This window comes from Peromyscus californicus, unplaced genomic scaffold (assembly GCF_007827085.1).
Source record: "Peromyscus californicus insignis strain IS unplaced genomic scaffold, ASM782708v3 Scaffold_3__1_contigs__length_106647218, whole genome shotgun sequence".
Lineage (NCBI taxonomy): Eukaryota > Metazoa > Chordata > Mammalia > Rodentia > Cricetidae > Peromyscus > Peromyscus californicus.
This window is the reverse complement of record NW_026294551.1, coordinates 40,318,456-40,451,915: the sequence shown is the minus strand read 5'-3', so window position 1 is coordinate 40,451,915 and position 133,460 is coordinate 40,318,456. Positions and strand designations below refer to the sequence as shown.

The 133,460-nt window shown below is 51.2% G+C and overlaps 1 protein-coding gene across 1 annotated transcript; it reads left to right on the top strand.

Moving 5' to 3' along the window:
- Positions 1-49,339: 49,339 nt before the first annotated feature.
- Tmem132e (transmembrane protein 132E) lies at positions 49,340-106,526 on the top strand. The gene is made up of 9 exons (XM_052756735.1): positions 49,340-51,028; positions 93,858-94,788; positions 96,603-96,749; positions 96,989-97,181; positions 97,939-98,082; positions 100,527-100,732; positions 102,605-102,893; positions 103,573-103,764; positions 104,450-106,526. The coding sequence occupies exons 1-9, from the start codon at positions 50,962-50,964 to the stop codon at positions 105,500-105,502; spliced, it is 3,222 nt and encodes a 1,073-aa protein (XP_052612695.1). The 5' UTR covers positions 49,340-50,961; the 3' UTR covers positions 105,503-106,526.
- The last annotated feature ends 26,934 nt before the right edge of the window (positions 106,527-133,460 follow it).

Here is a 133,460-nt window from a genome sequence, read left to right as displayed (position 1 = left end):
TAGTAGAAAGTCCAGGTCTATGGCACTAAGATTTGATTGCCAACTTGCCATAACCTAGAATCACCTGTGAAGAGACTCAGTGAGGGAATTGTCTACCTTGGGTCGGTCCTGTAGGCATGGCTATGGAAGACTTAATTGAGTTAATTGATATGGAAGATACAGTCCACTGCGGGCGACACCATTCCCTAGGCAAGGAGTCCTGAGCTGTGTTAGAGTGGAGAAACAGAGCTGAGCAGAGGTGGGCGCGTGTACATTCATCTCCCTCTGCTCTTGACTGTGGATATTCTGGGACTATCTCTTCTAAGCTTCTGCCTTGACTTCCCCCACAATGATGGAATATAACCTGAAATCATAAGTTGAAACAAGCGCCTTTCTCTCCTAAGTCGCTCTTTGTTGGGTCTGTTTAATCACAGAACTAGAAATATGACCAGGACGAGGCCCCTAAGACAGAGCCAGGTGCCCTATTAACAGCAGTGACAATAACAGCCACATGGGCATTCCCAACTGTCCAGAGGTGCCCAACTGTCTCATGTAGGCTTTAGAACGGTACCAAACCATGTGCAGCCAAAGAGGCAGCACAGAGGCTGACGCGCAAGCCTCAGGTCACACAACAGGGGGCCAGGGTTTGCCTAGATCCACAGTCTATATTCTTAGCTGTTTCCCCATGAAATAAACCCTCCCTGAGAGTGTTCCCCCATGGGCTCGTGCATGTGAACTCTTGTCCCTAGCTGGTGGCAGCAGTTGAGGGAGAAGCTTTGGGACACAGGCTTTGTGGGAGGAAGCATATCACCAGAGGAACTTGGGGAATAAAGCCTCTCTCCACATCTACTTCTCTCCCGGCTTCCTATGTGTGGTTGAGACTTGATCACTCAACGTCTGCTCCTGTTGTTTTCGGCCATGCTTCCCTGCCGTGATGGGTTCCTATCCCTCTGGAACCATAAGCAAAACAAAAAACAAAACAAAACAAAACAAAAAAAACCCCAAAACCTCTTTCTTATGTAAGTTGTTTTGGGTTATGGTGTTTTATCACAGTGGTGGAAAAGTAACTGATATAGCCTAGAAAACAGCATTCAAAACCCTAGTCTCGTCTCTGTTACTGGTAAGCCATGGGACAAAAACAACTAATGCTCTACCGAGGTCTCAGTTTCCCCACTCTCAACAAAGGGGGGAGGGGAGTGGACAAGTATCTCTAAAGGACAAATCTCTGATGTTGACTCGTGTATTGATGGGGAGAAGCAAAGTCAAGGTGACCAGGAGGAAGAGGAGATTCGGCTCTCTCCAAGCACATGCTCTTGCACCTGGACCCTTGCAGTCTAGATGCCCACCCCCAACTCTGCCAAGACTGCTTCAGCCTAAGGAAAGGAGAACAGCTTGAGAGGCAGCATCTGGGGTGTGTAGGGGGGACCCACAAGGAGACTGGTTCCCATTACATTTCCACTGCCCTGAGAAGGACAGAGGAACTGTCTCAGAAGGGCAAAGATGTCCCTGAACTTGAAAAAGAAGGAACACCGCTCAGCCCTGCCCCTGCAACTGATATGATCTAAAAAGTGGATGGAGCAAGGTTCTGAAGAAACCATAGTGTAGAGAAAGAGGAAGGTCCTTGGCTCCCCCTCCACCCTCAAAACCTACCTCAGTACTTGCCAACTTCTTAGGGCCTCGGGGATGGTGGCTTCTAAGTCACACATAGAGAATGGAGCAGTGTCTAGCCTGTGGTGGGGGTGGGGAGGGGACTCTGCAGTCATCCCCAGTCTCTGTCCCCATAAACTCCTAGTCTGCATGTGGCAGTGACCAGGCCCACTTCTCAGGCTCAACATAAAACTTGCGTGGAGGTTATCACACACAGCGTTCAGGCAGCTGTGCTCCAAGTCTCCCCTCCCTCTGGACTCTCAGTCTTGCATCTGCAAAAGCGAGAGTTAATAGCTTTCACTTCTCTCAGGTGCTGAGGCGACTGAGGGAGGCGATTAAGGCAATGGCAGGCAGCTCAGTGCGGCCAACACCTGTGCTCCCTGCCTGCCTGCTCAGCCTGGAGTCCGGTGAGTTTCTTGTAAGATAGAGCATCCATGCGTTTGTGGAATGAATGCAGGCATGTTCCCATTACACAGATGGTGACAGCGAGTCCTAAACTCCAGGATTCCATGTCTAGTCCACTTCAGAACTTGCAGGGCTGAGAACACTGCAAAGTCAGCGGACGGGGTTGATAACATCCAACCACTCAGGGTCACCTTGACAGGCAGCCAGACATCTTCCCAGGAGCCAAGGAGGAGCAAGGTCCCTCTTAGCAACCAAATGTTATCACTGCACCGGGACAGGGGCCTTCCTTCCTCTCCTAGCTAAGTGGTTATGACCAGCTCAGCAGGACAGTGGAGGGAGGAGTTCCGGCCAGGGAGGAGGCTGTAGATCTCTGCCTCCCATGTGGCATTGCTACAGTGGCTGCTGAGAGTCATTGGAGGCCCGACTCCCTGCAGATCAGCAAGCCCATAGATCTCTGTCAGAGACTCCGGCTCAAGGGCAGCACCATAAATCCAGCGTGGGAGAAAGCGACTGAGCCAGTACGCCAGGCACTCCCCCAGCGAGCAGCTTTCCTGGAGCTGACCACTCTGTACAGGGTGGCCCTGGAGTGTGGTTCACAGAGCATGTTGTTCTGAGATCTGCTTCCTATCCATCAACAACCCCAGAGGACTGCGTCCTCCCGCTCTGCCCGGGCCCAGACAATCGCTTGCTTCTCACCTGCCCCGGAAGCCACGTGTAATTCTCCCTCTGAACGGAGAGTGCTCTTGCTTCTTGGACTGCTTCTGTGGCTGCCCAGCTGAATGTATCAGCTCAGCCAGCTTTTCTGAGCCCTGCTGCAGAAGGGAGAAAGCAGTGCCCAGCTGGTTGTAGGGCAGGAGGGGAGCCCCAGCCGGGAAAGGGTGGAGGCGGGGCCATAGACTCCTCATGCAGCAGGCTGCCTGAGCTGGAACATCCTGGCTAGGCCACGCTCTCCATATAAACATTTAGCCAGGCAGCAAATACGCCAGAGTCAGCTCTCAATCTGCTTCGTATGCCTAATGAACAGACCAGATCCTACCCTGAGCACTCGTGCATTCCTGTGAAGGAGATCAGCCCCGTCAAGGTCAACACAGAGAGAAGCTAGAGTATCGCAGACAAGTATGGCTGTAGGGAGCCTGGGAAGCATGCTGGAGGAGAGAGTAGTCAGTGGCAGGGCACTGCGTATTCGGAGGGGTCAGGGAGGTGGCACTGGAGATGAGCTCTCAGCGTTACAGGGGAGCAGCCACCCAAGGGGATGAAGGAACAGAGCTGGACGTGCAAAGCGCTAAGGAGGAAAGAGCTTATCACGGAGGACACAAAGGAGGCGGAGGTTGCTGGAGTCAGGAGTTTGGTGGTTAGGACAAGAGGCTGAAAAAGGAGACAGGGTAGTGCATATAGAGCATCATAGACTATAGACTGTGGTAAGTCATATGGATGCAATTGGAATGGGAAACCCCTGGAAGTTCTGGGTTGGGGAACACCATCTGTTTTAAACCAGATGCAGGCTCCTCTGGTATTTAAAAAATTTTTTTTTAATTTTTAAAATTTCTGTGTGTGTACGTGATGCTTGTATGTGCACACATGGAGGCCAGAAGTGGGTATCAGATCCCCTGGAACTGGAGTTACATATAAAACTGCATTGTAGATCACATCTGTAACCCCAGGTGATGAAAACAGGAGAATCCTAGGGTCTCTGTTCCTTCATCCCCTTGGGTGGCTGCTCCCCTGTAACGCTGAGAGCTCATCTCCAGTGCCACCTCCCTTATCCCTCCGAATACGCAGTGCCCTGCCACTGACTACTCTCTCCTCCAGCATGCTTCCCAGGCTCCCCACAGCCATACTTGTCTGCGATACTCTAGCTTCTCTCTGTGTTGACCTTGACGGGGCTGATCTCCTTCACAGGAATTTAGCCAGTCTAGCCAAATTAGTGAGCTCCAGGTTCAGCAAGATACCCTGTCTCAAAAAACTAAGGTAGGCTGATTGAGGAAGACACCAGAGTCAACCTTTGGCCCCCCCATAAGCACACAGACATGAACACACACCTCATATATCACATATGCACAACACAACACAATTTTCTTTGAAAGATAAGACATGCAGGGCAGTGGTGGTACATGCCTTTAATTCCTGCACTTAGGAGGCAGAGGCAGGCAGATCCCTGTGAGTTTAAGGCCAGCCAGGTCTATAAAGTGAATTCCAGGACAGCCAGGGCTCTATTACCCAGAGAAACCCTGTCTTAAGACAGAAAACCGTTAGGCATGGTGGTATATACCTGTAATCCTAGCACACAGGAGGCTGAGGCAAGAAGATCATAAGTTATCAATGGGATCTAGAACCAAGAGAAAAGTCTCTGAGCACGTGTATGAGGAATTTTCTAGATTGGATTCATTGAGATGGGAAGACCCACCCTAAATATGGTGGCACTATTCCAGAGGCTGAGATCCCAGACAATAAAAAGGTGACATGGAGCTGAGCATGAGCCAGCATTCATTCATTCCTCTCTACTTCCTGACTGCAGATATGAATGCAGACAAGATGTGACTCTTGACCTCATGCCCTACCCCCACCATGATGGACTGTATCTCCTTAACCTGTGAGCCAATAAATCCTTCCTTAAGTTGTCTTTGTCAGGTACTTTACACAACAATGAGAAGAGTAATGAATAATAGGCAAACCAGCACAGACCCAGGCGACCATGGGTTTCCCAGTCCACAGCACCGGACTTCCAGAGAACAGAAGGCACATGACATGGGCTCTGCAACATGTGGCTTACAAGTCCCGTGTCTATCACTGCTCCACACCCGCCCTCCATTCCCACAGTTCTGGGTGTGGATAACATGAGCTCATCTATCCCTGGCAATCTTGAGGCCACAGCTGAGTTCTGTAAGATCTCCCTACACTAACATGATTCCTTGATGGGTTCCCAGCAGCCTGGGAGACCTGGAGCTGCTGACTGTTTAACAAAACCATTAAATATAGCGGGAGTCTGTAAGGTTGATTGAGTGCGTCAGCTGCAAAAATTTCCCTTTAAAGTTTACTTCCACCAGGAGCAGGAGAGATGGCTGGGCTGTTAAAGTGCATACTGATAACGTTCTTGGTAGTGGAGCAGAGTTTGAGTCCCAGCATCCATATCTGGGGGCTCACAATTGCCTATAACCCCAGCCCCAGGTGACTTAGCATCTCTGACCTCTTTTGGACATCTACTTACACATATGCACATACAACATACCTACACACACACAAGCACACAATAATAAAATAATTATTTTATTATTAATACAAAATAATAAAAATAAATTTAAAAAAAACCACACATTTAAAAATCACCACAGCAGTCTGAACATGCTGCCCCCATAACGGCCCAGCTTATGATGTGAGATTCAGAAGATCCTCCCATGGCCTTCGCAGGCTCTATGCTGGCCCACCCCATTCCTGCCTAAATCCTCAAGAGATGTGGCAAATCCTACTCCAGGGCCACAACGTTCTAAAGTAAACAGGCAGATCGTTTTTCCCATGTGCGTTGATAATTCAGGCTTCACACTAAGTTTTCAAACTGGATTGAAACTGGATTGACTTGCTGGGCCAAAGTGGAAATGTCTCCGTCCAATATACTTTAAAGGGAGCTTCTTTTAATTAGTTTCTTATGAACACAACACAAAGGTCTCACTTGACAGCAGGGCCGCTACTTACGGTCTTGAAACTGCTTCCCATTTTGTCACTTTGGAAATAAGATCTCGACTACACAGACCTGCAGGGTCACCAGCTTAGCTGTTTCTCCCCTCCAGGCCTTGTGTCGTCTCATCTCTGGTCTGAAGAATGGCACAGCCTGACCTGGTGATCAAGGTCACAGAACAAAGGGAAACCAGAGTCACTATCAGAACTAGCGTCTTCTAGTGTGGTCCTGGCAAGGTGCCGGCCTCAGTTTTCTGGTCTCTGAGGTGGGAATGATGATGGCAACAGCTCCTTGAACAAGGCTGCTCTGAGAATTCGGTGAGATGGTGGATGTCACCTGGCCACCACCTGGTCACCACAGCACATGTTCCTGACTCTAATGAAGGTGGTGATAAGAACTACACCAGGTCCTGTTTGGGTTGGAATGCAAAATGTTACCCACAGGCTTTGGTCCCCAACTGGTAGCATTGGTTTTGGAGAGTGCGACCCTTAGGACATGGGGGTCCAGCTATACATAAAGGCCCAGAGGGCAAAACTCCCTCCAAAGTAACTGAAGATCACAGAGGTTGGCTACAGAACCCTGGATCAAATATTTCCACTTTCTCTTTAACAAAAAGACCAGTAAGGGGACCAGAGTCACAGCAGAGAAATATTGTTTCCTCAGTCATTGTTTTAATCTCACCAGGAAGTCAGGGGTTGCAGTCTGTTTCTGGGAGGCACGAGGGGTGTCTCAGCAACACCAGCTCAGTGCTGACTGGGAGGGAAGGGGACACTCAGGACAAGCCCTCAGGAGCCATCTCCATTCTCCATATCACCTCCCTGTGGGACAGTTGGAGGGCTGAGTGTGACCCCCCCCCCCAGCACACCGGAAGTGAGAACAGACTGTGAGCTCCTGCCTCATCCATCTGAGGAGCCTGCGATTTAATCTGCAAGTGACAGGTTGCTGCAGTTTTGAGTCACAGGGGGCCATTCTTTTGTTTGTTTATTTCCCTTTGGAAGCCTGTCTGCTCAATAATTCAATTCAACAAGCCCTGCTTAAGCCTGACCTCATTCTATGGGTTGTACAGGGCACTGGAGGGGATGGGAAAATAAACAGAAATAAGATCTTGTTCTTGCTCTCAGGGAACTTCCTGTCTTGCCCAGGAGGAGGTTAGAAAACCATCCAGAGCCCTACTCCCCACGGGAAGAGGATGGTCAGGATCAGAAAAGCAAAACCGACTATCCCAAGGGCCTGGGTTTTCTCATGAGATCCTGACGTCTGAAACTCAAGTCTGTCTGCTCTAGGACAGGGTTAAAAAATCCCCCCCCCTTTTTTTTTGTTAACAAAGAAAATAAAAACAAAGATTCTGCACGGTGTATGATTGGCACGGAGAGGCATGAGAGATACTCATGTGGGCCCCTGAGAGGTACCCGCTTCCTCTCTTTCTCCATCTCTGTACATTCAGAAGCCTGGTGCCAAGCAAGTCCAGGTCAGTGCTGTAACTGAGGCACCCAGGCCAGGAGAAAGTCTGCAACCTCCAGGGCAGGTGCCTGGAGGCAGGCTTGGAACTCACTCTCTACAACTCGAAGAGAATACACCCCATCCTCCTTCCGAAGCCTTGGTTTTCCCACCTGTACAATGAGCTGCTAAGATGTCAGGGATGATTTCCCAGTTCTGTTCCGGGTTGTCTTTAGGGTTCCCCCAAGGCCTCAGCATGGTGAGGCCCACTCCACCCCCACCACAGTCAGCATGGCTCAGCTCTTATCTATATACGCCTAGTCTCTGCTTAATGTTTCTCTTTGAAGTCAGGGTTTTGAGGTTAAAAATAAATGGAGAATTACTATATTGGCTGTCCTCTGGGGCCTGCTTTTGGCTCTGACATTCTATTTCCCGTCCTTGAATCTATTTCTTGAGTGCATACTGGAAGGCAGACCTGATGCTGGCCAGTAGGGTTAGACTGAGGACCACGCTCCAGGATGACCTCTCTAGCCCTCCTCACAGCGCCAATGTGAGAAAGATGCCACTGTTCAAGGTGGCTCCCTTCAGAGAAGCTACTGGGAAGTATACCAAGGTGAGAGAGCTTCTGAGAGCCTTCACGTAGCTCCAGGCAGCATAGCATCCAAATCATTTCTGAGAAATGGCCCATTAAGACAGCTCCTTCAAAACTGAGAGACCACCATTATCCCCCCTACCCCAATCCAGCAACATGGTCATAAGGACACAAAGACACTGTGAGTTGTTATGGTTTAAATATGAAATGACCTTCACAGGCTCGCATTTTGAATATTTGGTCCCCAGCTGGTGGCTCCATTTGAAAAGGCTATGGAAACTTGGGGAGGTAGAGTCATTGGTCCTGGGGGATATGTTATCCGTAGCCACTCCTGGCCTCACTCTGTGCCTTCTGGTCTAGAATGTTGTGAACAGCCTCTGCTATGTGCCCCCTCGGCCATGATTTGAGCAGCTCCCCTGTGCCCTCCCCACCCTCCAAAACCATGAGCCAGAACCAACCTCTCCTGCTGTGAGATCATCCTCCTGGGTATCTCTGTAAAGATTTGTCACTTGAATCAGTTTAATAAAATACTGATTGGCCAGTAGCCAGGCAGGAAGTCTAGGCGGGGCAACCAAACTAAGGATGATGGGAAGGAGAAGGGCAGAGTCGGAAGTCACTAGCCAGACACAGAGGGAACAGGAGATGAACGTGCCATGCTAATAAAGGTACCACCGTGTAGCAGAGCATAAATAGGGAATATGGGTTAACAAGATTTAAGAGCTAGTTAGTAATAAGCCTGAGCTATTGGCCGAGCATTTATAATTCATATAATGCTGTGGATATTGCTCTGTATAAATAAAATGCTGATTGACCAGTAGCCAGGCAGGAAGTATAGGTGGGACAAGCAGAGAAGAGAATTCTGGGAACAGGAAGGCTGAGTCAGGAGATGCTGCCTGCCGCCGCCATGAGTACCAACACATAAGATACTGGTAAGCCATGAGCCATGTGGCAAGGTATAGATTTACAGAAATGGGTTAATTTAAGATGTGAGAACTAGATAGCTAGAAGCCTGAGCCATTAGGCCAAACAGTTTAAATAATATAAGAGTCTGTGTGTTTATTTTATAAGTGGGCTGCGGGACTGCTGGGGCTTGGCGGGACCCAGAGAGAAACTCTCCAGCTACAATATAAGCCTCTGTGTGTTAATTTGGGAAGCAGTTGCTAGGTATTTGGGAGTTGCTGTCAGGACAGAAACTTCCCCCTACACTCTTCCTTTGAGTTGTTCCCACCAAGAATTATCTCACAACTACACAAGGATAACTAATGTAGGCTCCCACTCCCATATGTGGTACCATTGTAACCTTGGCCTTCTCATTCCCATTGCACAGTTGAGAAGCAGAGACTTGGAATTACATTGTGACCTGCTTGAGTTCAAGCAGTTGAGCCTTCTTCCTCCTTTCCTCGAGCTGGAGAGCCTCTACAACAGTGGCTCTCAACCTTCCTAACACTATGACCCTTTAATACAGTTCCTCATGTTGTGGTGACCCCCAACCATAAAATTATTTTCATCACCAATTCATAATTGCAATTTTGCTACTGTTATGAATCCAATATAAGCATCTGATAGAAGGCTATCTGATATGTCACTTAACCCCCCAAAGGGGCCATGACCCACATGTTGAGAACCACTGCTCTATAATCTTTACTAAATATCGTCGTGTCTCTCCTGCACTCTGCCATGGTCTAAGGAATGGGTTATTGGTCCAAGGTGGGGCCAGAGTGTCACCAAAGAGTCAGCATCCTTTTGAAGCCAGCAAGGTTGCAGCAGCAGAAATCCAAAGGGGTTGAACATTTTATCTCCCTTTAGAATTCCCTGAGTCTTGAGGAGCTTTGGGTGAACTTGCTTCTCTACCTGAGCTGTCTGTAAGAGGCTCAGGTGAGCTGAACTGTCAGGAAGAGACATTCTCTAACCTTTCCGGGTTCCAGATTCCATTATCTGAAGTGGGATTATGGTTACACATCTGTCTTTGAGTCATTTCTGCTTCTACAAATAACCCCAATAAAGACTCACTGGTTCGCAAAAAGAAAAAAAAGAAAGGAAGGAAGAAAAAGAAATCCAAAGGGGAACCTTTGAGAAGCGAGACGGAGGTCTCCATCAGCCATGCTTTCCTGACCTCTGCAACCTATAACAGCCTGGGCAGTATAGGATGTGGAACATCCCTACAGTCAGCAGATCAAGATGACTCTCTACGGCTTTGTAAATCACTAGAGCTAAGAGGGAGGGGTGTGTTGGCTGGAAAAGATCCACGTTGCTTGCCCACTGCCCTTTTATAGTACCCCACAGTTGTAAGGAACCTGCAGACCCTCCTTACAGAGGTCCCTAAAAATGTCTAATGATTAGCAATCAAACTGGCAGGAGTGTTGATTCTGGGTTCTCCATTTGTTAGCAATTTGGCCTGTAGTAAACTGCCATGTCTCAATCTCAGCCTCTTCCACTGAGTAATGGATAATAGTACATGACAAGACTGCTCCCTCCTTTTAAAGATTGCTGTGTGGTTTTAATTCTAGTTTCTGGTTTCTGCTGTGTCACATATGCTCACAGCTGGAGTCACAGGGCTGTAAGAGACATCCCATCTTTTCTCTAAGATGAACACTTTGAACAGCTTCGTTAGGACATAGCCCACATATCACACAAATCTCCCACTTACAATGCACAGTTCAGTGGCTTTTAGTGTATCCTCAGACTTTCCCATTCATCACTGCCATCAGTTCCAGATCACTGTCATGACTCCCATAGAAATCCTCACATCCTTTGCTATCAATTCCCAGCTCCTCATCCCCTTACTCCCAGGCCAATCCTGACCTGTTGGCTCCCACAGAGCAACCTGCTTTTGTCTCTACAGACATGCTTATTCTGGACCATCATATTGTGTGTGGGGGTGGGTGGGCAAAACAGCTTGACCACACAGCTGCCATGACAGGCTTAGAGGCCCAGACACAGCTTCTGGCAGGCAGCACCTGGACCCAGGAAAAGCCATAAGCTGACCCCACACAGTGGGGCCTACCTGGCCCCAGGGGGAAATACCTGACATCCAAACATTCTCTATACCCCTAGACAAATGTCAGCCAATCAGGGTCCTGAACCTTGAAAATTCCCTGGGCTCTGGACTCTCTGCTCTCAATGCTGCACTGGACAGAGTCCAAGCTCTGAGCTTGAAAATAGAGGCTCTTTATTTTTACATACAGTATTCGGTCTCTGTAGTGGTCTTTTGGGGGTCCCATGATCTGGACATAACAATATAAATGGTACCATATAGTATATGAGCCTTTATGACTGGCTTCTCTCCTTTAGAATAACGTTTTCGCCGGGCGGTGGTGGCACATGCCTTTAATCCCAGCACTCGGGAGGCAGAGGCAGGCGGATTTCTGTGAGTTTGAGGCCAGCCTGGTCTACAGAGAGAGATCCAGAACAGGCACCTAAACTACACAGAGAAACCCTGTGTCGACAGCTATGCAGTATTTTACTTATCCTCCTTCAGTTGATAGATATTTGGGTTATTTTCATTTTCTTTCTTTCTGTGTGTACATCTCCATGGGGGCTCTCTCTCTCTCTCTCTCTCTCTCTCTCTCTCTCTCTCTCTCTCTCTCTCTCTCTCTCTGTGTGTGTGTGTGTGTGTGTGTGTGTGTGTGTGTGTGTGTGTGTATGTGTGTGTGTGTGCCTGTGGAGGCCCCAAGTCAATGTTCAGTGCCTTCCTCTGTTGTTTATTGTTGTAAGGCAGGGTCTCTCACTGAACCCAGAGTTTGTCAGTTTGGCTAGACTGGCTGACTAGTGAGCCTCAAGGATCCTCCTTTCTCTGCCTCCTCAGCTCTGGGGATATAAACATGTGACATCAAACCAACTTATCTTGGGATCAAAGCAAGTCTTTATGTGTGTGTGGCAGGCACTCCACTGAATGAGCCATCGTCCCAGCCCTTATTCCTGCTTTTGACTATCATGAATAATGAAATGTAAATATACATGCACAAGTCTTTGTGGAGACCTGGGCCATCATTTCTCTTAAGGACGCACCTAGGCATAGAATTGTAGGTGAACCATGTGAGGTTCGCCTGTGTTTTAAAAAGCATCTGTGCTATCCCACAGCCTCACCCCCATCCCCCAGTCTCTAGCTTCACTCAGAAGGTGTCTCACATGTGGTCAAAAGTAATACCACTTCCTCTTTCCTTGTTCTCAAATCCGTGTCCTTAACCCCAAGCTTTTGTTACTGCTTCATGAAATTCCTCTTGCTGCTCTTGCTCTGGATCCAGGGCAGAGCTCCTTTCCCTGGTTCATGTCACATGGTGTACAGAAGGTTCTCCCATCAAAACACTCCTTGGCACTGACGGGTCATCCTAAGGGCCACAGGACACCTCACTCACTGGCTTGTCCTTTAAAGAGATCGGGGACCTTCTCTTGTGTTAGACACACTTCACACCCCCTTGCAAACTACTGACATCCTGATCAGCTGTATAGTCCAGGAGCTCTTGGAAGCTCACATCCAATCAAGGAGATGTTGATGACTTGGCACTGGGGTTACACCTTTGGTCCTGGGCATCTTGACCAGTATCCAGAATCTGTCAATAAGGCCCACCAAGCAGAGTTAGAGCACCCTTCTTGATATGGAATCCAAGCCATGGATGTCTAAGGCTCCTCAGAACACAACAGCAGGCTGTAGAATGCTCTACAATGAAAGGCAGGGAAGATGTGAGCGATGGTTGCCAATGAGAACACTGGGAATGGACTGGGAGACTCGCTCAAGGCTAGTCTTTCCTTGGCTTTGGACCCTCTTATCTTTGGCTTTGGATCCTCTTGTTTTTGGCTGAATGCTCTCTGTAGCTTGCCCAAATCTCTCAGAAGACCTCCTATGTCAGAGTCAGTTTTCTTAGGGATAACTGTGGTTAAAGAAGAAGCAAAGTGCTAGAGAGGCCCACAAAAATCCACAAAGATACCCCCCCAATAGACTGCTGGCAATGGTCGAGAGAAAGCCCAAACTGACCTACTCTGGTGATAGGATGGCCAAACACCCTAATTGTCATGCTAGAAACCCCATCCAATGACTGAGGGAACTGGATGCAGAGATCCACAACCAGGCCCCAGGTGGAGCTCCAGGAGTCCAGTTGGTGAGAAAGAGGAGGGTTTATATGAGTGAGAATTGTTGAGACCAAGGTTGGATAAAGCACAGGGACAAATAGCCAAAGGAATGGAAACACATGAACTATGAACCAATGGCTGAGGGGCCCCCAAGTGGATCAGGCCCTCTAAATTGGTGAGACAGTTGATTGGCTTGATCTGTTTGGAAGGCATCCAGGCATTGGGACCAGGTTCCTGTGTTCAGTGCATGAGTTGGCTGTTTGAAACCTGGGCCTTATGCAGGGACACTTGGCTCAGCCTGGGAGGAGGGGACTGGACCTGCCTGGACTGAGTCTACCAGGTTGATCTCATTCCTCAGGGGAGTCTTTGCTCTGGAGGAGATGGGAATGGGGGGTTGGGGAGGGGGGCGGGAGGGGGAGAACAAGGGAATCCGTGGCTGCTATGTAGAATTAAATTATATTGTAAAATAAAATAAAATTAAATTTAAAAAAAACAACTCAAGAGAGTGGAAGCTGAAGGAGGCTTTTGTGATTCATTTGATAGAGAAGTTGGGGTGGGAGGAAGGGAAACCAGTTAAGTCCCTTTCATGTGTGGCTCTGTCTGTGTTTCCTTCCTGCTGAGATGGGCTCTCTGTGGAGTCAGGTAGGTGTGACAAAAGAATAAGGAGAATTCTAGATTTAAATGCATCAAATTCAGTCATCTCAAAGAATAGGGACAGTTTTCTGCCTGACTGTCTGGAGACAGACTCTCAGGCTTGGATGCTGACAGTTTGATGCCACCCTGAACTTAAAATGAGTCCATAATCCTGGGCTTAACATTCCTTCCAATCCTCATGGAATAGAAGAGGGTAACTTCCACAGAGGTGGGGAGCTGTGTCCCCCAAGCAGGAGAGCCTACTGAGTGGATTTAGACTCAACAAGGCTCCAAGATGTAGCTTGCCAACTTTCCCAAGAAGCATCCCAGGACTCCCAGGGCCTGCCTCAGGGTGGCTTTTTGTAGCATCTACCTTTTCTGTTTGCTGAATGCCCAGGACCTACCAGGCACCCCCACGGGTCTCCCCCTCACACCAACGCTCCAAGACAGGTCTTAGCACCACATTCTATAGAAAATGAACCAGAACGCAGAGAGGCCAAGTAGGTTACCCAAATCCACCAAGCTAGAAAGTAGCTGAATTGAGGTTCAAATTATAAATCCAAGTGGTACACCATCTCTCCTCCTCCTCCACAGTCTTGCTGTAGACTGCCAGCCAGCTGGCATTGCGCTTTATCTGTCTGTACAAGTGCGTTCCCTGGGCTTGCTGACAGAGACTGGAAGTTTCTGAAGGAGGCTCTTCTGCCTCTGTTCCCTACCATCCTTTGGCGGGCAGGCTCTCCCTGGAAAGAGGCTGAAGCATTTGTTAGGAGGCTAATGAGCTCATACACCTGCCATTCAGTCTCCACACCTGAGAAGGCTCTGAAGACTTGTGCAGAGGAACTGTCTCCTACCTCACAGGCTGGCAGGTGTCCCCACCAGTTTGAATGGCTTATGGGCAACAGTCCACTCCTGCAAAATAGACTCATTCAGGGTGTCTCTGGCCACTAATGGCCGTGTCCTTGGACTCCGTGCTGACAAAATGACAGCACAGGAGGCTTTATTTCCAAGCCTCATCAGGCAACATATGTGACAAGCTGTCTTGGTTGGAATCCCCACTGCCCTACTTAGCAACTCTAGAAGCCTCTGTGCCTCAGTTTCTTTGTGCCTCATATTCCATCATGACGTAGCAGGAATAGTAGATCAATTCATGTAAAGTTCTTCAAACAACAGTCCATATATGCCAGCTGTTGTCATCCCAGGGGCATACTTGATAGAAATGTAAACACCAAATGATGACTCAAATGTCTACAGAAGACCCCCCCAAAGGATTTCTAGGGGTAGATGCTGGACAAAGGCCACCCAAAAGTTCATGGAATTGGCCATGAAATCCCCACATCCATATATCCATTGTTTTTGGAGGCAGGACCTTTGGGGAGTAACAGAATTCAAAGATGTCATGAGGATGGTGGGGTTCAAACCGTGGCCTTTGGTGGCTTTAGTCCAAGGAGCTGGAATACTTTCTCTCTCTCCCTGTTCAAGGTCCTTCACTGTGTTGTGTCGCAAGAAGTTCCTTTCCAGAAGCCAACAGATGCCAGGGCCATGGTCTTGAACTTCACAGATTCCAGAACTATTAGCTAAATAAACTTCTGTTCTTAATTACCTATCCCCTGATATTTTATGATAGCAACAGAAAATGAGCGGGAGCACACAGTAAGCTGGACCTTTGGGGGTCCTTAAGGAGGTAGGACTATTAAAACCAAGCTCAGGAAATAGAGCTCAGCCTAAGATTCCCTCGTTAACACCATGGCCAGCACTGCATCATCATCGTCGTCATCACCACCACCACCATCATCATCAACACCTTGGAATTTAATGTTTGATTGCATATGGCAACTGACAAGACTTCAGTCATGTGTCACTTAGCAATGTGGATCTGGGAAATGCATCATCAGGTAATTTTGCTGTGGGAATACTGGAGTGTACTTGCACCAGGGAAGGAGGCCTCGACATCCCCAAGAGATACAAAATTTTATGCAATAAAATCTTTAGTCTGTTTCATGTGAGGTCTGCATGTGAAGTTCATCACTGACCAAAACTTCGTTATGTGACACTTGACTGTGCCTGCAAACAAATTCTGTGGTTCCTGTGCTTGCCTGGGGACAATTTATTCTCTATGATCTTTTTGCTCTCAACTCAGGCTGATTCCATTTTCCACCCAGTGATGTCTACAGACAATGTAGTCCCAGCTAGAAGGATGTCACCAGCAGTAAATAGAGGCTGGGGGTGCTGCTGAATGCCTTACAATGCACAGGACAGACAGCCCATGACAAAGAATGATCTGGTTTAAAATGTCCCCAGTTATGCAGCAAGAAACCCTGCCCCACACCTCTGCTATTTAAAGCATGACTTGGGTTCGGCCTGACCCAGGCACTTCCTTCTCAGGTTTACCAAGTAAAACTCTGTATTGGAGAAGTATGGTTTAAAATGATTCAGGCACGGTGAATGATACACAGAGGCTAAACTGAACTATGAGCTACATAAACCAAATGAAAGGCATGGTGCTTTTGAAAGGGAAGGATAGAGGGCTCCATGGGATTAAGACTTACGGATACTTCTTAAGGTCCACATATACCATGTGAGGCACTTTATAAGATGATCTCTCATATAATGTTAATCTTGATGGACAACCTGACAGGATCTAGAATTGCCTAGGAGACAAGTCTCTTAGCATCCCTGTGAAGAATTATCTAGATCAGGTTAGCCCTTGGGCATTGCATACCTGTGAAGGAGTTTCTAGAGTAAGTTGGGAAGACCCACCTAAACTACAGACGATACCATTCCATGGGTCAAGGTCGCAGACGTAATAAAAAGGAGAAAGCAAGCTGAGCATGGGCTTTCATGCTTCTCCACTTCCTGACCATGAATACAATTTGAGTGGCTACCTCATTTTCCCACCGTGACCTCCCCATCATGATGGACTGTACTCCCAAACTGTGGACCCAAGTAAACTGTCCCTTCCTTAGGTAGTATGGTCAGGTATTTTTGGAACAACAACAAGAGAAGTAGCTAATGTGTTTATCTCCAAAACCACTCTAGCTTTTGATTCTTAGACAGATAAAGTATGGACCAGGCATGTAAGCATCAGTGACATTGGCAGGTAATGGACACACGTGGTGCTTCCAGAATCTACCTAATGCCACAGGAACTGAACCACATCAAGAGCAGCGACATAACGGGCCTTCTGGTAAACTTTGCTAGTGGCTGGCACCTGACCTGAGCATCTAGGTTTTCGCCCAACTAGAGGGAGATCGTTTTCAGATGTGCAACGAGTGCACTTTCCTTCTTTGCTTTCTCTTAGGAGATCAATAAACACCTTGTTTCGCCTTTCACAGAAGTCGTGTGAAATCTCTGCTATCAGCATTTGTCTCCTTTTATTAAGAGGAGCTTTCTAAGGTTAACAATAAAGTTTAGAAACATTGGCTCTTTACGATCCAAAATCTCAATGATGATACCACAGGGGTATAGTAACATAATGCATATCATTTATTAAGCACCTATGGTTGGCGACACTCTCTGTGTCAGCACCTCCAATCCCCCCTGACAAGGACTCTGTTTTTGTTTTGTTTTGTTTTGTTTGAGAACCAAGGCACAGGTGTTATCAGGCTTGAGCATAAGGCCTACCAGGCTCTATCCTGCATCTTAGTCACAGAAGTTCTTGATACCCCCTGGAATGCCAGCATGCTCCATCATAAGCCCTCAAACATCCCATCCTGCCCTACTACTCCCTGTGTGTCAATCTGTTCCTCAGCTCTCCTCTCTCCTATCAGTAGGGCCTGCTTTCTTCCACTCCCATCTTCCCAAGCTTAGAAGCATGGCATAAGGAGCTCATGCTAGAGGTGGTTGCCTATTGACCTGACTCTAGGGTCAGCAGACCCCTTCTCTAAAGGGAGAAGTCTTCGCTATACTCTGCTATTATTGTCCCCAAAGCTGCCATAGATAATATGTGGATAGATGCACATGGTTTTGTTCCAATAAAACTTTATTGACATATATATAGGCAGCTTAGACTCCCAAGTAGAAGTTGGCCAAACCCTGACCTACATGATCTCGGGGTCTCTCACATCCTTGATGCTCTGAAACTTCTGTATGGCTAGAAGTAGGAAAATGATGGTTTGAGGAAGGATCCCAATAGTCGGCAAGATTTCACTCAGCCCAAACAGGGCCCTGATTCTTTATTGAAATTTGCAAACACATCCTAGAGAAGATATGGGAGTGATGAGCCTGTGTGCACCCACCAGCCAGCTCCAATAACCATCACCATTCTTGTCAGCCCATGTCATCTGTCCCCTGACACACATCTCTTTGTCTCTGAAATACTTTAAAGCACATCTAGACATCCTATTATTCCACCCATAAATACTTCAGTATATCTCTCTAACAGAGAAGGATTTTTTTTTTTTACAAAACAGCCTCAAAACCATTATCACCCTAACAAAACGAGGCATCACTCCTTATTAGTGTCTACTACCTTGTATGAGTTTAAATTCCCCTAATTGTCTCTACAATCTCTCTGTTTTTTAAGCTGGTGGTTTAAATCAGGATCCAAATAAAATCTACATGTTGTATTCACACAGCTTCTAAATTTTTGAATTAGTTGTCAACATGTGCAAATCTAGTTTTCACATAAACACGGAGTTTCAAGCCTCTCTTGAGAAATAAAATCCTGGAAGAGCTGGCGTCTTTGCAGCCTGGGTCTCCAGGGCAGCCAGTGCCCATTGCAGTCCAAGCTGTAGACCCTGTGAGGCCTGGGAAAGCTATGAATGCCACCTACAACAGAATAGTAAATGGATCTAGCATCAGGAGGTAATTTGGGGAGTATTTTTTGTAACGCAGTTGAGCACTTCTCTAGCATGAACTCTGTAAATGGCAACATTGTAATACAAGGTTAAAAGGTTAGGTGCCCCTAAAGATGTCCTCATCTTGGGACACAGTCTCTGAAGACAGTAGGTGTGTGGTTCCTGCTCTGAACATTCTGGGCTCCTCTATCTTGCAACAGAATTACCCGGGCCAGTTTGCAGTTCGTTTCCTCTCACCCATCCCCAGCCTCCCTCCCTGTTCCTTTTCTTCCATCAAAGCAAACTCTCTACCTGTTTTCAGGAGGGCAGGGGCAGAGAACAGGGGAATTACCTAGAGATGCAGAATGACCTCCAGCTGGACACTGGGAGAGTTCCCCCCTTCCCCTCTCCCTCCCCAACCAGATGCTTTAGTGCCTGATTCTCTCAGAGCCCAGAAGTGCAGGCAGAGGGAGAAGGGGGCCAGCTTCACATCCCCTATGCGGCCTTGCCTTTTGATTTGGTTGGTTGGTTGGTTGGTTGGTTGGGTTTGTTTGCTTGCTTTCTGCGGGGGCGGGGGTGCTTGGGGATTTTATTTGTGTGTTTGTTTGTTTTGTGGTGCTGTGGATTTTACCCAGGGCCCTACACATACTAGGCAAGCACTCTACCACTGAGTTATAACTCCAGCCCATTAAAAAACAAACAAACAAAAAGATTGGAGGGGGCAGCAAGATGGTTCTATGAGTAAAGGTGCTTGTAGCTAAACCAGCCATCTTGAGTTTGATTTTGGGGACCCATATGGTAGGAGAATAAACTCCTGCAAGTTGTCCTCTGACCTCCACATGTGCACCATGGCACACATGAGTTCGAGGCCAGCCTGGTCTACAAAGTGAGTTCCAGGACAGGCTACACAAGCTACCCAGAGAAATCCCGTCTTGAAAAAACAACAAAACAAAACAAGAGTTGCCTTGGTCATGGTGTCTCTCCCCAGAAATAAAAACTCTAACTAAGACAGGGAGCTTGGAAGGGACCAAGAGCAAAGCCAGTAGAAATCACTGAGACTGGACAGTGCGTGCTGGCATTCCCTCTCCAGCTCTAGGGCCTACCTCTTACAAATGTGGGTGCGCTCTAGCTCCTGGTGTTCTTGACTGGCCCTGTCCGCCTATGCCCCAATGTGGTCTATGGACAACATCTCCCAGGGCAGGCGAGGTGCTGGGAAATGCTACAGCTGGCTCTGAGCCCATGCACTGTGCCAGAATGTAGGACAGGTGTAGGCTGCTGGTGGTGCAGCAGCCCACCCTGGGGTGTTCAGTCACGCAGAGGAGCCCAGCTGCAGGGGAACCAGGTGGCCCAGTGGAGGAGTCAAATGTGTAAACAAGCAATTACAATAACTGTGACAAATGCTAAAATAGAAGCGGGCACCTTGGGGACACAGGAAGTATCTATTTGTTTACCCAGTTATAGGCGCCCCCATCTTGTTCCAAAAATGATTTGAAAAGGCCAGTAGAACTCAAAGTGAGAATGACGTAGATAAGGACAGGGAAATGATGGAGGAGGGACACGACGAGAGCGTGCCCAAGTTAGCACTAAAAATATTTGCCAAAAGTTCCGAGTCTTTTGCTAGAAGTCAGCCACATATTTTCATGGGAGCTTCCTAGTAGTAGTCAATGCAAAGGAAGAAATCGTTGGAGCTGTAAAATGTACAGATTTCCTGAAGAGAAAGCACAGGGGTAACTCAAGATACGCAAGCCATCCTGAACTGGGACCCCAGAGAATTTCCGCTTCACCCACATCTGCATAAAATCCTCTAGGGCTAGAGAAATGGAGGAAGACTTCCTGTGGGGTTTTCTGTACAATACTTGTAAACTTAAAATTTTTCAAAAATTTAATGTTTAAGTCTCCATTTGGAAGTCAACCATGGTTCCAGGTACTTCCAGAACTACTTGCCTCAAACAAGACAGTACTATTTCAAATTGTGCCTTCAGGAGCACCATATACACAGCACAGAGGTTCTCTACAAATGTCAGCTGATGGACATTTAACCTTGGGTGGTCAAATTGGACATATGAGCAACAACTAGAAAGAAAGAGAGATGCTGGCTCAAAACTGAGGATGCATCCAACAGACAACCATGGCCACTTAGGGGCATCTTAAACCTGTGTCAACTGGCAAAAGTTATTTGACAATTTCGTCTATGCCTGTTGGCTTCTATCCGTGTCTTGTCCCTGGGCAGAGACAAAGTCATAGGAGAGAATTCAGAGAAACTTTGGTGGCAAGGTATGGGAGGGCCATTTTAAAGAAGCCATTGAATTTTAACTGACTTTTTCTTTTTCCAAAACTATTAACTTAAAAGTGACACACTTTTTCCAGTAAAAGCATAATGCACCATTGCGAACATTATTCAGGACTCCCGACTTTAAGTCCCAAAGGAACACTGGGCAGCAGAAGACAGAGAAGAGGTGCCTCACTTCATCCTGAACTCTTCCACATGCCCACAGCCTTACTTCAGTTGCTGATCCCCACACCAACCCAACAAACACAACCTTACTCAGAGATGGACCACACAGGATATCACAGAGTTCTTAAACTTAAAGTTCTTAAATCTTAAAGATTCTTAGGATAAAAATGTGGTTTTGTGAAGACACTGTAGTGTACCATTTAGCTCTACTTTTGTAACATGAACAAATCAATCCACCTGACATTTCAACCACTTCCCACCTCTCAAAAAAAAAAAAAAAAGCACCCATGAGCAATGGGATGAATGAGCAATGATCTTCACCCCAAGCACCATGGGATCTACAGCATGCCTCGGGGTCAGGAGCATCTGCTCTGACTGACAGGATGAAGAAGGCCTCTCCGGGGGCTGACTATGCAGGCACCCTCAGGCAGACAGACTTTGGTTGTAAGGCCAAGTCAGCTTCCAAGTATCCCACGGTTGAGGATATTCTTAGAAGTGAAATGAGCTAGTCACCAAAGAACCATCAACTCCCCTTTGCATTTGTCCAAAGAGAAGCTGGAAGTGCTTCATGTTCACTGTATCCCCACTACTGACTTTCATCTGAACTCCCAGAGTCAGGAATGGGGCAGAACACCTAAACAGAGCAAAGATGGACTTTGGTAGGGAAGGGTAAAGAGGGCTCTGGGTCAGGTACTCTGCCTGCTCCCTATGGAAGAGGGTGCTGGGAACCCTTCCAGATGAATGATAAGCCACGAACCCCACCCAACCAGCTCACCGAGACCACTTACAATACCATCCTTGAGCCAAAACACCCAGCCCAAGATACTCATTTCTAACTGAGGGTCAGATCTGAAGAGATAGTTCTAATACCTGGCATTTCCGTAGGAAGCACCAAGAACTTGTCCAGCACGGAAGTGCTCAGTGAACCAGTGAAAAAGCCAGAGGCTGCAGTCCGGTAGCAGCTGCATGGGAACAGTTGGCTTCCGATCCCTGACCCTGCATCCTGCTGACTTTGGTCTCATTGCATCTTTCCAGATGCCTAAGGACAGCTGGTCAGCAAAAGGTGAAAGATCACAAGAATGACACTAATGCTCTCCTCAGCACAACTCAGGAAACTAGAGGCACTATGAGCACTGAGATAATGGAGAGATGCTGGGAATAAACAAAGTGTAATCTCCAGGGTGAGGGAAAGCTGGAGATGGAATCAAAAGAAAGGCTCCTCTATTTACCATTCCGTCAATCTCAATGTTGTTGTTATTCACACTATTGAAGAACTGGATTTTGTAGCAGATGTTTCTAAGAGTCAGACAACTGAGTATGTTAAGTGACAATATAATATGAAAGGAAACTCCTGGGTACCAGATCCATCACAGGCAGTAACATACATCTTCACCGAAACACACTGTGGTACGTCCATACACAGAACAGTATTCAGCCTTTAAAAATTCGAGAAATTCTGACCCGGGTTTCAACCTTGAGGATATTCTAGGAAGTGAAATGATCTAGTCACCAAAGGACCAAGCCTAGATGAGGTCCTTAGCACAGTCATCATAGAGGAAGTGGAATAGTGTTTGTGAGGCTTGGAGGGAGGGTGATGAGGAGTCCTTGTTAAATGGGGTGGCTTTCATTTGGGGAAAATGAGAAAGTTCTGGAGGTGGATGGTAGTGATGGTTGTACTTTGCACACTTAGAAGTGATTCATGGTCTGGGAATGTGGCAAAAATAAAAGTAATAAAAATTTGGGCTTCCAGGATGATTCAGAGGGTAAAGGTGCTTACAGCCAAGCTTGAAGATCTGCCTGAACCACAGCAGAAGGAGAGAACTGACTGCCTTCTGATCTCTACACTCTTGTTGCAGCAAATGTGCACAAACACACGCCCATGTACACACACAAACACAAACTGTTTAAAAGAAAGGAATTGCTTGAAAGTCAAATTCTGTGTTATGTGTCTCTTACCACAAGGAATATATATCTGAATATATATGTATACATATGTGGCAAATCCATTTACAGTCAAGTAAGGCTAGGAAGTGAACCATGAACTTCAGAGTTAGCCAGATGAAGGTATGGATCACAGCTGCTGGAACATTCTTTGGCAACTATAACTTCTGTGACTGGAAGAGACAAGGAGGAATGTTTCAGAGTATAGATTACTGTGGTCATTCTACAGACATATCAGCTCTTTGAAGTGGATAGAAAGGTACCAGGAAATCAGGGCTCGGAGAGGCTGTGTGATGTGTCTAAGCGGTATAGACACACCGGTAAGTGGTATGCCAGGGCTCAAAATGTCAGTGTACATCCGCGTATACAGCAGGGCTCTGAGTCTGCATGCTATCACCCGCCAGGCACCCCATGAAGCACATCAGACTCTTACCTTAGATCTGAAGATTGGGAGGACACAAGCCCAGATGCCTGCTTTAGGGACTCCCCTTCAGGTGCTGATATAAAACGCGTTGTTTTTGAGACTGTTACCCAGCCTCTCCCAGTTTACTGCCTCTTTTATGTTTACAAGTCCTATGAATGTGCGATTGAAATAGACCAAAAAATGTGTCTCAAGAATCTTACGTGCTTGGAAACCAAAGCAAGATGCCCTGGTGAAGGGAGAAACCATTCCAGAAGCTGAAGTCTGAATTATGGGGACCGAGTTAAAAGCTCCGTTCTAGAGAGATGTCCGGAGTCACAGCAAGCAGATGAGGTAAGGTATCACTATGAAGAGAAAGGCAGGGAGGTTCAGCCCAAGACAGCCACCCTACAGCTCCCAGATACCAGGGATCCTACCAGGGCAGCACACAGAGCCCCCACCCTAGGGCTCCACTCACTCAGAGCGCTGTGGGTTGGCACCAAGTCATGCAGTGTGCCAGGCTCCCTCCCTCCTCTGCATTCTGTGGATTTCTAAATAGATGGAAAATGGTGGGGCACTGAGGAGGATGGTGACAGAGAATGTGGGAAACAACCGAACTTTCCTGAAACCTGGAGCCCAGGCTGTAGAAGGAAGATGGAGGAGAACCACTTTGCTAGGTCCTCACCCCGTTGGCTTCCTTAATCCTCAGCATCTCCTGTGTAAATGACAAGGAGAGAAGCTGGAAGAGAGTTAACTCATCCACGGTCACATAGCTAGTTGGGGTAGGGCAAGAGCAGTGATGAACGCCAGCCCCTCCCCTCTGCAGTGAGCAGCTGGGAGGACCCTGAACAGATTTGGACATGAGTTTATCCAGGACAAACTGTCTGAAAGAGCCATTTAAGGCACACAGGAAAAGTTAATTCAGCCACGGAAACCTTAGGAATGGAAGCGGGTAAGGGGATGACTGCCGAGCCTCCACAGTGAAAACCGGAAGCGTGAGCTGACCCACCTCCTCATCCTATGTCCTGGGTCACTGTCCTTCCAGGTCTTGGAGATCCATGAACAGGGTGTACCCTGGGTCGTAGACATCCTGAAGATGGCATCACTGGGGCCTTTGGGGACGAGGAGGGGAGAATTAGCTTGACTGAGAGCCAGAGGGACGGAATTCTAGTCTTCTCTTGGCCATATTGAACCCGACAGTGGGCACATGACCTCCTCCATCCAGTATGTAACATCCCTCAGCACAAAGAGGCTGGCTCAGGTGCTGTTTCAAGTCTTTTCTTTCTCTAATGCGCTTGGGTTTGCTGCTGGAGTCTGCTCACTTGTGTCAGAGAAGCTGGACTCAGCCCATTTTACAGGACAAATTCCTTAGCCTGGGGCTTCTGGTGGGTTCTGCCTACCTCTGCTAGCCACGTACGAGGGCTCTGGCCTTGTCAACAGATGGAAGGAGAAGGAATGGGGGTAGAATCGTCTCACCTTCTCCCTTCCCTGCGTCTCCCCACCTTTCTGAATTATTTTAAGTGCCTTTACTCAGAATTCATCAAAGATTCATCAGGCTTAGGATTGGCACAAACATCTGTGGGAGGGGCATTGCCCAGGAGGGAGGCAGAAGAACAGAAGGCTGCAGGGCTGGAGGGGCACCAGGAGAGGCACTGGGGCTCTGCCAAGGTCTCATCATCAACCTCTGAGGCCCACTAGGTGAGAAGGCCTGAAGACAGGGACGAGGCCTGCCTCCCCAGAGGGAGTCCCAGCCACCAGCCCTCCCTCCTTGGAAGCAGGAAGATCAGTGAGGTAATGGGTGGCCCATACTCTACAAGGTAGTGATTAAAACTAATGGAAGGGGGTGTTGAGGGTGTAGCTCAGTGGCAGAGAGCTTGGCTAATATATACAAAGTTCCGGGGTTCATCCCCAGCATCTATCTCATAAACCAGACCTGGTGTCTACACACTTGTGATCCCAGCACTCTGGAGGTGGAGGAAAGAGGGTCAGAACTTCAAGGTCATTCTTGGTTACATAGGGATTGGGGATATGTAAGACTGCCTGGGCTATGTAAGACTGTCTCAGAAGAAAAGGGTTCTACAAGAAGGGGACTAAGTGTATCTATCCTTGGCAATGACCTCTAAGAGCCATCAGGGCTCCCTCTCCTGGGTTCCAACAGCTCCCATTACCAGCTGTCTCTTGGCTGCTGCTGAAAAATGGTGTTTAAAACAAAGAGAGTGGTTCATTCTTAAAGCTCACAAGTCACCAGAGAGTCCACCCCTTTAGTTAACAAAAGAGGAAACTGAGGCCTGGAGGAGAGAGCGATCACAGCTGCTCAGGGGCAAAGCAGGATTGGAACCCAGGGCTCCAGCTCTCAGGTGGGGACTGGTGTTCCTCTCCACGGCTGCACCTTTGTCCCAGGGATTGTCTTGCCCCTACAACAGGAGGGTTTTACATCAGCATAGCCAGATTGGGGGTGTAAAGGGCATTTTATTTGCCCTTCAGGTCAGAATGTTCTGGCTCAGATATTTCTATGGAACAGAGTGGTGTCCCCCAGCCTCCAGTGGCAGCTCTCAGAGCATTGGTCCAAACTGGGCGAACTCTGATTTTTAGATGAGGGACCTGAAGTCCAGGCAAGTCTTGAATGACATCGGCACCAGGTGCCAGGTTGGATCTTCTTCTGTCTCGTCACTGCACCTGGCCATATCCTGCCTCAGAAATGTCACTGCCACTGCCACCTTCTCCTGGAGGTGTGACGGGTAGGAAGGAGGGGACCCTCTGTTTCACAGAGAATTTGCTACCTTTCAACAGCATGACACCCACAGAGGACCAGAGCAAGGCGGTAGACCATGATCATCACATTTCAATAATCACCCAGAGTTTGTTTAATAAACAATCGTGGCCAGCAATAAAACCAAATTAAAAGCCCAACCCAGAAGATTGAGTTAAGCTCCCTGGATAGAAATAGAAGAGCTTAGGGAGGGGAGAAGAGAGGGAGGGGAGGACCAGGAGATGGTCAAGGATGACCTTAGGGGCAGGCTGGGGCCATGGCGTACTGTACCCTCACACTATGAGCCAGCAGGTCCCCACCCAGCTCTACTCCCAGCCCTAGAGGCACAAGTCTTATTTTCCTATCTCAGGAGGATTTTTCAATGATTTCTTCTGATGGAAGAAACAACTAAGACTTCAAAACTCTCACCCTACAGGCAGGGCCTTCCTGCCACCATCAGTCTGTGTCTTCTGCTTCTGACTTCTGGCAGATGATCAGCTCGATGAATGAATGAATGAATGAATGTAAATGAGTGAATGAATGAGTGAAACAAAAGAATGAATAAATGGATGTAAACAAATCAGTGAATGAGTGAGTGAATATAAATGAGTGGATGAATAAGTGATGGAGCATAAACAAATGCTACCCCATCCATCTATTCATTGTTTAAGGATTTTTTCCCCCTACTTTAAATGTGTATCAAGTACCTACAGTGCCTGGGGTGAGTCAGAGGCAAAATCCTTGCTGTCTAGGAGGTGAGTGCCAAGGGACAAATGACACATGGTTCTGGTTCCTGTGATATCTGCTCAGGGTTCCCACAGGGGCCCGGGTAGATGAAGGGCAGGATTCACAGAGGCCTCCAGGAGGAAGTGTCTTGAAGTTGAAGTGAGGTCCTGAGGGTTGATGGAGCCTGACAGGAGCCTGGCCCTGGGTACTGGTGAGTGACAGTAACAGGTGGGCAGTATGTCCAACTAAAGGAACAGCACGTGTAAAACGAAGCAATGAGGGGGCTGATGTGTTCAAAGACTGAGGAGAGTTTGGTGGGAGTGGAGACCAGAACTGGGCTGGAGGAATAAGGGGGTAAGAGGGAAAGGGGGGGGTCCCTGACTGTTGCAGGGCTGTTTGAACCATGCTGAAGACTTTGGACTGCATTCTGAGGTAGAGACTCCATGATGAAGGTTTGGGTAGAGGGTGACGTGGTTGCAATGTAGCCGTGATGGTTAAGTTTGAGTGCCAACTTTGATTGCCAACTTGACCAGCTTCAGAAATGCCTAAGAGACATGCCTCTGGACATGTCGGCAAAGGGGTTTCTGCAGAGGTTTAATAGAGAAGGGAAGACTCACCCTGAAAATGGGCAGAACCATCCTATGGGCTGGTGTTCTGGACTGAAAAGAGCAAAGGAAGAAAGAAGCTGAATACCAGCATCCATCCCTGCTTCCAAATATGAATATGATGTGACCCATCACTTCTCGCTGACCTCTGCCACAGTATACTGTACCTTCACACTACAGGCTGTTTTTGTCGGAGATTTGGTCACAGTGATAAGAAAAACAACATAAGCAGAAATACACAGAAGTGGATCCTTGCTGTGATGAGCCTGACCATGCGGCTAGCAGTCCCTTGGAATTGGTTTGTGGGAGGAATGTTGAAGAGTTTGAAGCTGCATGCTAGAGCAGCCCTAGAATGCAGGAAGCAGAGCTTATCGTACCATGCTGGTGGAGTCTTCAGTGTTGGGGTCAGCAAGCATCATGTCTGCGGCTGTGCTGAGGTGCAGAGCTCAGAGGCCCTAATAGCCTTTGGTTCCCAACTGTGGGCAGGAGAGATAAGAAAGGATGGGGTGTTGGTAGATCAGACCACTAACTCTGCCTCTTCTAGCACGAGCTGTGCAACACCCTGGCCCTCTCTGAGCATCAGGAAAGAAATGGGCTGAAATGATGGATTAAATAAGAATACATGAATGAAAGGATGGAATGACAGCTTCTTATTTGCACTGTTATAGCTTTCTGGTCTGCACCTGCTCCATTGCAGAAGTATGTCTGGTCAGTATTTGCTGATCCTATACCATGGGATTGTGTAGATGATGCTGGCCTGAGGGAAGACGGACAGAAGCAGGGCCCGGTACTCTCCAGTAGATCTTCCTTCCTGCCAATGTTTCCATCCATACTCTCCGACCTCCTCCACTCTGAGACCCACCCAGACACTACCTCTTCACTGCCCAGCAAACTCAGCAGCCACTCTGAGATGACGCCGATACCACGTCTTCTGAAAGGTTCTGCTCAGCCTCTGTATGCAATACTACTCCCTGCCCTGCACATTCAATTCCCCCTTCCCTCTAAAGCCGATCCTGGGCCCAGCATCACACCCTGGCACACAGTAGGACCACATGATACATCAGTTAAGGTGTTGACAAATAGTGGTAGAGTAACCCACAAAAAGATACTGTTCCTTGGGAGACAGAGTCAAAAGGGAAGACACAGGGTTGGAACCAGCCTGGGGAGGCCAGCCTCATCCTCACGTTCTGAGTACCGGAGCCAGGAGAAAGGGGCTGGGTTTCCTCCAACCAGAGAGGAAGGATGATGAGGCTCCCACTGAGGAAGTAGCTGGGAGAAACCATTTGTAATAGGGCACAAAGAAATTGCTGAGGGGATGAGGATAGCCAGACCAGTGAGGCTAGGCAGCAGTCATTCCTCTAAAGCAAGGGTGTGGGTCTTTAACAAATGGAGCTAGCATCCAACAGCTCTTCGCTGAGCTCCAGAACAGAAGTAATCTCTGGGTTTGCAGTTAATTTGTTCTTTTAATGGGCCCATCTTGTTATCAGCTACTAAAATGGGCTCGCCCATTAGCTGCTGGCACCCAGAGAGGTTGCCGATTTCCAAGGCCCTCAGCTTTAACAAGGGTGCACACATATGTGTGCAGGCACCGGAGGAAGCAGGGCTATTCACACACAAGTACTAGCTACACACACACACAGAGAGAGAGAGAGAGAGAGACAGAGACAGAGAGAGACAGAGACAGAGACAGAGAGACAGAGACAGAGAGAGACAGAGACAGAGAGAGACAGAGACAGAGAGACAGAGACAGAGAGAGACAGAGAGACAGAGACAGAGAGAGAGAAAGACAGAAAGACAGAGAGACAGAGACAGAGAGATCAGAAATATGGGAGCAGAGACTCAAGCTCAAGACATTTGAATACAAACCCCATTAAAGTCCACACAGATGAGCAGAAGGAACCCAGTGGCTCCTGTATTCAGAGACATGAGGAGCCGAAAACAGCCCTTGAGAACAATGAATCTAATCCTCTTTTCCCTTAATTTTTTAAACTGGTGTGTAGGTGTGTGTGCATATGTAAGTATGACATATGAAAATAGACATGGTGATGCACATATCTGTGCATGCATGCCCATGGAAGTCAGAGATGAATATCAGGTGTCATCTTTGGTTATGCTCCACTTTACTTTTTGTGTGTGTGCATTAGTCATTTATTTTTATGTTATAAGCAGCTAGTAGCAAGTTTGGCCAGATATAGAGGTATGAAGAGATTATAGCAAGGCTTTCCTCCTTTCCCCAAAGAGAAGTTTTAATTCATTGGGAGAAGACAAGGCTGGGGATAATAGAGAAGGAGAAAATACTGTGCAGATTTGCTGGAGGCATTGTGCCCTCACACATGTGCACACAGACTGGATGTAGTGATTTCTTTTTTTTTAACTTTCTTTTTATTTATTCTGTGTGTCTTTCACATCATGCATCTTGATCCCATTCATTTCCCCAATCCCTTTGCATCCATCCTCCACCCCTGCAATGCTCCCCCTCCCACCAATAAAACAAAATTTAAGAGAAAGAAAAAGGAAAAAAAATAAATATCTCACCACGGAGGCTGCAGTATGACACAGTGAGTCACGTAGTTAACCCCTTTGTCCATATATCTTTACTTGCAGGTGTTTCCCATGGCAAAGGATTCAAGGTCTCTGGTTTCTACTACACTGTCGATGCTGGGCTCTCACTGGGACTCTGCTTGGATATCCTGTTGTTGCCCTGTGCTGTGATCTTTTGCTGACCTGAAGCTCACTAACTGGCTAGCTTAGCTGGTCAGTGAGGCCCTGGAGGAATCCTCCCAGCACTGCATGACAGGCACATACTGCCATGCCTGGCTTTTTACATGAGTGCTGAAGATCCGAACTCAGGCCCTCATGCTGTATGGCAAGCATTTCCCCACTGAGCCATTTCCCCAGTCCCATCCCAAGTCTGTCTTGTAACAAACAGAGGGAAACCCCAGAGAAGGAAGGTGACGATCCTGAGGCTACACAGCACTTTAATGCACAATTAGACCCAGAACCCGAGTCTCCTGAGCCCAGTCCCAGGAGTCCCCAAAATGTGAGCAGTAAAGGCAGGTTCCAGAACCCCAGAGATGGGGCATTCACACTCCCCTGGGGCCTCACGCTGGCTGGCTGGCTCATTTTCTATTTCCCCACTGGCCTCCTCACACAAACCTATCTGCAGCATCACAGCTCAGCTCACAGCAGTTACACTCCTGACAGGTATGCAGTGCTTTACAGTTTAGAAACTACTGTGCTTCGTTAATATTTGCTCTCAAAGGTAGACAGAGCCAGTATTATTTTAATCTCCATTTTCCAGATACGGAATCCAAGGTTCAGACTGGCTCGAGTTGAGGATTTGCCCGAGCTCATAGCAAGGAAAGCTAAAGCCAACATCCAAAGCAAGACAGTCCCAATCCAAGTCCCAACTCTCCCCAGTACTGCCTTGTGATGGGGTGCTGACCCCCAAAATTCATCCTCCCCAGGTGGCAATCAAAAACACAAAGCACTAAGAAGCACGCACATATACTTCCCCCTACACACACATGCATGTCGAACAAATGAGCTGGGTTGAAAAGTGTCCGCAAGCAGATGCCTCCCTGCCTCATACTCCCTCCGCCACCCAGCCAAGGCTGGCTCAAATCTGCCTACACTCTGGGCACTTAATAAGCAAAAACATCAACTCACTCAATCAATAAGCTCAGCTGTCGACAGCAAGCGAGAGCTGAGCACTCCTAAGAGCTAATAATGCTTTGAGATATAAACATGGCCATTAGCCTGGCTCCCACCCTGCCAGGCAGCCTAGTCACTCCGGCCAGAGGCATTTGCAGCCAGAGGCTGTGGCATTTTATGGTTGGCTGAACCCACTCAGCCTGCCCAGGCCAAAATGGTACTCCCACCTCCCTTTCCTGAAATCCTCAGGTTCCTTGCCCGTGACCCAAGGAGGAACCCAGCTTAATCTTTCCAAAACATACAGAAACCCCAATGGTCACATCTCTGGGATTCCACACTGAGAGACCACGCTGGCTTTACAACCACATAGTGCCACCCTCACGGGGCTTCCAGTGGGGAAGTGGCACACACAGTCCTTGGGGAAACCGTCTCCAGAGAGATCAGGCCATCTATCTATATCTGAACCTAGCTATTTACTAGCTGTGGGGCTTTAGGTAAGTGACTCAATTGCTCTGTGCTTTAGCTGAATTATCTGTAATTGTAATTTCTGTGCCAGGCAGATTTCCTCTCCTTCTTGAGGCAGGAGAGTGATCCCCAGGGCCATGTGCACAGGTGAGAGGAGCCAGCAGAGTTGAAAGAGGAATGAGGGTGGTGTCTGCACCCTCGCCTCCCATGCTCCCTTGAGGGCATACCTGCTTCTAAGTCTCTCCTGCAATGACATCAAGCCTCAGAGCTCTGTTTAGCTGGGCCAAATGAGGATGTGAGGGACCAGCAAGCCTGCATGGCACAGGGTGACAGTGACCCACCAAGACTCCAGCCCTTGCTGAGGGCAGACACCAGATCCCACTCTGGATCCCGAATCTGAGATCTGTCAGCTCCTGCTTTTGAAAGTGTCTCAGGCTCCCACGGGGAGTTGCAGCATCGAAGGGTTGCTGCTACATCATGGAGAATCAGCCCCCCCACCCCCGGGGGGAGAGGGGCGGCGGCACATACTCCCCTAGCTTCCCAGGGTGGGGGAATTGTCTTTTTAGCAAGTAGAATGATTTGAATGGGATGTCAAAACAAAAGTCTTTTTTTCTTTTTCTCTGAAATCTCATAGAGTTTTTGTCATCCCAGTGATGTCTCCTGCCTGCCCACTGTCTGTGTGTCTGCCTGTCTCTCTGCCTCTGTCAGTCTCTGTGTCTCTTCTCGAAGTCTCTCGACACCTCTGTGGCTTGGGGTTCTTTGTCACTGCTCACCTTTGTCTCTTTGTAGCTTTATCTCTCCTTCATCTCTCATTCCGCATGCACGTGTGTCCATGCGTTCTGGGGAGGGGGAACAGACAGACGACAGACAGACAAAGACAGGGAGAGATTCCATCACATTCCCCAGGCTTTGTGCCTGTCAGGAGCAGGGTTCAGTCAGGACCATGGACAGAGTCTCGGGGACTGGCGGGACCTCCTACTCTGAGCCAAAGAGGGCAGTCCGTAGTAGATTGGCTCCCGGGATCAATACAAGGTGGAAGAGGGCCCTCGGTGGATGTGATTGAAGGAAACTGAGGACAGAATGAAGGTGAGAGGATTGTGAAGGTCCCAGGCTAGGCGTGTGCCTCTTTGGTACACCGTGTATCCTGGGTGAGACAGTGAGTTGAAGTAATTTTGAGCATGCTTGTGAGGTGAGTGAGCTGCGAGTGCCCAGGAGTGATGAGACAGGCATGAGGGCAGGCAAGTGGGCACGGGCTAGAAGAACACAAGACTAGCTTCAGGCATCCTGGCATTCTGCTCCCTGCTAACTCCTGGGAGGCCAGAAGAAGCCCTGGGGCTACCAAGCCCAAGGAACAGTAAGAAAGCCAAGCCCTCATACTTGGGACTCTATACACGGATCAGAGATGGGGAGGGAAGCAGGCTGTTCCATCAGGTTTGTGAGTAAATATCCAGAGGACTATCTCTATGTCAGTAAAACTCAGAGCATCTGCTAGGCATGGTCTGCAGGGAAAGGTGCAGTTGAACTAGGCCAGCAGAGAAGGCTGGTGAGTCTTCCCACTCATGCTCTCCCAGCCCAAGGAGCACCAGGATCCTGATGCTTTGAGTTAGTTCCAGGGTGCACAGCCCACTGGCACACATGCTCGCAGATCAGCATATGGAGACTTAACTAGACACATACACACAGCTCATTGGTTCCTAAACCTATGAAGCCACACACACACAGTACCTGGACACATACCGCAGGCACACAACCAGCACTAGCAGAGAGTTGGGGGTTGGGAGATGGCTCAGTGGGTAAAGTGCCAGCTGCACAACATGAGGACCTGAGTTCAGATCTCTAGAACCGTACAAAAGCCAGGAACAACAGTGTGCACATATAATCCCAGCTTGGAAGACAAGGATATGCGGAGACAGTCAGAACCCTGGAGCTCACTGGTCACGCTAATCTAATCCATGTGCTTCAAGCTCAGTGAGAGACTGCCTCAAAAAAACAGGATGAGGAGGAACCAACATCAACCTCTGTCCTCCATGCATGTATGCATGGGTGAACATATCCACTCACACATATACACACACCCACATGAGCACATACATATGCCACACATACACAAAAAAGCAAGTGACAGACTGCATGCCTACATACACACACACACACACACACACACACACACACACACACACACACACACACACCAGCCACACTGCCACCATACCCATATCCATAGAAACAGACCCATATCAATACAAACATCCACAGTGGCCTCCACAACGCACGTGATAACAACTGGCTCACCTCGCACCACCAACAAGTGTGTGCAAGAATTGTGTGGAAGCCCTCAGAGACCAGTCACTGTAGATGAAACAGTGTCACACACAGGGAGAGTGTGCAAGATCTCATCCAAGGGCCAAATTTGCACTGCAAATAGCACATCACCTAAACACTGAAACTGGGGCATGAAAATGTTAGCTTGCTAGCCTGGGGTTGCCCAGCAGGTAAGAAGAAAACAGGAGTTAGTTCCAGAGTCCTTAAGTTGCAATGTCATACTCAGATACCCGGGTACCCTGCCACCAACAACTTCCATCTAGACTCCAGGACCCTCTAGTCATATTAGGGTTTGTCTTTAGGACTCCTACTCTCTCCATCCACAGAAGCATTTTTTCTGATGGTAGCAGGAACTCTTCTCAGGCATGCATTTTTCTTAGAAATTCAGGCCATCTGTGAAGTGGGAATGACTGCGTGACCCTCACAGGAGCTGGCGCAAGCACAGACATCTGCAAGAGCAGTGGCTGGCTTTTGGAAAACTAAGGCAGCTCTCCACAGATGCTGATAGCAGCATCAGGGGCCTGGGTCACTCACCGAAGCTTTGGCTGTCAGGTTCCCTGCTCAGAACACCACCTGAGCCTCCGCTTTGCCTTGCTGGGAATGTTTGAAGACCCAGAGTCCTAAATAAAATGCTCATGGATGGGGCAGCCTGGGAGCCATCAAGACAGAATCTCAGAAGCAAACTAGCCTGTAGCTTTTCTGGCCATAAGAACAAGTTACATCTTGGTCAGGATCGGCTGTGTTACATTGCAGTAACAAATAAACACCCCAAATCTCTGTGCCTGAAGTCTACACTATATTTTGCTCACCTCACACTTCCATCCCTTGGCAGCAAGGTACACCCCCCAAGATCATCTGTAGGCCCCAGAAAGATGGAGCAATGAGGAGCAGTGATCCTGCTTGTTGCCAGGCACGTGTGTGTGTGTGTGTGTGTGTGTGTGTGTGTGTGTGTGTGTGTGCGTGTGCGTGTGTGTGTGTGTGTGCTAGCCAGCCCAAGCTTAACTCATCTTCTCTCTCACCCCACATGGTCTTCCCACATTCACAGTGTCTACATATGAGGATTTGAAGCTGTGCATACACTCAACACAACTTCAATGCCCCCTCTGGAGCAGGCACTGTTCCAGGAGCTGGGGATACTGAGATGAAAGGCCTGGTCTCTGCCTTCGGCAAGTTCTCAGTGTCAGGTGGAAGAGAGAGGAGGACCAGGCTCTGTGGGCAATTGCAGGGGTGTGTGAGAACAGAGCAGTGATGAGCCCTGCAAGTTAGGCAGAGGTAATTACGAAAACTCTCTGGGGAGGCAATCTAATGGAGGACAGGTCTTAGAATAGGTGGGAGGGGTACACCACATGAGGAACAGCAACTAACAGCTTCCTGCAATAGTCAGAAAGAACTCTTTTTCCAAGGAGCCAGGGACTCTACAGAGGTCCCTAGCAAAGACCAATGAGAGACCCTTTACCAGGCCAGGCTGCTTCTGCTTCCTCTCAGCTGCAGCCTAGTCCCAACATTGACCCCCAAAGCCCACCCTCTCTTCATCCTTCCAGTCTCTTCTATAAACTCTCCTCCTCCTGCAGCCAAGGGTCACCAGCCTTGAGTCAAGTCCACCCTGGGTCCAGCAGCTAGACCCCAAGGAGGCTCATGGCTGCCTGTTACAGTGGGGTTAGAAGAGTTGCAGGGGGGGCGGTTTGATAAACCCTATACCTTCCAATGTGTGCTGTAGTAGTTGGCTAAGATACCAGAGGAAGCCCTTGGACTTCCTTCTGAGGAGAGTGAAAGCCACTGTTCCTAAACAGGGGAAGGAACAGCTAGAAGGAACAGACAACAGGAAGATGTAATAAGTGCTTGGCAGTGTGGGCTCTATCTGGGAGTACGGAAGCAATCCTGGAAACCAGGGACTCTGAAGCAAGAAAGAAAGGGGCTCATCCTACTTTCTAGCTTCACAGAAGGCAGTGCTCATCCATCCTCCACCTCCTCCTGTGGACAGGGGCAGGAGCCTTACTCGAGGTCACTATTGAAGGACCCTAGGTGCACTTGGGCTCAATCTCTAATCTACTGTGACTGAGTCTCTGTCACTGGAAGTGAACAAAGAGCCATGACAGAAGGAGAGGGTCAATTTCCAAGAATGCTCCCATCATGGTGGCCTGATGTATGCAGCTGAAACCTGGAGCCCCACTTCCTTTCACCCCACATTTTCCCAAACATCCTGCATGGAACTGGCAAGCTCACTGCTAGGAGGACCAGGCAACAGGGAAGCCTGGGAAGTCATGAGGTAGGGGAGACAGGAGTTCTAAAACAGGGAGACAAGGATTCTGACATCCTCCTCAGCATCTTAACAAAAGTACTCTGAAGCCCACAGCTCAAACACGGAAATCCACATATACCCACAAAATACAGGCACTGCCATCTCAGTCCAAGCCCTTCATAAACACCGTGAGGCCACAAGACTGTTTTAGTTTTAGTCTGTTTGTTTCTAGATTTCCTTTCCTTCATTCCTTCCTTTCTTTTTCAAACAGGGCCTAATGTAGCCTGGACTGGCTTTCAAATCACACACTGTGGCTGAGGATGATCCTGAACTTCTGGCCATCTTGCCTCCATCTCCTGAGTGCTGGGATTATAGGAATCAGCCATCATACCTGGTTTATGGAACGCTGGGATTCACCCGGGGCTTTGTTCATGGTAGGTGCACTCTACTGACTGAACTGCAGTTCTATCCCCACAGCTGACTATTTCCAGCTAGCTCTCCCTCCGATCAAGCAAGGCAGGGTCCTGAGTCAAGGCCATCATCCAGAACACAGAACAGTAGCCCCCAGTCCCGTTTGCACACTTCTGTCCCTCTCTGGACCTCTGCCTCTTCCATCTCCTCACTGGCAGGTGGGAGTTCCCTTGCTGCTCTCCATCCTGATCTCTGTCTATTCCACTCTGCCTGGATCTTAATGAGCTTTCTGTCTGGGTCTTCCCAGTTCTCTCTAGGTTCCGCCTTGGTCTTCAAATGTCCACATCTGTGCCTCTTTTTCTATCTTGCTCCCTGTTTCTATGACTCTTTCTGTGGCTCTGTCGTAGACTAGACAATGAGAAAAGGCACAGCTTTACTGGGCCCAGACTTGCACAGTGAGGATGAGGGCCAAACAATGAAAAAGACGTCTCTTTTTTGCAAGCACACATATCGCTTCATTCAGCTGTGGTTGAAAGTATTCTTATTTTCCCCAAACTAGGATTTTCTCATTAGTTTGGGCTGCTTCCTGGGAGAAGGAAGAGAAGCGGGGTGAGAAGGACAATGGTGAGCCCACAGCAGTGAGGTCCAGGAGGTCGCGCTCAAGACCAGCAGGGAAGGAGGCAGCTCTAGAGAGAGCTTGTCCACCGACATGCCGTTTAGCCTTGAACATATCCCCTACCACCTCTGAACTTGTTTCCTCTTCTGTGAAATGAAGATGACATGATGGGAGCACCCCTGCCTGCTTTGCCAACCTCTTGGTGATTTCTTATTTGAGGATAAATATGGAGATGCTTTCAGATAAAAAAAAAAAGCCATCAAGCAGAAACAGAGAACAGAGAAAGGACAGTGACAGATGCCAGTGAGGGTGAACGAGGATAGTGGTGGTGGTGATGGTGGTGGTGGTGGTGGTAGTGGTGGTGGTGGTGGGACTGGTGATAATGGCAGTGTACTAATAATGGTCATGATGGTGGTGATGATGACAGAGTAGTGGTAACAGTGACGGTGGTAGCAATGATAATGATGGTGATAATGAGAGTTGTGATGATTCATCTTCGTCGTCACCTTGACTGATTTAGAATCACCTAGGAGACTGGTGCAGCACATCTCTAACATCTTTAAGTGCCCCCATAAAGTGTTCCCAGAGAAGATTCACTGAGGGTGGGAGACACATCTACAACGTAGATTACGCTATCCCATAGACTGGGAGTCTTGATGGCATAAAGAGAAGAAAAGGGAAAGAGTAAAGTAAAAGTCATCCCGTCCTTTTTTTCCTTTCTGGTTTGTCTGGATACGTGTTGTGTTTCTCTGCTCTACCATAACCTCCTCACCATGATGGACTGAACCCTTCAAAATCATGACACAAGACAAATAATTTCTCCCCTCTAAGTCAGAATACTGCAAAAGCTTGAAGGAGATGGCTCTGGGGGCTAGAACCATGCTCTGAGCTCTGGGGTGCTGTGAGGGGGATGGGAGGCCTGGGGTGGTGGTGAATATAATGATGCTAACAATGGTGGCTATGGTGATGATGGTGGTAGTGGTGTGATGATGGGGGTTATGGTGATAAAGGTAACCATGGTGATTATGATGGTAGTGTTAATGATGGTGATGGTATGGTGATAATGACAATCATGGTAGTGGTGGCATGATGATAGTGATGGTGGTGGTGATGTAATGATAATGGTGGTGGCTGTGGTGATGAAGGCAATGATGGTAATGGTGATGGTGATGATGGTGTGTTGGTGATAATGATGATGTGGTAATGGTGATGGAATGGTGGTGGTGGGGATATGATGTGATAATGGTGGTAGTTATGGTGATGAGGACAGTGACGGTAATGATGGTGAGGTAGTCATCATGGTGACTGTGGTAATATTGGTGGTGGTGAGGGTAACACTAATGGTGGTAGCAACGGGAATGCTGTCAGTGTTGGTATTCATGTTTACAATAACACAGTGAATCCCTGAACAAAGCGCCAGTACTAAGCCAAGAAACAGTGGGTATGCTTAGGGAACAGCAATTCCTCCACCACACATTGGGAACGTTCCACCTGTCTCAACCACCCCAGGCCTCCCATCCCCCTCACAGCACCCCAGAGCTCAGAGCATGGTTCTAGCCCCCAGAGCCATCTCCTTCAAGCTCTTCCCTGAAGGGGCCACCCTGTATCAAGCTTGTATGTGTTCCTGCCTCTGCATCCTTAGCCCCCTGCCCTGACTAACCCTGCCCCCAACACACACTTATACACCCTTGTTCTTCCCCTCAACTCACTCTTACCCAGGTAAGAAACACGAGCACGCTTACTACAGCTCTTGGTCCCTAGGAGCACCCCACAGTCCCTGCCTAGGCTTCAATATACTCAGCTCCACCCACAGCCAGCTTGTCAAGAGGCAGCAGGACATAGCCCTGCTACTGCCACAGCAGTTCTTTCTCCATCCTTGGGACAGGGTGATACCAAGTCAAACTCTCTGCCTCAGTTTCCCCCCAAGGGAGTTACTTCTGAGTCTCTGGGACCTATGAGGAAAGTTTTCTGCAGAGCATAGATGGGGCAACATCAGCTTCTTAAACCTTGCTGCTAGCCAGCCAATCCTGATTGGGCTGCAGCCAGAGCAGAGAGGTTGTGGACAGACAGTGAGCCTTCTGTGACAAGAAACAGTCAGTTCCTCTTCTCTTCACTCAACACAGAACCAACCAGGGGACCCAGGAGGATAAGAGGGAGGAAGGAAACAGAACAGCTAGACAACCAAAGGTCAAGTGCAGAGCCTCCCCTCTGTGCCTCCGGTCAGCCAATGACCATGGCAGAAGTCTATTGGATAGCCTTTCTGCAGAAGCAGGCAGAGCCTGGTAGCCTCTTTCTACCCTGGCCTCCCCCAGGTCCTCCCCAGCTTCCCCCTAACTCCTCCCCTGCAGTGACCCTGTGGTTGACAGGACCTCTGGGGAATCAATCACACCAGCAGAGCAATCCCCAGCCTCTGACATTCCAATTAAACACTTCCCTCTGACCTTGGTTGCACCATCCTGTCTTACAATAACATCATCTATCTTTTGCTGGATGGATGGACAGATAGACGGGCAGACAGACAGACGGACGGATGGAGCCCATGAAGCAGACAGAGGGGCCAGCGACGACACAGCCCCAGAGCCGGTCTCAGCACCCTGAGAACACATTTCAATCACAGGAAATTGCAGTATGCTTCAGGAGAGAGCCGCCAGCCTCCTCAGGGACAGGCATCCATCTCTGTGGAGGAGACAAACAGCCTTGGTCCCTGCCAAAGGGCACCCCACATTTATCCCACAGCCCATCCCATCAGTCATCTGTCACCGCTAACCTGAAAGTCTGGAATCCAGGTAGCAAGTGCAGGGAAGAGACGCCAAGGGCATGGGCTGAGGGCCCCTGGCAAGTGGCCCTTGCCTGATAGGGGACATTCAACCCTTCTAGAAGGCAATCTGAGAATGCAGAGAGGCCTCTGCCTCAGGACTCCAAACTGTAAGGGAGGCAGCCACATCAGGGAGATGTTCCACCCCTGGGTACCTGCTTTCTGATGGAGAATCATCCTTGACTTGTAGAGAGCCCAGACTGAGAGACAGGAGATATAAGTCCCTCCCCCAACCACAGTGCCTGCCTTAGGATGCTGCCCCTGAAGGAGAGGCATGACCTCTGCCGGTCACGAGCAACCTTCCTGCATCCACTGGGGACCTGGAGACCCAGAGGAGCCTTTGTGATCTTTGCCCTTGGGCCAACCTGACCTGAGTTCACATTCCTGTGTGTTCTTAAATCAGTCATCCACCCTCTCTGGGTCTCCTTTCTTTACCTGGGGTGAATAGGACCTGCCTGGAGGCATGGGAGAGAAAAGCCGAGCAGACTACCTGGAACATGGGAGATCCTCGGTGGAAAATGACAGGTCTGGGTCAGGCTAATTCACAGGACTAGACTTCCAGGAATGGATTAGATGCCTCGGAGGAACCCCAAAGATTGTCTGGGGGGCCTAGACTGCAGGGTTGGAGACAGGACACATGATCAATCAGCCTCACATTTAAACATTAGACTCTATTATCCCAGGAGCAACCAAAAAGTTGCCTTATTCACCCCCACCTCCAAAGAACCACTTCTGAGCTGGCGCTGTTTCCTCTGCGGTTATTTTTAGTTTGTTTTCCCAGTAATGATTCTTTTGGGTGAATTTCAGGGTTGTAGCTGTGTGCTCTCTGGGAGACGGGAGCCGTATCCATACAAAGAGACGAAGGAAAAGGGAGGCTGTTATTCATAGTAATTCAACTAGATTTGTAAAGTTATTATTAAGCATTTGTCACCACAAAAGTCACTTTGATTTGGCTTTTCCTTCGAGCTGTTCTCCCAGCCCAATTTTGTTTCTTTGCCTTACATGGGAGGCCCAGAGAGCGCAGAGGCCTGTCCAATACACCCAGACGAATCCTTGCAGGAGGGCAGGGTAGGCCCCTGAGGCCTTGTGTCTAGGTGAGCCTGGTATAAAAGATGAACCAGCTCTGGCAAGCGATACAAAGCACCAGGGCCAGTCACTACCACAACCCACTGCCACGCTAAGGAGAGTGCCGCCAATAGTCCCAAGGGACAATGTGGAACTGGGCAGAGACACAGTAAGGAAGTTGTCCGAGGTCACACAGCTAGAGAGCTGAGATTTGAACTTGGTGACCTGGATCCAGAGCTTGAGTTCAAATTGCACAGTAAACATTGTCTGAGAACCACTGAGATGCCCCAGTGAGACAGGGCTGAGGTAGAAATGGGGCCCCTGGGACCATGGATATCTTTTTTGCTGTGTCTCCTGAGCTTAGAATATGGATGGCTTCATCTGGCCCAAGGAAAGCAGTGGGGCCTCCAAAAGAGGGTATCTGCAGGGTCCTTGTCCTCTCTGAGTTTTGGGGGAACACTGAGGTCCCTGTTCTTTCTCCCTCAAGCTACTTAGTTGCTAGGCTGACAGGCTGGTAGGGACCCCCATCACCCCGTCTTTCTCCTACTGGAGGATTGTGAAGTGGGCTTGAGGTGTCCTGGGGGTTCAGCTTCCGAGGCATTTATAATCAGATGTATTCTGAGCGAGGATGCTTTATTGGGGAGCCAACAGACTCGGGGTTTGAGCCCCGGCTCTGCCACTTCTAGCTGTTGCAACCTAGAACACATGGCTTTGTCCCACTGAGCTCGGCCACCTCTTGTCTAAGTGGAGATGGTAGGACCATGACACTCGATGTCTAGAGACAATGCAAAGGAGTGACAGATAGAAAGTGCCAAACAAGGTGCCAAGCGCTTGCATCTGAACTGTTGCCCCGTGTGCCTTTCATTCATTCGCCATTCATTCATTCATGCACTCATTTGATTAGTAGATGCTTAGAACCACGGCTCTACATATGAAACTGGATTCAGAGTTATGAGAGGTTTAAAGGCAGATGAAACATAGCTTTTGTCTTTAAGGATTTTTGCAAGTGAATACAGGAAACTAAGATAGAGGCTGGGTGAATTCTAACTAGGAGATAGGGACTAAATCTATCTAGGGTGGAAGAAACAGTCGTTTCAGAAAAGCCACTAGAGATGGGGAGAACATAATAGTGGCTAAGCAAGGGGATGGTGGCCAGTTGGAGGTGGGCTGTTAAGTCCTAAATGCGAGGCTGAAATTAATCCTACAGGCAAGAGAGAGCCACAGATGTCATCCAGCACAGGTAAGGCGTAGAAATCTGAGAATTAAGATGTAGAAGGTAGGTTGGGAACCTGAATCAAGAATGTCCACCTCAGGGGAACAGGAAGGAAATTCTGGGTCCCACTTCGGGTCTGAACCCAGACCCTCTATGAAATCAGGAGAGGTATCTGCAGCTCCGAGGCTTGTCTTCCCCCCGCCCCCAGCACACATGAGTCCTCTAACGGCTGTCTAGACATACAGTCTGCAGTGAGGGAGCTTCTTCCCAGTCCTGCCTCTGCAGCAGCCCAGACTGAAATTCTCTCTCAAGGCAGGAAGACTTGGCTGTGCCAACCCCAGAGCCAGGCAGTGCTGGATGGACAGCTGCTCGAGGCACAGGAGCAATGGAGGTTATGGTGAAACCCGAGGCTCCTGCTCTTCCTCTCAGGATTAACTGCTACTTAGCTGCTGGGCTGGGACATGGATAGGGTGTTTTTTCTGCCTCTCTGTTACACACACACACACACACACACACACACACACACACACACACACACACGGTGTTCTCTCTGTGTGTCCCTGTCTCTCTTATACACACAGTGTTCTCTGCATGTGTCTCCTCTCTGTCCCCCATACATACAGTGTTGTCTATCTCTGTTTTACACACACACACACACACACACACACACACACACACACACACACACGACCACCACTTTGCCTTGGAATTAAATGAGGCTGTGCAGAGTGGGAAGGAAATGGGGAGCCCAGAGTCCAGCCTGCTTGGCCCAAATCCAAATCCTTTCTTGGCTGGGAGCCCAGGGTGGTCCCAGCTTACTGGCCATGTGTATTCAAGGGAGGAAGGGAGGGGACAGCCAGGCGTGGATAGGGGCTGGAAGACGTGAATGTGAAGAGAGGAACAAAGTGAAGATTCTAGGGAAATCTAGGGTCTTTAAACAGATGGCTCTGGGGGTACCTCATTCTGCAAAGAGGATATATGCGCTATATATTGAGGGTGGATGCATGTACACATGTTCACACATGTCATGCTGGTGCTATGTAAGCATCCTGATGCCTTTGTCCTTCTTCGTGAAGTTCCATGTGACTGAATGTGATCATTCCAACTGTACAGTTCTCATAGGCACACATTTTCACATCTGCTGGCTTCTTCAGCTTCCTGTCCCCTCCACTCAGTCCAGGGCCCCAGGCATGATGAAATTCTCAGTTCTGAGAACTCTCTGGAACCCCCAAGCTCCTGTTTAAAAAAAAAAACAAAACTGATTTTTTTTTTTCCTGGTATCACCTCCTCTCTTTGCCAGGCCTTCCCATGTCAACTCACCCTTCCTTCAGCAAAGTGTCAGGCCACCTCCCCCAGGAAGCCTTCCCTCAGCTGCCTGATTCCTGAGGGCTCTGGACTTCCCTCTGAAGTGGCACTCACTGCCAAGAACAACGAAACTCTGGGGTGCAGTGCCTTCACTAGGTGGGTCCCTCAAGGGCAGCGACCATGTTTTGCATCTATCAAAGCTCTGAACACACGCTGGGGCGGGGCAGTAACAGTTCAATAACTTAGTGACCACTGACTGAAAGGCAAAGGACACCCTGTGGGGAACAACACAGATGGCCTACGTTCCTGGGTCTCCTCTCTGCAGGGAAAGTCAGACAGATCAATGCGACCCCAAAGACCCGCGGCTGCAGGAAGCATGGGGTCTTAGATGGTGCATGGCATAGGACAGAGCCTGGGCAATGACTGGGAGGGCTTCACAGAGGAAGACACACCCAGAGTGAGTATGTACACACAAACTATTGGTATTTCAGTCCAAGATCTGAACTGAGTCAGGGCTGCACCTGGAACATTGAGACGGGGAGCCTCATGCTACCCGGGGAAGAGATGATCAACTCCCAAGTCTGTTGTGTGGCTAAGCCAGGGTCACAATGGGTTCATCAAGGAGCAGGAGCCAGGTTCGTCCTCTTGTACGGATCCCTTGACTGTTAAGTAAATACTGTGGGACTTCGGGTTCATCACTAGCTCTCTGTGCATCTTGGTTTTCTTGTCCTTAAAAATAAAAATAAAGAGGGCTGGGGCTTGAGCTCTGTAGTAGAGCACTAGCCTGGCCTGTACAAAGCCGTTCCTTGCAGTCCCAGCTTTGGGGGCGGGGGATGACAACAAAATAAGAAGGCAGATTCTGATCTAGAGTAGTCAACTGGTCACATGTTTGGTGGGGGTGGGGCTAGGGTTCACCAGGTAGTGTTGATGACCGACTAGGAAGGGGAACTGAGCAGGGCAAAATGCTCAGCACACGGGAAGGACTGGGGCTTAAAACAAGGCCACCAGGTGAGTGATGGGGCCTGGATGTTAGGAGCCAGCTCTCTGCTTTCCTTGCTCATGTGGTGTCATATATAGCTGCTGCTCTGAGATCACCGTTCGTAGTACTCCTCTTCCTCTCGAAAACACCCCAGTGTGTGAGTTACAGTTGCTGTTAGGAGCTAAACTGTGAACTCTTTTTTTGTTTGTTTGTTCAAGACAGGGTTTCTCTGTGTAGCTTTGGTGCCTGTCCTTGATCTCGCTCTGTAGACCAGGCTGGCCTCGAACTCACAGAACTCGAACTCTGCTTGGCTCTGCCTCCAGAGTGCTGGGATTAAAGGCGTGTGCCACCACCTCCCCGCTTAAACTGTGAACTCTTAAAACTGACACATTGAAGTTTTGCCTCTAAATAACAGAATGCAACTGTATTTGGAGACGAGGTTTCTAAACAGGTGCGTAAGTTGAAATGGGGCCTTTGGCACGGGGCTCTCACCCAAAGGACTGGTGTCTCTATTAAAATAAAATAAAAAAAAACCAGGGTTCATGAGCCCAGGGAGAGGCCATATGACCACACAGAAGACCTCCATCTGCCCTCCAAAGATGCAACCCTGCCAACACCTTCATATTGGACTTCCAGCCTTCAGCAAGAGAAGTAAATGTGTTAATTCACCCAGCCGGTGACATTTTATTACAGAAGTTGGAAGGGACTAGGAAGTTGCCTTGCCTTACAGAACTGGAAGCAGGTCTCTGCAATTGGCTGCTGACATCCTCCTGAACAGAGATTTGTAATGGCCCTGGAATCTAAGCTAGGAGCCCCTCAGGCAGGGGGAGGTGAGGTGCCTGCAGGCCAGAGGCTGGGTGATGGTGATGATAATCCTCTGCACATGTGACCATGGGCTAGACTCCACATAGATTGAATGCTTAGTTGTGAGTCACTGCTGCGGGTGTGGAGGGGTATGACAGGTTGAGCTGCTGTGGACAGGGCCACAGGAAACAGCTGTCCCTTGCTCCCAGACACCCAGAACCAACTTCCTTTGCCCCAGCAGCTTCTCTGGACTGGAAGTTCTGTGTATTCCTAGAACGCTCCTGGCCATAAGCACAAGCAGGGAGAGACAGTAGCCTGCTGTCCATGGAGCCCAGTGGAGTGAAATGATCAGACGGACTACACATCTGATCTCCGGAATCACACATTTGGCTTGGTGCTGCTTTCTAGTCGAGTGACCCTAGTCAAGAAACGTCCCTTCTCTGACCCTCAATTGGATATGGCAATATTAACAGTATGTATTTAACAGGGGTGTGTCAAGGACCCACATAATGCAGGCAAAATCCCAAGCACAGTGCCTGGCACATCAGAAGCACTCCTGCTATTAGGTTTCAGTGCCACTGGGTCCCAGACGAGTTTTTGGAGGCTCTCTAACTTCTACCATCTGGGCATTATCTTGCTCAACCTATTCATTCTGAGCCCCAGCACAACACTCAATAAAAGGGATTTGCTCCTGTCTGGGGAGATGGCTCAGTGGCTAAAGTGCATGTTGTGCAAGTATGAGAACCTGATTTCAGATCCCCATGTAAAAATCTGGGAGTGGCCAATGTGTATCTATAAGCCCGATGCTGGGCAGGATGGAGGCAAGTGGATTGCAGGGATCCTTGGCTAGCCAGTCTAGCTGAAACAGTGAGCTCCAGGTTCAGTGAGAGACCCTGTTTCCCAAATTAAAAAAAAAAAAAAGAAAGGAAGGAAGGAAGGAAGGAAATAAATAAATAAATCTGGAGCACTATAGAAGATGCCTAAACTCAACCTGCAGCCTACATGGGCCGCACGCGCGCGCGCGCACACACACACACACACAGGGTTGAGGGGTAAGTGTACCCAATACACATGCATACACCACACACTCACAAAGTCAATAGTCAATAAAATGGAATGGCAGAGTTAACAGGCTATGATGTCTGCAATAACAGGAATGAGGGCTAATTTAGGGAATCTGAAGAGGATTCCCAGGAGGTCCCAGGAATTCCCTCTTGAGAATGCCTGCCCTGGCCTGTATCCTCTTAGTGGTGGGCATTCAGAAAGCCAAGACACACTCAATGGGGCTCCTTAGCCAGAGAGGAAGCCGTGCTGGCTCTGGACTGGGTCTTTTTTTTTTTTTTTTTGAGCTGAGGATCCAACCCAGGGCCTTGCGCTTGCTAGGCAAGCACTCTACCACTGAGCTAAATCCCCAGCCCTCTGGACTGGGTCTTGATGAGCACTTGCACAGGGTACTGGGGCAGAGTCGCCCTCCCTACCCTCCCCCTACTCCTTGTTATCTGTTCCAGGCATCGCAAAGGAGCTGGCAACACAGACAGCCCCAGCCACTGCCAAAACTCCATCCAGAAAGATGCTCAGACAGGAAAAGCAAGAAGGAAACAAGATGTGCCTGGGTCAGACACACCTATGCATACCAGCCCTCTCTCCAGCCTCCGCCCCACCTGACCTCTGCCATCTAGATCCCAGTGGCACGGCTTACCAGGAACCCATGACCAAAACTTCTTGGTGAGACCAAGAGCAGCTTGTCACATGGTCCAGAAAGATAGAGAGGGCGGTGGTACTAATCTCTCTCCAGGGAAGTTGGGACAGGGACACCTGGATAAACCTATTTTACTCCAATATCTTCTTCCCTGAACCCCGGAATGTGGCTGCCAAGATGAGAAGTCCCCAAGCAGCAGAACTGGGATTCTTTAGGTAGTTTTCTTTCCAGATGAAGTAAACAGTCCTTCACTCCTGAAGTGGAGAAGAGGGACATGTTGCATTTGGGGACCTGACAGGCAGTTTCTGGCCCATGAAGGGCATATCCCCATAGTAGGCAGGAAAAGAACAGGGCTGAAGAAAAGAACTCCACTCTGTGAGGATGACAGGACCATGGACCGGCAAGATAGGTCAGTCAGTAATGTACGTGCAACAGCATGAGGACTTGAGTTCAGATCAACGGGAAATGTGTAAGAGTTAGGTATCGTGGAGTGTGTCGATTAACCCCCATGTAGAGAAGGCAGAGACCGCTCCTTGGTGTTTGCTGGCCAGTCAGTCTAGCCTCAACAGTGAGCTCCACATTTAGTGTGAGACTGATGATGATGATGATGATGATGATGAAGAGAGAGATTGAGGAAGAGACTTCACAATGACCTCTGGTTTCCATAGGCCTATGTATACCCACACAAACACACACAAAAATGGTAGGACCCCTCAGCCTTCCCGAGACAGCCTCCATCTTCTCCAGGAGTAAAAAGCAAGTATGATCAGGTATCCCCACTGTCTGGCTCATACACTTAGCATCCTCCTTCCTGTCCAGAACAGAAGGTCTAGGGGAACAAGAACTAACACTCCCTCCCTCGTGGTTGGCCCCATGACACCTGTGGGGTTGGGAGACAGTCACAGTACTGTTGTGAAAGTTGGGGTGGAAGAAGGGGAAACTGAGTTAGGGTAAAGAGAAATCCATAATGTCCATGTCACTGGCAACCTGCCCAGAACACTATGCTATTTCCAGCTAGGACCAGGAAAGTAGGGTGAGCCCTCAGCCTCTCTGACTCCTGAGTCAGATACAGAAGCTGTGGAGAAGAGCAACCTAGACATCATCTTGGGGGAAGTGTGTCTCTTTCCTCTGGCCATCTCTAAGTTCTGGGTCCCCACTGCACTTGTGAGCTGGGACAAAGGCCTGGCATGTATTCCTGTCTTCACAGAACCATCCCCTACCTCAGGAGTGGATCCTGTACTCCTCACCCCAACACCACACACACACACACACACACACACACACACACACACGGGGGGGGGGGGGAGGGAGAGAGAGAGAGAGAGAGAGAGAGAGAGAGAGAGAGAGAGAGAGAGAGAGAGAGAGGCGGGCACATGCAGCTGATTGCTGGCTTGCCTCTCCTTGGGATGGTTAATAAGCCCTTAGGTGACATTAATTGCCACCAGGCATTAGGGACCTAATGAGAATGATCTTCTTTGACTACTCCAGCATGGTCTGTCCCCAGGGCCTCCAATGAGCCTGTTAGCCCTCCCCAGCCATGGGGGAGGGGCAAGAAGAGGTAGGCAGGTTCCAATATGAATCCCAAACAGGGACAATCAGTGGCTAGGAGGAAGACGGTTCCCATGGCCATTCAAGCCCATTTCCCCCAAAATGATCCTTTCTGGAGGAAAAGGTAACTCACAGGATCTGTAGGGCTAGGACCTGAGTATGGCAGACAAGGTGTGGGCAGAGCGTCCACCAACTTTGCTCTGACCCCATAGCCCCATACTCTATCTGGTATAGAAAGACGACTCAAAAGCTCCATCCTCTCATATGGGCTATGCCCATGGGATTGGAGACTGCCCCTCCCGAATAGGGCCGATTGAGATCAAACGTCTCAGGATCCCCTCATGACAACCAATAATTCTGTCCGATCACTGCCATTGATCCCATGTCCGACTGACGGTTGACTGTCGAGTCTGATTTGGGTTGCGTTCTAATGGAAGAGGTGCGGTGGTGGGAGTGAATGAACGCCCCCACACCCCTCCCTCTTCGGCTGATGACTAGGTGGAGTACAGAGGGACAGTTTCTCATATCCTTCCAAGCCCTCCAGAGGCTTGGAAAAACAACCTGTAGGCAGAGGCAAATCCCTCCTCTGCCCCCAGCGGCGCGGCGCCCCTTGCTCATCCCTGCCCGAGGAGCTCCAACCAGAGGAGCTGGGCGCGGCAGCAAAGCGGATTCCCACCGGGTGCCCTGCAGAGACCTACGCGGACTCAGAGGCTGTGGGAGGCTGCCCCCTACCCGCGCCTCGGGTAGAACCGCTGAAAACATCTCCGGCACCCGGCCGGGAGCTGGCATCCTTTGAAAAGGGACATCGGCGGCGGCGTCTGTGGTGGCGTCTACCCAGGAGAACCGCAGTCGCAGCAGCGGGTCGGCCCCACTCGGATCCCAGCACCAACCTGAATCGCTAAGGAAAAAATTTTTTTAAATGTAAAGCGGAGCAGAACTGAACGGCGAGGCCAGCCCTGGGCTGACTCTCATTAAGGAGCCGCGCGCGCCCCCAGGCTGGGAATGCGGAATGGACACGTGGACAGACAGGGGAGCCGGAGGAGGGGGGAGTCTCCGTGGCGCGCGAGCCGTGGGCCGCGCGCTCCGGGGCCACGTGATCACGGGGAATCTGGGAGGGGAGGGAGGGAGGGAGGAGAAGGGAGCGAGCGCGCCAAGCTGGGCGCCTGCCCGCTACGGTCCGGGTGGGCGCTGAATGCCGGACCGAGGAGGAGGGTGGCGAGCATCAGTGTGTGTGTCTCTTTCTGGAATCATTTACGGAGGAGCGCGGTGGAGGCGGTGGCTACTGCTTCGGGCAACTGTGGCTCCCCCCGCCTCTTTTTTTTTTTTCCTCCCTGCTCCTTGATTCTTCTTCTCCCCCCACCCCACGTCCAAGGAGAGCTGGCCCCGCTGCAGGCATCTTTCTCTTCGCTCGGCCTCCTAGGCACCAGCTGCTGCCTCCTCGGCCAGGGGCCGCGCAGGTGCGGATGCCTTAGCCCCCTGGCCGCGCTCCCGCTTCTCTCCATCCGCAGCCGGGACTGGAGCGGCGATCCGCTCGCCCAAACTGACTCCGAAAGAGCTACAGCCTATTCCCTGCCGCACCAAGGCAACGGGCAAGCGGGTGTCCAGGGGCAAGGCGGGGGTGATGGGGAGGAAGAGGCGTCGGAGACTCTGAACCCCGGAAAAGTTCAAGGTTTGTGCAGGTCCCCCCGGGGAAGGCGAGGAGCGGTGCGAGGCAGGGCAGGGCACCTCTCTGCTGAGACAGCGACATCCCACCCGAGAGGAGAGAGAGGGTAGCCCAGTGCTGCCGCGGGCTGACCACCCCCTTTTCCCATCCTACAACGCTCACGGGCTGGATCCTGGAGGAGACGCTCCGAGAAGAAATGGCTCGAGCTGGGGCGCCTTAGCTGGCTTTCCCGCTCCCTCGCTTCTCCAAGCCCCATCTCTATGGGGCAGCGGGTGCCTAGAGCTCCACCCTTGCTCCAGCCATCGAGCCCCAGCCCGGCCAGGCGGCGCCGAGTCGGCCTGTGCTAGCGCAGACCTGAGTCGAGACTGGAGAGAGCACGCTGGAGTCCAAGACCGAGCTCTGTGAAGGGACAAACATCTGGTCACCTACCTCAGGCGTTCTATCTGGGCGTCGCCTAGGGTGGTGGCGACCTGTGTCGCCTGTCTCATCCCTGCAAGGAAACTTTTCCTTCCCCGGATGGATTAAAGTTGCCTGGATTTTCTCTTTCTTTGCAAAAGAAATCGTTCGTTTGCTCCCGACCTGGGATTTTCCGGGCTGCTGCAGGGCGCTTGGAGGAAGAAGAAAGCTGCGCTGTGTGTGTGGGGTTACCACCGAAACCAAAGCGATCCGGGCTCGCATTGGGGGATCTGCACCTTCGAGCGTGTACGGATCGGAGAGGCGCGGCGAGACCAAGGGTTTCGGCACGCAGCTCTCGGCAGCCCCCGGGACGCCGGTGGCCACTGGGCCCCGGGACCGCACGTGCGGCTCCCCCCTCGCCTCTCAGATCCTGCAGGGGGCACCAGCCCCGGGAGGTGGAGACTTCTCCGGCCCGGAGCTGCGCCCCCACTGGCTCCAAGGGTGTAGCCGGTGGCGCCCGGGACGCCCCCTCCCCTCAAAGTGTCCCCAAATTGCGCTCTCTGGCCCCTGAAGCCTCAACAGAGACAGCTGGGCTCCACGGTGAGTTGGAGGCGACCGAGCCCAGCCTGAGACAAAGTCGCCGTGGACTGCTGCCCCCTAGGACCCCTCCTGCCCCCACCTCTGCCATGGCCCCAGGGATGTCGGGCCGCCACGGCGCCGCCCTGCTCTGCCTCTCCGCGCTGCTCGCCCACGGTAAGTGTCGCGGCGCAGACTCGGGGTAAAGATGCGGCGGGCGCCCCTGGAGGGGGCGGAGGGAGAATCGGAGGAAGGAGCACCCTCATCCTACTGCTCCCCTGGACTCTCCGCCGGCGCTACCAGCAAGGCGTCCCTGGCTGCCGCGGGAGCCTGCTAAAGGGACCTAGGTCGGGCCAGGGGAGATTGGAGGAGGGGGTCTTTCCCGTGGTCTCCGAGTTAGAATGAAGGGTCCAACCTGAGACCCTGGGGGCGTGTCCGCCCACGGATATCTAAAGGGATGCCAGAGATCAGCTAGATTGGGTCCCCGGCACCCGGCCACGTCTCCCCGTGCAGACCGCGAGGCTGGGGACTACTGGGACCCACGGGATCTCGGCTTCCCGGCCCTGGCGCGCAGGCGGGTGCGGGGCCGTGCGGCCCGCTGCCTGGCTTCCTGCGTCGGGCCTCGGGCAGGGACGCGCACGGTAGGGGCCCGGGAGGCTTGTGAGCTGCATCTCAATGGCCGGCCGGCTCGCGGAGCAAGGCGGGCGGGGGTCTGGGCAGCGGGCACGGGCCGGGAGACTGGCGGCGCGCGGAGGCAACGGGGCCGCGCTCCCGCGTTCTGCAATCTGTTGCGTCTGCTCCCCAGGCTCGCCCCGGGCTCCGGGCTCCGCTGGAAAGGGGTGACGGAGGGAGGGGCCTGGGGTGGCGCACCCAGGCAGTGAGACAGCGAGGATGCAGGTTGGAGGGGGGGGGGTGTCTCAGGACAGCCTTCCCCACCCAGAGTGGAAACTCAGATGAGCCAGGAGGATGCTGTGGCGGCTTCCGCAAGCTGGAGATGCTCCAGGAGGCGAGGGGCGCTGACCTAGCCGGGAGGGAGGGAGCTGTGGAAGCCGGTGAGGGTATAGCCCTCTGCTGCGCCCAACGTGGAAGCAACTGACCCAGGACATTTTTTTAACCAGCAAAGGACCCGCTACCGGTGGGGGACTCTGATGCCCCGCTCTGAGGGGTGAGCCAAGGACAGAACTAGAGTGGGCCATGGTGGAGCTGGCCATCTGGAGGTTTTAGAGAACCCACCATGTGTGGTGGTCAGCTTTTGCCCGAATCTGTGCACTCCCCGGGAGCTTGATTGAACCTGCTGTGAACCCACCCAAGGTCTTTAACCAGAGGCATTGCTCCCTCCGACTAGGGTGCATTCTCAAGGTTGAAAGAGTAAGAAAGTATGGCTTCTAGAGATTGTAGGGTCCGAGGGCGAGGAGGCAGAGGGGAACAAGCTGACCCCCCCCCTCCCCCGGTGGCTGGGTTCCTCCTGCTGTGGGGTGAGCTGTTTTGCCTGTGGTTCAATGGAGATTGCTAGTCTCTTGTTTTTTCACGGGAGCAGTGAGCAGGCAATGGCTAGCAGGAATAGGGTATAGCGGGGGATCTAGGGGCGCAGCCAGAGAAGAACCTTCATCCCTGGGAGAGATTGACAGTGGGTAAGGGTAAGACAGCTGTGTGGGCTGATGGTGACCAGGAACTCAACCTAGCAGGCCTCTGTTTAGGAATGGCTCTTAACCTCTGCTTGAGTTCCATTATGAGCTCAGCCTTGGCCCCTGGGCAGCTCAGTTGCTGTCTGTGTCCCTGCTACCCATTGCATAGTCTCTGGTCTGGTGGTAGAGATCTCTTCCCCTTCCTGGCCTGCCAGAGCTGTCTGCTTCCTAAGCCTCTGCCCTAGGCAGGCCTTCTGGAGTGTCCTGCCTGCTGTGAGCCTTAGCTAGGGCTCCATGCTGTCTCTGGGCCCAGGGTGCCCATCTGCTCTGAGCAGGGACTGCTGTCCTTAACCTGTCTGTACACAATGCTAGCACAGTCCTTGGATGCTTAAGACTAAGGGCTGACTTGTGGGAAGAGGACAGTGGAGGAGGTGGACAGCGGCCTATTGTCCCTACTCCGGGCTCCCTTTCTGAGCCCTTCCCTGAGCTCTGATGTCTCTTTGTCAACCCATGCCTCAGTTTTACTTTTAAAACTTGGACATACCCCAACAAGCAAGAGCAAAATGAAAGAAATGAGTCTTGTAAAAATGAAGCCAGTCTGGGCCCCAGGCCTTCATCCTGCAGGACTGCCTAGGACCCCTCCTACCAGCGCCCCCCACCCCACCCCGTTTGAGGAAGGTCCGTGGACTTACCATCACTTAGGCCAACTTTCAATAGGTTTTCAGGGCTGTTCTAGGTTGCTGGGGGGGCAGGGGTGGAGGTGGGGGGCGCTGCTGCAGTACACAATGCCTGGCAGGCGACTGAGGCCGCAGGGTTCTGACCACACAGCCAGACTGGAGGCCAAGCAGCCTGGGCTTCTGTCTGACTACGGCGCCATTGGGCAGGGTGACCTTGGGCTGCCTCCCTAGTGGCATGTCCCCCTCCCCCCAGCCACAGCATGTGGTCTCAGGCCCGCAAGTCCCTTCCTCACATGCTGCCAGACAGTCAAGCCAAGCCCTTGTATGGACAGAGCACCACACCCCTTCCGGGCCCAGCTCAGCCCTGCAGGGTGGGCAGAGTAGGGTGTCTGGCTCTCTCTTGCCCTGTTTCCAGTCTCGAAGAGCTAAGGAGGTCGTTTTCTAGTATCTGTGTTTTGAGTGACAATCCTTTATTTTTAGTTTGAGCAGGAGCCTAGGGGGTCAGGGTGGTGGCTGAACCTGTTGGAGAGCTGACTGGGTCTGCTCTCTTAGTAACCTTTACTGGCTGCCCATTGCCTATGGGACCAAAGAGCAAATCTCTGCCCTGGCATCAGGGTCCCTTCTGATCTTGCTCCAGTGTGCATCTCCCCCCACAGTGCTCTTGACCTCTCTCCTTCCGCCTTACGCGAGCCCTGTCTCACTTCCCAGGCCTCCGGAGTCGGCACCTTGCCTCCAGAAACCCTTACCCAGCCTTCAAAGCCCAGATCCAACAGCACCTTCCCCAGGGACTCTTAGACCATCCCAGCTCCTCAGCCCTTTCCTGAATGCTCTCCTGACACTTCCAGATGGCTGCTTTTGTGCCCAGTTCAAAGATGTTATCCACAGGCCTTAAGCCCCTCGCCCCAGCCCTATGGCTTACATACACTCTCGGGTTACCCTCATCCCCAGTCCTACACACACACAGCAGGTGGGTCAGAAGTCATGGGTGAGGGGAAGCAGGCTCAGTGGGGTAAGGACAGAAGAGGGCAGGGAAAGAGACAGGCTCAGCCTCTAGGAGAGGAAGAAGCAGGAGCAGGCCCAGGCCATACTCCTTGAGTGACTCCTTCAGGCTGTACCTCCCAGGGGGCACACTGGGCCATGGTCTTGGGAGGCTACAGCCTGTCTGACACACCCCAAGACTTTCTCCTGCAGGTTGTGTCTACCCGCCCCTACTGTGTCTCTCTGGAGGACTGGGCAAGCAGCAGGCCGGGAGGAAGGCCGGTGGTGGTTGTGGAGCTCAACTCTGTTAATGTGTGAGGCCAGTAGGTGGGGGTGTGTTCTAAACTTGGTGGCAGAAAATGAGCTTTGCTGGAATGCAGCCTGAGGACGGCTGGGTGTTGGGCTCCAGCTACATGAGGCTCTGTGGAAGGCCAGGGCTGGGACTAGGCCCTCAAAAGACACCCGTGAGGTTTCCGGGGGCAGGGGGTAGGCAGGAGGCTACAAGCACAGGCTCCAACCATCAGGATATGGCCCACCAGCCTGGGCAGGGTCTGGCCTTGTCAGCTTCCAACACCGAAAGAGGAGACCCCAGGATAGCCAAATCCAGCCTTCTAATATGCATGGATGAGGAAGCAAACATGGCAGAAAAAGGCCTGGAACATTAAACTGTCTCTGGAGCTTAAATGGGGTTCCTGGTTTAGCCCAAAGCCCCTAGACAGGTTTTACTACCTCTGCCATCCCAAGATATTCTGCAAGTCCCAAGCTAGCCCACAGTGGTCAGCCATCCTGACAGTCAGTCCTAATTAGCCTTCCCTAATACCCCTGGTCACACACCACAGGGCAGCCGATAGAATCTCAGGGCTGAGTCTCACTCCCTGCTGGACCTCCCAGCCCAACCCCAAAGCCCAAAGATTCCCCACCTTGTTCTCCCTCAAGGCACTTTATATCCAGATTCATCATCAGTCCAGCTTCTTAGAGGGCTGAGACTGGAGGAACCCAAATCCAGGACCTGTTTGGGCTACAGATCAAGTTCAAGGCCAGCTTGGACAACTGTCTCAAAAAAGTCAAAGAGAAATCTAGGGCACAATGGTTGTCTACCCTGTGCAGGGCCATAGGTTTGGCTCCCTCCAGCACCACAAAAACAATTTTGTAAGGCAGTTTGGACTCAAGAGTCTGCGGGTTGCAGGGCACTCAGTATACCTTGGCCCAGGGAAGTCCTTTCCTCCTGAGTCCGTCTTCCTCCACCACCATTCTTAACCTCCTAGTTCTCTGGCCCCCCCTTCCACCCCTCCACCGGCAGCAAATGCCAGCACGTGGCTCTGATTGCCCTCCCTGCTCCTCTGCCCCATCCCTGGCAATCCTCCCTCCTTCCCTGCTTGAGCTCAACACGGAATTTTAATAAGAAATTAATGAGCCAGGTGTGTGCGTGTGTATTTTTAAGAAAATAAATGTCGTTTTCTATTTTCCTGCTCTGTCCTTTGAGCTGAAAAGCAGGGTGGGCCTGCCTGGCCATCAGTTCAAGCTGTCTGTGCTCTGCCTCGCTGTGCCCATGGTTGGGCCACATACCCACCCAAGACAGCGCCAGTACTCAGCCAGCCAAATGTTGTCAACGGAGGGTAAGTGGGACTTTAGAGAGGGGACAGGTGAGGCCAGTGGGGCAGCAGAGGCAAGCCAGCCTTCGGGGTAGCCCGTCACCCACGGCGTTGGAGTCCATTAAGTCACTGCCATGTCTTATCCTTTGTCCCTTTGGCTCCCCTTCCTTACACACACACACACACACACACACACACACACACACACACACACACACACACACGCAGCCACAACAACAGCAACACACCAGGCCTTGTTGGCTCTCAGCACCCAGCAGGGTGAGTGGGAAATGGAAGCAATTACCTAGATAATCCAATGCATGTTGCATGAATGAATGGATGCAAAAATGAGTAATTTGCTGCAAAAAAAAAGAGGCAAGAGTAGAAAAGGTAATTGAAGAAAATCTTTTGTTTTTGCTTTTTGCTTTTTTTACTAAATTATTTAGGAAATTATCTGCTTTTAGAAAGTCCCCCTTTTTATCAAACCTGAGTCCTGCCTGTTGCATTCTCTCCCTCAAATTTTTTTGGTTCATGAGAGTAGGTGAGTAGTTTGCGGTCTTCACTCAAGTGGCTTTCCCCGTTCAGGTCAAAGAGCTGGTAAGTTACATCCTTGGTTTGTCGAGCCTGTCAGCCTGTCTTTATTTACCTGGCCCTGTCTTTGGGCCTAGCAGAATGACGTGCCCAGGGACATCAGGATGGACGGGAAGCTCTTACGATGGTTGAGATTCTCAGACGTCTCCGGCACCAATCCCAAACATGGACACGGTGAACCCGAGGAGCAGGAACACAAGACTCCTTCCCACCTACCTACACTTGGGATCAGTGATTCCCACCGTGCTGCCAGGTGGCCATCATGTGGAGCCGCTTCCCTGTGGGCAGTTCTGGCCATGCCAGCTCTAAAGCCAGGCTTTCTAACACTGTCCCTGGAGCTCTGTTGCCATCAGGGACAGCAATGGCCTGGGCAGAGAAAGTGGGAGCCTGTGAATCCACCAGGCTGCTTGAGAGTCCCTCTTGATCTCTTAGGTGTGTCCAGTCTCTTAATGACTTTCTCTCTCTCTCATGTCATTCCCTCTGACTAGGACACTCTTCCTCCTTCTCCTCAACCTAGTCTTCAAGAGAGAGCAATCCACTCCTTTCACCCAGAAAGCCACTGCCTTAGTTGGGGATTCTATTGCGGTGATGAAACACCATGACCGAACAGCAAGTTGGGGAGGAAAGCGTTTGTTTGGCTTACACTTCCATATTGCTGTCCGTCACCAAAGGAAGCCAGGGCAGGAACCTAAATGGGGAAGGAATCTAGAGGCAGGAGCTGATGCAGAGGCCATGGAGGGGTGCTTACTGGCTTGCTCTACATGGCTTGCTCAACATGCTTTCTTATAGAACCTAGGACCACCCGCCCAGGGTGGCCTCACCTATGTGAGCTGAGCACTCCCACATCAATTACTAATTAAGAAAATTCCCCCACAGGCTTGCCTATGGAAGCATTTTCTGAATTGAGGCTCCCTCCTCTCTGATAACTCTAGCTTGTGTCAAGTTGACATAAAACTAGCCAGGACATCCACCCTGATTCTCAGATACCAGAGGACTCACTAACACTGCCACCCATACCGATTGGCCTGCCATTTGAATGGCACACTTCCTGGCTTCCCTCCTAGCCGTGATCATAAATGTGTCAGGATGCCATATGACCCCTTCCCTGCCATTGTCATCCTTACGTCCCCAGAGGCATCCTGGCACGCAGTGGATATTTGATGATTGTCTAAATGAACCAGTGCACAAACCCTTGTGTATATCCACGTCTTCAGCACTCAGAAAGCATTCAGTTGGTACTTCCTTACAATGCATGGGGCCGGGCATCATCCCAAACAGTCTTGGCGTGAACTCCTCAGGTTGCTGGATAGCTGTCCTTGGGCACAGTCAGGCCATGGTCAGGAGTACACACATTCATTGGGTATGCTGTGCTTGTCCCAGGCCAAAGTCCTGCAGCGAGTGTAGGGAGTTCGAGAGTGGCTGAGCGGTTTGTCATAGCAAAGTGAGCTCCGGCTGAATGGGGCATCCATCGTTAAGTATCAACTTCAAGGAGTGAGGAGGTGAAAGTGAGACCATCAGTATCCACAAGCCTTCACAGAGGAAGCATGGTGAAGAACCCTGGGTAGGCGTGGCCACTTGAGAAGGTGGGAGGCCCACAAGACTGGGGTCTGACAGAGAGAGGAGCCACCTGGCATCCCTAGAAGGCCAGATGCCAGTGTCCTCACCTCACAAGACCTCAGGGTGCCATGCAGCATTCCCTTCCTTCTCTACATCTCATCTTTTGACTAATTACCTAACTGCAAAAACCCTGCTCCCTAGGACCTGGGCCTGTCATGTACTCACTTGGCCTGATTTCATACCACAGTGATTTGGGGTGTCGTAATCAAGAGGTGGAGGCTCTGCCAGCATTCAGTGACTACAGAGCCTGCTTCCTGTAAGTCTCTGAGCAGCCTGCAGTGGTTCCAGGTCACCTGCTCTGGGACCTCTCTGCCTGCCTCATCACTGACCTGCAAGTGTCTTGGTGTTGACCTAACCTCCCACCGCCAGACACTAGCCACTGATTATCCCTGGTGCCCGCATCTCAGTCAGGGGGTTCGTCTGTCTCCTGCCTTGTTCTTCCTCTGGCGCCATAGGTGTTTGGGGCCTTTGTCTAATGGGAAGAAACTCTTCCACTGGAGGAAAAAATGGTCATTTTTCTCTGCTGCCAACACAGCGGAAAAATGATCTCAATTTTCTGTGGCTGTTTTCAGACAGGTAAAAACTGCCAGTAGCCAGCGCATGGGTGAGATAGGCTAGGGAAGACAGGCGGTGATGGGGCTTAGCCCCCCACTGGGGCACTAGCAGCCCTTCCTGGTACATTCTCTTCCCACTCCCGACCTTAGCCCCTGCTGACCACAAACCTGTGTTGGGCAGCCATCACTCTGTCTGCTGAGCACTGATGGTGCCCTTCCGTTGGCATCGGGCATTGAGTCGTCCCCTGGAGCCAGCAGAGGACCCTGTTCTGTTTCCACCCGGGTATGACATTCCCAGCTTCCCTCCTCCACCCACCCTTTCCCTGCGCTCAGCATTAAACTCCCTGACTCCATCGCCCCTTGTGTGATGGGGGCCAAGTTACTTAACCACTCTCTGCTTAAGCGTCTCATCTGCAAAGGGGGATGATCAAAGCGTTCCACTTGCGGGGTTTGTTGTGATGATTCAATGAGCTGTTTCGTGCCAACTCTTTCAGTAGATCGCACCCAGCACAGAGCAAACTCACAGAAATGACGGTTGTCAATATTATCATTACTAATGTTATTAGTGTGTGCCAGGAGCCATGTTGAGTGTGAAGATGAAGCGAAGCGATCTGTCTGTCCCTGCTAATCTGTTCTTTTTTTTTTGGGGGGGGGGGGTTGGTTTTTTTCAAGACAGGGTTTCTCCGTGTAGTTTTGGTGCCTGTCCTGGATCTCACTCTGTAAACCAGGCTGGCCTCAAACTCACAGAAATCTGCCTAGCTCTGCCTCCCAAGTGCTGGGATTAAAGGCATGCGCCACCTCCACCTGGTGCTAATCTGTTCTTAAAGAGGTTTGTAATGCGATGTTCTAGAGAGAGGAGACCTGTCTGCAAGGATGGTCACCAAACCATTGGAGCTGCCATGGAAGGGACTGGGAACGATGCAGGGAGGAAGGGAGGGGGAATTATGTAACTTAGATCATGGGAGGCATCTGGGAACAGGTGGTTCAGGAGCCCTGGTCAGGTTCCAGAACATGGTTCTGAAGGTGAGGCAGTCAGTGTCTCCTTCCCCAGGGAAGACAGAACCAGTGCAAGATGGCCACTGGCCTAGTGCTCAGAGCCTAGGGGTGAGGCTGCATGCTGGGAAGAAGTGTGGGAGGCTACATGCTAGGCATGTGCGTAGCCATTCCTTACCAAGATGTTCTGTCTAGAGATCTCTCAAAGCTGTGACCTTATGTTCCACGAAGTGCTCAGAAGCCATTGAGAGTTGTGGAGAGGGAGGACGATGCTATACAAGAAGCATTCTTAACAATGGCCAGGTCAGGGGACAAACTGCACATCTGTCCAGAGTGGAAGGAAGTTGTAGTGCTACCATCTGGAATTGTGGGTCTTGACATGGGAAGTGGCCATTAGCGGTCATCTCTAGTACCACCTGGCATAGTGAAAAGCCCACTTTCAGAACCGGATTTGTAGGTGAGTGCTGCTGCTGTGGCTGGCTGGGGAGCTGGAAGTGCTGGATCTCTATCTACAAATGCTGGTCTGCACATGTGCAGATGGAAGGTGGGGAGCCTGTGGCCCAAGACTCAGGACATGGACCTGCCAAGGCCCGGAGTTCCTGGAGGCACTTGCATTATAGATTCCTGGACAACACAACACATCAGAACCCAATCCCAGAGACCCCAACTGCCCTCACGGTGTGATAGAGGCCCAGCCAGCCTCATTTCACACCCCATCCATCAGCCAAAGCCAGAGGAGACATAGCTACTCAGGGCTTCTGTGAGCCTGTGGCCTGCAGGGAGGCCTCAGGAGCCAGTCACGTGGTGGGCAAGTATTGGGATCATGCCACAGCACCCCCGTCTGTCCCAACCCTTCCTACCACAGTGAAGTCAGGTGTTCTGAGAGCCGGGGACTTCGGAAGAGTGGTCCCCAGAGCCTCAGCTTTCCCACCTGCAGCCTGGGAGCAATGGAGCCATCTCTCAGGAAGCTGTGCAGGGGCAGAGCCCACCATGGAAGCACCCAGAGCAAACAGCAGGCACCTGCCGCAGGGCTGAGTAAACACAGGTTTCTTTTTTTCTTTCTTGCCCAGAGTCAAGCCTCTGCCTGCCAGGAAGCACATTCAAGATGTGCCAAAAGGCTTCCCGGAGAGCAGTTGTCTAGTGATTGGAGTTTTTGTTTTGTTCTGTTGGAGTCTTTTTTAAAAAAGCCTTAATGCCTCCTAGCTACTCACTGCTGGGATTTAGGACCACAGTAGCTATCTCAATGCTCTCCCCCACCGCAGATCTCTGCAGCAGCCCAGGTCTCTGCCTCTGACTCTGCCATAGCACAAGCATGACTCTTGTCTGCAGGGGCCTTGACCTTCTGAGATTCACATCCCTATCAAGCAGTCCCCAAGGTGGACAGAGGGTGACCTCCACCCCCACAGTCAGGGCCCTGGTCTCCCTGATCCTGCAGCCTGCAAGCTCACAGGGACAACACAGAATGAGTCTCTGAGGACTCATTACCCTTACGTGTACCGCTACATGTCTACAATGGAAAGAAAATCTTACCCACCCTATAGCGTCCTTGAAGGTGGGTAGTTAGAGCCACATGCCCCACATGGCACCTGCAGATCTTGTGACAGAGTCGTGCAGCTGCTGTTTTTAGTAAAGTCACTGGCACCAGGGAACTCTCAGCAGCCAACCCACGCAGGCCTGTCCCAGTGGCCCTCACACCCACTCCTGCCCCCACCACCTGCATTTTTCTTCTTCCTCTGCTGTTTTCTTTGCTCATCAGCTAGAGATGGCATGGATGATCAAACCCATCCTCCCAGGGCCTTGGGGGAGGGGTTTAGGGCCCCTGACTTTATTGCCCAACAGTAGTGTAGCAGAAGCCATGTGTGTCAGCCGCAAAGTAATTTTAACAATATATTCCAATCCATCTGTTCAAAAGATGGTTGTTTCCTCGTGGAAGCCCATAGGAAGCTGTGATTTGACGTTTGGAGTTCCCGTTTCCTTCTGTCGGGGTCACAGCCTCAGAATTCTGGCCTTCCATTCTGCCAGCAGCAGGCTCAGTTCCATTCTGAACCCCACCCCCAGGCACCCACACCAGCTCCAAAACACACATGTCTCACCCTGCTGGCTGGGTGCATCCAAGACCTCTTCCCCTCAGAGGCACTTCCAAGGCCTACTTTTTAGGGGCCGCACTAGTCCTGAACAGCTCCTCTTGATTCTCGAAAATCCCCTGCCCACTTAGAGCTGGCTCTGCCTTTCCCAGCTGGGGTGATTCATGGTGGCTAGGGATGGTGACCCCTCTTAGAAGCAGCTGTACCTGGAGCTCCTGCACCTCACCCCAACCACTGCCAGATTCTGGACATGAAGGTCAAATGCTGTCACCCTTCTGCTCAGCGTCACCTCCCCTGACCAGGAGAGTCCTTGGCAGCAGCGCCCAAACCTACCGGGACTGTTGTTTCTCCCCACCCTGCCTCTGTCCTCTCAGCTCTGGTCACACTGGCTTCCCAGCTGTCCTTAGCGTGCCTCAGAGGCTTGGTCTTCGGATCCCTCTGTCCTTTGATCTCTCAAGTGCGTCTTACCAGCGCAACCTTCACTAGTCAGCTCTGTCCACTCCCTCAGCGCTGGGATTTCTCCTACGACATAGTACAGAGGTATGTGTCTACTTGCTAAGGGGTTGAGCCCCCAGCTGAAGGGAGGGCCCTGACAGCAGAAAACACATTGGTTTTGTTGAGCGTTGTACCCAGTCCCTGGACCAGGGCCCAGCGCAGGGATTCTGAGTCTGTAACAGGAAAGGAAGGGATCCACCGCAGGTGTGGCCCCCCACTGTCCTCTCTCTCCGCCTACCCAGAGAACTGGCGGAGAAGCAAACCAGTCATTAAATGGGGGACAGGAGCCAGAGGTAGAGAAGTTATCCCTTCCTTCACTTACTCATTCACACATTCGTCTGGCGAATCCTGGCTGTGTGATTCTAGAGAAACGGCTTACCTTCTCTGTGCTTGGTTTCCTCATTTACATAATGGGGTACTAGCGGTAGGATCCTCATGAAGTCATTACAATGAATGAAGTGAGCTAATGTGGGCCCGGAAGAAGGTTTGGCTTGTGGCACGTGCTCCATAAACGGCAGCTATTGTTAACTTAATGCTGTTGAAGGCTTTCTCTAGGCTGAGCATGGAGCACACACCGAACATACATATGGCAGCCACAGGCTGGCACAGGGCAAGTGTGCAAGAAGGTTTGATGCAGTGCAGTTAATACCAGGTGGTAGAGGTGCCCACAGAGCACCTGGTCTTTGGAGAGGGCCGGTGGCACTTGGTACAGCTGCCAAGCTCTGTACCAAGCTCTGTGTGTGTGTGTGTGTGTGTGTGTGTGTGTGTGTGTGTGTGTGTGTGTGTGTGTGTGTGTGTTTGAGAGAGAGAGAGAGAGAGAGAGAGAGAGAGTTTTGTCTGGAGCTTGCTCACGCCATATAGCCTGCAGAAAGGAGTAAGTACTCTGAGGAGGTCAGGGGTCAGGGTCAGGGTGTGTTTCAGCTCTGCACCACACTGGGGGACACACTACTTACCCCGGCTTCAAACTCCTAATCTATGAAGGGGAAATCCTGGGAGTCAGCGAGCCAGAGGAAGCGGAGGCTCCAGAAGCAGATGGTAGGTGTCTTGTGGGCATCTCAACGAAAAAGGGAAGCTGAGGCTTGGAATGACTACTTCCTCCCTCCCTGTCTCACCCCTTGGCTTCCTCTTTCTTGGTCTGCCGCTGTTCCCTCCGGTCCCCTGCTCTGCGGTAGGGTACCATGGTCCTATAGCCCCAACCCCAAGAATCACACTCCTGCTCTAAGGCCCTGCAGGATGGTTTGCATAACACTATCCCTGGGCCTTGCCTTTAAAAGTCTTTCATCTTTTCTCTAAACAGCCCCTAAATGATTTCTGTAAATTGCTCTAAGTCGGAAAAAAAGAGAGAGAAAAGAAGGAAAAGAAAAAGAGAAAAAGAAATAGATAATAATGCCAGTGCCGGCTGCCTGATCAGAATGCCGATGCCTCTCCTGCCTCCACCTGTTCCTTCCCACGGGGTATCACAGAGCCCAAACCGTGCCTCCTCCCTCAGGCAGGAGGTGACCATCAGACAGGAAGTAGCCCCCCCACCCACCCACCGCCTGCCCGCCCTCCTGTCCCTGCCACTCCAGATCTCTTTGGGGATGTGTATCTCCCTTGTCGGTCTGCCACTCTTCTGGAGGAACTGCCCCTCTTGTCCGTTTAGGGGCTTCCTGGAAAAGGCAGGACCTGCCTCTCAGAGGGATACGGATCCCCTCTAGGGCCTGGTTTCTCCCACCATAGCTTAGACAGCACAGGCCGGTTCCGGGACTGAGACCTCAGGCCCTGGTTCCCTCGAGCACATGCTAGATGGTTTGATCCCCATTCACCCTGCAAAGCATTCCCCAGCACCTGCAGTGTGTCAAAGCCTCCAAAATGAAGCTTTGCTGATGAGGTCTGAGGGCTGCACTATTCTGTGGGTATAAAGATAAATATTTAGAGGCAGTTTGAGATACTATGTCCATTTAGCAAAATAATAGTAGGTAGTAGGTTCACCCCTGAGGCCGATGGCCTATCCAGGATGGGTTCCTGTTTCTGTTAACTGTACCACGCTTGAATTCCATCTTGTGAAGAGGAACTTAAACCCAATAAGACAGCGGTTGGTTACTTCCTCCTGCAAGCACAGCCCCTTAGAGGAGATCTAGAACCAGGCCCTACATGTGACCTGGCTCTCCTGGGGCAGGGCCTACACTAGAGGCTCAGCATGGAAGCCACCCCTATGGCCTTGGACCTAGACTCAGTCAGTCCAGACCACCACCACCCCCATGCCATCATGACCACAGCTCTGTTGGGACCAGAGGGCCAGGGTAGGGGCGTGCAGCTCTGGAGCAGTCTTGGCCTCCTTCTTCCAGCATCTCTCCTGTGTGCTCAGCACACTTGCTGCTGTGAGGTGTCACCATTGCCTGGTATTGCCAGCCCTGACATGATCATGTAGCCTTAAGTCCTTTTCCCTTTCCCAGGCCAGTTTCTCTGTGTGAAATGTAATAAGATTGGACGAAATCAGTGATTTCTCTACAATTTTATGCAGGGAGATGTATGCCATCCATGATGCACAACACATTATAACATCTTCATACAACACACACAGACACAGATGACAGGTGACACAGATAAAAAGCCAGCATCTGGATGAAGGAAGGTAGAGAGGTTTCCTAAGGTCTCATGAGTCCCACTTTCCCCAGGACCTCTTGGCAGCCCTGAAACACATCCATGAAGCCAATAGACAGGCACTGAGTCTGCTGTCACCATGCCACTGAGAACCCACAGGGCACTGTTGGTGGGAGCATCCGCAGACCTCCATGTTCCCTTTCCCTGAGACCCCACTCTGTTTTCCAGTGGAGGTGAGCCCAAGGGCGATGGGCTAGCTCCAGCACCCATAGGCACTGGATGGAGTCCAGTGTGATTGCAAATACAGGCACCAGAAAGGTTTGGGTGATAGCAGACACCAGTCCTGTCCACCTTCCCAGCAGGCAAACTCTTCCAGACGCCACAGAACGGCCATTTGTCATCTTCTTGTGCTCCCTCTGATGTGCCAAGCAGGAAGGAGGACTCACAGAGACACAGCCCCCGCTCCCTCTCCCACTTAATTGGAACCCAATTAAGTGAATAATTGTTACAAATGTGAAATCACCTTCCACAGCTTGGGGATGTGGCCTGCACACAGCATGAGCCACAGGCCTCTCTAGAGACAGACTTGGCCTAGCACTTGGATCCCCACGGTGGGGTGTGTTGACCTCCAGAGCTCCCTACTCTCCCTCTCCGCCAGCCCCAGCCCATGGCTGCTCCAGCAGAGTAATCCATCCAGGCTTCAGCCTCTGCTCAGACATTCACCCTGCTAGATTGCCTCTATGCCAGGCATGGCTCACTAACCGCGAGCTCATACATACCTGCTCACGGGAGCTCGCTCCTCATAAGTGGCACATATGCATGGGAAGTAAATCGAGGCAGGGAGATGGGTGCCACCGAGGACAATGAGAGGGACCCAACTGGAACATCAAAAGCCTTAGGCAAAAGCTTTCTAAGGAAGGGGATGTGCTCCTCCTGGGACTGTCTACAGTCAGTCTCTCCTGACAGAGGGAGCAAGGACAGGTATATAGAGAATCAGAGCGTGGAAGACAAATGGCTCACTTTAGGGAGTGTCCTCGAAGCCCTCGCAGTGAGCACCCCACGCCTCATAGGCATTTGCTGTCATCACTCATACCTACTGTCCTCGTCAGTGGTACCATGGTGGGGTGGTTTGTTTGGTGCAAGGCTCTAGGCTTTTAGGGTAGAAAGACCTCATTAGTGACAGACACAAAGCAAACAGCAAGTCCCTTTGCAACTGTGTGATGAGGACTTGGGTTGAATTGGGGTTGTCTGGGATCCGGAGTTGTCTGGATTCAGGAGCTGCTCAGTCAAAGGATGTGGATCTTGGCCACACACTAGGGTCTGCCGTTCAACTTAGCGTCTGAATTTGCTCCTAGGTAATTCTTGGGGGTAACCCAATGCCAAAGCAAGGCACAGAGTGGAGAAGAGCTGGGGCCCAGAAGCCAGCATTGCATAACACTCCTGGCCCTGAGATTTGTCTAAGGAGATTCCCCAGTGCTGAGAGACCTGGTGGGCAGGGGATCTGGGAGGCTGTCAGGGTCAGAGGACAGGGCTTGGAGAGTAGAAGAAAGTGTGTTGTGATGGGCCTGTGCTATTGGTGTGTGTGTGTGTGTGTGTGTGTGTGTGTGTGTGTGTGTGTGTGTGTGTGTGTGTACATTTTTGTGCACATATGTGCATGTACATGTAAAATCCAAAGGTCCATGTTAGATGTGTTCCTTGTCCATTCTCTGCCTTGTTGGTCTCTTACTGGCTTTGGAGCTCACTGTATTGGCTAGGCTGACTGGCCTGGAAGCCTCGGGGACTCTCTGTCTCTGCCTCCCCAGGGCTAGGATTACAGGGGCAGGTCACTACACCCAGCTTTCTATATGGTCTCCATATTTACACAGTAATCACTTAACCAATGGAAGCACCTCAGGTCAGTCCCCAGACCTATCTTCTAATGATTTGGAGGAAAACTATTTTCATTTCCTATCTGCTTCTGTGGCCCTTACCTTTCTCACTTGGGTCTCTGTTCCGGGTCTCGGTGCTCAAGGCAGGCTTCCTAGAGCCACTGTTGGGTCTCACTGTATGTGTAGATGGGGCTATTCACTGCATAAATTGTATATAATGTGTTTGATGGGCTAACCTTGGAATGTGAGTACTGACACCACCACAAGCTGAAGATCTGAAATCCGAAATGCTCCAAACTCAGAAACATTTTGAGCACAGATGGGACACCCCCAAGTGGAAAATTCCACACCCCGCCTCATTAAATAGGCCACAGTCAAAATGCAGATGCATTAGAAATAATATATATAAAATAACCGCCAAGCTATGTATTTGAACAAGACATAAGTGAATTTTGTTTTTACTCTTGGGTCCCATCTCTAAAATGTCTCCAACTGAAAAGAACCTGAAATTCAAGACCTTTCTGGCCCTGAGAAGTGTTTGCAGGCTCCACCTGCCAATTTCTAATAAACTGTTCATAAGCAGCACACTTAAAAGTTGAAGGGTCTGGGTGGAACATGAATTTGGGGTGGGATTAGACCAACATACTCTATTTGACCCATCGTAGCAGGAGTCCCTTGAGGGTCTTCTCTGAGGCGTTACTTTAGCACCCGGGCTGGCACAGGGGTCGGGGCCAAGGAGAAATAGCCAAGACCAGAGAAGAGGTGGCAGGTGAGGGACAGGCCTGGCCCTGAGCCAGCAGGGTGGAGCTGGGAATGCATAGAGCATGGGGATGCTTTTCTTGAGGCCTGGAGGCAGGAGCCCAAGAAAACAGCTCTCATAAATCAGATTCCAAGCAAGAAAAGGAGATGTGCAGCTGGAGAGCGGGAACTGTGAGGCCAGGCCAGGGGGTCTGTGGGAGCTGGGAAACATACATCAGCCTGGCTCCACAGGGGCTCCCGTTGCTGTTCGCTGTGGCAGAGAAAAGATCTCCAGGTTGGATGGTGGGTATCGATGGACAAGCAGCCTGTCTGCCGCTACCTCCTCCTCCTTCCTCATCCTCCTTATCTCATCCTCTTCCTCTTCCTTATTTTATTTATTTATTTATTTATTTATTTATTTATTCATTTATTTATTTATTTATTTATTTTTGAGACAAGGTTTCTCTGCGTAGTCGTGGCTGCCCTGGATCCCGCTGGCTGTGTAAACCAGGAAGGATAGCCCCGAACTCAGAAATTCGCCAGCCTCTGCCTCCCTAGGACAGGGATTAAAGGCTTGCACCACCTCCTCCCGGCATCCTGTCTGCCTTCTTGAAGCATAGAATTCTGGCAAAGACAGCCAACAGGCATCCTGTGGGCAAAGCTGCTCAGGGGCCTCTGGCCTGTCTCTTTCTATAGGCATTGGGGGAGAGGGGCAGTTAACTTGCCTCTTCATTAGTGAGGAGACAGAAAGTTGCTAAGAGAGGAAAACAGAGTAGCCTGGGAGAAACCTGTTTTTCTGTTGTCCTCTCGGAGGCCGAAACTACAAGGATCCGGTGCAAGGTGTCCAGGGAGCCCCACTTTCCCTGCTCCCAGGGGTTGCCATTGACTTCAGAATTAGGGGACTGGGGTCTCCACCAAAGCTGTTCTGTCAGCTCTGTGGGGAGCGATGATCTTTACCCAGAGGCCACTTTTGTCCCCAAAGCACCAGCCCTGCTTCCTGAGAATGGAAGACTCAGAGAGGCAGCCATTCACAGGGGAGATGACCCTGGTGGCCTTGGGGGAGGGGCTGTCCCTGACCACACAGGGTGACAGTGATTAAATGCACCAGCAGCTGGGCCATCGGGCCCTCCCTGCTGCTAATTTGGGTCAATTAAGCCAATTTGTCTTTGTTGACTGGATGTCCCTTCTCTGTAATGGCTTTGGCCCCTCTGAGACCTGGGAGGAAAAAATGGGGAGGAGGAGTCTCCTGACTACAAGGCTCTTCTCTCCCCGCTCTCCGCGACACCCCAAAGCCCTGGGCTCGGGGCTTCTGGAGCCTTGTGACCTCCGCATTGTCCTGGGGGTGTTGTCAGCAGCCTCATCCGGCAGCTGCCCCAGACTTCACCTCATCCCACAGCGGAGTGATAGGAACTGCTCAGAGTCAGCTCAGAAGGGAGCTGAACCTAGCCGTGTGGCTCCAGGCCCAGTATTCATCTGTCAGTACCTTCTGACCTCTGCACTCGCCCCAAGATGCTTACTGTGAAGTCTGGCCCTGCTGCTAGGAAAACCCCTCCCCAGGTTTCCTTGGAAACTCACTTCTGAGGTATCAGGTTCCACCTTGCACAAAAGGAAGGGAAGAAGGCTCAAAAATGGATGGCTTCGGAGGGAAGAGCGCTGCCTGTTACTGGGCATGCTCCTGAGAGCGTTCCTGGCCGTGGGATTGGGTAACCAAAGGTCAGAGGCCAGACTGCCATACAGCCTTGTCTCCTCTTGCTGTGAGCCCTGGCATGCCTCTTCATCTCTTGGACCTCAGTTTACCCATACCTAGCTCTGCAGGCATAGGAAGGTGGTTGGCCTGGGCCCCTATAGCTCTCATATTTGAAGGGTTGGCCTAGAGGTAGTGGGGTGTGATGGGCAGTTTTCTCTTATGCCTGCCTAGGAAATGTAGCATTACCTCTTTCTCCACTCGGGACAAGTGAGCCGGGGAAATGCTGCCGTATATAGAGACACATGGGGACCAAGAAGACACAGAGCTCCCTTGTGTCACCTGAAGAAGCTGTGTCATCTCCACAGAATCAGTGGAAGCAGGGTACGACCCAGGGCCGTGGGTCATGGAGGGGAGGGGCAGCAGTCTCTGGGGAGAGAACAACCAGGGAGCGGAGCTTGGCAGGATCAGTCCCAACCATGCACTCACGGGATTAGTCATGCCTCTGTCCCTTTCACACACAGAGGATGGCTTCCTTAGCCTACCCTGCGACAGGTGAAGATGGGAACAGGTCAGAGGGGGACAGAAATAAGTTGAGGTATGAGCCCATCACTTGGAGTGCTCTCTCCCTAGACACAGCTCATTGGACTTGTCCTGTGTGGCATCAAGGACACCTTCCCATAAGCCATGGCCCTCAGTCTGAGCTCTTTTATGTGGGCCCAGTGGTCTCTGTGGCTAAGTCCTGAGTGGATGAATCTAGGTGGACCAAAGAAGTGAGGGACTGAGGTACAGAACGGTGGCAGTACAAGAGATCTATGCCCCCTCCTTCCCCCACCAAGTGCCCTCCTAAAGGCTAAGCCCATGAGGCACATCAGATGTGTGACATGCTCACCTGCATAGGCATCAGTACTAAGAATGTGAAGCTAAAAGCTGATAGGCTCACTGACAACTCAGAGTCCCCCAGGGACCTAAGGGAATGGCTTAGTCCCTTCTCTTATTGCTAGTGTAGACATGGAGACCCTGGTGGTTCCTAGCCAGAAAGCTGTGCCAGATGTATGCCATGGAGGCCAGCCCATGGTTCCCAGACCCAGCAGTCTCCTTGCTCATGCTGAATGGACACCCATGCTGTTCTGGGTACCCAGGGAGAAAGGGAAGTGTATAGTGGTTTGCCTGCATGGGACCTGTCAGATGGGTATGTATCATGAGGCCGAGGGCAAATTGGCCTAGACCATGCAGGGACCCTCACGGCTCCTCCTTCCCCAGGTATGATCATGACAAGGTCCCCCAACAGCCAGCCTTTTCCTGGGGATGTTTCTGGGCTCCCAGGCTATGTCTTCCCACCTCCCTAAGGCTCCTTTGCAGTGCCCATACTTCCTGGGTACCCCCTCTGTGCTGAGAGCCTCAAGATACCCTTTGAATGTTCTGTAGACCCTCAGCCCTGCCCTTCCCCTAGGCTGGACTCCATATTGCCCCTCCCTTTACTCAGATGTCAAATGGGAGCCATAACTGTGGTCCTGCATCCCTCCCTTCCCAACCCTCCCTCCACATCGGGCCGGAGCCCACCTGGTGTCTGGACTCTCTTTCCAGGAAGTCATACCTGAAATGACAGTGAGCACCGTGTACCATGTGCCCAGATGATCCTGGGCCCTGACCTGGGGGCTTTTCATGTTTAATTCATTTATAAATGCCCCCCCCGACACACATAGCAGCAGCAGCAGCAGCAGTACATTACTAGCCCAGAAATGGCCAGAACTTGCCCAGGGCCAAATAGCCCTTGTCGGTGTGGAGCCAGGCCAAGCTCAGCAAGGACACTTGCTGAGTCTATGTTCCTCAGAGAGCTCTCAGGAAGGGTCTCTCCTGTTACTCTTCGTGTTCAGGAACTGTCACTTAGCTAGACCTGGGCAACTGCATCCTTAGAGCGCCCTCTTCAGGGTCTCTCCCCTGCAGCCCACTCTCTGAGCTCTTTCTCACATGGTCAGTGGACCTGTCCCCATCACCTTCTGGCACCCGTTACCCATGAGGAGAGGAGGTGCTCCCAGCTCCCTACTAGCGACCCCCCATTGCCCTGTTTTCTGACCTCACCAGGTCTTCTGTGTATCACACATTTCCTTACTCTCTTCCCCAAACACACATGTGCCTCACCCCACACAAATGACCAATGACATCAGAACTCAGAATCCTGAGGGACCCGAGTTCTCACTCTGACCATCAACCCACTCACTCTTCCTGACTGTATTTCTGTTGTGGTCGCTGTTTGCTTTGTGTTTTGAGACGGGACCTCAGTGTATGACCCAGGATGACCTAGAACTCACTGCAGTCCCCCTGCATCCATCCCAGAGTGCTGGGATTGTGGGTCGGCACTGTGACACCTGGCTTCCTAGCTAATCCCTAGGTGTTCTCCTCACTGGAGACTCTGCTCAGGCCTCCTGGATGGAGCTCTCACCCCTGCCCTATGATGAGGCAGCTGTTAGTTGTTTGGAGGTCTGTCCTCTCAGAGACCAGTTGTGACCTCCCTATGAACCCCCTGACACTCAGCAGGGCCTGGAAGGAAGGAATCAGAGTAGATGCGCGCTCTGAGGAGAGAAAGCCCGGTGAGTTGGGTAAAAGATTCCTATTTTCAGCAGCCGCCAGCGTTCCCTACCAAGTCAGTTCTGGACCAGGCCTTGGAAGCCCTCGCCCTCCTCACTGTCAGCCCAAGAGGAAGATGGGAAGGTGGCTGGCACTGGAAAGGACAGGTGACAAAGACCCCAAGAGGTTAAGCAGATTACTAGAAGTCACACAGCAGGAAAGAGGCTGGACTAGGATTAGAAACCACCTTCTCTGAATGCAGAGGGGAAGCTTGAGGCTCTGGGGGCCAGCTGTCCTGTGTGACTGAGGGAACCAGGTGGCCTGGGAAGAACCAGAACATTTGAAAGTTGCAAGAGTAGGCCGTGCTGGACCTCTGCCTCCTGGAAAGCACCTGCATTTCCTTATGTAATCAGCCATGACGTCCTAAGTGAGCAGACACAGGTCCCTTGCTCTCAACTGTTGCATGGCCACTTGAGGCCCTCAGAGCATGAACCGTATGACAAGTGAGGGTGGGCCCAAGTGAGGGTGGGCCCAGCTGAGGAGCCATGCTATGAGTCAAGGCTGGGCATAGCAAAGCAGCCCCTTTAGGCTTGATTCCCTCAGCACCCAGTCTGCTGTAGATGGGGTCATGTAGGGAGTGTTTAAACACCAACACCTATCAAAGGCCTTCCTCTGCTGAAGCTAATCTGCCCCGGCTTTAGGACTCCCCAGACGGGGCCTGTGTTCCATACAAGCAGAAGGTGAAAGAACCCTGTGCTGAGGCACAAACCCTAAGTTATGGCCTTCCCTATGGGCAGAGGGAGGGCGAGGTAACTTCCAGAGGCTCCTCCACACATCTGTGAAAGATGTATTAGTTACACATTGTCACAGAAGTGCCACCTAACACATACCCTCTATATATGCACATTCTACACACTCAAGAAGTCTCATGATCTGAAACAAGGAAAGTCAGCGGGTGCCCAAAGTTTGGCTATAAGGGCCTGGGCTTTGTCTGCTGGACTGAGAATTGTCTGGCTATGTTTCTCGCACTGTGTGTGTGTGTGTGTGTGTGTGTGTGTGTGTGTGTGTGTCTGTCTGTCTGTCCGTCCATCTGTCTGTGTCTATGTATGTATCTTGTGTGTATGTGTGCATGTGTGTGTGTATCTGTGTGCGCTTGTGTGAAGTGTGTATGTGAGTGTGTGTTGGGGGGTGTTGCTGGGGAATGAGCCAAAGGTCTTCTACAAGCTAAACAAGTTCTCTACTGCTGAGCCACAACTGCATTAAAAATATTTCCTTTGTGTGTGAGCATGCGCTCACACATGCATGCCACAGCATATGGCATGGAAGTTGGCGGACAACTTTCAGGAGTCAGTTCTCTCTCCTCCCCACCCCCATCCCGGGATCTGGTGGTTGAACTCAGCTTATTGAACTTGTGTAAAAAGCACATGTATCTGTTGAGCTGTCTTGCAAGCCTCCCAGCCCTCTTTTTACTTACTTATTTTGGAACCTCAGTAAGTTTTCCAGACTGCCTTGAACTCTCTTGACATTCCAGGAAGGTCTTTAACTTGTGACCCCCCTGCCTCAGTCTTCTGAGTAGCTGGGATTGCAGGTCTGTGCCACCACACTGGGCTGTCTGTAGGTTACTTTTAATGGCCACTTCTTCGATCTTGTTTTGTGAGACAGTGTCTCATGTAGTCCAGTCCGTGAACCTGCTGTGTATCTGAGGCCAGCAATGTATGTGTCCCCTTCAGGCTCAGCCTCTCAAATGCTGAAGTGACAATCCTGTACTGCCACACCTGTCTTTCCCATCCTTCATATACCTGGCCCAACTAACGGTATAGTATATTCTTTTCTTGTTGAAAACACTGTCTTGCAAGCCTCTATGGGTAGGTGCCCTGTGGGTGAAAACATTACCAGCTACCACCAGCCCAAAGCACTCCCCAAGTCCAGAGAGGATGGTGTTCTCTCCCACAGGCTAGGACCAGGCTGTAGCTTGTCCTGCTACGTTAGGGCCTAAAGAATTGGGACCAGTAGTGTCTCTATTGCCCAGCAGCAGAGCAGGCCAGAGGTTAGAACTGGAAAGAGCTTCAACAGTCACCAGCAAAAGAACTGAAGTCCAGGAAAAGACCAGACAGAACAGAAAACCACCAGTCTGATCTTGGATTTGTTGTGCCCCAGACTCTGCCTGTCTGTCCTAGATTCCTCGTGCCTCGTGGGCTCCGCCTGTCTGCTGCCTCCCAGACTGCTAGAAAAGGGTTCTACCCTAGAACCATGTACTAACAGTGTGTCAGTCATCTGTCACTGGCAACGAGAATGTCACAGTTTGTGCTGTGCTGCCTGTCCTGCAGAGGCAATGAACAGAGGTGGGACTTGGATCTTTAAACTGTGCTGTGTTCAGAGAGCCTGCCATCAGAGCAGGCAGCAAATTAACATCTCTGCCAGCAGGCTTTATAGACAATTAGGGGAGGGAGTTGAGTAAAGGCAGACAGTCATTCTAGAACTCAGCCTCGCTCCTCTGGGCAGGTGGTTAGACGCGTTTCTGAGACTTAAGATATGTGCCTGTGGTCGTTTGAAAGTAATTGGCTCCCATAATCTCATAGGCAGTGGCGCTAATAGGTGTGGCTTTGTTGGAGTGGGTATGGCCTTGATGGAGGAAGTGTGTCACTGTGGGGGTGGGCTTTGAGGTTTCCTATGTTCAGGATACTACCCAGTGTCTCAGTTGACTTCCTGTTGCCTGTAAGATGTAAGGACTCTCAGCTACTCCTCCAGCACCACATCTGCCTGCACACTGCCATGCTCCTGGCCGTGATGATAATGGACTGAACCTCTGAAGCTGTAAGTGAGCCCCCCTCAATTAAATGTTTCCCTTATAAGTGTCGCCTTGGTCACGGTGTCTCTTCACAACCGTAGAAACCCTAACTAAGACAGTGCCCCTCTTCCTATTATCGCTTGTGCTTCCCTTTCCTCTGCATATCTGTGTTCATGCACTTCAAAAACACCACGTCTAGTTGGTGCCTGCTAGAATTAACCTGTACTACATACTTCAGGAGAATGTGGGCTGGTGTGAGTGGGGGTCAATAGAACAAGCAAACCATTAACCGTGTGTACATGACGCTTTCTTACTGGGGAGTACAAGTGTGTCTATACAGCAGAGACTAGGACAGCAGTGTCCCCACCCATCCTTCCTGTCCCCTAGCAGCTAGAGCAAGTAGCCAACATCATCATCTTCAGAAGAAAGAAGGCTGCTTTTCAGTCGTGACTTTACCAGCCCCAGTCTGTGGTAGAGTAAATCCATTGCCTTTAGGCCTCTGGTGGAAGTGCATGGCAGAGTAAAACCACTCCCTTTCCAAGTCAGAAGGTGAAGGGGGGCTGAAGTCCCATTAAGTGTTTCAAGGACCCTTCCCCCAGTGAGCTGAGATCCTGCTGAGCCACACCTCCGAAAGGCCCCACCATCTCCTAATAGTGCCAGGCTGAGGACTGAGTCTTTGAAATTACCACAAGACCGAAATCATAGCCACTCTGGATCCCATGAACCTCTTAATGAGCAGAAAGATTGCTGGTTCCATTTCCCTCTCCTCTCCAGCTGTACCCCACGCCCAGACGAAGCAGAGGACTCTGAGCAGCAGCCACACAGATGGAAGATCACCCAGGCTGGGAAATTTCCTCAGTGAAGGCTCAGGGGCTTCCCATGTCTGGGATCCTCCTGGGAATGGGGAGCTCACGTGAGGCAGCCCTTGGTATTGCTAGGCATTTTTAACCTGAGAAATGACTAATCTATTTCTAACTCCAAGACTACTTCCCCGATGTCCTGTTCTCTGGCCAGCTCAAGTAGAATTTAGGGAGATCCTAAGACATACCAGCTGGGACTGGGGAGATATAAGGGTCTCTGTGGCCCTCGGACCACGGAAGCAGACTGATGTAGCACCATGGGGTGAGGGGAAGGTGTTTAGATGGGAGAAAGATAGGCCCACGATTGTCCTGAAGAGGACCTCTCATCCTACCTGGGCTGCAAACACCTCTTTTCCTAAGGGAAAGTCTGTTACTCTGGACCTCCAGTGTGTACATCTTACACACACACATATACACACACACACACACACACACACACCCCAAATGTGTACACTACACACAGCCCAAATGTGTACATTACACACACACACAAACAAATGTGTACATTACACATACTCCAGATGTGTACATTATACATAGACAGACAGACAGACAGAGACAGAGAGCTCAAGTAAGTAATGCTAGTTTCCTGAAGATGCCAAAAAGATGCCCTCCAACTCAATAAGGTTCTCACTAACTTCTGGAGACATGCAGACCTCACAGACTAAGGACTTGGGGCCACAAAGCCACTCCCAATTCTGTATTCCAGTTGCAAGTAGGATGTACCCAAGGTTTCCCCACTTCTAGGCCCCTTGGGTACCATGACTCATCCTCAGCTTCTGCAGCTTACTGATAGAGCCGCTCAAAGAACTCAGGGCAGCTACTCTCTATTTCCAGCTGCTGTGAGAATTTATAAAGAGCACAGCCAACAGCCCTATGTGGGGGTGTACAGAGTGACAGCCGCCCCTCTGAGTCTGGGGCACACCACCGTCCTCCTGCGTGTTGGCCAAGCCAGTGGTTTCACTTTCCCCTCACTGCAGCCTTCTAATGGAGGGTCCCCCAAGTAGACACAATGGGTGAAGTCCCTGAGCTGTTGGTGTTCAGCCCAGACTCCCAATTCCCAAAGTGCCTAGGGCCAAGTGGGTGGAACTAAAGGTTTCAATTCTCCAGGCCTGTGGTTGGTTCTTCCGCCAGTCAAAGTACCCTCCCCATATCAGCACATTGGCATAATAAGCTCAAGGGAAGGACTTTCTGTGATTGTCAAAACCCTGCTCCTCTCACCCTTCCCAGAGGAATTCCAGAGTCTGGACAGCCCCTGAGGGAACAGAGACTACACAGACATATCTTAAATCACAGTATCACCCTTCCCCAGGACAGTAGACCTGGGCCAGAGTCCCAGATCTGGAGCCTAGGATGTGGCTGAGCTGCTGCGTCCTCTGCCCCGGGTTGAGATCGTGGCTGTGGTCGGAAGGGATACAGGGCGGAGGTCACGAGGCCCTCCTTGGCTTGAAGCTACTATCTTGTCATCACTACTCACAAGGCCCCAGGGTGGAGCTTGCACAGCACGGGTGCACTTGGGAGGTTCAACTTTGACCTTTTTTTTTTTTAACCGAGCCGTAAGAGCCTCGTGCAGGCCAGGCAAGCAATCTGCCACCCAGCTACATCCCAGCCCAACTGTGACCTTCGGAGTGGGACCTTTCCATTGCCCCTGAGTAGGGAGTGTTGACTGCCAACTTCTCTGCCTTCCATGTCTTCCCACAAGTGAGGACCCGGTGCTTGGCAACCAGAGCCAGCTGCAGGCACTTCAAACACACAGAACACAGGAGTTATCTTGTTAGGTCCAGCCTGGGGAGCAGGTGGCCTTAGAGATCAAGAGGACGTAGGAGCTTTATGTGGTCTTTTCAAGAAGCTGTGGGCTTCAGGGGACCTCAAAAAATGTCTAGTTGAATGCTCCATCCAACATTTGGAGTCTGGGGGATGAGGGCAGTAGAGGTATGACGGAGCTGGCCTCCTTCCCACATGGCCCTCACAGCGGGCACCACTCAAGAGTTTGGGCTTTCTGTCTCCCCCAAGCTGGGGTCGGATCTGAATTTCTGTCACCTTGGGCTTCTTGGAATGGAAGAGAAAAACGATCTGTGAACTAGCTTGGCTTGCTCAGCGAGCCAGCCCTGCCGTGCAATCAGGTCAGGCTTCCTGAAGGCAGAGGCACCTCCAAACCTTTTCAAATGGTATGTGAATTACATCAAGCAGGAGTGAGGAAGTATATTCTAGGAGTTTGGGGATGTGTGGGGAGGTTCTGGGTTCAGGTCTGTGCCTGAACCCCAAATGTGCCCCCATGCTGGGTTTCCAGGACCCCATAGTAGAAGTAGATGGGGCAGAAATGTGGGAGAGCAAGGTAGATCGAAACAGGGTGCAGTGAACCAGATGGGTGTACACCTTTACCCAGAGGACAGTGGGAGTCACCTTGCATCCCATGCCAACAGAGCCCAAAGTGGGGAGCCTTGCCCCCTTGCCAAGCTGACTTCATGGGTGATGAGCTCTGGATATCTATCACAGCACACACTTCTCTAGCCTCCCGGTGGCCCCTGGGAGCAGCAGCCAGTGGCCCTCATTTCTCCCAGCTGCTGTTTTGCAGGTATGGGCAGGGACACGCTCTAGAACCAAGTACCATTCTTCTGCTCAGGTGCTCAAGTGGCTGCCCAATGTTATGGCTCAATAGATAAACATTATTATTTAGGGGCTGGAACCTATAAGACAGGTAGATCCTGTGTGAAAATCTATGATGAAGCTGCTCCTGGGAGTGAGGCCCCTCTGCAGAGCCCTGGGGCTCCAGGGAATGATGGAGAACCTTCAGAATCGGTCTCAACTCCTCTCAGCCTCACATTCAAGGACTTGGGCCTCTTAATGTCATGCTGCCTAGTCTGGTCTTTGCACCCTGCATATCTTTACCACATGCCTTCCAAACGGCCTTTTAACCCTGACCACACTTTGTGACTTTGTTCTCCCTTCTTGAAATGTCTCTGACCCCACCCAGTCCCTCAGCATTCAGAAGTCCCCGAACCCCATGTCCCTGCTACGCCATGTTTCTGGTGCTTTCGCTGTGTGGGCTGCTGGCGCTAGAGCCAGGCACTCCCGTGAAGGCTCACAACACTTCCCACCTTTTAGCACGTTATTTATGTACTTGTCTGGCCTCCCTGTTAGCCAGCAAATTCCTTAAGGGCGGACTCTACCTTCTGTAGCCCTCTCTCCCAGCGGTTCCCAGCAGGGTCTCCGAAGAAGAGCTGAGCTGGATAAATATTTATTTGGTGAATGTCTGTGAAAGTCGGCTACAAACCCTAATATTTCACAAGGCACTACAGGCTGGCTGCTCCATGAAATCTCAGCCACTCCCTGTCCACCGCAAGGCCACCATCTATGAGAAATTGGAGACAACAAACCAGCCTCAGCAGAGTAGAGAGGAATCACAGAGAGGTGGGTGCCCGCAGCTCAGAGGACAGGACCTAACCCACTCCTGGGGAGGAGTCAAGGAAAGCACTGTGGAGGAGATAAGGTCTGCAAGAAGTCGAGGACAAGTGAAGCCCAGGAGGGTGGAATGTGGGGAACACAGCTCAGCAGACAGAAGAAATAGCAAGTGTGAGGCATGGAGGCCTGGGAATGATGGCTGGGGGTTGCTTAGGGGTATGAGTTGGGAAAGGTGAGGTTACAGAAAAAGCAGACAGGAGATGGGTAGGGGCTGATGCTTCAGGGGACTCAGGGCATTTGCAAATGTTGACCAGGGCACAGAAAGTCAGTAGCTTGGTAGGAAGGAGAGAGCTGCAGTGAGGAAGAAGCCCCGTGAGATCCTAGCAGAGTTTTCCTCCCCTCTGGACCCATCTTGGCGTTTGTAAAGTGGACATTAAAGCCAAGTTAGAGATGCTGAGAATACAAGAGCCAGCCACTGTCGGTCCATCTGCACGGTACCTAGAAAACCTGGTGCTGCAGGACTTGGCTTTGAGGGGTGGCTGGAGGAGGGTGAGCCAATCCACTCCACGAGGAGTGGAGGAGAAAAGCAGGCAGGAGCTTCTTGTAGGCCAGGGTATATGTAAAGCATGCTGTGTAGACCTCCACATCTGATCTGAGCGGTCCCTCAACTGAGACTCCGTCAGAAGAATCTGGGCAATGTCAGGTTGACTGTTGAAGCTAGCTAGATACCTATTTTGCTGATAAAGAGTTGAGGCTCAACCAGGAAGTGGCTGAAATCCAATGCTATAATTTTGACTCATCCATAGGTAGACAATTCTCAAGGACTCCCATTCCCCTTCCTACACGGGAAACTGGCCCAGACCGTCGACTTGTACGATGCAGCCACTGTAGACCTCTTTAGACCCTGCCTACCACCCTGTAGGAGAGAAAGAAAAGTTGGTCTACCTCGTTCTGAGGGTGATCAGTTGTCTGGATTTGCCCGTGCCTGAGAGCACTAGATATCAAGCCCATGACAGTCTCGGGTAATCTGGGACACGTTGGTCGGTCACCTTCCTCATTCTACAAGCTGCAAACAGTCCCTCTTGCAGTTGGCAAGGTCCCCTAGAGTTTCTTTGCCTTTCATGGCACACACACCTGGGCTTTCTGTTCCAAGCATCATGTTCTCCAGCGTCTAGTGACCTGGCCCAAACTGGGAGCGACTTGAGACTCTTGGAAAGTGAGGAGCTTAGAACTGAGGCAGGGACACCAGCCCAGGCAAAGTACAGGGGAAGGACTAGGGGCGAGGAAAACGGCCTGCTGGGGCTCCCATGGTTCACTCTCCTCCCACTTTGGCTGTCCCCAGCAGTCCTTGGCTTCTGTGCACACTACAGAGCCCCTGGAGAGCGCCCCTAGAGCTGGGCAAGTCAGATCTCATTCCACACCTCCTCTCTGGAACCTTGGTAGAGCAGTCTCCAGGCTGCAGTCACAGTGAGGACCAGTCTCACCCCTCAGTACCACTGTCACGAATTCCATTTCATTCATGTGCAAGGGAGCCGCTAATGACACCCACCTAGGGAAATGGTTGACGGGCCCTCCCTCCAGCTGTGTGTCCTTGAGCATCCCTCCTAGCCTCTCTGAACTTCATTGGCAAGACTAAGAATGCTGTTTTTCTCCCCAGGGGTTATGGTGAGGGCCAGGGATATGGCCCAATGCCTAGCACTACAGATGCAACTTTGAAGGTTAGTTAGACCCCATGTACCCTACCTCTACACAGGTAGGGCCCTGCTGTTGGCTGTAACCCTCATCTCTGCTGAGCCTTCATCAACAGGCTGGGGGCGGGGTGACTTGTCTCCCTAGCTCTCTCCAGAGCTTCTCTACCAAGCCCAGGCCCCTTACTCCAGCAGCTAGCATACAAGTTCTCTCATTCTCCCTCCCTCCCTCCCTCCCTCCCTCCCTCCCTCCCTCCCTCCCTCCCTCCCTCCCCATTCCTTCCCTCCCTTCCTTGCTCACATCTCTCTCTCTCTCTCTCTCTCTCTCTCTCTCTCTCTCTCTCTCTCTCTCTCTCTCACACACACACACACACACACACACACACACAGGCACACACTTTTTTCCTTTTCTGTTGTTTGGGGCTAATTGTTTATTAGGAGATGCATGCAGGCGGCCCACGCTGGTGGGGGGCTCAGCTTGCTCCGCTATAATTAGGATAATGCACATTAGTCATTTAGTGTAACTCGGGCGCTGCGCCCTCCCCCGCCCTCCCCCGCCGGCTCAGCTCCAGCCCAGGCATGCAGCTTTGCACAGGTACTGGTGGCCTCCTTCTTAGTCCTCCCCAGCCCTCCTCCTGCCCTGGCTCCCTCCTCCCTCTCCTCACAGCAGCCGCTGTGCTCACCACCCTCCCTCAGGCCTTCCCACCAGCCTCTTCTCAGTCTGTCTTAGTTCAGGTCTCTTGCCCTCCCCAGGCCCTGCCTAGCCTGCTGGGTAAGTCAGCGTCCTGTAGGGGATAGTCCCAGCCCCTCTCTCAGCCTGTCCCTCCCACACTGCCCTCCTTGCTGTTGTATGCCCCTTCCTGGCTGGCCAAGGCAGGCCTTTGTCTCCAAAGGCCCTTCAGTGCCTTGTCCCTGTGGCTGGTTTCATCCCTGTGACTGGTTTCATCCCTGTGGCTGGTTGCTTTTTGTCACTTGACACAAACCTAGACCTATCTAGGAAGAAGGGGTCTCAACTGGGGAATCACCTACACCAGACTGGCCTGTAGGCAAGTGGGGGGGTGCATTTTCTTGACTAACAGTTGATTGGGAGGGCCAGTGATATCCCTGGGTGGGTAGTCCTGGATTGTATAAGAAAGCTGCTGAGCACGCCAGTAAGCAATGTTCTCCATGGCCTCTGCTTCAGTCCCTGCCTCCAACTTCCTGCCTCAGTTTCCTCTGATGATGGACTGCAACCTGAGAGGTGAAGTAAACCCTTTCCTCCCCAAGCTGCTTTTGGTCACAATGTTTTATCATAGCTGGAGACACCTAAGACGCTCGCCGTCTTCCCCAGTCACTCACGCTAATTTCAGACTCCAGAAGCCTTTTCCTGCAGGAGGCTCTGTCTGTGGCGGGTCACGATAGGGGTCTCAGATAGTGATGGTTGGACAGGGAGCTTTTCATGCCCCGGAGACTGGCCTGGGTAGGGGCTGCAGGTAGTAAGGAGACAATTAGGGACAAAGGACTGGTACCAGAGTTTGAAGGATTCATCTCTAGATGTACACCCACTAACTGACCCCCAGGCCCAAGACCTATAAACCCTCGACCCCACTTCCTCTATTCCTGCCCACCCCACCCCACCCCATCACAGAAGGGCCCTCACATGGGAGCTCACGACTGCTGGGCCTTCCACAATAGCAGCTCCAGCGCATGAGCTGAGCTGGAAGCACAAAGCCTTCCTGTCTTCACAGGCCTCTGGAGGCAACCCTGGGGTCACAAATGCAGACAGACCAGCAGACACAAGCTCTCCACACACAGACAGGCATAGGGAGACAACGGGTCACTGAACTTGCAAGGGCAGGCTCTCTCCTGCAGCTGATCTCCTCCCCTGCTCAGACTTCTCTCCCTGCCCTGGGCCCTTATTGCCCAGGAACAGCAACCTGTGTCATACCTTATCTAAGTCAGAGGTACTCACACCCCATTCCAGCTTCCCCTTCTCACCTTTACCTGTCCCCCCACCCCTCCATGAAGGGATCTCCCAGAATCCCACTACAGCAGAGACTAGAATGGACTAGCCAACTCCCAGGACCAGAGAGAGAGCCTTTCAGTCTGGTGGTGAGATTCTGGGCTGGCAGGCAGGGACCCAGGAAGCTCTGGTTCTGATATTGTGGTGTCTATAGGCTGTGAGCGAGTTTACTCACTGGGCCTTGGATTCCCTAAATCAGCTCTAGCTGGCTGATTCTAAAAATCGAGCACATTGTGGGCCCCTGGTCACCTGACCTTGGGTACTTGCTTCTCTTCGGGGCTCTCAGAAGCAGTCCTCATGCCCTGTCTGGGTTGCTTTCTCACTGGTGGAGGGTTGTGGATAGCAAGAAAAAGGAGTAGCCAGTTCAGGATGGATGAACCAAGAAAGGGGATGGAAGAGAGCCTGGCAGAGGTACTGAGGCTGTGCACATACATGTTAGCTGGCACAGCCTCCCGAGACCACCTCCCTTCCTTCCTTCCTTCCTTCCTTCCTTCCTTCCTTCCTTCCTTCCTTCCTTCCTTCCTTCCTTCCTTCATACAGTGCTCCTTTCAGCAGGAAACTGGTACAAGACTTTGTGCTGGGTGCCAGGAATCAAGCAAACAGCTGGGCCTGCCCAAAGTAGGAAACCAACCTCCACTGTCAGCAAAGGAGCACTAGTGTTGGGGTTCCACATGGGAGGGAGGACATTCAGTAGTTGGGTCTTGGAGGACCCCTGGGCACTGACCCTTGAGGCTCTGTGGGGATGCAGTTAATGGTGGTGATAATCACATTCAAGCATCAGCCGGGCTGGGGACAGATAGCCTGTGGGCAGTCCTTCATTAGAATATTTGAAGCATCCTCTTGAAAGAGGTGCTGTTCTCACTCCATTTTACCGAGTGGGAGGGAACCCAAGGTGGAGTGCAGAGCCCCCCTCCTCAGGGCCACACCACAGCGGATAATGGCTCAGCCCGCTGACCACAGCCCTCGTGACCTGCATCGTCGTCTTGATGCACTTTCAGTGGAGAGTTGGGGGTGTGGGGCTCCTGAAAGGGTTAGATCCGCAGAGAAGGGCATCTGTCCTGCATCCCACCCCACAGGACACTCACTGAAGCCTTGGGTTCTGGCCAGCCTGGGTGGGGTTGGGGAGTAGGGGGTGTTAGTCTTTAGGGCTGCTTCAGGATCTAGGGGTATAGGGAGGCTGCTGATACATCTGGGAGCTCTGGGCTGCTGGAAGCTTCTCCACTCTTCCTTCCCCCACCTACCCCGACCTGCTGTGGGAACCAGCCTCTAGGGATGGCATCATCGTAGCACAGAAACATTCAGAAGCGACCCCACGCTAGTCACTGAGTGGGTAAACAAAGCTGGAGCTAATTGGTTCCCCGGGCTTGAGCCAGGGACCTTCACCCCAGACACAGAAAGACCCTGCCTTGGAGCATTGATAAATGCTTTATCCCTCTGAGCTCCATTTTGTCCAGAACAGGCCTCCCTGGCTCACCCAGGTGGCATAGGGCAGGGACTTACTTCTCCCTTGCTAGGAGGTGGAGCCTTGGAGAGCAGAGGGGCCCCCAACACAGGCCACACAGCAGGCCACCAGCAGGACCTCCTGGCTGGCTTCTCGGGGGGCCCCAACAGCTGGTACTTCTCCCAGTCTCTGTGCCTCTTGGGACCCTGTGTTATGTACCTGTCACCTCTTAACTTCTCCCATTTAACTTAACAGAAACTGACAGGACACTTGGCCACACAGTGCTCTGAGTGCTGAGGAAACCAGGTCAGCACTTCGCTCCTCTTGACTAAACGACCACTGAGTGTTGATGAGGAGACACAGGAAGAAATGAATGTGTGCACCAGCTCCATCCCCGAGTTTACTTACCAGGACTTTGTGAACGAGACTGTGAATCTCATTTTACAGGTGTAAGAAATGGAGGCTCAGAGAAATTAAGCAACTTGCCAAAGGCCACACAGCTAGACGGGTCAGAGCAGTCATTTAAATATGAGTTTGTGCAGCACCAAAGCCCCATAGGTTTTCTTCCTTTCCGTCCTTCCTTCCTTTTTTAAAAGTGCTTTATTTTTATTCTTAAAACAGCTTCTACCACTTTTCTTCATTTAAAAAGGCATTTGTTGTTTTCAGTTTTATAAGCCGTACGTGTTCACTGTAGATAACTGGGAAATTCATCAAAGGAAAAGTTAAAAAAAAAAATGACAATCACCCAAACCCCGCCCCCCAAATAACACCATTAGCCTCTTGATGCATCCCCCTCCCTGGCTCGTCCGCATCTGCACACAAACCACATCCCTCCCTGGTCCGTGGCAGCCTTTCTCAGCCTGGGCACCTTCTCGGGGTCACCTCCCCTTTGCAAACATCGGCCACACCAGATCAGGTATTCATTTTCACACGTTTGCATTTTTAACCCAGCCCTCCTTTCAGACGTTTTAAGTTGTTTCTTGTTTACTCCTGAGAAGCACCTCACGGCTGCAGAGTATCTTCCTGCACTAATCCTCTGTCATGTTCCTGCTTATTACTCTCCCAAGGGAGGGTTTGCTGAGAAAAAGGTGTGAATAGTTTCAAGTCCTTTAAAATAGTGTGTATGGGGGGGGGGGTCATTTGTACGTGTGAGTCTGCATGTGCTTGTCTGGTGTGTGTGTGTGTGTGTGTGTGCGTGTGTGTGTGTGTGTGTGTGTGTGTGCGCGCGCGTGCGCGTGCATGTGTGTGATTGAGGATTGAACCCTGGGCCTTGCTTGCACTAAGCTGGGCTGTGAGTGGCATCCTCAGTCCCTTGATGACCCATTTTGAGGCTAGAGTGTTGCTCAGCAGCAGGCAGTTGCCTAACACACACCAGGCCCAGGCTCTTTGTTTGGTCCTGACCCCTGGTGGGGGCAGGGACAGGGCACATATTTTGGAACTGCTCCCTAGACAGTTTGTGTGGTTAGCGCTGTTGCTGTGGGGTGAGGGAACACCCTGTCTCTTTAATACTTGCAGACAGTGAATGTCATTTGTTTGTTTATCCTCTAAAAGAGCCTTCTCCAAAGCAGGGTTTCCCCCATGGCAGTCTGCCCCAGGGACACTGGTTGCCATTGGTTATGGAATTTCCTTTTGCCGGCTGGGTCATAGGTCACAGAGGGCAGAAAACAGCCTACCAAGCCAGACCCACTGCTCAGCCCTAGGAGAGCAAGCCTGGGTTCACTGCTCCCTGGGAGCAGAGCCCCCTGCCATGCCAGCTTTAACTTTCTCCACAGTGTAGGGTTCGAGAGGGGTGGCAGGATGGCCCCTGAACATGGACCACATGGCCCCCAGGAAGCCAATCACCTGCCTCAGTCATGGTTCTTGCCCCTCTCGTCTGTTCATTCACCCATGCACGTGTCCGTCCACCCATGCACGTATCCTCCATCCACCCATGCACAGATCCGTTCATAGGTCTGACACACAGGCTTCCTTTGGTACTTGTAGTCCAGGCACTGTGATGGGCTCTGGATGTATGTCATCACTGCCACCGCCTTTAGACCGTGAGAACCTGCCCCTTTGGTGGCCTCACCCTCTTCCAACTAAACGTCTGTGATACTAACTACATAGATCCAGGGTGTCAGTGGACACAGACGTCCAGAACTCTCTCCTTTGGGATCCCAACTATGTTGGACTGCCTGGGTCTCAAGTTCCTATCTGCTCTGATTCTTCATTCTAGCTCCGAAGCAGGACCTGGAGGGTCCCCAGACACCAACCTTCCGTATGACCCACTTGTGTATGGATGTGTGTGTACACACACACACACACACACACACACACACACACACACACACACACACAGCTATCTCCTAGCTCACAGACCAGCACCCATGAGCACAGCTGGGCTCCATAGCCTCAAACTCACCAAAGCTAATGACGCTTTTTTTTTTCTTTCTGATTTGAAAGTGATTAGTTTTAATTTAGGGACAATTAGAGGTAGAGGCAGGAGGCATCTGATTCTGATTAGATGCAGGGAAGTGGCCAGTGTCCCCAACCCTGAGCTTCCAGGAAGATTTATTTATACATTCGATAAAGAAAGGGAAGGAGTAGCCTCTGCACCCAGTCGTCTCATATGCCCAAGGCTAGTCTGAAAGGCAAAGGGCAGGGACTCTGTCCACCCACCTCCTCCTTGCACGTGTCCCCAGCATCATAAAGGAGTATGACTACCATTTGTCAAGCATCTACTGGGAGCCTCACCTGCACGAAGCCTGTCCAGCCCCTCTGTCATATCCCAGCTCAGATGCAAAGGCAGATGCATCAAAATGCAGGCTCATAGGTCTAACGGTGGAAGAGGTCAAAGGCCAATTTACATGTGACCCAGCATCCTCTGGTCCCAGGGAAATCATCACTGAAGCAGCTAATGTGGGAGTTCTTTGATAATCTATTTTGACACAGGCTGCAGAGCCAGAGCTGCAGAGATGAGAGGCAAGAAGAGCATTGGGGGCTGGGGATTGCCAAGCCTGAGTGGAATGCATCATCCCCAGCTGCCCATCCCATGGGCAGTGGGTCCTGGTAGATAGGATGCCCTTCGTCTTTCCAGGGGTGAGGAGGAGAGACCTGGCCCAGCCCTTACCGGAAGGGTCCCTTGCTAGGCACAGTCTGGAAGGGCTTGGGATTCCCTTGCTAAGCATAATCTGGAAGGGGTTGGGATGCCCCCCCAGGGTCTGTCACTATCCCAAGTGCAAAAGATGGACAATCCCAGCATGTTTTCTTCCTCCAGCACACTTATGTAATCCCTTCCTAGAGGAAACTGAGGCTGTGAGAGGCAGAAGCAGCCAGTTCTCAAGTGTTCATTTGCCAGGAACACCATGATAAGGTGTAGCAGGTGGGTGGCTTGGGCACCTGAGACATGTCATCTCACAATTCTAAGAGCAGACAGTGGAGATGGTGTGGGCAGAGTCTAGTGCAGTGAGGGCCTCTTTCTGCTGGTCTCTCTGTCTCATGTCATCTTGCCTCTGGGTATATCTGTCTGCTGTCTCCTTACAAAGACATCTTGTCACACTGGACCCACAGCTTCATAATACTTATAGAGCCTCTTTAGAGATCTTATCTGCAAATAGCTGCATGCTCAGATCTTGGTGGTATGAACCAGGAAGACACAGTCCGGCTCATGACACCCATCACAAGACAAAAAAGACAAAGAGAATCCCCTCGTGCAGGAGATGCCAGCCAGGAAAAGAGACCCATGCATCAAAATGTGGCCAGAGGCCCCAAGAGGAAGGAAGCCACCCACACAAAGGCAGAGCCAGGCACTGTAGCTAAAACAGAAGAGCCAGGTGACCTTGGAGCCTAGGGTCATGCCAGAGAACTGCGGTGGGCATCCTGCTTGGGCGAGGGGGTTGGGCTGAGCAGACATGAGTGGGATTCTACATGTGCATGCATGCACAAGGCAGGGGCATGGGTTGGCTTCCAGGCCATAGGCAGGTCACAGGCAGCTGCTGTGTGTGAGTATGCCAAGGCTGACCCCAGATGTCCTTACCACCCCTGTCGCACCCCTAAAACACTTCTCACTCTCCTACCACTGACATGCCCTGACCTCCATCTTCATGTGGATCCCCTGCCACTACCATACACTTGTCTGTCTTCAGCAACCTTCCAAAGCAGATAAAGGAGTCCAAATGTATGTGGTCGAGAACTCGGGTATCTGAGACGGAAGGATCCCAAGTTCAAAGCCAGCCTGGGTTACATAGTGAGACCTTGTCTTAAATACACATAGAGAGAGACACAGACAGACAGACAGAAACAGAGAGACTAAGACTTCCAGATGTTTCATCTCCCTAGGACTGCACCTTGTTCCATCCAGTCCAGTGTTCACAGCTGTGTACTAAAGTCTCAGGGCACGTACACTCAGGCACATGTCCACTCAGGAGGCACATGTCCACTAGCTCTGAAACCGCAGCCTCTGAGTAAACCTCTACTGACCCTATCAGCCCTACTTCCTGCGCTCTCCAGCCACCCAAGAAAATGTCCAGAGCCTCTAGAGGCCAAGCAGCTTCCTTTTGGCTGAAGACACAGGATCCAAGCCAGAGACCAACCCTGTTCATCACAGAGGAGACCTTAGGGCCCAGCAGGATACAGTGACTTGGAGTCTCTCCTTGGTGGGGTGTATGTGTGTGTGTGTATGTGTGTGTGTGTGTGTGTGTGTGTGTGTGTGAGAGAGAGAGAGAGAGAGAGAGAGAGAGAGAGAGAGAGAGAGAGAGAGAGAGAGAGGGGCTGCTGTGGGCCACCATGCCACAAACAGGAAAAAAGGCAGAGCTCTAATCTGCTTGAATGCTGGCTATTTGCTTAGGGCAAGCACTCTCTTTCAGAAGTTTAGTGTCCCTGTCTGCAAGGTCACTGAAAGAGGATAAAAGCCCCTGCAAGAGCCACAAGCCTTCCCCCAGGGCCCGTCCAGGATCCCTCTGGAGGCCTCACCAAGGAGAAAGTCATTACCACTCAGAGAACTTCATCTTTTCAGTGAACACTGGTTGAGGGTCTACTGTGTGTCCGCCATGTCCTAAGTGCTTGAGTAATACAGGACACTCGTCGATGTCATTGTCCTGGGGGATCAAAGTTCTGGTGGGCAGAAACCGCAGATTCCGGCCCAGTGCACCTAGTTAGTTGAGTGGTCGTCCTTCGGGGGAGTTAGAACAAGGCAGGCTCTCTAATTTCCTGTAACTCCGTTGGTGGAGTATTTGCTTAGCATGCAGGAAGCCCTTTGAGTCTATGCTCAGTACCTCAAAACAAACAAACAAACAAACAAAACACAGAAATAGTGTTTGTTGCAGGCCTGCAATCCCAGCACTCCAGAAGTAGAGGCAGGAAGATCAAGAGTTTAGGGCCATCCTCCGCTGCAAAGCAAGTTCTATTAGGGCTACATGAGACCCAACCTCAAAGAAGCGGGGGGAACCTAGGATGACTGGAGAGGTGGAGTCGATGTGACCGTCACTCAGAAGATACCCCTGACAAACATAGGTGTTGTGTGACAAAACTTTTCCTCGGGAGATTCAACTCCACATAGGGATCTCACGACAGACCAAAGCCCAGACACCACCAGAGCCCAACTGGGTGAGCCAGGGAGTTTTATTGCGGTGACTTACAGGAATACGGGTGAAGGGGTTACTTAGAGGAGCAGAAATGACTCAAGGACAGATGGATGCATCACCAAAGTCCACCCCAGCATGGCTGACAGACAGCTCACAGAGCTGGGAACCTGGAGCACAGTGCCCTGGCTGCAGGCAGCTCAACAGGTTGGAGAGTGTCTTCTCCAGATGACTCTGGTCTAAACCTCTTCCTGGCAGCTGGGCTGGTTTCTGCTTCTTCCAGACAGCTGCTCTGGTCTCAGTCTTTGCAGCTCTTCTCTGAATCTTCTTAGCAGCTTAGCTTGTCTGAGTCTTGGTGGGGCAGCTTCCCCCCACCCCCAAGATGGGCTCTCAACTTTTATTGTTTACTCTGTCAGGGAGGGACCTAGAGAATCTGGTCAGTTTCAGGGAGTTTGTGAAGGTTTTTGTTTTATTTTAGTTGTTTACCTCCTGCTTAAGGAGCTCCTCCCATGCAGGATGGAGCGTTTTGATCTGGGGGGGGGGGGGGGCGGAGGATGACGACAAAGTGTTACACAACTGTAGGAAAGAGGCAGAAAGCGTGCTATCAGGGGAGAGGGCTCCAGGCCAGGAAACGGCCTGGGTGGCCCCAGGCAGGACCCAGGCAGAAAGGGCTTCTCAGATAATGAGATACAGAAGGTGATTTGGAAGATCTGAAAGTCTGACTTTGCCAGGCTAGCCTAACCCCAGGAGGCAGAGAGGCCCTGTGACTTGTCTCCATCACTTCCTTCACACCCCTTATTAGAGTCCATGCCCACGGGGTGGCCTCCCCTCCCAGGCTGCCTCCAAAGGCTCCAGATGGTCAGCCATGAAGAGAGTATAGGGGGCAAATGGGGCTAAGTGCCACTAAGAAGCACCCAGGAGGCTCTTGGGGATTGTTGGTGAGGGCATGGGCAAGGTCAGGGTTTTGACCTTTCGCCCTGCCTGACTCTCCCTGTCTGCATTCAGAACACAGCCCACTGACCGCTGCTGCTTCTCCAAGCCAGAGGGACAGACATGGTGCATCCCCACCACAGCCACAGCATTCACAGTGCCGTCCCAGATAGCAGCGCCTCCGCCCTCCGGAGGGTGCTCTCCCCACTCTCAGGATTCCTGTGAGGGCTGCAGCTGATGTCATCTCTGCAATTTTAGGTGGAAATAGAGGCTCAGAGTAGGAAGCCATTTGTGCCGGTATCTGCTCACTGGCCTCCTGATGCTTGCTCTCAGAACTGACTGGCTGCTGTGCCCTGCTGAGTCAGGCTGTCACCCTGAGTTTCCACACTGCCTAGAGGCTAGCCCTGAAGCTGCTCTGCTTGAGGGGCCAAAGGAGAGGGGACCGGGCCAGGCAGAAGGGCTCTCCACATCCCCACAGACATCTTCCATCTTGCTCTCCTCCATTCCAGAGTTTGCCAGGCCCTCTTGTAGGAAGGAGTCCAGCAGGAAGGAGTAGCTAGGGCCCGTAGAGCCCTGAGAGCCGAGGAAGGCAGCGTGGTGGGGAAATCCCTGGCTCCCAGTGACCCGTGGCATCCCTGGAAGACCCCATGGGCTGCTGGAGAGAAAACAGTGAAGTGAGATCAAGTACCCCTCGTACCACAATGGATTCTGGGATCCAGTGTGGGCCCATTGCTTTAAGTTTTGTTTTCTAGTTCGTTTGTTTTGAGTCAGTGTCCCTATGTAGCCCAACCTAACCTCACACTTGCCATCCTCCTGCCTCAGCCTCTCCTATGTGCTGGGATTATAACCATCACATCAGATTCAGTTACCTTAATTTTTCTTTTTCCATTTTCACGTGTGTGTGTGATACCCATGTGTGGATATGCATGTTTGCGTGTGTGCAAGCACTTGTGGAAGGGTGGTTCCTGCACATGTCCACCTTATTCACTGAAGTGGGGTCTCTCAGGCAAGCCCACAACTTACCCATAAGGTTAGTCTTACTAGCCAGCTTGCTCTGAGGGTCCCATCCTCGCCTTCCAAGGCTGGAACTGGAATTCCAAGGTGGGTTGGCCTGCCCACTGAGCATTTGTATGGGTTCTGGGGATTCGAACTCTGGTCCTCATGCCTGCATGCTAGGCACTCTAGCCACTGAGCCATCTCCCCAGCCTTACCCTAGCCTTTGAGTTAGAGAATTAGACTGCAGGTTTTTTTTTTTTTTTTTTTTTGGTTTTTCGAGACAGGGTTTCTCTGTGTAGCTTTGCGCCTTTCCTGGATCTCGCTCTGTAGACCAGGCTGGCCTCGAACTCACAGAGATCCGCCTGCCTCTGCCTCCCGAGTGCTGGGATTAAAGGCGTGTGCCACCACCGCCCGGCCTAGACTGCAGGTTTTAAATAGGATAGAGACCCTGGCGCCTCACAAGAGCAGAGGACTTGGACTCCACAGCTTTTGTGAGGAATCAGTATGTATGTCTGTGAGTCTAGCAAGGTCTAAATGACATTGATGAAATAATGAATATGGGTGAAATGCATGGAATGCCAAGTGCTGCCTGGGGTCTGCAGTCATTCATGATAGAGTACTTGGACCGGCGAAAGGCTCCCTTGAGACTAGGCCCCATAAGTAACTACCACATAAGGCAAGGGATGAGAGCACCCCTCAGAGAAGGAAAATCTCACCGGGTGGAGGGTGCATCCTGGCGGGATTCCTGGAGAGGGTGGCATCGAGGCTAGACCCTGCTTGTGTAAAGAGAGAATTGGGTGAAAGAGCAAAACACGAACAAGGAGGAGCAGTAAGGGAGAGGGTGACAGTGAGATGTCCCATTACAAGGTGGGGCTAGGAAAGAGTCCCAGGGCCAAGGGGCCCCTGATGCCACATGTCAAAGACCCTGAATGTCACAGTAAGGTACCTGGTGGGTTGGGATTTTACTGTGAGAGCGGGCAAGAGAATCTTTAATACCTAAACAGGTTTGTGTCATGTTGCATAAATTCCATTTATTTTTAAATGTAATTCTCAAACACAAATGGCAAATGGCACCTGGCTGGATCAGCATTATTACCACCTGGATTCAAGTGGAAGGAACGAGACTCAGAAAGCTTGCAGAAAGACACACAGAAGGAACTTCCAGTCATAGGCCTTTATCCACAGACCTTCCTTGTCCCAGGACTTGAGTAGGGAAGGACACCAAGGTCCCATCTGTGCCCAGGAGAAGGGGTAAAGTCAGAAAGAGTGAGAGGAGGGGGGGAAAACCTGGCTGGGCAGTTTTAGGTCATTATCAGCACAAAATGAGGCCAGCACTGGGTAAGGGGGACAAGCCAAATGTAACATGAATTTTAAAAGGTCTTACTAATTAGAAAAAAGAAAAAAAATGGAGCCAGATATTGGCGTGAAAGCTGAAAGATCAAAGAAACAGAACAAGCCACAGCCAACCTCACCTCGCCAACTTCTCAGCTGATCCTGTTTCCAGGAATCCTCAGACTGAAGGCCTCTGAGGCCTCACCCCTGAGGGTCTCAGTTGAACTGCTGCTTAGTTCCTGTTTCCTCAGGCCTTATATACTGTTCTCCGCCCAGCCATGTCACTTCCTGGGATTAAAGGCATTTGTGCTTTCTAAGCAAACACAAAAGATCTCAAGTTCTGGGATTAAAGGCCTGTGCCACCACTGCCCGCCTCTGTTCTCAGTGTGGCCTTGAACTCACAGAGATCCAGATGGATCTCTGCCTCCAGAATGATAGGATTAAGGGTGGGTGCCACCATTCTCTGGCCTCTATGTCTAATCTAGTGTCTGGCTCTGTCCTCTGATCCCCAGATAAGTTTATTAGGGTACACAGTATATTGGGGTACACAATATATCACCACATACAGCAGTGATCGAGACAAAATTGTTAAAAGCCTCCTTGGTGGTTTGTAGGAGGAGATGCATTTAGGATAAGGAGACTGAGAACAAAGTTTCCCTGTTAGAGAGTGTGCGGTGAAAGGGAATTGGGATAACAGACTCCTGGGATCCTACACCATTTAGGATGGCAAGTTTGAATTTTCCCCTGGGCTTTTCGGTGATAAGTGCCCTTTGCCTTCAATCCTTCATCTGTAAGATGTAAGTGACTGAGTGTTTAGAGATCACAGTGCCATTCCTAAAAAATGATCTGGAGAGCAAACACTTTAAGACTTGCTAAGTGCCAAATGCCAGCCCAGCATACAGTGGCACAGATCACCTAAGTCAGCCCTCCTGTGCCAGTGCAGAGTCTGAGCAGTCACCTTTTGTGCACAGGACTTTGGCAGGTCCTCAAACCCTCACTTTAAGGTAGCAACCCTTTACTCATTTTGCAGGGGTTTTTTGGGGGGTGGGTAAGGAGGGCTTATGCCACAGCTCGTGTGGGGGTCAGAGGACAGCTTGCAGGAGTCATTTCTCTCCTTCCACCTTGTGGATCCAAGAGACACAACTCAGGTTGTCAGGCTGGGCAGTAAGTAAGTGCCTTTATCCACTGAGCCATCTTGAGAACCTCATTTTGCAGGTTTTCAGGACACCAGGGGATACAACCTCACTGAAGGCTCTCTGTCGGAGATGGGATGGATGGATTAGTGGGGGTTGGGTGGCAGTGCCATGAGGTCCCCAGAGGCCTCTTCTGACCATTCTGGACCTCTGTGTTTTCTGCCCATAGCTGCCAGCCGCTCCCACCCGGCCAGCCCCAGCCCCCCAGGACCTCAGGCCAGCCCTGTGCTGCCGGTCAGCTACCGCCTGTCGCACACGCGGCTAGCCTTCTTCCTGAAGGAGGCGCGGCCCCCGCCGCCAGCCGCAATCAACGGCTCCCTGCAGCGCTCAGAACCCTTCGTGGTGTTCCAGACCAAGGAGCTGCCGGTCCTCAACGTGTCCCTGGGGCCCTTCAGCACCAGCCAAGTGGTGGTGCGGGAGCTTCTGCAGCCGTCCAGCACCCTGGACATCCCCGAGCGCCTGACGGTCAACTGGAAGGTGCGCGCCTTCATCGTGCGCGCCCGCGTGCCCGTCTCGCAGCCCGTGGCCCAGGTGCTCTTCTATGTGGCCGGCCGCGACTGGGACGACTTCGGGGTCACCGAGCGGCTGCCCTGTGTCCGCCTGCACGCTTTCCGCGACGCACGCGAGGTGCGGAGCTCGTGTCGCCTTGGCGGGGCCTTAGCCACCTGCTTGGTGCGCGCCGAGCTGCCCCTGGCCTGGTTCGGACCCCCAGCCCCAGCCGCGCCGCCCAGCGCTCGCCGCAAGTCCCCCGACGGACTGGAGCCGGAGGCGGCGGCTGAGAGCCAGCAGGTAGAACTCTACTACACGCTGCACGCCCCCGATGCAGCGGGCGGCTGCGGGAGCTCGCGGCGCGGCCCCGGGCCCGGAGCGGCGGCGCGCGCCGAAAGCCCCACGCAGCACCCGCTGCTGCGCATAGGCAGCATCAGCCTGTTCCGGCCGCCGCCGCGTAGGGCCGTTCAGGAGCATAGGCTGGACAGCAACCTGATGATCCGACTGCCTGACAGGCCGCTCAGGCCCGGGGAGGTGCTCAGCATCCTCCTCTACCTGGCACCCAACTCCTCCTCAGCTGCCAACCCCAGCGTGGAGCACTTCACACTCAGGTAAGGGACCTGGGAATGAGAGGGGCTCCCCAGTCCAGGTCAAGTGCATCTCTGACCCTTCAGGGCCTCAGCATCCTCCTCCAATCTCCTCCAGGAACACTGTGCCAGAGCAACTGTTAGTCCTAACTGTCCCCACAGTTTCTCTTTTAAAATTACATTTGTTTGTTTTGTTCTGTATGAGTGAGGCCTGCCTGGTATGGCCCTCTTGTGGAGGTTAGAGGGCAGCTCTCAGGAGTTGGTTTTCTCTGTCCATCATGTGGATCCCAGGGATCCAACTCAAGTCAGGCTTGATGACAAAGACCTCTACCCATCAAGCCATAGCCCCAGTTCCCGACCACAGCCTCTTTCTCTTGCTCTGTCACATAGAAAAAGATTTGCAACAGGAATGAATACGAGCCTTTTTACAAGCATGGCTGTGAGGACAGGATCTGGGCTGGGAAGGTGCTCAGACACAAGCTGGTGTAGCTCACCCAAATTTCACAGATGAGTCCAGGACGTGGAGTAAGGATGCCTGGCCCTTTCTGTACAGAGCACAGCCACTCACAGATGCCCGGATCATCCCATCCCCACTTGACATATCTTTTTCAGTAGGAAATCATGGTTTGAGTCAGGCCAGGGATTCTGAGGACATTAAATAGGCCCCACCAAACTGCTTCCCTGCATAAGCAACATGCCTAGAAACAGAATTATCACCATCAGCCTTGCAACTTCTTTCCAAACTCCTCTAAGCACACACCCACAAAGCTCACAAATTCCCATAGGGTGTCTACCTGATTCAGTGATGGAGACTGGAATGTGAATGAGTTTTGCCAGCCATCCTGGGCTGCATTAACAGTAGTAGAGCACGTAGATGTAGGGAGGTGATCGTCAACCTGCTTTTAGTCAGCAGTAGTTAAGGCTCAGCTGAAGCTTATTTACTAAGGGACACATCTCACATACATCCAGAGGAGGAGGAAGAGGCTGTGAACTCATCCGAAGCCATGGTAAAAAGCAGTTGGAGGGTCTGGAGCGGTAGACTCAGAGGAGACCTCCACCTCTTTGCTGTCTCAAGAGCTGTCACAGTGAAGATGCAGGGATGTTGTTCTTTCCTGCCCCAGCAGAACTTAGGGCTGCTGTGTCTCGTGTCAATAAAAAGATGTGGTTCTAGCCGGGCGGTGGTGGCGCACGCCTTTAATCCCAGCACTCGGGAGGCAGAGCCAGGCGGATCTCTGTGAGTTCGAGGCCAGCCTGGACTACAGAGTGAGTTCCAGGAAAGGCACAACACTACACAGAGAAACCCTGTCTCGAAAAACCAAAAAAAAAAAAAAAAAAAGATGTGGTTCTAGGGCTGGGGGTGTAGCTCAGTGTTCGCCTAGCGTGTGTGAAGCTTAGGTTTCACCCCCAGCATCCATAAACTGGATGACACCTTGCACATCCATGACCATGCACACAGGGTCATCTGTGGCTGCATAGAACGTTGGAGGTCAGCCTGGGCTGTGTAAGATCCCGTTGTTATAAAAGGCAGAGGGTGTGTTCTGTGGGCTTCTGTGGGTTCTAATGGGCTTCCTGAGAAGAACCTGAGGTGTGTAGACATTGTGTTACTAATGTATGAAGAGACTGAGTAGAGGATAGACCAGAGCCAAGACAGAAGGGATGACAATGTCCAAAGCTTCAGCTTTAGAGAACTGATCACCCAAATGTTAAGTGTAGAGCCCATGGTAGTTTAGATCACTTGCTTCCCCCATCCCCAGCTCCAGCCTAGGGCTGGTGGCCAGGTGAACAAGCTTTGCATCAAAGCCTGACCCTCTGCCTCTTCTTCCCCACTTTTGTTCCAGGGTGAAGGCCAAGAAGGGGGTGACCCTCCTAGGCACCAAGTCTCGAAGTGGCCAGTGGCATGTGACCTCAGAGCTGCTGACTGGGGCAAAGCATTCCACAGCCACTGTGGATGTGGCCTGGGCCCAGGGCACACCCCTACCCCCCTGGTGAGTTCGCCTTCTGCAGAGAAGGTGCCTGGGAGCTGAGTAGCTAGCCTCCATAGAGAAAGACGGACTTCCAGAGTGCTGGGGGGCAGTCCATTTCCAGGAATCAGAAGTGAGGTTCTGGAGTTGGGTTCCTAAGGTGGGCTGAGGAGAGTAGGTACTCATAAGAGGCACATTCCTGCTAGGACTTCAGAGCCCTCCTCTTCAACCTCCGTCTCCCCCATTCCTGTTTTGCCTTGAAGGGAGGGTCAGGGACCCCTGGAGATCTTGCAGCTGGACTTTGAGATGGAGAACTTCACCAGCCAGTCCGTGAAGCGGAGAATCATGTGGCACATCGATTACCGAGGCCACAGTGCCGTGACTGACCTGGAGCGAGTTGTCACAGAACTGACGGTCATCCAGAGGGATGTGCAGGCCATCCTGCCCCTGGCCATGGTAAGCAGGCCTTGTCCGAGCACCCCACCCCGCTCCATGAGTTCGCATGTGTGTAGTGGGACTGGGCAGGGCTGAGCATGTGTACATGTGGATGGGGTGGCGTGGGGAGCAGAGAAGAAGGACCACTTCTGAGATAATGCCTATGAACCTGGGCATGTGCCCCACTTCTGAGATAATGCCTATGGACCTGGGCATGTGCCCACCCACAGGAGGCAAGCACAGCTCTGGCCCTGGCGAAATCACCATAGACGAATTCTCTGGAAAGGGGCTGCTTAGGGGAGCTCTTCTAGAAAGGGGCTGTCCCCTTAAGGTTTTGGAAGCCATCAGAGAGGAGGCACTCCATCCCATCTGAGACGAAGAGAGAAGCGTGCTCCAGAAGGACCCAGCTCCCATAGGAAAGAGAAGCATATGGGTGGTTTGTTCAGAGGGGCAGTGGATGCAGGCAGCATAGTGGAATGGAGGGCTGGTGACCCACCCAGAGCACTGTGACTGGCCAGGAGAATGTGCTGATGTCACTTGAGAGCGTTGGCTCAGGGGAAAGGATGTTCCTTGGAAGCAGGAAAGGACTTCGGTAGCCGATCATCTGAGGAGGAGCCCGAGGCTGGGCAGAGGCAGGCCCCTGCACACATGTGCCATTTCCCCAGAGGAAATGGATATCTGGGGAGTGACAGCAGCCAGGAACCAGGGCAGTGGGTTACAGACATGTCCCTGGAGAGAAGCATGCGGCAGAGCTCCTACCACCCCTGTCTCCCTGCAGGACACAGAGATCATCAACACTGCCATCCTGACAGGCCGGACTGTGGCCATTCCCGTCAAGGTTATCGCCATTGAGGTGACTGGCCTCGTCCTGGATGTTTCTGCCCTGGTGGAGTGCCAGTCTGACAATGAGGACATCATCAAGGTGGGTCTTTGGGAGAGCCCCCCAGGCTCTTCCAGGTCATCCTTGAAGAGGGCATGCATCTGCCCTACTGTGGACCAGCAGTTGCCCCTCCTCTCTGCCATCCTAAGCAGCACCCCAATGTCTGGAACAACTCAGTTCCACATGTATGGATACCTCCATGCAGACTCACAGTCCCTCTACTAGTGCAAAGGACCACTCCATCCAGACCTGATGAGTGTCCTGGCAGAGTAAGGCAGGCCAAGAGGGGATGGGCAGTGTTAACAATATAACCCCAGCCCAGCAAGTCACTGTTGAGCCCTGTATAAGACAGACTCAAATATGGCAGAAGGATAGATAGATTTTCCCCGAGTCCCGGGCAGGAGGGGAACAGGGTGGAGAAACTGGAGCTAGGTAGGGAAGGCAGCTTCAGGAATAGAGGATCCGACATGCCCCAGCACCTACAACTCCCTGTGACCCTCCCAGCTGTGACTCCCTCCCACCCCCAGATGCTCTCCGAAGACTAGCTCCGTCCATCTCCTCCTTAGCCCAGGACACAGACCATTCATCTGACTTGATGACCCACGTTGCTACCCCCCACCCGGGAGATTCCTGGCTTGTCCTTTCCCTGGCTTACAGGAGGCAGTGGACAGGTGGCAATGTGATGCAGCCATGGTGCCCGTGGGCTAGCCTCTAGTAAGATGGAAGCAAGTGACTGGACAGCTGGGTCTGTCTCCTGCTTCCCTGGCTGCTCCACTTAGAAGAGTGAGGGCTGGATGTACCATCCTACCACTCACTTGCTGTCTGTACTCTGCCTCTGTTCTCCCTGGGTCTAGGGAGCCCGAGGAGACTTTGTCTACCCCTGTCCCAGGCATCCTGTCTTCCAGGGAGATGGAACAGAATTTAGCTCCCTCCCCCATTTCTTCTGTCCACTCCTGTGGCTGGGATGGGACCAGGTTCAGCTGCTCCCGAGAGCCTTCGGGTAGTGCTTTCTCCACCACGTTTCCCCGTCCTGTGATGGCTAAGAGCCAGCAGGACTCAGAGGGTTCTAAATGAACTGCTGTAAACCTCTGTGAAATACGGCTTTTTAAATGGAGGCTGCTAGCCTTCAAGTGGAACTTGCCAGCCTATGCCTTCCAGGGTGGGAGAGGCGCATTTCTGTTTCCCCCCACCTCACCTCTAAGGGGATACAAGGAGCCAACAGCCAAGGGTTTGGGGTAGTCCAGGGGTCCATATATATGGATGAGACATTTCTTAGTTACTCCTCTACTGCTGTGCTAACATACCATGACCAAGGCAACTTACAGAAGAGTTTATTGGGAGATGTCCTCGTTTTTTATTGCCACAACAAAACACGATAACTAGGGAAATTTAAAAAGGAAAACATCTAATTTGGGACTAAGGTTGCAGAAGGTTAGTCCATGACCACCATGGTAGTAAGTGTGGCAACAGGTAGGCCGGCCTGATGCTGTAGCAGTAACTGAAAGCTCACATATGATCCAAAGCAGGAGGCAGAGAGAGCACACTGGGAACATTGTAACCTTTTGACACCTCAAAGCTTGCCCCACTGACACACCTCCTCCAACAAGGCCACACCTCCTAATCCTTCCCAAACAGTGCCACCAACTGGGGACCAAGTTTTCAAATACATGAGCCTCTGAGGGCCATTCGCATTCAACCACCACAAGGTATAATCCAGCACCCCCATCACTACAGAGGCTTTGGGGTGTGGCCAGCTCACTGGTCACATGGTTACTTCTCCAAGACTCATGGAGGTGCCCCAAAGTGTGTTCTGGCAGAGAGTGTCCAGGTGTGGGTCTACATGGGATCCACTCTAGGGTGTGTCAGGTGTGTGCCTGAACACCCAAAGCACACTCAAGACACCTGCACCTACCCTGAAGCCTTGGCAGTGGCCCCCTGGGAAGGATTGAACACTGCTTCCAGCAACATGTCCCCAGTAGGCATGTGGTTTCCATGAGGGAGCCTCTAGGCATAGTGTTGCTGGCCAGGTGGGCACACGTTTGCATAAATAATACATATCAGTGGCCACCATCCACCCACCTGTGCTCAGGCTTCTCTGATCCCAAATTGTCCTCCCCCATTCCCTCTCCTCCATATCTGCCAGGAACGGCCCTTCATTTGAAATTAACTAGCTGCCCACTCACCTACCAAGTCATGCTACTGTGGCATGGAGGAGGCAGGGACCTGTTCCTTACTCCAGCTCCTCTGTGTCATCCTGCCTAGTCAAACAGCCCCTGCAGGGTGGAGAAGTCCATCTAGCAGACACTTAGTTCCAGAGCCCTAAGTATGCTGCAGTAGAGAGCAGCCCTGGGAAGCCCCTCTGCTAGCAGGCCTCTCCACTTCCTCTCCAGCAGGCTTGCTGGCCCTGTCATCAGACCCTGAACCGCCCAGCAGGAGGACCTGGAAGGCAAGCCATGCCCATGCTCTATGTTCCTGCCTTTCCCCAGGTATCCAGCAGCTGTGACTATGTGTTTGTGAGCGGGAAGGAGTCTCGAGGGTCCATGAACGCCAGAGTCACCTTCCGCTATGATGTCCTCAGTGCCCCCCTGGAAATGACAGTCTGGGTCCCCAAGCTACCTCTGCACATCGAGCTCTCAGATGCTCGCCTCAGCCAAGTGAAGGGATGGAGGGTACCTATCCTTCCCGACCGAAGGTACAGCCCCAGCACATAGTGGAAACATGGGACAGCAGTCTGATCTGCACACGTGTAAGGCGTGGACACAGTCTGCGGGCAGTGATGCAAACAGCATGCTTATATTGAGCAGCCACTGTATGCTAGACACTGGCAGGTATTTGAGATGGGGAAATAGTGTGACCAGCCAGGCTTTCTTCAGTCAAGTGGGGTGAGAAGACATGCACACATCCCATAGCATGGTGGGAAGTTCTGTGGGCAGGAAATGAAAGGGCATGAAGGAGGGAGTCCCTCTTTCTCCAGAAATAAAGCCAAGCTTCCTGGAAAAGCTGGTTCTTGAGCCAAGTCTTAAAGGACAAGTGGACAGGGGTCAGCTGGGGACCCATAGGACCTGTGTCCCCCAGCCAGAGATACCCACACACATAGCAGCACACATACTCTATCCACTGGCCCCAGCTGGGCACTGAGGACAGATTTCTAGGTCCACAGGGACAGATTCACCACAGTACACAGGTATACACAAGCTCCTTAGCCAAGATGCTTCCACACCTCAGTGCCCGTCTGTGGGCCATGTATGTGTATACTTACCATGCTCCACTCACCCATTCAGAGCTGCCCCAGCGGAGCCCAGCAGGGCTCGGTGGGAAGTCAGGGATATGGAGATAAGCAGGGAGGGAAGGAAGAGGTGAGCTGCATTTAAAGCTGCGGTGATTCAAACGGCAGGAACAGTAGTAGAGGCCCTCCAGCCTGAATGTGCCTTTCCATTGCTGGGGCTTTTGTTAGCGTGCAGCCTCTGCTTCAGGGCTGGGGCACAGCCTGGGACTCTGCTTTGTCAAACAGCTGCAGAGCAATGCTCATGCTGGTTTGAGTGCTGAGGGTGTAGGAAGCCCTTTGGCCAGGTAGCATAGTTTAATGACCTGATTTTTGTCATTTACTAGTAGTGCAACCAACCATATGCTTATTCCACATCTCTGACTCATTTTTCTCATCTGTGAAATGGACAATAGAATACTTGACTGGATGGCAGTAAGGATTAAATTCGTTAACACATGTAAAAAGAGGCCTTCATGTGAATGGATGATTCCGTTGTCTAACTCTAACAAAGCACTGGCAAGCTTATTCTCTAGTGCACCCCCCCACCCCTCACCCCCCGGTCAGGGAATCTCCTGATTTCAGCATCTTTTTCAAACAGTATATATAGGCTGAGGAGTTCCTAAACCATTTAGTCTAGGTCCCCTTTTGCTTACTGTCCTATTTTTTTCTCTCTATTTTTTTCATTCTCTTGGTCTAAGCAGCAGGAGGGGGCTGAGGGTATAATTCATGCAATAGAATGCTTGCCCAGCATGCATGAAGCCCTGGGTTCAACCCCATCCCCACCCAGTACCACATAAAACCAGGTGTGATAGTGAATGCCTGCATCATCCTAGCAGTTGGGGAAGTTGAGGCAGAAGTATCAGGAAGTTCATGAGAGAGCTCGCCTGAGCTGTGAGACCTTGCCTTTTGAAAAAGGCAAATAAACGAAAGCACCAGGAAGAAACTGGCCTCACCCCGACTCTTCGCTCAGAGATCTCCTCAGCCGACGATCAGACTCCATCACTTACCATTCAGGCTCCATACATGACTGTAGGACACGTTCTATGAGCTTGTTACAGGGATCCCCTCTGGCTCCAGACTAAGGCTCACCACAGTGTCATGTGCCTGCTCAGTGCTGAACAAGAGGCCACCGTCACCGTTAGGATGGGATGCCAGCTCTTGGCAGCCATGGGTTGGGAAGGGGAAGGAAGGAACCTCTCCAGGTGCAGCACAGTTACAGGGGGAGAGATGTGTGTGGGCCAGAGAGAGCCAGGGTGGGGTGCTGTTAATGCCCCAAGTCCTGACATTGGTATTCCCCAGGTCAGCTCGGGAGAGTGAAGATGAGGAGGAAGAGGAAGAGGAACGGAGACAGAGTGCCAGCCGAGGCTGCACTCTCCAGTACCAGCACGCCACCCTGCAGGTCTTCACCCAGTTTCACACGACATCATCTGAGGGCACCGACCAGGTGGTCACCATGCTAGGTCCTGACTGGCTGGTGGAAGTCACTGACCTTGTCAGTGACTTCATGCGGGTGGGTGACCCCCGAGTGGCCCACTTGGTGGACAGCAGCACGCTGGCAGGACTGGAGCCAGGCACCACCCCCTTTAAGGTAAGAAAGGGCACTATTCAGATACAAAGCGGTCGATCTGGGAACCTGGGTTACTCACAAGTAGAGACTTCGGGTGTACCCAGGACTTCACTTCTGAAAGCCACCCCAGTGACCCCCTAAGAAACACTTTCTTCCCTCTTACCTGAGGTTGCCCCTTCCAAAATCAAGCTCTTTTCCACTTCTTGGGGAAGTTCTCAGCTAAGCCTCAGCAGCCTTCATAGATCTCTGTGGGGAAAGTTGGACCAGGATCTGGGACTGCAGGTGTGGAAAGAAAATGGCTGCTGAGTCACAAGAAGGAACCTATGGGTGGTCTAAGAATTCAGCTCTGGCCTTCCTCTCCGACAGCGGGGTGGCCGAGTAGAACTCAGCCATCTATGAGCTAATAAATGACCACAGCCTACAGGCGTATTTTGTTGATAAAACGATTGATCCCGCAGGCAGCTGAACACCAGTTCCTGTAACCACTGCTCACTTCTCTCATCCGCCTCTGCGTTTCTGCCTGGCCCCTGGGAGTCCCTGACTCTCCACTGTTCCTCCTTCCAGACCTGAGGGAGAACCAGGAGTCCTGTGCTCTCTGGCCCTTCTCCCCATCAGCGCTTGGGAGTTCTCCCTGGGTGGGGGCCCTGAGCAAGGCAGCTGCTTCCCGGCCATCCCCCCACCACCTTTTGCTCTGTCCTAGGTTGTGTCCCCCCTGACTGAGGCTGTGCTGGGGGAGACGCTACTGACGGTGACAGAGGAGAAGGTCAGTGTCACACAGCTGCAGGCCCAGGTGGTGGCCAGCCTCGCCTTGTCCCTGCGACCCAGCCCTGGGAGCAGCCACACCATCCTGGCCACCACAGCTGCCCAGCCCACCCTCAGCTTTGTCAAGCAGGTAACTGAGTCCCTGAACCCCCCCACCCCACCCCACCCCACCCCACCCCCTCAAACATGTCAGGTGTGGATTAAGACCCGGAGGCTCCGCCCCACTCGGGGCCATCAATCTTCAGATGAGGCCTTTATATACCCAAGGAGCTCTGTGTCTTATCACCCCGTCCTTCACAGGGGTGGGCAGGGGTCCAGTGCCCCGTTGAGGGTCCTCTACTGGATTCTCAGAGGGCTCACTTCTCTAACACCCTCCAGACTCATCTCTGGGTGAGTTTGTAGTATATCAATACCTACGTAGTATAGTTATTGGTTATAGGACAGAGGTGGGTGGTGTCAGGCCATAGGGGTCCCTTGTCCCCTAACCTATGATCCAGATCCCTCTCTTTTCTCTGGGCTTCATTAGCCCAGGGTCAGACATAGAGATCTGGGCTTACCTTGGTGACTGATGAGGTAAATCCAGCCAGGTCAAGAGAAGAAGGGGGATCTTCAGAGTGGTAGGTGAGACCTGGAAACCCCACCTTGTGTTCCCCATCCCCACAGTGCAAGGGGCCTCACATTGTACTCCAGAAGTGGTCTTGAGTCCCACCTAGCACCTAGCATTTCGGATGCTGAGCCAGGCAGAGCTGGTGGTACCTATCAGAGAAGACGGTAAGGCTGGCCCTGACTCCTTCCTGTCTCCTCTCCACTTTCAGGAAGCCCTGCTGAGTCTGTGGCTCTCCTACAGTGATGGAACCACAGCCCCACTCTCTTTATACAGTCCCCGGGACTACGGGCTTCTGGTGAGCAGCCTGGATGAGCGGGTGGCCACTGTGACCCAAGACAAGGCTTTCCCACTGGTGGTGGCCGAGGCAGAGGGGTCAGGAGATCTGCTCCGTGCGGAGCTCACCATCTCGGAGAGCTGCCAGAAAACCAAGCGCAAGAGTGTGCTGGCCACCACCTATGTGGGCCTGCGAGTACACTTTGGGCGGGATGACGAGGATCCCACGTATGACTACCCGGGGCCCAGCCAGCCTGGGCCTGGTGGGGGCGAGGACGAGGCCCGAGGAGCTGGTCCACCAGGCACTGCCATCCCCGCCGGTGAGGTTCCTGGATTGGGCACTTCTGGCCCAGTGCCACCTACAGAGGACTACTTACCTCTGCCCACCGGCTTCCTGCAGATGCCCCGGGGGCTGACGGACCTAGAGATTGGTATGTACGCACTGCTGGGGGTCTTCTGCCTCGCCATCCTTGTCTTCCTCATCAACTGCATCGTGTTCGTGCTGCGATACCGGCACAAGCGCATCCCTCCCGAGGGCCAGACCAGCATGGACCATTCTCACCACTGGGTGTTCCTGGGCAATGGGCAGCCACTGCGGGTGCAAGGTGAGCTGTCGCCGCCCGCGGGGAGCGCGCTGGAAACCGTGCCTGCCTGCTGCCACGGTGACCACCACAGCAGTGGCAGTTCGCAGACCAGCGTCCAGAGCCAGGTGCACGGCCGTGGGGACGGCTCCTCTGGGGGCTCGGCCAGGGACCAGACGGAGGACCCTGCCAGCTCGCCCACCTCCAAGCGCAAGAGGGTCAAGTTCACGACCTTTACCACTCTGCCCTCGGAGGAGCTGGCCTATGACTCAGTGCCTGCTGGCGAAGAGGATGAGGAGGACGAAGAGGACCTGGGTTGGGGTTGTCCAGATGTGGCCGGAACCACGCGGCCCACTCCACCCCCGGACCTGCACAATTACATGCGCAGAATCAAAGACATTGCATAGTGGTGGCCTGGGGTGGCAGGATATCCCCACACACGCGATGGCCTCTGGCTGGGACTCAGCCTGAACCCCCCAGCTCACAGGGACTCGGGGCAGCTGAATGGATTTTATAGTCCCTGCCACCGCAGCTTTGGTCTGACCAGTTGTGGCCAGATCCACCTTGATCTTCTGCCCCCTGCAGGCGGAAGGCTCCTTCCAAACCCAGCGTGAAGCAGGGAGACAATTCTGCCCTGTTCACTCTTTCCAAACCTCATTCCATCTTAGACATCCCCACTGCCCCAAGATTGAGGCACCAAGGCCAAACTTGGGGCCAGGTGGGCCCACACTGTGCCCTGCCATGCCTCTCACATCCCCAAATGGTGCCCCCCTGTGCAGGGGACCCGAACGGGGTCTTGTGTCACAGGCTGCACAAAGACTTTTTCTTAAACCGATATTCAGGGATTTCTGTCCTGCAGGGTGGGAAGTAGTGGCTGCTTGCCTTGCCAAGGATCTTGCTGCAGACAAAACATTTGGGTGGGTATTGGGGGACAGCTGTGATGTCTGCTGGTTTCTGGGTGTCTCCCAAGCCTGAAGCCGACTGCAGAGGGTCCAGTGCAAAGCAGACACTTTTCCCATGGCTTCCTCTGCCCTTTAGCCTACGCAAGGGCCCAAGTGAGAGGGGTTTTCATATCTCTCTGGCCAAACCATACCCACACAGCAAGCGCAGTGGGTGACGTGCAGCCTGTCCCCACAGCAAGGTCAACACTACTGCGCCTTAGCCTGGGCTCTGCTCACTCCTGCTTCCCTCCACACCAAAGGGCAGGCAGCCACAGCCAGTGTCCCTGAGATGGAGGAGGCCACCTGGGAGTATTGCAAGGGCCCATTGGGTGGGTGAAGGCAGAAAGGAGCTGATGCTGCTCTGCGCCTTCCCCCATCCCCCCAGCCTCACCTCTTGGGTTCTGCCCACCACTGTGTCAGTTTTTCATAAATAAATGGAAGGCATCAGCCTAGCTTGGGGGCAACAGCTCCCTTGCAAACAGACAGTGCACAGAGGCTGGCTGTGTCTGGTCCTTGGGTGTTCGCCACAGGACAGCATGGGGCAACACTGGCTACCTAAGGCTGGTGACCTGCTCCTCCTTCCCTACCTGAAGTGTCTCTTAAGATACTCGGGTACCATGGAGACACCCACGTTGTGTAACAGAAGATCCACTGTCCTGGAAAGGTGGCCTTCAAAAAAATGGGTCTTCTCCAGGCGTCTTCAGTGATCAACCCAGGAAGAAAAGGGCTGGGCCTCCAGACTGACTCAGGAGAGAGGTCTTGTGGGTAGAAGGGGACAGAAAGGAAAGATGTGTGACTTGGTATGCCCCGCCAGAACTTCCCAGTTTCCTTTGTCTCTCGGGTGGAAGCCTCTCCTTAGATCCACTGTGGCAGGAGTGTAGCCTTTCTTACCTGGAGGTCAGATGGGAAAGCCTTGTTGGATATGGATCTCACTTGGAATGGGCAGAGCCCCTCTGGGCTTGGGAACATTGGCAGGGTCTCCTCGGGTCCTGAGAGGCTACCCCATAGCATAGGCAGCAAGCCAGGCAGTCACTGAACTCAAAAGATGCTGCCAGGGTAGCTGGCTAGCCCGTACACATCTGGAGAGGGAAGGACCTGTGGCCGAGGACTGGGGATGCACTAACAGCCAGGACATTTTTCAGTGCACCATAGAAAGCCAGCTGGCTTCCGTGGCCACCTGTCCCACAGCCCCGGCAGGGCTCTGTCTCGTGTGCTCATGGTAGTCGCTTCATCTAGCAGATGTCACAGCGGAGAGAAAGCCTCAGTGAGTGGATTTTTAACCAGGACCAGAGTCCAACTTCTGAGGAAGGTGTGATCTGAATGGGGAGCCTGGAAACTGACGTTCCCCTTGCTCACCATGTGTGTGACAACAGAGCGCAGTGGCAAGAGAGAGCCACCCCAAAAGCTGAGCAGAGAGTGGGGCTCAAGCCTGGGTCAGAGTTCCTCTTCAGAACACAAACACTTGGTGTGACAGTCTACCTTATCTAGCTCGTGGAGGACCCTGGGAGGAATGTGGAAGTCTCCACTTTTTTTTTTAACCCTTTGTGCCTAACGCTGTACCTGGAGTTGGTAAGTGCTCAGCAAATGTTTGCTGACTAAATTAAAGTTCAAATGCCAATTCAGTGACAGTTCTTCATCCTGGGCTTGATTTTTTTTTCATACTGGGGACTGAACTGAGGACTTTGCACATGTTAGGCAGTCGTCTACCACCGAGTCACTCACTCATCCTTTGGTTTTCGTCTTATTTTATTTTTTGTTTGATTGACAGGGTCCTCGCTAAGTACTAAGTAGCCCAGAATGACCTTGAACTCACTTGGTAGGCTGAGCAGGCCTTGAACTTGCAAGCCTCCTACCTCAGCCTCCTGAGTAGCTGGTGTTATAGCCAACATCAGCGTTAACAGACTGGAATTTCCTGGACCACCTTTTTGAGTGAGGTGTCCAAGGCACCCCCTTAGAGCCCCCAGGGAGAGAGATGAGGGGGGCACAGATGCATCCTCAGAAAGAATATCCCAGAGTTGTGGGTGAAAAGTCACTAGTGTTAAACTTACTTAATACATTAGTTTCCTCCTGTGTGCTGGACTCTGCCAGATGTCTGGGCTGCAGTGTGGACCAGTCCTCCTGGACTCCACTGCCACCCGGGATAGCCATAGAGTTTTGCTTTGGGTGGATAAAGGGAGAGGACAATAAAAGACATTCCCAGTGGGTATGGAGTCCCAGGCTGCTGCTCAACACTGCAGCCATGCCCCTGCCCCTGTTGGCCCTAAGTCATTGACAATAAGGAAACAAAAGCCTCTATGAAAGGGGCTTGCGGGGGCAGAAGGAGTGTTGTGGGGTTCCATGGGTTAGGACATCATGAACCCACATGAGGTTTAGATGTTTTCCTTTGCCTGGGTAGAGGAAGGATGGTGGGGTGACCAGACCGTGAGACCACAGCTGCAGCAGACAGAATACAGCCCGGAGTCTGGCAGGAAGAACAGAACCAGTGCACGCAGCAGTGTGCGAAAACATTACCTGCCAACCGCTTCATCCCATGCAGAGACATTGGGGAGAAGAACGAGCAACTGCTTGGTTGTAGAGACCTCATCCCCCCAGCTCCCCAAGCTGAGGATGCTGCAGGAAGGCGCTGCCTTTGCTCACACTCTTGCCAGCCAAGACACTAGGGTCCACAGTGGAAGAAGCAAAGCAGGCTGAAGCCACATAGGCTTTGGAACTGAGCCCCCAGCTGTGCCTGCCATCCTGTCCTGTGATTTGTGACCCTTTCTCCTCATCCCTCACACTGCCCGCGTCGGAGAACTCAGAAGCAATCACTAGAAACCACTACGCATGACCCTGGAGGAATCCAAGCCGGAGCAGGCTTGACAGGAATGAGGCGAGGACTTGAAGTTAACAGCCGCTCCGGAACAACTTAGGCACTGAACTCCTCTCTTTATAAAAAGCTGTCTTCAACCTGCAAAATGAATGGAGACGCCATGCACAGAATGGTTATTGACAGAGGGATGCTTGAAGAATGTTGGGGAGCTGGGCCCAGGAATCAGCTCACTAGCAAAATGGGATTAGTGTGTGCCAGGTACTCTGCTCCCCTGTAGACACTGTTCTGGAGGCAAGGCGATTGGTCTGGGAACCAAATGGAGAAACTGCTAAGCATAAAAAAAAATGGAGGCGTCAAAACTCTTAAAAGGGGACAAACTTCCCATGGCAGGATATTGGGGGCTCCTGCAGCTCAGCTGTGCATGCGCTGTGAACCAGCTAGTGCACCACCAGCTCTGGTCCCTCATTTCCCCATTTATGAAAGCATAGGTATCTACCAGACAATAGCCACTGGCCTTCCTGAAGTGGCCCTAACACTCAGATTTCTACCAAGAATGTTGGGGGAATAGAGACTCCCTCCTCCTGCATCCTAGGTGAGGACACAGACTCAGGAAGAGCAAGACATTTGCTCAAGGTCTCCAGCTTAGATATGCTCTAGGGAGAACTTTACAACGCCTCCCCCGAAGGCAGCTGATGGCATTGGCAGGCATAGTGGTTTAAGCTGGAGAGGATTGCAATGGAAGAGGTGGGGTGGGAAGGGAAAGATGGATAAAGACCCCTCTGTGCTCCTTAGTGGGGTAAGGCTGTAGGACCTCACTTGAATCATGAGTAGAAGACAAGTGTTGGAACCACTGTCTGAGGAGGGACACAATCCCTCTCCCCTGGGGCCCCCAGTCTCAGCTGGCTGTCATATCCAGCAACCACATAACCCTCAGAGCAGACTACCCCAGGGGCTTTTCTGAGCAGGTGCCCCATTTGGGGAGCTGGTGGCACAGCGTAGATACCAGTGCCAGTAACTGAGGGTGATCTGCACGTGTCCTTTCCCTGGGGCATTGGGGCAAGAGAACCTGTGGGGGTTGGAGTTGAAGGCACCCCCGAGGACCCCCATTCCTGCCACAGTGGTGCAGAGTATTGACTAGACCTTGTCACATCCCCCATATGGTGCAAGCACAGAGGAAATGAGGGTAAAAATTGTCACTAACACTTCCTGAGGGTTCACTACCTGCTCACTGCATTGGAGCTCTCGTTTCATTGACTTCCCAGCTGCCAGGTCAGCTAGGTACTGTCATACCCATCATAGAGATGACCAAACTGAGGCCCGGAGAAGTTACATCACTGGCCTCCTGGGTAGCGGCTGTGAGCTCAGTAATTTTGACAGAGGCCAGAGTGTCACACTGAAGTCCTTGGATGTGATGGGAATCCTTACTTCACTGAAGTCTGTGTGCCTTTGAGACTGGTGTTCCTCACATGTGCAAAGAGAAGACCCTCCCCTAAAATCCTGGGGCCAGATGTCTCTCCAGTGCCTTTGATGGTCCTCAGGCTCCAAGGTTTGAAGCCCAGGTCCCACCCAGCCCTGCTTCCTTTTCCCCATCCCAAGGAAATGGCCTCCTGCCTTCACAGAATCCGAAGAGGTGCATGGGGATGGTTGTGCATACTCCACACCCAGGGCAAAGGAAGAGAGCAAATACAGAGGGCAGGCAGTTGATACAGAAGGGCAGCCTGTAGCAGAGGAGACCGCATTGGGGGTCCACAGATAGCTAAAATGTCACTCTAAAGACTTGAAGAGGAGATTGTGGCCCCATCTCTTCTTGGCTCACAGCCTGGAGGAGGAACCAATGGAAGAAGGTGCTGGAGGAGGATCCATTAGGAGACTTGAAGTGGGTCAGGGGCCTGACTTAATTATCCTGGGCATCCCAGTCTCTGGCCCACCTCTGAGAGACAGGATGTCCTCTGAGGGGCCTCCTGGTAGGCACCACCATTCTGCTACTTCAAAAAAAAATACTCTCAATGGGCTTCCTGAGGATTAGTTGGGCCAGGGGCTCTGGCTATTTCCATAGGAAGGACCTGTCAGCTGGAGAGATTGGAGACAGGACAGAGAAAGGGGAGTGAGGCCAGTCCTGGGAGCTTCCCACTCCTCAGTAAGAGGGGCCAGACAGCTCATCACCTACCTTGAAAGTTGACTGATTCCGTGTAACAAATCTCACCCATTAAAGGTAACCTAGAAGGTAAAAGACGAAGGGGCGGGGCATAAACTCCATCTTTACTCTTTGTCTCTGCCCCTCCTGTATATTCACCGTGCCCACCGCCTTCCTGGGCACAGACTCCACTCTCCAGGAGACAGAGATGGGGAGGAGATGCCATTCATCAGAGCTGACAGGAATCTGGAATGCTGTTTCCCCCCATCTGCCCTCTGCCCACACAGACACACACTTGCACACTAGTGAAACTGTATCGTCCCCATACCCTCCAGGTTCAGGTCCAGATTGTCCTCTGTGGAGCTGGCTGTGGAGTGGGTGAGGGTGAGGCTTTGGCTAGTCCACTGTGCAGGGACTGTCTCCCAGGGGCTGAAGAGAGAACATACCAGCAATGTAGCTCCTTCAGGACATCTCCAGCAATGCATGACCCTAAGCAAACTCTACTTTGAAGCCACCGGTTTAGGTGATTAAACTGCAACCTTTGATAGAAGCCCCAGACGTGGGCTGCTTTTCAACAGAGCACAGGTGCAGACAGAGCACCCGCCAAAGTTGCAGATACACACACAGGTGCCTGCTCCTTGTGCATCCACAAGTGCACATACTCCTCACACGCACAAGCACACACATTCCATTTATGCACAGTGCACACACTTCTCATGTGCCCTTGTGATGCTGTGTGACTTTTCCTGGGGAGGTGTGAGCAAGAGTCTACTCACCCCAAACAGGGCACCAGCGACAGACATGCCCAGCTCGGTGGGTTTACTTACAGAAACATGGGTGGCTCAAAGGCAACCGTGTCACTGAAAAGCCCACCTCAGTGTGGGTGACGACCCTCAAAAGCTCCATCCCCAGAGCTCCCCTTGCAGCCCAGCAGGCAGAAGAGTCTCTTCTTGCTTATACCAGTTACTGCTTCCATCACCTTGAGGGTGAACCTTGAGGATCTTGTAATCCTCAGAGTTTCCAGAACCTTCTAAGTCGCCTGAGATTCTTTCTTTCAGGAGATAATGTTTTAATATTTCAGAAATTACTGTATGACATGTGTACGCATCCCTCACACGTGCATACAAGCCTCTTGCAAACTCCTTTACAGGCTCCACTCGTGTGCACAACTCATATACTCCAGCACACTCTTCATGTGTACCCATGCGCACTTCTTTAAACTTTCTTTTCATTTAATCTTTGTGTCTTTCACATCATGCATCTCGATCACATTCATTTCCTGTCCATGCATATCTGCCCTCTGCTCTTGCAGACCCCCCCCCCCACAATAAAATTTAAGAGAAAAACGCAAAGGGGAGGAATCTTGTCATGGAAGCTGTAGTGTGCCATAGTGAGTCCCACAGTAAAGACTTTTGTCCATGTATCTTTACTTGCAAGTGGTCGTTGCAAAGAGTCATTGGTCTGGTTTTGAGGCCTCCAGTTTCTGTTACACTATCTATGCTGGGCCCTCACTGGGACTCCTCTTGGTTATCCTGATGTTGTCCTGTGTTGTGGAGATCCTGCAGCTTTGGGTCTGCAAGACTGGTCCCTTCACCTGTTTACAGATGGGGTGGACATAGGGGTGGGGCAACCCATAACCCTGATTCTGGGCCTGGGTATTTGCAGGGTTGGTCAGCCCACCAGCTCTCCCCAGTCTTCACCACCTGGGTGAGCTCTCCTGCATTGCCTTGGAGAGTTCGCCCTTTGTAAGGGTGAGCAAGATGGTGGTGGGAGGCAGTTCTGCTTCCTTGTCCTCAGGGTCACATCTCCCACACCTACACGTTTAGGACCAGCTCTACTGTGTTGCCCAGGCATGGCATAGGGACCAGTCTCCCAAGTGCTGCAGCAGATGAGGGGCAGGGCTAGATTGTCCTGTCTTATAACCTCAGGGCCAGCTCTCCTACCTGCTTCAGGCATTGATGGGCAGGGGAGGGCGGCATCTCACTCCCTCCCATGCTGTCACATGACAGGTGAGTAATGGGGACATCTCTTCCACAGCTTCGGAGCTGCCTCCCCCATACCTCTGCCAACAGGATTGACTCTATTGATGCACACACTTCTTAACTGCACATGTGCATAGAGGCAGCTGGAGCCTCACAGCACCCATGCAGTGCTCGGAGACAGCAGTCATTCCCCCCACCCTTTATCAGGGCTGAGCTGAAGTTGAGAAGGTATAGGTCACAGGAATGGCCACTAGGGCTGTAAGTACAAGCCTGGGCCTAATGGAGGAGGTGGAGTAGAATCAGGTAGCATTTGAAGCTCCAGTGCCCCCCAGTACCTCCCCAGGTTCCTCTGTGGACAGGGGCTGCAGCCCATCTGCATAAATAACCTTCAGGGGCCCCAATGTGTGCTGAGCTTGTGGAAGCAGCCCATACTTACAGCAGTAAATAAAAGCTCTCCCAGCATTCAGAAGACTGCCATTCACATGCAAGCCATCACTGAGTTAATTACAAAGATTCTTATCTGTTCATTAAAGAGACTAGAGGGCCCTCTATTTGGAAACATTGCGGTTAAAGGGACTGTGTTATTAACTCTAATGAAATGATTCACTCAGGGCTGGTGCCTAGTGAGGTGGAACCTGGGGACAGAAGCCCTCGTTTAGGGTGCCTGGTCCTTTGTACAACAGTCAGAAAGGATTCTGGGAGGAGCCCCGGGTGAGGCTGGCAGAAGGAAAGGCTGCCAGGTGGTATGGCTCAATTCACTGGGCCATGGAAGGAGCACAGCGTATTCTTCCCTGAGCTATGGTTCCCCATCCGTGAAACAGATAAAATACCCATCTCAGAGGGTTCTTGTGGGAATTAAATGAGTCATTCACTGTGCCAGGGTAACAGAGATGGGCTAAGCCTCCAGATCACCTCAGCAAACATGAACTATTATTTTATGATCTTTCCAAGAAATATGCTTTTCTAAAGTGAGGTGACATGGAGGTCTAGTCTCAACATCCATCTAATGCTACTGATTTTTTTTCCCTTGGCATTTTGAGACAGGTCTTCCTTCTTGACCTGTGTCATCTCTCAGGGAACTTGAACAGTCTTTGAAGACTTGGGAAGTCTCTAAAAGAGAGACACATATTTCACTTTACTACACCAAGGTGTGTGTGTCTCTGTGTGTGTGTGTGTGTGTCTGTGTGTCTGTGTGTATGTATGTGTGTGTGTTTGTATATGTAATGAATATCGTAGGCAACTCAAAAGAGGGTAGCTATGAGCTGGTGTGACGTTGTCTGCTTTCAAAGCATTCCTCAAGATTTACTTACCCTGAGCTCCCCAACCCCTGGGATTACTGTAAAATAAGGGGATCAAACTCAGAACAGGGACAGTCTGTCAGTCTTCCTAGCCCCAGTTATCTCACAGGAAACAGAGTGCTTAGACAGGACAGGCCTGGGATGCTTGGAGCTGAGTGCTCTGATACAGTAGGCCAGCTGCTGTTTACCATGCTGCACCACACTCAGCTCCCCTCCCCAGCCTAGCACAGGGCTCTGAGGGCACCAATGCCTATCTGCAGGGTGAGGGGCAGATAAGGCCAGGCTTTTCTCTGGGCCACATTCACAGGCTGGTGAGGACACAGCTTAATCGCTGGCTGCCATCTCTTCAAACTCCATCCTTCCGTCTTCCTCCTTTCCCAAAGCCTACATCTTAGTCCTCCTGAAGAGGCCTTTTCAGAGAGAGGGAGCTACGACAGAAGCCAAAACCTCTGGAACTGGTAGGTATGGGGGTGTGCTTTTTTCCTAAAACGGGGCATGACCAGGGAGTATGTGCGTTACCCACAAACCCTTCCTCCTGGGGATGAGCCTCTGGGTGGCCTGTGGCTCCTTGGCCATAGATGTGCACAGGCTGTCCACAAAGCTCCAAGGTCCCTGAGACAGTCCTGGAAGGTGTCTTCTGCTTGTCTCCTCCAGACCCAGGTGAGACCACGAACCCAGTTTCTGCTGAACTGCTCTAGGGCCCTGGGAAAATGCTAGGAAAAGTGGTGACTTTCCCTCTGCCCATGGTTGCACCTCAGAGGCCTTTCTTGGCTCCTTCACCAAGACCTCCACATGACTCACCACCACCCCACCCCCCGCAGCAGGCCTAGGGCCCTTCACCACACCTGCCGCCACCTGGCCTTCTGTTAATGATCTATCTGCCCATCCCAACACAAGTGCAACTCCCTGAAGACACTGGCCTTATTTACTCAGTGCTACGTCCTACATCTGGCTTGGGGCCTGGTACTCAGGAGGCACTTCATATGTGTGCTCTGAACAAGGCCACACTGGGTTGGCTGGGGTTGGGGATCAGGGACGAGGCCCTGCTTTTCACATGCACACCCAGGAAGAGGACTATCATGGAATCATCTCTACCTCCAGCCAGGGTGTACATCAAGGGAGCATGTCCCCCTCACTGGGTTTAATGGGAACACAACACAGCAAATTTTGGGTCCTCCACTCTTCCACCCAATACTCTACCATCTCCCCCATAGCCTTATGTCTGTGACATAGCTTGGAGACTTGCTCAGGCCAAGGACAGCCCATCACCCACTGCCAATAGGAGTCCAGAATCGCGGTGATGGTCATCGCTAGGGGAAACAGGAGGAGATGATACAGGAGTGAGGGTTCACGTGCAGGGGCTCCCACACTGTCAGGGCATCTGGAAGGGAGGCAGGCTCGAGATGAGCTTTGAGAAGTCCACAGCCTCCCAAAATGGTGTGGAAAGGGAGTATACTATTTGCATGTGGACTTCATTCCATTCTCAAAGTGGCCCAAACTGCACAAAGATCAACTTGAGGTAGGGGATGATAGCATTCAAATCCTAGGCCCCCTTTGTCCCCTCCTCTCAGTTCCAGGCCTGAGCAGGAACCCCTCCCAAGTCACACAAGAAGGGGACTTCTTTTAAGAGTAAATAAAGCCACTCATCTCAAATTGGTTACAACCCAAATGAAATCAAACCTCCAGCCCTAGCTAGCCCACAGTGTGCTCCAGATAAAATGGAATGTGGGGTGCAGTGCCGAGTCTGTGGGAGACTGTACTTATGCCACCCTTCCGACGGGAAGGTACCCACTCTTAGTTCCCCTCTTCTGGGGGTCTATGCAGGCTGGAAGGCCTCCTGCAGGCACCTCTGTGACATGAGGACCTGATCTCCTGGCCCCCTATAATCCAGTCACTGGGTGGTCATCACGGCAGTAGAGGGTATTAAAAGAACCCTAGGCTGGGAGATGGTTGGTAAAGTGCTTGCACTGTGAGGACCTGAGTTCTAGCCCCATGAAAAGAAATAAATAAAAATAAGGTCAGGTGTGGTACATGAATGGTGGTGCATACTTGTAATCCCAGCACTGGGAGGGAGAGACTGGTCCCCGGGGCTCCCTGGCCGACCAGACTAGCCTACCTGGTGAGTTTCAGGCAAATAAGAGACTCTATCTCAAATATAAACAATAAACAAGGTAGACAACATTTGAGGATTGACGGCTTAGGTTGTCCTACACTCAAGCAAGCACCCACATACACGTGAAAACACAACACACACACACACACACACACACACACACACACACACACACACTGAATCCTGCCCTGACTGGATCAGAGCCACTCACAACCTGTACATCTATCTCCTGTAAAAATGAACTTAGCCTGCTGTGTTTTGTTGATGAGTCAGGGTCTTTCTATGGGTCTGAAGCTGACCTGGAACTCATTGTATGTTCAGGTTGTTTCAAACTCTCCATCCTCCTGCCTCATTTCCAGAGTGCTGGGATTGCAGGCACAAGCCACCACCCCTGGTCTATAGCTAAACCTCTTCTCCAGCAGCCCTTCCCAGGAATGAGGATCAGGAGCAAGAAATCTAATGACCATGTGTATAGGGAAGGCCTTTGTAAGGCTCAGACTTTCTGTGGGTGACATGCAGTCAGCTGAGGGAAAACTCACACCCCAGAGGGGAGAATAAACAGAGGCAGAAGAGCCTGGGGAGTTACAGATGGGACAAAGATTCTGCTACTAAACTGAGTGAGCACACCAGAGTCACAGACACAGGGCAGAATGGCAAGGACCAAGACTTTAGATTTTATCCCGACCTAGTGTGTGCCAGCAGAGGCTGTTAAACACACCTGAACAGAGTGTCCCACTGGGTTTCAGGAAGTTGGCCATGGTGGGGAGGGAAGATTGAGGATGGGGTGCATTAGAAACCAGGCCACGGTAGTATTGACTGAGTCCGGGAACAGAAGGCCAAGGGGTTCTCTCAAGATTCCCCAGTCCCCTGTCTCGATGTTTTACTCTTTGGAGGGTTCCCTAAGGGCTAGGACCATGTCACCAAGCAGGAAGAAAGGACTTTAACACTGGGTTCTGCTGTTTGTTGCACATTGTTTTGAATCAGTATTATAGTTACCCAAGCTATAAAACAGGGCTGATTTTTGCCTTTTTCCCTAACTGGTTATGGAGGACAGTGGTCATTTCCAGACAAGTTCAGACACAGCAAATGCTTCCTAAATGGGACCATCAGTGTCCTGCCTTTAAATGCTCCACATACTGTTAGTCTGGAATAAGCAATGAAAAGATTCCATTCCAGCACTGGGGAAAAAAAAAAACTAACTAAAATCCTGAGCCTGGAGTGACTGGTAGTATAAAGAAACAGGGATTCAAAGTTAGGGCTCCTGACCATTACCCTATGCAGACCTGGCTTTCAAGAAATATGGATGTCACCCTTCACCATGCTGTCTACAGAGGTGAGCAGGGCTGGACCATTGCCATCCCTCCAATTCTGCCAGACCCAGCTTCACCTATCCTTTGTTGGAAAAGCTCTTTGCAAAATTATCATGGCCATTCCAGCCTGTGCAGGCAGTCAGCGAGGGTGGGGGAGGGCCACGGCAGCAGGGAGAGATGCTAAATGTTCACCAGCCTGTCCCCTGGGCCTCAGTGTGGGGCTGAGGGATGGGCCTGTGCTCTGTCAGTGGCCCCAGTCTGCGATGGATGTGCAACCTGGTAAGATGGTGTCGGCAACACTTGGCGAGATTCATTTTCCCCGCTGCTATGGGAGAAAAATGGGGCCTGCGAGCCATCCATCTGCTCGGCGGGGAAAGTGGCAAACAGGAGAGCAGCCTTGCAGAGAGCAGTCCAGCCAGCCCAGCTCAGCAGTCTCAGAACAGGCAGGGAGGGGGAGGCAGCACAGGGCTCATTTCCCTGGCTGCCCGGGATGGACAGGACTCGGGTGGACTAGCACGTAGGAGCCTCAATGCAGCTACCTGCACCTACAGGAACTAAATGTTAGAAAGTCACAGTCCGTGATTCATATTTTTTTTTTTTTTTTTTTTTTGGTTTTTCGAGACAGGGTTTCTCTGTGTAGCTTTGCGCCTTTCCTGGAACTCACTTGGTAGTCCAGGCTGGCCTCGAACTCACAGAGATCCGCCTGGCTCTGCCTCCCGAGTGCTGGGATTAAAGGCGTGCGCCACCACCGCCCGGCCCGTGATTCATATTTTAATCTTTCTCACCTCTGAGAAGATCTGGAGAAAAACACCTGTTTTCCCCAGTGTTCCCAAAGCCTGGCCTTTCTGTCCCTTCCACAGAAGGAACCTCAGCTCTCCCCACTCTTTATAGCACTCCTGGAATCCTACTGGAGACAGTTACATAAGCACTCCATCCATGAGTCTTCTGGACTCTTCCAGTCTGTACCTCCCAGCCCTCCCAGTATCTACTTTACAATTGAATTCTGCTTTGGGTTGTGGAATAGCTTATCCCACTCCAGCCACATCGTTTCCTTTTATACTTTCTTAGGTTTATGTTTAATTTTGTGTGTGCTTGTGTGTTGGTGTGTCACATGTATATAGGTAGCCTTGGAGGCCAGAAAAGGGTTCTTGGAGTGATGGGTGGTTGTGAACTACCTGACATGGGTGCTAGGGACCAAACTCAGATCCTCTGAAAGAGTAGCAAGCACACTCAACCACTGCGCTATCTCGTTAGTCCCTAGCCACACTGAACCCCCATCCCCTCAGTATCACAAATAAGGAGGCACCCAGTGCAGTCAGGACTGGGATGGAACATGTCTAAAAACAAAGCTCCCTATTTGCCTACCACAAGTCTACTACGCCCCAGCAGGTACTGTCAACTACACATGTCAAATGCATTGTGTTTCCAGGAAAGTGACTAAGTCACAGGTGTTCCTCCATTTACAGTGGCATTAAGCCCATCACAAGCTGAAAACATCATAAAATGAAAATGCATTTAATCCACCAAATGCTATGCCTCAGCACACCACGTGGGGGAGGGTGCCTAGTGTCCCCTGATGATGTCATGACTAACCGCGAGCATTGGCCCACTGCTTCTGTCCAGATTAAAATTCAAAATATAGTTTCAGGTTGGGGTTGCAGCTCAGTTGATACTTGCCTGGCATGTGCAAGGTCTGGATTAGTTCCCCAGACCCTATAAGTCAGGTGCATAGCACATACCTATAGTCTGAGCACTTGGAAGGTGAGGCAGGAGGATCAGGAGCCCAAGGGCCATCTCAGCTATTGAGTAAGTTCTGGGCCAGCCTGGGATACATGAGATCTTGTTTCAGAAACAGACAAAGACAGCCAGAGGCATAGACAGAGAGAGAAAGAGAGGGAAAGGAAAGCACCTTTCCAATAGATCTGTACCTCATCTGGACTATCCAGAAGTCAGAGCACTGAATGGCAAACCACCAGAAGTAGTGGACCCTCTTTAGAGACCAAGTGAGTTTGACTCATCCAAAGTCAATGTTACAACAAGTTTAGCGTAAAGTTCTTCCTCATCTCCTAGTCATGATTCTAGAGTTGAGTAGCCCTTGAAACCAGAGCAGGTTTAAAGAACACCACACTGCACGTGGTCAGGAAGAATTTGGGGACAGAAAGTGAAAGTGAGGTAGAAATAGGAGATACAAAGCTTAATTGGTGTGACTTCAGCCGGACTTGAATTGGCCGGCCTCCCAGCTGGCCTTCCAGCAGTAACTGCCGCTCATCTGCTACAATTGACCAAGACCTGGCTGTTTGTTACATGACTGCACTCCTAAGTTCATTAGCGTGGTTTAGCCTGAGCAGCTCCATATTGGTTTGGTCTATTGGGCCAGTACAGGAGCTTGGTTACAAATCAATGGCTTCCTACAAATTACATTTGCCAGCTCCTCCTTTTGGCTCTCCCCGCCACTGACTGTCCTCCCCAACATCTCTTCCCCGTAGAACCCTTCTCAAATCCTTACCACTAGCCCTTCCCTTTGTGGCCTGCAAGCATCAGTGTACTTTTGTGCCCACCCTCTTACCCTTAGGCCTTGTTTACGAAGAAGGTTTGTAATCTGTTCCCCTCCCCCACCATTGAACACATAGGGAAACTGATGCAGAGATGAACCTGGCCCTGACCAAGAAGAAGTCAAAGCAGGGGCTAGGATTGACTCCATTCCAAAATCTCAGAAGCAATCTTTTCCATATTATTTTCTCTCTCTCTCTCTCTCTCTCTCTCTCTCTCTCTCTCTCTCTCTCTCTCTCTCTCTCTCTCTCTCTCTCCCCCTCCCTCCCTCTGTGTGTGTGTGTGTGTGTGTGTGTGTGTGTGTGTGTGAATGAGAGCTTATGCGTGTGACTGCAAGCGAGCATGTGCCACAGTCCCAGTGTGCAGGTCAGAAGACAACCTCTGGAATTAGTCCTCGCTTTCCACCTTGCTTCAGGCAGGTACTCTTTTTCTGCGTATACCAGCCTAGCTGGCCTGGGCACTTGTGAAGATTCTCCACTCCATCTCACTAGGATTAGCGGCACACTACCTCATCTGGCTTTTACATAGGTTCTGGGAACTCCCAATTCAGGCTTGAGCTATAAGAACTTTACTAAGTCTCAGCTCCAGCACCAGCATAAGGCCCCTGCTGTCTCCTTTGTCACTAACAGAGTCAGGGCTTACCCCAACACTCACTCTGTCTCCCAATGCATGTGCTCACCAGGGCATCCATGCCTCCTCCTACCTGTCCTCCCTGCCTGGCTTTCCCCAATGCAGCCTCTTTCTAGCCTGTTTCTAATCTGATCCCATCCTTTCGAGGGGACTGAGTAGAGATCAAGCATTTGCCACCTAGGGACGGGATCCTTGCACAGCTCTGGGCTTGCTCCCTCAGACATCAGGCTAACTCTGCAGACTCTAGGGAACAGGGAAGACAACTGTATATGGTAGCTGTTATGTATTTATATTCCTCAGAATTAAAACATTCACTCCTGGAGGAGGAAGGGAGGGTCATAAGAACCATAAGCTAACGAAACCTATAGGATTCCCAAGGCCTCTCTGTGGTGATATTTTATGTATGTTCTAACAAAGCTTGCCTGAGGATCAGAGGGCAAAGCCAGCCATTAGTTAGCCATAGAGGGCAGGCAATGGTGGCACACACCTTTAATCCCAGCACTTGGGATCTTATGCCTTTGACCTCAGTACTTGGGAGGCACACACGCCTTTAATCCCAACACTAGAGAGGCTGAGACAAGGAGTGATACGGCTGGGCAGAGAAAGGAATATAAGTGGGGAGGAGACAGGAGCTCCTCCTTTTTGGCTGAGGAGTTGGTGAGGTGAGAGGTGGCTATGGCTTGTTCCTTTGTCCCTCTGATCTTTCAACACTTACCCCGATATGTGGCTCTGGTTTTCTATTAAGATCAATTAGGATTCATGCTACACCTCTCTCCAAAGATACATAAGCAGTGAACATTTGCTTGGGGTGGAGGAGACTCTACCATGAAGCTACCTGCAAGTTGGGCAGGTAACACCAGGGAACAGCTTCCATTGGTCCTTGTCCAGGCTCACTGAGACCTCCCAGATAAACTGTCCATAAAGCTCCACAGAGGCCACCTTGCCATTCCCTACAGTAGTGGTCCTCAACCTTCCTAATGCCACGACCCTTTAATACAGTTCATGTTGTGGTGACCCCAACCATAATACTATTTTTGTTACTACTTCATAACTGCAATTTTGCTACTGTTATGAATCATAATGTAAATATCTGATATGCAGGATACCTGATATGTGACCCCTGGGAAAGGGTCACTCAACCCCCCAAAAGGGTCGTGACCCACAGGTTCTTAAGGACCTTTCCAGAGCGTGTGTCCCAGGAGTGGCCAAGTGGGGAAAGCACCTGGTCTTTTCCTGTTCCGGGAGGCTAGGCCCAGCATCAGTAAGGAGTGGAGCGGCTTCTCCGCTTCTCTCTCATCCCTCAGCTGGGGTGTTAGTGGAGCCAGCAGGGCCATAACTGACTGAGCCAATCTCTTTCTCTGATGCTGACCCACCCCCACTCTCTCCTCCAGAGAACAAAATTAAAAGAGATTTGTCCTCAAGCAGCGACAGCTCATCTCGCTTGCTCCTGCTCCGGATCAGCAGCCTTCCTAGGCTATGGCTCAGGCTTTCTCTGCAGGAACGGCAAGTGGGAGTCATTTGTCCCCGGCCTCAGTGGGTCCTCCAGTCCTCAGCAACCCTCCCCTGCTTGCCCTCTCCACTAACTTCCCCTGTCCTGCTTTCTCGGGGGACATTTTCATAGGGATTCAATTGAAAACTTCAGCGACATTGCTGTCCCCCGTTTTTAAGTTTCTCAGCCTAAGCGTGAGCCTCATTTGTTTCCATCTTCATTCAACAAGTGGCTGGATTTATCTCCTCTACATTGAGGCCCCTGGATTGTTCTAAGCTGAATTATGGAGCTTTTCTGGAAAGCCTCATATTGAATGCATCCCTGAGGCTGTTGCCCTCAGGGAGAAGGTCTGCTGTTGGTCTTTCTGCTCTGCCCACCTGCCCCAGGGCAGCAGTAAGCTATAGGAGGGCACAGGCCATTTAAATTAGTATCTTCCCCTCCCTGGGCATGGCACACAGTGTGAGCGGAAAAAGAACTCACGACGGCTACAATCTCTGGTACCACTGTGTGCCAAATACGAGGTGCTAACCAAGAATGAGGTAGCTAAGGGAGCACACAGATACAGAAACAAACAAAATTGTCCCTGTAACTATGGATACAGAGTAAGTATCTCTCCCTAGCATGGTACTCCATATATCTACACTGACCACAGATTGGCCGAGCTACTGTACAGACAAGGGGCCTAGCTCCCCTTGGCCTCCTGCCCATTCCCATCATCATCCAGGGCACTGGGACCAGAGGAAATTAAGACTCAGTACCAGCGGTGCTCCTTGAGAGGAGAAGAGAGGATTGTGGGAAATTCTCTTTTGGCTTTTTTTTTTTTTTCGTCTTCCTATAGAGAATGAAAGGCTATCAACAAGGGAAAAGTGAAAATGAACCATTCTCAAACCACCTGCTCCCTTTGCACTCATTAGTGAAAAACTATTGCCCAACCGCGTCAACACTGATGGCTAGTCTTGGTTGTCAACTTGACCACATCTATGGCAACTGAAACATGAGCTTTTGAGTATCCCTATGAGGGATCTTCTTGATCTGATTATTTAAAGCAGGAAGACTCACCCTAAATGTGGGTGGCATCTTCTAGCAGCAGTCCATCTTCTGAATGCAAAAGAAGGAAGCTTTGCTTTTTGCCTGCTTGCCTTCACTCTCGCGGTCAAGTTCATCTACCTTGATGCTGCAGCATTCCCCCACTGATAATAAAATCAACTTACTCAGTATTCCAAGAATAACTCTAGAAACCCTCCAGGCCTTCAATGCCAGGCTGAGACTGCTAAGACATCTTGCCTCATGGACTGAGCAACTGTTCTCAGAATCTCAGCCTCTCCAGTAAAAGAATGAGATTGTCGCTACACAGACCACATCCTGTAAAGCGATCTAATAAATTCCCTCTTTGTGTGTGTGTGTGTGTGTGTGTGTGTGTGTGTGTGTGTGTGTGTGCTCATCCTATGCATTCTGTTCATTTTTAGAACCTGTACTGATACAGATCGACTTCTGTATTAATTATTTTTCTGTTGGTGTGATGAAACACCGTGACCAAAAGCAATCTGTGGAAGAGTTAGATTTTGGCTATGGTTCCACAGGGATGGTCCATGATCACAGGTAGACATGGCAGCAAGCCGCACATAGGACAGTAAGAGGAAGAAGCTGAGAGGTCACATCTTCAATGATTAGTACAGAGCAGAGAGCAAACTGGAAGTGGAATGGGGCTGTGAACTCTCAAAGTCTGTGGTACTTTCTCCAGCAGGGCTGCATCACCTCCCCAAACAATGTCACCAGCTGGGGACCTTGTGTTGAAATACCTGGGCCTATGGGGAATAATTTCATCCAAATGACCACAGAGACAGACTCATTACGGAAAATGACTGAAGCCTTCCAGCAAAATTCACAGCCCTGCAAGGGAATCTTGCCAGCCCCTTCTGAGGCCTTTCCAGCAACTGCAGAAGTAGGTGCTTGGCCAAATCCCACTTACAGAAAGCCTCAACTCAACCCCCTTAAAAGGAAACCCAGGACACAGGGATCCCTGGCCAGGGTCAGTAGATTCTTAAAGGACAAGCTAATATGTCACATGGTCTCTATTAAAATCTCTCCATCCTTTCAGGGCAAAAGCAGCCTTACACAGCACTGAAGAAATGGGTGGGAGTGTATTCCATTAGGGCTTTGTTTGTAAAGAGGCAGCCATCTGCTGAAATGCTTGCATACACATACATACATCACACACACACACACACACACACACACACACACACACACACACACACACACACACACACCTTCAGTAACATGCAGAGCTCTTAGGTCCAGCCCTGCCTTGATATAATCCAGTATCCTAAGCATTTGCTCTCATGATTCACACTGCTCATATTCCAGGGAACAGTTCTTCCCAACTTTGGGTCTACATTCTTAAAGTCAAGACCACTGAGTTCAAATGCAGAAAGGAAAAAAAAAAAAAAAGAAAGCTGCGGAGACCTACTGCTGGTGACATCAGCTCCACTCCAGCATGTGGAGAGGGTCTGAGCTGCAAAAGCCCAGAGGCAAGGAATAAGAGTAATGAATTAGCTTTTCAAATCCTCGCTTGCTCATAGCAGGAATGCAATCCAGTCTTGAAAAACAAAGCATCATTTTCGAGTAATGCCAAGTGTCCATTTTCTGGCTGCCTTCCTCCTCTAATGAGTGGTTCTGGAAGTATTCACAGGTTATCAAATTATTATTTGTAGCACTGCTCCCCTTGACATGGCAGCCAAGGAACATTTTGGAGCATTAGCAATTCATATATCATATGGGATGTGCATAGGTCTATAGTTCTAGATGTAGGAAACAGGATTTACTACAGCAACCAGAAAATCCTACTTTCAATGCAAGAGTTAGGAACATTTTCATCTTACTAAAATATTTAATAATATTTAAAAGTCTTTAAATTTTTTAAATAAAATGCCAGCTGTGTATAAATGACTTTTACTTAGTTGGTTTATATTAATTCCTTGTAATATAAATTATGCCTTTTAATTTTAATAATTCATTTTGAATCCTGTTTTGAAATCATGTGTGAGAGTTCTGATTTTTTTTTACCATTACTTGAACTTAAGTACTTAATAAAACTATATTCAAATTTTAGACACAGGATAAATATTTTATTCTCTTATACTTTGAGGGACCTACTGCAGTTTTATTGTCTGCATATGGACCATCAAGAACTTGGAATGTGTCTAGTTTGCACTGAGATATGTTGTGAATACAAAGGATTACCATAGTCAAGAAATCTGGTGCTTAAAAAAAGACATTCAGGCTGGAGAGATGGCTCAGCAGTGAAGAGAACTTGCTGCTCTTGCAGAGGACCAGAGTTCAGTTCCCGGCACCCAAGTAGTATGACTTACAATAGCTTGGAACTCCAGCTCCAGGGGATCAGACACCCTCTTCTGACTCCCATGGGCACCAGTGCTTAACTGCACATAGACATACACAAATAAAAATACATCTTTAAAAATAGTAAGGTTTTTATATTGGGACTGTCATGATGGTTTATTATGTATTTGCTATACAAGCATGAGGATCTAAGTCCAAATATTCAGAACTCATATAAAGCCAGATGTGGTAGCATGTGCCTGTAGTCCCATCACTCCTACATAAAGAAGAGAAGTACACACAGGAAAATCTGTGGAAGTTTCTAGCCACCTAACCTGGCATACACTGAACAGAAGAACCCCTCCACAAACAAGGTGGAAGTTAAGCGCTGGCACCCAACATTGTCCTCAGAACTGCGCGCGCGCACACACACACACACACACACACACACACACACACACACACACACGCCTGTTTCTCTCTGTCTCTCCCTCTGTCTCTCTGCCTCTGTCTCTCTCTTTCTCACACACACCTGTTTTCTCTCTCACCTGTATTCTCTCTCCCCGCCCCCACACACACAAAAGATAATAATAATCTTCATATTGGCTGGGCACCATGGTGCATGCCTATAATCCTAACACTTAGGAGATAAAGGCAGGAGGATCAGGAGTTCAAAGTCATCCTCAGCTACGTAGTAAGTTCCAAACCAGTCTGGGAGACATGGAGCCTTATCTCAAAATAATAATGATAACAACAGTAATAATCTTTGAGTTGATTACCTGCAGAAATAACATTTCAGACTTTCCAATTGACTCAGGACATTGCTAAAACTAATTCAAGTGTTCCTTTTGACTATTTCAACTTGACAACTAGCTTCATTTGTAACATGTCCCCGGACAAGCTTACTTGAGAATGAATAATCATATACTATTAGTGCAACACAAAGCAGATGAAAATCACAATTTTAATTATAGACTTGGCATTATGAGGTCAGTATATGATCATCTAAGCAGTGTGCACGTTTGTTTCGTGTGATTCCTAGCAAGGACTAGATCTAAATTTCTCATGATTCTGATGTCATTCTGCTTGACTGTGTGAGAGGTTTAATTTGCGTGCAGTAAAACGTTTTCCTTCTAAGTTGTTGGATGAGTTCAAATACATTCTACAGCATCCGGGTTTAGATAAGAACACCCACCGCTCCAGACTACTTCCTCATAATCCTTTGCAGTTAAACTAAACTTCCACAGACAACTAATTTTCTGGTGTTTTCCACTGTTGTGGAGGGCTTTTATTTTTTTGTTTGTCTGTCTGTCTGTAGTATGAGGGCCTGAACCTAGGGTCTCAAGAGCACTAGGAAAGGAGTTTATCATCATGCTACATCCCCAGACCTCTTCCACTTTTGTTTTGGTTGGTTGGTTTTGATTTTTCCGTTTGGTTCTTTGTTTTTTAAGACAGCGTTTCTCTGTGTAGTCCTGGCTGTCCTGGAACTCCCTCTGTAGACCAGGCTGGCCTCAAACTCAGAGATCCAAGTGCCTCTGCCTCATGAGTGCTGGGATTGAAAGTGTGCACCACCATGCCTGGCTTCCAGCCCTTTTCTTATCTTCTATTTTGAGACAGGGTTTTGCCCAAGCTGGCCTTGAACTTGCATTCTTCCTGTCTCAGCCTCTTAAATGGCTGAGATGACAGGTTCACACCCGCAGGCCTGACCCTACTTTTCTGCTTCTTATTCCCATGGATTCGCTTTGCCTTTTCTTGAGCTCTGTGCGAGCAGGATCATGCATTATCTATCCTTCTGAGTCTAGCTTCTTCCATAAGTCTGTTTCATTACTCATCTAGACACAATTCCCCCTGCCAGGACACTCGTGGGAGAACGTTCACACAGGTGTCTTCTGTAGGTATCTGCTACCACAGCTTTATACATGCTTTTTAGTACTTGCAAGGGTGGATGATAAACAGATTTTGTTTAATAGTCTCTTCACTGAATGAATAGCTTTTAGACATTTAGACATATGGTCTGTGGGTATCTCTTTTACACTTTTGACGTGTGTACACTTGGATGGCCTAGAAGGGCAAGGAAATAACCCATCACTGTAGCAGAGCCTCTGTTTCAGCCCAGGAGCCTGGCCAATACCTCCCAGCTGCCTGAGAAGCCAAGAGTGGACTAAGAAGCTGGACACCAACAAAATAGGACAAAGGAAGGGTCTTCCGGGCCAGCTGAAATGGGTGTAGATTATGTGACTGGCAAATCCATGCATGGTGGCCAATTTTAATTATCAAGTGACAGGATCTAGAATGACCATAGAGACACAGGGGCATGCTTGTGAAGGATTGTCTAGATTGGGTTAAATGGACTGGGAAGACCTACCCTGTATGTGGGTGGCATCATTCCATGGGCTGGGATCCTGGACTGAATTTACAGGAGAAAAGAGCTGGACCCCAGCATTCATCCCTCTGCTTCCTGACTATTGGCGCAAAGCTGTCTAAATGCCTCTTGTTTCCTGGAGCTGTGAGACAAAATAAACCATCCTCCACCCAATTGCTTTCATCGAATATTGCCACAGCAGTAAGACAAGCACCAATACACCACACAACACCTTTGTTCGCTCGTGGGTTCCGGTTTTGTTTCGCCTTGTTTATTTTGGGGACACGGTCTCTCTGTAGCCTTAGGTGGTCTCAAACTCATGGTGAGCCTCCTGCCTCGGCTTCCTCAGGCCTAAGATTGTAGATGTGTACTACCATACCCAGCTTGCTTGCTTATTTATTTGCTTACCTACTTATCTGTTTGTTTGTTTCTGTGCTGGGGCTTGAACTCAGAGCCTGATACAGGCTAAGCAAGCACTCTACCACAGAGCTCCATCCAGGCCTTGACAAATCCTTTTTGAGCACCAAGCACGTGGGCCCACTATGCTGCATTTTAGAGTCACTGTGACAAAAATAAGTAAGTCAATAAGATACCTTCTCCTCTGACCTCATGGAGCTCACAGATTGGTAAACAGAGACAGATATTAATGAAATAGGCATACTCATGATGCCAGCCCTAGGCTCCCGGGGACAGTCATTCCTGTACCTGCCTCTCCGACACTGCACATGCTCCCTCCCCTCCCCCTCATCTGTCTCTCTTACCATGTCACACCTTCCCTGGAGTCTCCCTTCTGAATCTGAGCCTATCTGTCCTTACTGCCAGCATGCACCCTCTTGAGTGGGCATCTCTGCCTCTGTACCTCCTCCCACCAAGAAGTCTGAGAAATGTGGAGGGGAAGGAAGAGGTGATGTGCTCCACACTGCCCCTGAGTCTCAGCTCCACCACCTCCACTCACAGCTCCTGACTGTGGGTCCAAAGAAGTCTCCCACCTGAGTGCTGGTGGCCTTGTTTGCCTAGGGGAAGAGTGCAAGGATTTCCTGAGGTTTCAGTGAGAGCTGACCCATAGTGTCCCGTGACAGATGATGCTGAGCAATAGCTTTCTATCTGCCCCTCTGGGAAGCCTGGGAACCAACTGCTTGACAAGGGGGTTATCCACCCTTCACTGGATTCATGGCTTCTTGTGTTCAGGGACGGTGGGGAACCTCAGTATAGAGAAGTAGTTAGGACAGGGATGAGAAGTGGCAGAGGAAGCGGAAGCCTGGGGTCCTGTGTGGCTCCCATCGGCAAGGTAGCTGAGAGTGGGAAAGAGGTGCCTGCTGTTGGCAGCATCCAGGCTTGGAGTGAACTGCTATAGTAATCATGTATGGGGACAGAACAGGCTCACAGCAGCTGGGATCCAGGTGGGCCCTGCCAGGAACAGATCCAGCATGCTGGACCACTGCCCAGTGCTGCTTCCCAAATCCCATCTTCTCCCAATTCCCAGAGTGTGGCCGTCACTCTGCCAAGCATCCTGGCAGCCTCTGGCAACTCCACTTTCAGAGAAGCCCAGGAACCTGGGACGTTGCCCAATCAGCCACCAGTGGGCTGAGGTGTCCCTGCCTGAGCCCTGACAGCAAAGTCCCTTATCCATCCCATCACAGAGCTCCTGGCTCTGAGGCTTTACTGCAAACACTCTTAGCATAAAGTTCCCACCTAAGACCCAGCAGCAACCCCCTCCCAGACAAGTCTTAACCTTGAACCCACTGCTCGTCATTGACTCCTTCCACATAGGCTGGCGCTTGACTTTGTTCTCATCCATTGCATGAAAATAACAAGTTTTCTCCTCCTCTCTCCCACAGTTGTGTGATTGTAAATGAGGCCATGCAGGAAATGCACTGCACATGTGGCCATCATGCTGTGTGACTTCAGCCACATTGTTGCTCCTCTCTGTGCCCTAGGCAACATTAAGAAGACACTAACACAATGCCCAACGGCCACCCTCCCCCAAGCCTATTCCCATCAGAGAAATGGGATTGAGTATCTCTGGAGGGTGCTGCTTGGAATGGATGCCACATTTTCTTTGCTTCTCTTTAAAGAATTCATCTCCATCCAGGGAGTCTGGGGAGAGTTCCTGCACCTAGAGGGTATCCCTGTCCTGAGAGATAAATCTCCCTACCAGATACCAGCTTGGGCCCCCAGCAGCAGGCCTCACTGGGCCTAGCCGTCTTCCCTCGCTGGCCTGTGCTCTTGGCAACTCCAGTTTGCACGTCTTGCCCAGCCTGCCTCTCCTCCTCCTGACTTTCCTTCCCTGTCCCTACACTTATGCCAGGTGCCCTCTAATCTACCCTCCCTTCTCCACACCCCTGCCCCGCTGGCATTCAGGTCTTAACGCGAGAATGCAAATGATTCCACAGAACTGTGATCTGCTCTGGGGGGAATGCAATCATCTTGTGTTGCAAGTAGTGTCCAGATGACTGGTTTATGGATCTGTCTGTAAGCGTGTCTCAGCATCACTTATGTCTTCTGCTTACACTCTGGTAGGGATTCCTGAGAGCCTATTATGGTCTGTAGGGACATAGCCCTGAGCCCTGGGGCTTGTGAGCAGAGCCAACCCTGGCACTCTCAGATGAGAGGTTACCTTCCCTCCAGGTACGTAATAATAAGCTAACTTCATTGAGTCTGACAGGTGCCAGGGACAGGGCTTGGCTTTATAAGCACCAACTTCTAGAACCATCATGGTCTGGTGTACTGGAGTAAAAGGATCCCCTTACCATGCTAGACATAGGCAGGAACATGGCTGGTGAGGTAGAGCTAATTAGTCCCAGGCCACCTGGCTTTAAGTTCCTGTCCTTCACTGGCCACTCTCTCCCATGACCACTGCTGAGGAGGAGCCATCAGTGGTGACTGGAAACACTAAAGGGAAGGTGGCTTTGGACCAGCTTGAGCCTAGGTGCATTAGCTGGAAAGAAAAGCATCTGGAGCCAGGAGAGCCACATGCCAAAGCAGCCAGGCCCAGAAGTGCCTATCAAGTTCAGCGACACCATTCTTTTAGGCGTTTATGACCTCCAGGAAATTACATTCCCAGGGGGCGGTGCAAACTCACTGATGTCACCCCTTCTTTGCAAGTGAGAGGCTGAGGCACACGGGAGCCACCCCTCCTCAATGGCCTGGCAGTCATTGCTGGCCTGGGACAGCAGTCCAGACCTCTCACACTGGGACCGCTGTTCTTTTGCCTCACCTCCTCTTCTTTCTTTCACAGGTCTTCCCCCCTCTCCCCACCTGTTGATAAAGGCACTGATCGACGCTGCCAAGCCTGGGCAACCCCAGGACTCCACCCCCACCACACCCCCACACCCCTTCTCCCTCTGCCCGACTTAGCCCTGCCTCCACTTACACCTCTACTCCCCACGAAGAGGGTGCCTCTTTCATCAGTGTGAGGCCCCAGGGTCACTTCACTGTCCTGTCCACAGTGGTCAGGCCACTGCAGATCTCAGAACAGCCACCCAATTCAACCTGTTAGGAACTAGTGCCCCATTGCACAGTCCTCCACACACAAAGACGGTAATCACCACGAAGAAGGGTCCCCAGTGTAGAGAAGAAAACGCCAGGTCCTCTCTGATCGACCCTCCCTTCCCCACATTCCTCCCCTGCTGGCATTCAGTTTCTAAGGGCACTGCACGAATGCAAATGATTCCACAGAACTGTGACCTGCTCTGGGGGGAATTCGACCATCTTGTGTTGCAGGTAGCGACCAGATGACCGATTTATGGATCTATGCATACGTGCATCTCAGCATCACTTATTTGCTGTTCTAGGGGAGGTGCTCTGAATTCTCCTTGGAATGGGTAACATCCCACAGGGTCTCTCAGCAATTCCTGAGTTAAGTACATTGATTGACACATGTTCACTGTATTTCTGTATGGAGTGCTTGACTGTACTTCCGCAAGCTGTCCTGAAACACTCCCCAGGTGGTGGCCAGTTTTCTCTTAAAGGGTTTCACCCACAGTCTGAGAACAAAGGGCCCTTGGTCTTCCCAGCTGCATGCAACCCCTGGATCTCCAAAGGGGACTCTGGAGGTCAGCAGTGGGGACCCCAAGTCCTCTGATAGGTTCCTCGGTCAGCCCTTCATCAGAAGGGGTTTAGTGAGCATCTGCTCTGTGTTGTTGCTGAGTGGAGGACTGTCTGAGGCTCCTCCCTCACCTTCTGTTGGCCTTGCCCCTGGTGTCACTAAGGTCGCAACTGTAGAAGTCCCGGGTGCTGCTTATTTTGTGGGTCTGAGACAAGCGAGGGTCTTCTGGGAAAGGGGAATCTCAATGGAGAAAATGGCTCCGTCAGATTGTCTTGCAGGGCATCTTCTTGACTAGTGATTGATGTAGAAAGATGCTGTCCACTGGGAACAGTGGCACCACTGGGCAAGTAATCCTGGGTTGTAGGATAAAGCAGACTGAGCAAGCTATGAGGAGGAAGCCAGTAAGCAGCACCCCTCCATTGCCTCTGCATCAGCTACTGCCTCCAAATTCTGCCCTGCTCAAGTTCCTGCCTTGGCTTTCCTCAGTGATACCCTGTGATTGGGACATGTACACCAAATAGACCCTTTCCTCTCCAAGTTGTTTTGGGCCATGGTCTTTAACACAGCAACAGTAACTTAACTAAGACAGCTTGGGTTTCAATTCCTGCCCCGCCCAACACAGCTCCTCATGGGAACAAGGCTTCCACAGAACTCAGGGGACCTGGCCTGTCTTTAGGGAGGGAACTTCAGAACTTTCAGTGGGAGGAGAGGAGTGGGTAGGTAAGGAAGGGCTAGAGGTAGGGACCCTCATTCTTTATTTCTGACTTTGTATTTGACCTTACATGTAGAGATGATTTCAATCTCCTTCCGGTCTGGACCCAACTTTGCCAGTCTATAATGAGAATAACAACTCTGGCCTCACTTAGCTCTTTGTGTTTGGGAGAGTGTGGTTATTAATTGGCTGCCACATGCATAACATCCAGCATTTATTGAGCATTTTCTGTGTGCTAACCAAGAACGGGGTTCCCACCCCACCACTACAGAGAGTTTGAAGTTCCCTCAGCAGTTCCTATGGAAGACAAAAGCCAGGATCACTCATGAGCAGATGGGACAGGAAGATGAGGCTAGTGACAATGGCCTCCCCATCCTCCGTCATCAGAGTCCTGTATCCAGTTTGTGTCCACCTTGGAGTAGTGACAAGGACAGTGAGGGAGCCCAGTACTCCTGCGGCTGCAGCTTGAGGCTCCAGGCTGCCTGGGGGAAGGAGTTTAGAGGCACTCTCCTGGGGGTCCCCCTTCAGAATGTTTGCCTGTCTGCCCTCTGGGCCTCGCCTGCCAGCAGGGCACAGAAGCAAGGATTCAGAGAGCTCCATGGAGCCTTGGTCAAGAGCTGCAGAGGCTCTGCTGGCCTTCCAAATGGA

Excerpts from the sequence above, each read along its gene's own strand:
- Tmem132e (XM_052756735.1), top strand. The coding sequence starts at position 50,962 with ATGGCCCCAGGGATGTCGGGCCGCCACGGCGCCGCCCTGCTCTGCCTC. Across the intron at positions 51,029-93,857 it reads CTCCGCGCTGCTCGCCCACG|CTGCCAGCCGCTCCCACCCG; the intron begins GTAAGTGTCGCG and ends TTCTGCCCATAG. Across the intron at positions 103,765-104,449 it reads CCCTCAGCTTTGTCAAGCAG|GAAGCCCTGCTGAGTCTGTG; the intron begins GTAACTGAGTCC and ends CTCCACTTTCAG.